This window comes from Lithobates pipiens, unplaced genomic scaffold, assembly GCF_037356315.1.
Source record: "Lithobates pipiens isolate NorthernLeopardFrog02 unplaced genomic scaffold, aLitPip1_a1.2 Scaffold_16, whole genome shotgun sequence".
NCBI classification, from domain to species: Eukaryota; Metazoa; Chordata; class Amphibia; order Anura; family Ranidae; genus Lithobates; species Lithobates pipiens.
The window spans coordinates 628256902-628401080 of record NW_027507748.1 but is presented as its reverse complement, the minus strand read 5'-3'; the positions used below and the strand labels follow the sequence as shown (position 1 = coordinate 628401080).

The 144179-nt window shown below is 43.8% G+C and overlaps 1 protein-coding gene across 1 annotated transcript; it reads right to left on the bottom strand.

Annotated features, from left to right (window-relative positions):
- Window positions 1-65056: 65056 nt before the first annotated feature.
- On the bottom strand, window positions 65057-131238 carry SERTM1 (serine rich and transmembrane domain containing 1). The gene is made up of 2 exons (XM_077484150.1): window positions 131045-131238; window positions 65057-69400 (listed from the first exon to the last, which is right to left on the bottom strand). The coding sequence occupies exon 2, from the start codon at window positions 69289-69291 to the stop codon at window positions 68959-68961; it is 333 nt and encodes a 110-aa protein (XP_077340276.1). The 5' UTR covers window positions 69292-69400; window positions 131045-131238; the 3' UTR covers window positions 65057-68958.
- Window positions 131239-144179: the final 12941 nt, after the last annotated feature.

Genomic DNA, 144179 nt, shown 5'->3' with positions numbered 1-144179 from the left:
CATCTGGAAAGATAAAAGCATGTGACTAAAGCACTGATGCCCTCAAAATACATTAAAAAATGCACAATCTGATTCATTATTTGCGATAAGACAGGTAGTGTGTCACCAGTACATCTTTTTTGTTCCTAAGTATATGTCGACTGGTGAAACAAAAGTACTAAAGAACAAGATAAGGCCATTTACTCCACAAAATAGCTGCTTATATGTCTTTTGGGAACATTTTCTCCTGCCTCTTCCCTTGATAAAAGCTGCAACTGCCTTTATGTTGTCCAGAAATAATTACAAGATAAAAAGGGTTTCTTAAACAATCCCGTGACCTTGTAAAGGTGCCACTGCACAATAATAATGAAAAAGGATGTTTGCTAAAAGTTAAATCACAAAAAATAAAACTGGAATCAGAAAACCCATTACCTTAGGAGGAACTGCTAAAATCAACTCTTTTGAGATATAACCTGTTTTAAACAATTTTATTTTATATTTTTATTATAGTGTTTATGATAAATGTTACATATTATTTAAGGGAAGCTTTTCTTAGTCAATTTAAATATCTAAATAATAAAAAGTAAAATGTATATAAATAGTTATTTATTTTTTATTTTTTTAAATTCAGGTGCATATGAAATAATGCAGTTTAAACAAGCTTACACAATGACTGAACAACTTAATCACCAAAAAGTTGTACCCCATTAACAACCACTGCATTTTTTGCTATTCGGCACTGTACTACTTTAACTGGCAATTGTTCGGTTATACAATACTGTAAACAAATTACATCCATATAATTTTTTTCACACGAATAGAGCTTTATTTTGGTAGTATTTAACCACTTTAATACAGGGCACTTTTACCCCCATCCTACCCAGGCCAATTTTCAGCTTTCAGTGCTGTTGACTGACAATTGCGCAGTCATGCAGCACAGAAATTATAACAGGATCTAAAAACCTTTGGCCTTTTTTTGTTTATTTAGCAAAAAAAAAAACCCCAAAAAACAATGGTGATTAAATACCACCAAAAGAAAACAGAACGTTTCTATCAAATACTTACCAAAAATTTCCTTTCCTGATGGACTCCATGGCAGCCCTATGTGTGGATTAATCCCGCCCCCTCACACCTCATAGGACCCTTCTCCATAAATCTTTGTTTTCCGGGCCAGAGGCCGTGTTCCATAATTTAGCCTACTCCAGCCATTGGGAGGGAACTCCTGCTGCCATAGAGTCCATCAGGAAGAGAAAATTACGGTAAGTATTTGATAGAAATTTTCCATTTTCATGACAGACTTCATGGCAGCCTACGTGTGAGAAATAACTAGCCATACACACCCGGGTGGGCAAAGTGATGGACAAAAGAAAAAAGGTTTAATTGGCACAATCAACAGGCAAGAAACATGAACCAAATTTAACAGAAGATAACGAGGCTGGCTCTATACAGTAGTGTGCCATGAACGTGTTAACTGAAGACCACGAGGCAACTTTGCAAATAACTTCTGGAGCCACATGATGTGAAGCCACCCATGATGTAGACATGCTTCTGGTTCAGTGAGCGGTCACCGCTTCTGGAGGCGCCAAACCCTTGGCTTTGTAGGCCCACTGAATGGACTGAACAATCCATGCTGCGATAGATCAGGAAGAGGCAGGCATTCCCTTATTCTTTCCATGAAAAAGAATGAACAGGTGGTCGGACTGACGGAGCAGAGCTTCTAGATACTGACTCAGAGATTTCCCGACATCTAGGGGATGAACACTGGAATCTCCGGTAGAGCTAAACGTTGGAAGATCAATCTCCTGATTGTCGTGAAACACAGATGAAACTTTGAGGTTTGAACCCAATAACAGGAATCAAAACTACCCAATCAGGAAAAAAGGTTAGAAATTGCTCCTTGCATCCAGAGAGCTGATTTCAGAAACCCTCTTGGCTGATGTTATAGCCACCAGGAAGGCAACTTTTAGAGAAAGCTCCTTAATAGAGGACTGATCTGTATGTTCCAATTCTCTTCCTGAGAAGAAATCCAGGACAAGGGGAAGATCTCACTTAGAAAATCTTGGCTTTTTCTGAGGTCTGAGCCTTATTGCTCCTCTGAAGAACTGCAGAGTAAGAGGGTGTCTAGCCCAGGAAATGCCCGTAAATACAGAAATTGCAGAGACTTGAACCTGCAGCGAGCTGTCTGACAAGGAGAAATAGAAGCCTGATTGTAGGAAGCCCAGGATATCATGTATCTTTGGATTATTCCAAGACCCTGCAGTGAAAGAGGTGTAATCTGCAATTTGTTTTCCAAGTCCTCTGGTAGACCCTGTTGGTGCCTGCTCTTTTGGCATTCAATAATGTGGAGATGGCCCCACTTGGACAGCCTAGGGCCTCTAGCCTTCCCCTGTCAAAAAACAGACCATCAGATGTAGATGGGCCGGGCATGGATGTAGATAAGAGATCTGGTCTGGAGGGCAGAGGAACTGGGTCCAGAGAGGATGAGTTGCATCAGCAGGGGAAACCTTGGCCTGTTTGGCCAGTATGGGACTAGTGCCACATCTCTGCTTTTTCCATCCTGAGCCTTGACAAAAAACAGAGAATGACAGGAACTGGGGGAAAGTCATAGGACCTGTGGAATCGCCAATGGTCTATCAGAGCATCTACCCCGAAAGCCTGGGGCTACAAGACCTTGTGTAGTATCTCTCTAGTCTGAAGTTGCACAGGGAGGCAAACAAGTCTACTTCTAGAAAGACTCAGGGACAGAACCCACTTGAAGACTTCGGGGTAAAGAGTCCACTTGTTGTTGTCTAGAGAAACTCTCGACAAAGTCTGCCTGGATAGTCTGGACTCCAGGGAGATAGACAGCTGTCAGGTTGGCCAGGTTCTTCTGGGCCCAGGTCATTATGAGCTCTACTTCCTTCATCAGGGAGAGACTGCGAGTACCCCCCTGTCTCTTGATGTATGAGACTGCCATTGTGTTTTCCAGTCTTAGGAGGACTGAGGCTCCTGCTGTTAAGTGGTGAAAGGCCTGTAAAGCGCAGAAAGCTGCCTGGAGTTCCAGAACATTGGAGACTATCCTGTGAGAAGGAAAGCTCCATATGCTTTGGGCTACTTCTGTCAAGCAGAGAGTGCCCCAGCCCCTGTTGCTGGCATCTGTTGTAATGGTGATCCAAGACAAAGGTGCAATGGAGTGACAATTGAGAAGGATCCTCTGTTGTAACCACCAAGGAAGGCTCTACCGCATGGATAAGGTTATTCAGAGTTATCCCAAAGCCCTGGATTCCACTGATGGAGAAAGCCCTTCTGGATGCACTGAGCCCAATTTACCATGGGTGTTGTTGCTACCATGGTGCCGGTGATTTTTAGGTATTGTGAGGCTCGGAAATGAGAGGAGGACATTGCAAACCAAACTCTGTCCCGGATCACTGGAATTTTTCCAGGGGCAAGGAGATGGTGCTCTTGAGAGTTTCGTATTGAGCCCCAAGGAATACCAGGGACTGCGTAGGACCTAGGTGGCTCTTTTCCAGGTTCAGCAGCAAACCGAATTTGAATAGATTGGAGATGACCTGGGATCTGTGGATTAGCAACTGCTCCCTGTCCCCAGATAACAACAGCAGGTCATCCAGATAATGATGCAGATGGATACCTCTGGTCCTGATCAGTGCCACTACAGCCAATAAGAGTTTTGAAAAACACAAGGCGATGTCGTAAGCCCGAAGGGGAGACAGGTGAACTGCAGATGGTCTTGATCGACAGCAAAGCGTAGGTATTTCTGGAACTTCAACCCTATCGGGACATGGAAGAGGGCCTCCTTCAGGTCTATAGACATGAGCAAATCGTCTGGCTGGATTGCCTGACAGATCGTAAGTAGTGTCTCCATCTTGAAGTTCTCCTTCTTGATGAAAGAATTCAAGTGGGTTAAATCTCTAACTGGTCTCCAGGAGCCGTTCTTCTTCAAAACCATGAAGAGAGGCGAATAGACCCCTTGAAACCTTTTGTCAGTTGGAACTGGTGTTGTAGCGCCCTGAGCCACAGGAGAGTCTGCATAGGACAGGAGAATTTGCTTTTTTCTCTTCCGAGAGAGGCAAGGAGGTGGGTATGAATCAAAGAATGTGTGGGCTGCTGAATGTCTGAGACTGTTTTGATGACCCAACAATCTTTGATCGAGGCTGCCCAGATGTGTTCAAAATGAAGTAAGCGAGCTCCTACTCGCCCTGTCTGGGCAGGCGCAATATTAAAAAGACTTAGGGGCTTCTCATCCACTGCAAGATGCCCCTTTTGAAAACTTCTGGCCTGAAGGCTGATTTTTCTTCCAGGTCTTCCTGAACTCACGGACAGGCCTATAGCAGCGAGCATCCCTCGCTTGATCCGATCCTTACCTAGGCTGTGTTCTCTTCCGGTTTAGCAGACGACGATCCTGTGGAAGAAATCATGACTGATTCTGAGAGCCCATGATCTTTTAGAATGTGGGTCTCAGGAGCCAACCATCAAATTTAGACTTCGTAAAGCAGGATGGTAAATTGAACTCTGTGAGAGTAGATCTGGCCTGAGTGGAAGGATCAAAGGCCTGCCTACTGCCATCTTTACGATCTCTGCATACCAAGGTCATCTGTCATGGTTATGCAAAAGAGTTCGTCTGCTTACCTGTCTCCATGTGTTCATCTCTAGAGACCAGCCGACCCTCACCTGACTGCTTTTGTAATCCATCCTCTGGCATGGCTCCACCCTAGCTCCTATCAGAGAACTCTATATTAACCTGTGCACTGCAGGCCAACCCTGCTGATCAACCTTTGTGTGTTTGGCTTCCTGTTACCTGCCGTGTGCTCTTCTGTTGTTCCATTACCAACTTTGGTGTGTCCTTGACTATCCCTGTTTGCCTGTGATCCTGACCTTTTGGCATGTCCCTGACTATTCCTGTCTGCTTGTGGCCCCGACCTTGGCTTTATCCCTCACTATCCCTATCCTCCGGTGGCCTACTGTGGATGTGAGCTGGGGGACCCTGGGGGTTGCGACCTGGAGCCAGTTGCAGCCCAGTCCATCCTCACCACTAGAGGCTCTGGTGAACACCTTCTGGCTCTTAGATTCCGCGCCCCAGGGAATCGTATGCTCTAACCCCGGTGGGATCCGTCTTGGTGTTCTGGCGGCCCTGCCTTCCTTATCACCTTGACCCCCGTCCGCAGCAGTCAGACGGAGGGTCCACAACCTTGCGCTGCACTCCTGATCCCTACGGTGTGCATCTGTCATCTGGCCTCAAGGTGACCTGACATCATCTGAGCCAAGTCGGGGCTACACAAAGGACCGACTTTGCTTCCCTTTTGACTCTCCCCAAGAACTGCTGGAAAAGTGCATTTGGAGGAAAGGCGTAGATTATATTGTACTGATCCCATGGAATTGTCAGAGTATCTGACCCCTGAGCAAGTACATCCTTTGTTATTGACACAAATTTGTCCAGTTTCTTGTTGAATCTGGATGTGAACAGATCTACATCCGGGGGTACCCCACTTGTGACATATGAGCTGAAACATGTAGGGGTGTAGAGACCATTCTCCTGGGCATAGTTGCTGGTGGCTTAAAAAATCCGCCTGCCATTTTTTCACCCCTGGGATAAAAACCGAATATAGGCAGGGAACATACCTTTCTGCCCATGCAAGTATCCGATTCACTTCCTTTTAGGCATCCAGACTTCTAGTGCCACCTTGGTAATTGATGTAAGCCACTGCCATGGCATTGTCAGACTGTACCCCAATAGGATGACCTTGTAGTCTGTAAGACCAGTCCATGAGGGCCAAGTAAATTGCCAGAATTTCCAGGATATTAATGGGCAAGAGCTTTTCGGTCGCGGGCCATCTTCCCTGCGTGCATGTTTCTTCCGGAACTTCTTCCCAGCCTGTCAGGCTGGCATCCGTGGTTACGATTTTCCATGGTAGTGGAAGAAAGGCCTTGCCTTTCAAGAGATTTTTGGTTCGTAACCACCAATTGAGGCTTTTGCGTATGCTTGGGGATAGGCACATAGGAAGATCCAAGGCATGAGGCTTCTTGTTCCAAGCCACGAGGATGCTTCTCTGCAAAGGCCTTGAGTGAAACTGGGCAAATGGAACAGCCCCGAAAGAAGAGACCATTTTTCCTAACAGTCTCATACAAAGCCAAATGGAGGGACTCCTTTTGCTTAATACTAGGCGAACCAGAGCTCTTATGGCCTTGGCCTTTGGCTCTGGTAGAAACACTCTGCATTGAGCGGTGTCTATGATCATGCCCAGATATTCCAACCCTTTTTAAAGGTTGCAAGGAAGATTTTCTAGGTTGATAATCCAACCTAGGCTTTCCAGGTGTTTTACTGTCTTGAAAACACTGTGGTTCAGGTGCGCTACTGATTGCTCTATGAGTAGCAAATTGTCCAGATAAGCTACCACGGTTATGCCCTGAGCTCTTAGATTCGCAAAGAGAGGGTCTAGAATCTTTGTAAAAACTCAAGGAGCTGTAGTGAGACCGAAAGGAAGGGCCACAAACTGAAAATGGCGCTGATCTACCACGAAACGTCAACATTTTTGGTGAGTGGGAAATATGGGCACATGAAGATATGCATCCTTGATATCTATTGATGCCATAAATTCTCCCCCTTGAAGGGTGGAGACCACAGAACAGATTGACTGCATTCAGAAGGACCGAATGTGCAGAAATTGATTCAAATCCCTTAGATCTAGGATGGGTCTGACATCCCCATTTGGTTTTGGAACCGTGAAGAGATTCGAATAGAACCCTGAACCCTGAAATTTTGGGTCCACTTCTACTATCACCCCCTGGGATAGTAAGCGATCTAAGGCCAGAAGTAGCGGTTTTCGATTTACTGGATCTTTGGAGACCCTTGACCTTAGGAAACAAGATGGTGGAAGCTCCTGGAACTCTAGCTTGTAGCCCAGAGATACTGAGGAGACTACCCATCTGTCTTGAACCTCTTCCCGCTAGGCTCCTGCAAACTGCAGGGGCCTTCCCCCCACTCGGCTGAGTGGAGGCGCCCCTTCATAAGGATGCTTTGGGGCTCTGCTTGGCAGACTTTCCCCAAGTCTTTTTCTGCCCTTGGGCTTTTCCTCTGGAAGTAAATTGGGAAGGCTGTCACCACTGCTTAGAGCCTGATGCTCCAGGGGATGGAAAAAGAGAACCTTTAAATGATGGACTCTTACTCTTTTTGATTGGTAGAAGTGTAGATTTACCACCAGTAAGTCTTTGGATGAATTTGTATAGGTCATCCCCAAATAAGCTCTCCCCTTCAAATGGGAATCCAGTTAAGCATTTTTTGCATGAAAGCTCCGCTGCCCAATGCTTAAGCCAAAGGGACCTGCGCATGTGTACCAACAGGAGAGACAAACGAGATGCCTGCTGGACAGAATCCAGGATGGCATCAATCATAAAACACAGAACCTGAGGAAGGTCTGCACTTCCTCAATGGGAAGGAAATTAAGCATCTGTTTAACTTGTTCCTTGAGGAATTGACACAAACCAACAGTTGCGACTGTAGGTTGGCTACAGCGCCAGCCATGGAAAAGGAGGCTTTTAATAAAGTTTCCAGCTTCTTATCAGTTGGATCCTTAAACACCTGAGCATCGTCCAGAGGACAGGTCAGGTTTTTGTTCACACAAGAGACAGCCGCATCCACGGATGGGACCTCCCATCTCTTAGTGAAGCTTTCCTCCAGAGGATAAAGCATAGCAAACCTTTTAGGAGGAGATAACAGTTTATCGGGATGTCCCCAGTCCTTATACAACAATTTATTCATTAAAGGATGAATTGGAAAGGAAAAGGCAGTCTTTGGGATTTTTCTAACCCCCAAGGAAGAAACAGAGGATGTGGCGGCCTCAGCAGAGGGCATTCTGAATGTGGTACTCACCAACTCAGTGTAATACTGGACCTGCCTCTTGAGTGCCTGAGAGGAGGAAACTCTCTCCTCTTCCTCTGATTCATCCGACTTCTCTTGATCCCTATCCCTGGATAGGGATCTCTCCTCATTGTCAGAAAAGGGAGAGGATCTACCCCTTTTCCTGCTATCTTTTAAGGAAGCTGAAATAAAATTCATAATCCTTCTCTCCAAACCCTCCAATGTAGCCTTAAGGGAATCTTCTGTGACAAACGCTGGGGCTGCAACATTGGGAGAGGCTGCAAAACCTAACAGGGGCACTGACTCATCCTGTGAGGCTTTAGGACCCCTAAACGTAGGCGGTGATTTCTTTGTGGCCTTGCTACCTCCCTATGAGGTCCTCTTACGAGGGGACATAGTCCCAAGCTACAAACCAGAGGTACTAGAACATATGCAATCACTGTGTTGCTAAAAGTCTTACAATACACATATATGCTTAATACTGCACAACCTGATACCGAGTAGGTGTCTTAGGTTTGCCTGGATCCGACCACTTAGGATTCTTACTGCCCACAGATCTGTGTCCACCTGCTTATAGGGCTCTGACGCTCTGGGCTTTTCAAATTATCCACCTAGTGCCTGCGCACTGGAGCGCCGTGCACGCCACACGTGCACGGCGCCGCAACCATGCCCCCCTTCTGCTCTTGCCCATCAATATCCTGCCTGAGGCTGTAAAAGCGCGCCCCCCTGCGCCCACATGCCCATTCGACTGTCATAGGGGCGGCCGAGGATAAGGGCAAGGAAGAGGACCATCATAGAGCCCTCTGGACCCTCAGACTACGTGGGACCCCCTTATAATCATCACCTGTGGCAGAGCCTGCAGCGGAGGAGGTGAGCGGTCCGGAGACTGGCTTCACTGAGTATGTATCCTGGAGAGGCATGTAAGTATACACCAGGTCGCTCTTTACTCCCCCTAGTGGCGGAAACCAGGTAAGACAAACAGCTACTCTCTGAAGAAATCCATACTATGCAATATATATAGGATTAACTTCTCTTACCTGTCCCCGCCGCAGGAACTCCCGAGAACAGACAGTTTCCAGCCTTCACCCATCATGGCGTGTAGCATTGTGCCAACCTTCAGGGTTTTTTTGGTTCCTACTCAGAGGAACCTCTTACCTGGACCTGTAAAAGACTCTGCCAGAACTTTCGTGACACTGTCTTAATAGTACACCAAGACTGGTTTTCGCAGAGCCCAGTCCTCCAAGGAAAGAATTACAGGCAAAACCTTGTTTCTTTGGATGACAAGGCCCGGGTACCATACAATCTTGGAAGTCAGAATATTGGCCCGAGATATGGATCCGCAGAGACCTGAATAGAGTTTTCTTCACAGCACATGCTTTATATGACCAACCACCTTAGACACTGGTGAATAAACTGAGGGGCTCCCCGTATGGGAGGGGTTATATAGGGGAGGAATTCTCCTTAATTAGGGTTAACCAGTGTCCAATCACTGACGATGCCTATCTAACCCACTATGTAATGAAGGCTCTGTGTTCCATGATGTATGATCAAGAAAACCAGACTGAAGGTGCTAATACACACCATGACCTGGGGTCGCCTCTCTACAATTCTCTTGAGGTTGATATCAATTTTCCTCTCCAGGCCATCCCTAAAGGATACAGTATCCTCCAGTGGGAGTGTGATGTACCTCACCAATCTCATTAGGGCTGCATCAATGAGTGGAGCCGACTCCAGATGTTTCACATCCTCGCTTTTAAGCGGGTTCATCTTTGATACCTTTGTTAGCAGGGAATTCTTCCTTTCAACACCACCCCATGTAATTATTTCCCCAAAAAGGGGAAATTAGGGCATTCTTTTTTGAGGTGTTTAAAGTATTTCCTCTGTTTGGAGGGTGTCTCCACTGGCTCGTCCAATCTCAAAGCTTCTTTGACAGCTTTGACCAGCTGTGGTACTAAGGCCAATTCAAAACCTGCACCAGGGTCATCTACCTCCACCTCACTATCTGAGGCTTCAATTGAGGAATGGCTTGGCTGTGAAGGACCTGGAGCCTTGAGATCATCCCCAATAGGGACTGACTTATTGGTCTCCACCCAATCTTTCTCTTGCGGCTTTAGAAAAACATCGCTCACAGTGCGACTTGCCTTTGGGAACCTGGGCCCCACATCCCCAGCAGGCTTTCATCTCAGACTGGCTGAAATGGCGAAGAGTGTGTGGCCCAGAGGTGCTTTTAGACTCCTCTCTGTGGTGCCTAGATCTGGAGGGAGATTTATAACGTCTGGAGCTTGAAGAGGAGTGACGAGGTTGAGACCTAGGATGGTCTTTATCTTTGTGTGCTGTGTTTTGGTGTTCAGACCTAGAAGGGCTGAGTGGAAAAGAGAGAGTTAAGAGCTCCTGAATGAGTGAACCCAAGCATTACAGGAAGAAAAGAACTTAATCCTACCTGCAGCTCAAGGGTTGGCCACAGGGAGGCGGTGACAGATCCATGGCAAGGCAGCTTGGAACTGAAATGAAACATTAAAATTGTTGTAAACCCTTACAACCAACTTTGACCTACAGGTAAGCCTAGATTAAGGCTTACCTGTAGGTCCAAGAAATATCTCCTCAACCTACACGGTTTAGGAGATATTTGGCGAAAGACAGCGGCGCGCAGGTGCACTGAGCGTGCTGCGGTCAACAACGATATGCCGCGAGTGGAGGCTCCCGTGCGGTTGAGATGAGAGGGATGGTGCAGACCAGCGATTGGAGTCGATAGTAAGAAGGGTTGTGAAGGAATCTCTGCAGGAGAGGGATGCGCTACAGTCATGTGAATCCCCGTCAGATTTGTTGGTCCCTCCAACTGGAGAGAACCCATTGCAGGAGACATGGGAATCCTCTCAACCAAGTCGCCTCTCTGCTCCTATCTCAGACAGTGAATCTGACTTGGAGGATCCTGGGTTAGGATTTGATTATGGACTGGTTCCTTCATTGGTTAAAGCAGTGAGAGAAGCTCTGAAATGGGAAGACCCTATTACTTCCCCACCATAGCAGAGAAAATGCTTTAAACAGCTCAATAAGGAGCGACAATATTTTCCTTTTCTTTCGGAGTTGGGTGACATTATCACCGAGGAATGGAGCAAGATGGATAGAAAGGGTTCCATGCAGTCAAAGATCCTGAAGCTATACCCCTTTAAGGAAGAGGATGTGAAACACCTGGAGTCAGCTCCACTGGTGGATGCAGCGCTCATGCGTTTGATGAGATATGTAACCCTCCCTTTAGAAGATACGGTATCTTTTAAAGATCCTTTAGAAAGGCGGATCGACTCAGACCTGAAAAGGATCTACCTGACTTCTGGAATGGCTTGCAAACCAGTGTTTGCAATGGCAGCGGTATCTAAGGCCATGGAATCCTGGGCTGATAATGTGGAAGAATTTCTGAGGAGTATTTCTATCAAAACAGCCAAAGACTCCCCTATACAAGAAATCAGAATGGCGTCTGCCTTTTTGGGGGAGGCATCTATTGATGTTATTCGCCTGATATCTCGGGATATGTTAGCAGCTGTTTCAGCACACCGTGCATTATGGCTCCGTCCATGGCTGGCGGATCCAGCATCCAAACAGGCCTGAGGCCGTATTCCTTTTGAGGGGACATCTTTGTTTGGTAACAAGCTGGATACTGCCATATCCCGGGCTACAGGTGGGAAATCTGGATTTCTTCTCCAGGACAGACGTCTTCAGAATCAAAAACGTCCATTTCCAAGGAGACAGGGCCCTGACCGTGCCAGGGAGGCGCGTAGCTATAGACCTGGTCAAGAATTCTCAAGGTCATGGAAATCCAGGCAGTCCTCTTTTAAAAATACCTCAAAAGGGGGTTCGTCCAGCAAGCAGGATTCCGCGAAATCCTTTTGAAATTGGGCCCGCTCAGGCTTGTCAGGTGGGGGCTCGTCTTCTCCATTTCAGGCATGTTTGGGCGGCCTCAATTCTGGATTTTTGGACAGTAAAAACAGTTTCCTCAGGTCACAAGTGGGGTTTTGTCAACACCCCAAGGTTAAGATTCATTCCCACATCTCTTCCAGAATCAGAAGAGAAGAAACAAGTCCTATTGACCTACGTGAGCTCTTTACTGGATCAAGGCGCAGCAGTACCCGTTCCAGAAGAAGAACGTGGCAAGGGCATGTATTCCCCTCTATTTATGGTTCGAAAGAAAAACGGCACATGGAGGCCGGTAATAGATTTGACCCATCTCAATTCCTTCATTCGCAAAGAGAAGTTCAAGATGGAATCTCTGCTTACTTCCATGTGCCTGTGGCAAAGGAGTTCCAACAGTACCTCCGCTTTGTGGTAGGCAATCAACATCTACAATTTACATGTCTTCCCTGGGTTAACGACGTCCCCACGGGTCTTCTCCAAAGTTCTTTTGGCAGTTGTGGCCCTTCTCAGAGTCAAAGGTGTTCATCTCCACCACTATCTCAACGACCTACTTCTGCTATCTCAGAACAGAGAGCAGCTCTTGGAGCACAAAGTTCTAGTTATCTCCACCCTGCAGGAGTTCGGGTGGCTTCTGAACCTAGAAAAGAGTCACCAAGATCCAACTCAGTCTCTCGTCTTTCTAGGGGCGCAGTTCAACACGGTGGAAGGTACCATCTCCCTTCCAGAAGAGAAGGTTGGAGTCATACGAGACAGGATTCATGCAGCCCTTGCGTCATCCCATCTTTCGGCTCTCCAATGTCTGAATTGTGATTGGCACAATGTCAGCCACCATTCCCATGGTAGAATAGGCCCAGTGGCACACTCGTCCCTTCCAGAAAGGATTTCTACAACAGTGGGACCTATCCAGCCAGACACAGCGCATATTCCTCACTCCAGCCATGAGGACATCTCTTCTTTGGTGGCTGCAAGGGAAGAACCTGCGCAACCACCATTCGATCATCCCAATCTCATGGGTCACGGTAACATCAGACGCCAGCAACCGAGGATGGGGCGCTCACTGTCTTTCAGATGTTGCTCAGGGCAGGTGGACATTTCCGTCACAAAGAGTTGTCTCCAATGTTCTGGAGTTGAGGGCGGCCTTCCAGGCCCTTCTGTCATTCCACCATCTGATAGCGAATTCTTCGGTAATGCTAAGGTTGGACAACACAACCGCGGTGGCTTATGTAAGGAAGCAAGGGGGAACTCGCAGCTGGTCTCTGTTACAGGAGGTGGAGCCGATAATGAACTGGGCTCAGAGGAATTTGTCCAACCTTTCTGCGGTCTACATCCCAGGGGTGCAGAATGTTCAGGCGGACTTCCTATCGCGTGTCGAGATGGACAACAACGAATGGTCCCTCCACAGGGAAGTATTCGAATGGCTTCTGACATTAGGGTTGTCTCCGGAGGTTGACCTGTTTGCTTCCCCGTGCAATCGGAAGCTACCCAAATATTACTCAAGGTTCAGGGATCCTCAGGCATATGGGATAGATGCCCTCACAGAGCATTGGAAGTTTCAGACAGCTTATGTCTTCCCTTCAGTTCCGGTGATCCTGCAGTTTCTTCTGAAACTCAGGACCGAGAAGGTAGAGATCCTTGCAGTGATTCCATTCTGGCCCAACAGGCCTTGGTTCCCTCTACTGCTGCTCCTCAGTTATCGAGAGTCGGTTCCCCTGCCTCTCAGGCCGGATATACTATCTCAAGGCACAATGTTACATCCATGCCCATCATGTCTACACCTCAGGGTATGGTTTTTGAGAGGGAAAGGCTAGAAGCTCTAGGTTGTCCGGAAGAAGCTATTCCAACCCTTCTCAATTCCAGACGAGGGAGTACTAACAGAGTATATGAGCACATATGGTCTAAGTTTTCAGGCCATATGTCCTCCAGAGAAAATTCTTGTAGTTCTCCAACTGTACAAGATATACTGAGCTTTCTCCAAACAGGCCTTGATTTACCTTTGGCAATCAGTTCATTGAGAGTCCAAGTATCGGCTATCTCAGCTTTTACAGGTATTTCATGGGCGAATCATGCACTGGTACAGCAATTTTTCAAGGGAGCTATTAGGCTCAGACCCCAAAGAAAACCAAGGTTTCCTAAATGGGACCTTCCTTTAGTGCTGGACTTTCTTTCGAACCTTGGAAAGGATCCTAGAGAACCTCTGTCTGTAAGGGATCTCACTCTCAAGACCATCTTCTTGGTAGCTATAACCCAGTGATGGCGAACCTTGGCACCCCAGATGTTTTGGAACTAAATTTCCCATCATGCTCATGCACTCTGCAGTGTAGTCGAGCATCATGGGAAATGTAGTTCCAAAACATCTGGGGTGCCAAGGTTCGCCATCGCTGCTATAACCCCAGCCAAGAGAGTTTCAGAGATTAGGAATCTAGGTTCGGAGGAACCTTTTCTGACCCTTTTTCCAGACAGGGCAGTATTGATTCCCATGCTGGGATCGAATCCTAAAGTAACCTCTGTCTTCCACGACAATCAGGAAATTGTAAAGATCAAATAATTAGATTAGGAGGGGCCAGGCGCTACCTGTAGTGTCTCAGACGGGATGTACACAAATATGTGTAAAAGCATACGTATATAACCCCACATACAACACCATCAACTAAAAAAATTGCCAATAAAAAATTACCAATAAAAAATTGGGGGTAAAACCCCTCACCCAGCTATAAATAATTGAAAGAAAGGAGTGGACAGAGCAACTAAACACGGTGTTATGACTGTGCCCCAAAGATGTATGGTAAATGCAGTATACAATAAGGTAATAAATGCCTAGAGGATGAGTAAATGTGTCACACACATGTAAACCACTGTTATCAACTTATATAGCCACGTCCTCAGTTCACAGATAACGGATATCACTCAACATCAAACATGTAAATGTGTAAGGTGCAAGCTTATATGTAAGTAGTTGTGTATTTAAACGAGACTACTAGGTGATATACGGATGTATGGTGAAGGCCACTGAATATCAATAAGGGCCACGGAATGTGCAAATATACAAAAATGTGCAAAAAATTACAAGGTAAACTCATACATGTGCAATGAGTGCAAAAAGTGTGCAATGTGCAAAAAGTGCAAAAAATGTGCAAAAATGTGTGCTAGAAAAATATATATACTAAAAATACAAAATATTGTGCAAACGGCCAAATCATAAAGGGAAGAACCAGGACCAAGCAAAAAAAGGGGATGATAATAACTTAGATAAAATCCATGGGTAAGTGCATATATACTGCAAATAAAGTCCTTTAGAATACAGTCCACAACAGATGAGAAAATATATATGTATCTTCAGATTCTTCAGTGAATACAACATAAAAGTGACTGGTGTGCAGATAAAATTCAGGTGACTTTCGTGCTCACCCCCTCGGCTCCCCACTCACCAGAACTTTAAGCCCACACAGGGCAATCAAGCCTGTAGATCTCAAATGGCAGGAGCTGATCCACAAAAGGAAGATCCAGGGGGGAGCGATTATCCACTCTCTTCTCCTTTCTTGGTATGTAAGGAGGGCTGGTGTTGGTAGATTGAAGTATCCTCAGAAAGAAAAAAGGGGGGACCTCATAGTGTAGTGATTCCAGGTCTCAAAAAAAGTAGTGTTTTTTTGAAAACATAAGCTTTATTGATAAAAAATCAATCAGAATGACATAACTCCTAGGGGGATATACATAAAAGTACAATCCCAGTTCATATACGTAGTCAAAGTCTTATGATTGGGGTAATCACAAAAACATTATTTAGACACTATAAAAAATATATATAAAAAAATATAAAAAATAAAAATAAAAATAAAAAATAAAGAGCAGAAAGAGGAAAAAACTGAGAAAAAAAGGGGAGTTTTTTTGTTTGTCCACCTTTTCTAAGAAATCAGCTTGTGTGAGCCAAGGTGCTTCTAAATAGAGCAGGTATAGGCAGGGTGAAGCTCCTAAATATAAGTAGCTCTGCCGTGGGGTCACTGTAAGGATAGCTCCCGACCGTGGCTTCCCAGATAGAACTCCTAAGCTTCTGGTGCTATCGGGGGGTATCTCCCTCCAGGGCGAACCCAGCCGATAGTCCCGGTGAGGAGCGAAAAAATCCGACACGCTTACGAGGAGGATAAGACGTCCTATGACGAAACGCGTCTGACGTAATCACGCACACCACTTCCGGAAGTTTACTGAGCACAGGTGGAACGCAGGGTGGAACGCACGCTTATCCTCCTCGTAAGCGTGTCGGATTTTTTCGCTCCTCACCGGGACTATCGGCTGGGTTCGCCCTGGAGGGAGATACCCCCCGATAGCACCAGAAGCTTAGGAGTTCTATCTGGGAAGCCACGGTCGGGAGCTATCCTTACAGTGACCCCACGGCAGAGCTACTTATATTTAGGAGCTTCACCCTGCCTATACCTGCTCTATTTAGAAGCACCTTGGCTCACACAAGCTGATTTCTTAGAAAAGGTGGACAAACAAAAAAACTCCCCTTTTTTTCTCAGTTTTTTCCTCTTTCTGCTCTTTATTTTTTATTTTTATTTTTATTTTTTATATTTTTTTATATATATTTTTTATAGTGTCTAAATAATGTTTTTGTGATTACCCCAATCATAAGACTTTGACTACGTATATGAACTGGGATTGTACTTTTATGTATATCCCCCTAGGAGTTATGTCATTCTGATTGATTTTTTATCAATAAAGCTTATGTTTTCAAAAAAACACTACTTTTTTTGAGACCTGGAATCACTACACTATGAGGTCCCCCCTTTTTTCTTTCTGAGGATACTTCAATCTACCAACACCAGCCCTCCTTACATACCAAGAAAGGAGAAGAGAGTGGATAATCGCTCCCCCCTGGATCTTCCTTTTGTGGATCAGCTCCTGCCATTTGAGATCTACAGGCTTGATTGCCCTGTGTGGGCTTAAAGTTCTGGTGAGTGGGGAGCCGAGGGGGTGAGCACGAAAGTCACCTGAATTTTATCTGCACACCAGTCACTTTTATGTTGTATTCACTGAAGAATCTGAAGATACATATATATTTTCTCATCTGTTGTGGACTGTATTCTAAAGGACTTTATTTGCAGTATATATGCACTTACCCATGGATTTTATCTAAGTTATTATCATCCCCTTTTTTTGCTTGGTCCTGGTTCTTCCCTTTATGATTTGGCCGTTTGCACAATATTTTGTATTTTTAGTATATATATTTTTCTAGCACACATTTTTGCACATTTTTTGCACTTTTTGCACATTGCACACTTTTTTCACTCATTGCACATGTATGAGTTTACCTTGTAATTTTTTGCACATTTTTGTATATTTGCACATTCCGTGGCCCTTATTGATATTCAGTGGCCTTCACCATACATCCGTATATCACCTAGTAGTCTCCGTTTAAATACACAACTACTTACATATAAGCTTGCACCTTACACATTTACATATTTGATGTTGAGTGATATCCGTTATCTGTGAACTGAGGACGTGGCTATATAAGTTGATAACAGTGGTTTACATGTGTGTGACACATTTACTCATCCTCTAGGCATTTATTACCTTATTGTATACTGCATTTACCATACATCTTTGGGGCACAGTCATAACACCGTGTTTAGTTGCTCTGTCCACTCCTTTCTTTCAATTATTTATAGCTGGGTGAGGGTTTTTACCCCCAATTTTTTATTGGTAATTTTTTATTGGCAATTTTTTTAGTTGATGGTGTTGTATGTGGGGTTATATACGTATGCTTTTACACATATTTGTGTACATCCCGTCTGAGACACTACAGGTAGCGCCTGGCCCCTCCTAATTTAATTATTTGATCTTTGCCTTTACTTGCGATCTTTTTTAGGACTGCAAGATACAGGGGTGGCGACACCGTTCTTAGTGTTAATTTATACCGTGCCTAGCAGTACCCCCATAGCGTGGTCTGGTCTCGTGAGACCTGTGTATATTACTTTTATAATTAGGAAATTGTGCTTCCTACTTTCAAAACATCGGATAGTCAGGATGTTCATCCTCTGGACGTAGGGCATGCACTAAAACAATATTTGGAAGTCACGGCTCCTTTTAGGCAAACAAAATTCCTTTTTGTTCTCCCTCATGGCAAGAATAAAGGGTTGCGAGCTTCGGCCAGATCTATCTCTGCCTGGATCGTTCAGATCATCCAGAGGGCATACAGAGCGAACGGCTCATTCAACACGAAGTATCTCAACATCGTGGGCAGCTTCTTGACATGTTGCGCCTGAAGTTATTTGCAGAGCGGCCTCTTGGTCTTCCATTAATACTTTTGTTTCTCATTATTGTGAAGAGCCAGCTGCTCTGTCTTCTGTTAATTTCGGTTTGCAAGTTTTGTCGGTTGACAATGCTAAATAAACTTTTGTTATTTGCTCAACATTTTGCCCACCCGGGTGTGTTTGGCGAGTTATTTCCCACACGTATGCTGCCATGGAGCCTGTCAGGAAAATGGAAAATTTATATCAAATACTTACCGTCATTTTCCTTTCCTTATAGGCTCCATGGCAGCAGGAGTTCCCTCCCAAATGTCTGGAGTAGGCGAGTTACGGAACACGGATAGTGGCCAGGAGCAAAGATTTATGGGAGTTGGGTCCTATTGGGTAATCATGGAGGCGGGGCTACCCACATGTATGCTGCCATAAAGCCTATCAGGAAAGGAAAATTATGGTAAGTATTTGATATAAATTTTCCGTTTTCTGTGCTTTCATCACTGTTTTTTTGAACTGCTAAATAAACAAAAAAAGCCAACATTTTTGAAAAAAAAATAACACATTTTTCTTAGTTTCTGATATAAAATGTTGCAAACAATTAATCTTTCTTCATAAATTTAAGCCAAAATGTATTCTGCTACATTTTTTTGGTAAAAATAACCAAACTCAGTGTACATTATTTAGTCTGTGAGTCTATTAACTATGGCATATATATTTGAAAATGTATCAGTCCTGATGTACTGACTACATATCTCATTTCTTAAGGCCCTAAAATGTATAATATCCCCAAATGACCTTTTTTTGGAAAGTAGACAGTCCATTAGAATTTGTTGTAATTTTTGTCACAATTTTTTTAGACAATGAAGAAATAAAATAAAATACTGTCACCAGTGCAGTACAGCATCATCATATGACTGGTGTGGCGGTGATCAGGGATACTGACTGGTGAAATTATGCAGAAAAAGATAAATAAAATAATTAAATATAAATTTAAAACTTTTTAATTATTTTTAAACATTTTTTCTTTTTTTAAAGATTTTCTTTTTTTTAATCTCTTTTTTTTGTTTACATACTCACATATAGTGACACTGTACTACTCTGGGGTTGTGGTGATTGGAGAATTGTTTTTTCTTTACAATGTGATTTGCTTGTTATGGTGATGACCACTGTAACAGTACTAGTTTGACCTGTCATGAATGGCTTCCTTTCATAACTCACTGTATACTATTGTGATGCTATGATTGGCCCACAGCTATCATATAGTACAGGGCACATTGATCATTGGTGACCAATCACAAATCACACACAGTAGTAAGCAATAATGTTATGAATGAATTCCAGGTGTTATGTGATCGCACAGCAATTACGTGGTATCCAAGCACCACAATCTGGAACCAGTGGGTTGCAGATTCTGCTGCTGCGTGTATATACAGGGCCGGATTGGCCTACCGGGATACTGGGAGATTTCCCAGTAGGCCGCCTGCCCTAGGGCTGCTTTTAGTTGCGGCTGCATTGGTGCTTTCTACTGCGGATCACAGAGCAGGCTGGCTCTGTGTTCAGCGGCCGCGCTGTAACACGGCCCCGCCCCCCCAGACCTGCTCGTGTGATAGTAGATAGAATCAACTTTCCGCCTATCACACAAGCCGGTCTGAGGGGGCCATGTTATAGAGCGGCCGCCGAACACAGAGCCAGCCAGCGCTGTGATAAAGAGGATGAGATGCTGCCCATACAGCCCGCCCTGTGTGCCTGGATAGGAGGATCAGCAGGGGGGCTGTATATAGAGGAAATGAGCCTTCTATATTCCTCCATGCAGTCACTGAATTCTTGCATGAGGGAGAGAAGAAGAATCAAGCATTCAGTGGCTGCATTGAGGAATATAGAAAGCTAATTTCCTCTATATGCAGCCCCCCTGCTGATCCTCCTATCCAACTTCTTTTACTGCCCCCCAGTTCCCCTTGTGCTCCCTGCCCCCCTGTGCTCTCCCCCCCACCACACTCTCCACCCCCCCACATTTCTCTCCACCCCTGTTCTTTCTGCCCCCCCTGCTTTTCAGTTATCCCCATCCTTCTCTACCCACCATCCCAGTGCTCTCCACTCCCCCCAGTGCTCTCCACTCCCCCAGTGCTCTCCACTCCCCCAGTGCTCTTCACCCCCCCAGTGCTCTCCCCCCTGTTCTTCCCCCCCAGTGCTCTCCACTCCCCTCAGTGCTCTCCCCCCTGTTCTCCCCCCCAGTGCTCTCCACCCCCCAGTGCTCTCCCCCTGTTCTCCACCCCCCAGTGCTCTTCCCTCCCCCCAGTGCTCTCCCCCCCTGTTCTCCGCCCCCCCAGTGCTCTCCACCCCCCCAGTGCTCTCCCCCTGATCTCCCCCCCAGTGCTCTACACTCCCCCAGTGCTTACCCCCCTGTTCTCCACCCCCCAGTGATCTCCACCCCCCAGTGCTCTCCCCCCTGTTCTTCCCCCCAGGATCTGTAGTCAGTCGATCTCACCATCTGCTGCGCATGCTTTGCAGACTCATCCCTTTTATCCCAAAGAATGACAAAGCAGTGGTAGTTGGAACAATCATTAATTCACGACTGGACTACGCAAACTCGCTTTACATAGGATTACCACAATATCAACTTGCGTGATTACAACTGATCCAAAACACGGCGGCAAGGCTGATAACAGGAAAAAAAACCCTGGGAATCCATTTCTCCTTCACTGAGGAGCTTACATTGGCTAACAGTAAAAAATCGGATCACGTTCAAGACCCTTTGCCTCACCCACAAATGCGTGCATAGAGAAGCTCTGCAATACCTAATGGAGAAAATAAATCATTACACACCAAACCGCAGTCTTCGATCAGCCAACAAAAACCTCCTCCTCGTGCCCAAAGCCCGGTATAAATCCAAGGGTGATCGGAGATTCGCTGTCCAAGGGCCTCGGCTATGGAATGCTCTACCAATCAACATCCACCTGGAAGAAAATCACCTGGCTTTTAGGAAAAAACTCAAGACCTTCCTCTTTTAGCAGATGATCAAAGCTCGCCACAGCGCCTAGAGGCGATTCAGTTCGCATTGTGCGCTATATAAGTATTTCATTCATTCATTCCAGTGCTCTCCACTCCCCACAGTGCTCTCCTCCCTGTTCTCCCCCCAGTGATCTCCACCCCCCAGTGCTCTCCACCCGGTTCTCCCCCCCAGTGCTCTCCACCCTGTTCTCCCCCCCCCAGTGCTCTCCACCCTGTTCTCCCCCCCCCAGTGCTCTCCCCCCTGTTCTCTCCCCCCAGTGCTCTCCCCCCTGTTCCCCCCCAGTGCTCTCCACCCTCCCCCCAGTGCTCTTCCCCCCTGTTCTCCCCCCCAGTGCTCTCCACACCCCCCAGTGCTCCCCCCTTTTCTCCCCCCTCCCAGTGCTATGCACTTCCCCCAGTGCTCTACCCCCCATTCTTTCCCCCCAGCGCTCTCCACTCCCCCCAGTGCTCCCCCCCAGTGCTCACTCCCCCCAGTGCCCCCCTGTTCTTTTCCCCCTATTCTTCCCCCCCAGTGCTCTTCACTCCCCCCAGTGCTCTCCCCCCTGTTCTTTCCCCCCTCCAGTGCTCTTCACCCCCCCAGTGCTCTCCCCTGCCTGTTCTTTCCCCCCCAGTGTACTCCCCCTGTTCTTTCTCCGCCCATCACTCTCCAGCCCCCACCCCAGTGCTCCCCAGCCCCCCATTCTCCCCACCCCTGTTCTTTCTGGCCCCCTGGTGCTCTCAAGCTCCACCCATCGCTCTCCAGACCCCCAGAGCTCTCTACCCCCCGTGCTCTCCACTCCTGTTCTTTTTGGCTCCCCCCAGCACTCTCCACTCCCCACCCCTGTACTCTCCACTCCCCCCTGCATTTTGCCCCCACCCATGTGCTCTCCAACCCTGCCAGTGCTCTCCACCCCCCATAGTGCTCTCCAGTCCTCCGTGCTTTTCCTCCTGTTCTTTCTGGCCCCCACTGGTGCTCTCAAGCTCCCCCCCCATTGCTCTCCACTCTCTCCTACTCTTTGTACCCTCCCAGTACTCTCCAGCCCCCATGCTCTTCACCCCTGTTTTTCTGCCCCCCAAGTGCTCTTCGCCCCCCCACACTCTTAACCCCCTCAGTGCTCTCAGCCTACCATGTTCTCCACCCCTGTTCTTTTTGGCCCCCCCAGTACTCTCAAGTTCCCCCCCAGCGCTCTCTGCTCCCCATCCCTGTGATCTCCACTACCCCCTGCTCTTTGCCCCCACCCATGTGTTCTCCAACCTCGCCAGTACTCTCTGCTCCCCCTTCTCTCCAGCTCCCACCCAGTGCTCTCCACTTCCCCAGGACTAGAGGACAGGCTGACTGGGGCCGGAAAATGGGGACGGCTGAAGGTGCATGTGGCCAGGGACCACTCCATCTCACAGCAAACAGATCCTCTGGAAGGAGCACCGTCCCCATCCAAAACGAGAACAGACCCTGCCTGCTGCTGGCCGTCATGGATATCCTACTGGCATGCAAGGTACCGTACCGAGCATCAACAACACATCTTCCCACAGACAGGGACTGCAGACTGGGACATGGGGCACAGGAGAGGCTGAATTCATGGGCACAGTGAGACTGCATTCACGGCACAGTAAAGCTGCATTTGATGGGTACAGTGAGGCTAAAATAATGGGCACAGTGAGGCTGCATTTGGTGGGCACCCACCCCCCTTACCTTAGTGTATTCTTTCTGTGGAAGGTGGTCCCCCCCCCACGTTCTGAGTTCCTGGGGTCCCCCTTGATGATTGTCCACTTACCACTTTTAACTGGAATTTGCATATATATATATATATATATATATATATGTAAGTGATTTCATATCTATATATAATACACTCTTCATCAAATGTGCTTTAAAATGTATGGTTTTCCCTTTCATGAACAAGAAAATAATGACGTTATGCTGTTTGGCTGGTATAATAATGCTGTGGGGCTGGTATGAAATTTTTTCCAGGGCTGGTTTTTATTCCCAGTCTGGCCCTGTGTATATATACATGTATGTTGCAGTGCCTGGGGGAGCTGCCCCCAGCAGTACATTTATTTGGCAAGTGGTTAATAGTGAGCAGAGTACCAAAGCACAGGGTGGTCTTTCAACATTAAGGTCATTCACAGGAAAAGATTTCAAGGAAGACAGATATTTCCAGATGAGCTGTCCAAACTCTTCTGCAAAAGCACAAAGAAACAGGCAACCTTAAGGCCCAAATTACACAGTTTGGACATGGAAATGAAAAAGAAATTGAAAGACACATCATGCTGACTTTGTTATTCAGTGGCACCATCAGCTCGGGGCTGACTGGGCTAGGAGAGCCTTCTGTGGGACATGGAGCTGACCTCTACTCGGACACTGTGTACTCCATCCATGCTGGAGGAGCAGTTTGCGATCTGTTCTCATCCTCATTCGCACTCGGTAGGACACAACGATGGGGACTTTTTATTCCTCTTCAGGAGGAAACCTTTAGGCATGTCTGCAGTGGAAGCAATGAAAACAAAGCTCTAATTCCTAATGGCACACCCATGCACCTAGCAAATGCGGGTGTGTTTGCAGCCACCAAAATTCATGGTATCGCAATACTATGCAATTTGACGTGATTTTAAAGATTGTATTTGCCATACTTTTTGCACATTTGCGCTTGTTTGGTGAATGCTAGTTTACAAGACTGACCGATGCTGAGTCATCCTTGCTTCCGAGCATGTGTGTTTGTACTTTGGACTTGTGTACACATGCTAGGAAAATCCGACAACAGACATTTGTCCGTGGAAAATTTTAAAACCTGCTATCCAACATTTGTCCACGGAAAATCCAACAACAATTGTCCGATACATACACACACGGTCGGATTTTCCGTCAACAGCCTGTCATCACACATTTCCTGTCGGATAATCCAATCGTGTGTACGAGGCTTAACTCCTGGGTAGCAGGGCAAACAATTTTACCTCAGGACACAAAATGGAGTATTTTACTCTCCTGTCAGCAAAGCATCATGGGGTTGTAGTCATACCAGTTTATGGGGCCGTTGTGTGGGAACTGCATATTCCAGAATCCATTGCTGCTCTCTCTGCAGTTCAGTACAATCTCTAACATTGGCTGTTGTAACTGTGCTCATAATTGGGTTTCCTCTTCTGGTCAATAGGGGCACAAGAGAGGCCACTGAATGCAGAGTTCTGTGTGTGTCAGCTCATATTACATTAACTCAGTCAGTGAAAACAGGAAAATCCCCCTTGCAACTGCTAGCAGGCAGCTCTATCTAACTCAAGCTGGAAAGCCTGTGTAAATCATTCTGGCCAGCTTGGCAGGATTGCGGGTTATAGAGTGAGACACCCGCTACATACTCCCCCCCACCAAAGAACCTTTGGTCTCCAAAGTAAGTAACAGTCCTTGACCTGGTACATGCTTTTAGAATACATGTGGAGAAAAAACAGATTCATGTACACAAGAAAACAAACAACTCACATTTGTACAAGAACTTGGCAGACGAAGCTCCCATCAATGAGCATACCCTGTTTCCCTGAAAATAAGACCTTGCGTGATTGTTGGTGATGGCTGCAATATAAGCCCCACCCCCCCCCCCCAAATAAGCCCTAGTTAAAGTCCTTGTAGGTCTTCTTTTCAGGGTAGGGCTTATTTTTTGGGAAACAGGGTAGGGCTTATTTGGGGGGTAGGGCTTATATTGCAGCCATCCCCGAAAATCACGCTAGGTCTTATTTTCGGGGAAACGGTAGTCAGGGAGGTTGTCCTGCCTACAAGCCACCTTTATTGGAATGGCCCAGGTAGATGTGCCAGGGGGTGAGTTCAGGTTGCCCTTCACCAAATCTGTGGTGAGAAGGTCAGGCTTTCTTGGCAACCCTTGCTCTCACCCAACACATCACAGGTCAGTCTCTTGAGAGGATGCTTAATTCTTCGCTTTCTCTGTTCCACTGGCTCAAACATGGTAGGCTCACTGGTCTCTTCTTTCAGTTTGATTACTTCTGCCTTCTGCAGATTAGTTTCTCCCACTTCTGCTATGGAGCCTTCTTCATCCACTGTAAAGGATGGAGACACTTCTCGCTTTTCTGCTGACAGAGAAGGTGAGGGATCCCATCTTTGAACAACAGGGACTTAAGCCCCATACACACTATAAGATTCGCTGCTGAATTTTTCCTTCAGATTTACCAAAACCATATAATATGAGGTCAAACCTTAGGAGTTTCAATGTGTATGCAATCAGGCAGGCCCTTGCACTATATGGTTTTGGTAAATCTGAAGGAAAAACTCAGCAGAAAATCTGATAGAGTGTATGGGGCTTAACAGCCGCTTCACAAGATCTGTGTTGGTCCCAACGACCAACGAACTTCCTACGGACCCTGGCGGCCAAGGGAACACAATGGCCAATGTCTCAAACCTCTGAGGGTTCCCGGTCCTCAATGGATCACGCAACAACTTGATTCACAGATATCCATCACAAGGGTAATCCTGCGTTTGAATACCCTGGTTTGACAAATACCTCTCGTAAAAGTATCTGGTCAACAAGGTAACCTGAGCACCTGAATCAAGAATGGCTCTTGTATAAATTCCCTCCACCAAGACAGGCACTACAGGCAAAGGGCCTAACAACTGAGCATAAGGTTTGGTGGAAGCATTTAGAATGGCATTTTTTAGTGGCTCATGTTTCCTTCCTCTTCTGATGTTGGGAATTCTGTTTCCATTGACATCTTGGAGGCCGAGAGTCATTTCTCACTGTGACAGCATTAACCTCACGGAGTGCTCCCAAACACTCAGTAATAGTGCAGCTGGGTTTATCCCATTATAGGTTCCTAATCATATCCAGAGCGGGAGCCCGCAACCACTCTCTGCCTTTTCACTACGTCGGCAACTTCACAATCTTCCACTGCTTGGATATCTTTGTCAATCCAGGTGTCAAAGTCATCCTCTCCTGGGGGTGTGGGACCTTTCCCTGGTAGTAGCCTGGCACATCTACCATAATTAGTCAGCATAGCTGGCTTGTTGAGGAGCTCTTCAACCAGTTTCCCAAACTCAGCTATTAAAGGGGAAAAAGGGTCTTCAGGGGATGTAGCTGGCATAGAGGTGGTAGTCTCTGGATCGGGTTGGATATGTTCTGAGCTCCCTGGATTAGACAATTGTCTGTCTGTTTGGATGAACAAGGCATTGACTTTCACTGTTACTCCTTTCTTCCACTCCATCAAAACAGGTACTATCAGAGCTAGGTTCAGCCTTCACATCCAGAATGTTTGCTCTTTGCCCCAGATCCAAGGCATCTAGGGCTTCTCAGACCTGGTCCTCAGTCTAGTCAATGCCAGGAACATCATTCACCACACACAACTCCACTTGGCCATTTTCTTCTGTACACCCTTGGGTTCATCTTGGTGTCTTTAGGGGTGCTGTGTTGGGAAGTTGATTGCACAGCAGGCCCCCACGTGTAGCGATACCCCCGTAGGAAATGCTTAAGTTAGTTTAGTCCGTTACTCTGCCTCTCAACCCTAATAACAGTCTCAGCCTCCTCTGGCACACCTGGCAATAGTGTAAGTGCAATGACCAATGAGAAACACACACATTATGATAAAACACAGAAATTGTCTTTACTGCAATATTTCTGTGGAAGAATAACAGACAGTAACAATATATTCAAGTAATCAACATAGAGAGCAATAACTGAGATTTAAGAGCAATGTAGCTCTCAAGCTGCTTTCTGGGGATTCTAAACCCTAGCATGTCCCCAAGAGCAGAGCCAGAATTAAATGATAAATAAAACACAATATGGCACTTCAAATTAGATTGGTTACCTTTACTCAGATTGGCTCCATGAGTCCAGGCAGGAGGAGAGCAGAGGGATGACTCCCTTTATGTCAGGCCTTTCTCTCCTGTCTCCTGACACCACAGGCCCAACTTTACACACCTATTCAAGTCAGCAAGTAATGGCTTAACTTTATAGATAAACTGCCCCACACACCCAATACATATGCAGAGCCCTAAATATATGTGTGCGGATCCGTATGGCCCTAACATCTTCAGCCACTTTTGAAGCAAAGATAAGCTATGGTGTCTTCAGCTAGCCACTTTTGTTGGTGCAATTTAACTCCTGGGTAGCAGGGCTAACAATATAACTGGCCCAGAATATCAAGTGAAACAGACAGGATTTTGTTCAACAAGGTGAGAGGATGATGGTTTCTTTATACAATGTCGGAGAAATGGATAGCCTTAAGCTTTATCCCTGTAGTACTACAAGTGTCAACAAGATGACTACTGGCAATGATGTTTGTATACAGTGTTCAAATAACTCTTCCTGTAGTGCAGTGTCTCTGTTCCCCGCAGATGGGCAGAAATACCCTCTTACCAAATCCTGCGATCAGGGCCCAAATGAATGTCCTGGAACAGGCAGGTTTTCATGGCGATCTGACCGGTCCCCTCACACTGGAATGGTTCACTATTGGTGGATATGCGCCTCAATATTCACCTGGGATCCCCCTCTCTCAGGCTGGATGTCCCAACTTGTGGTGGGGGTCTGAATCCCGCAGGGAGATCTTCTGAGAGACAGCACCTCTCCCTAAGGTCTGGTCTCTTTCTTCACTCGAGGCTGACTGAACTTTACCTGAGGACACAAAGTGGAGTCTTTTACTTTCCTGTCAGAAAAGCATCATGGGGTTTGTAGTTCTCCCCGTATACCAGTCTATGGGACTATTGGTTTTACTCTTCTGGCCAATAGGGGCACTAGAGAGGCCACTGAATACAGAGCTCTGTGTGTGTCAGCTCATGATACATTAATTCAGTTGGTGAAAACAGAAAGAAGGAGGAGGGGGTTAAAATCCCCCTACAACTGCTAGCAGGCAGCTCTCCCTAACTCAAGCTAGAAAGCTTATGTAAATCGTTCTGGCCAGCTTGGCAGGATTGCAGGTTATAGAGTGAGACACCCGCTACATGTGTTTGCAACAGTACCAGGCATTCCTGATTAACTCAGATTGGTGACATTCCCCTTTAACAATTTATTACCAGCTGCTTGGAAAACAAATTTATTGATTTTCTGGCAAATATTAAACTGGATTGCATTTTTTTATTTTAGTGGAATTTCATTTTTTTTTTTAACCTGTTCTGAGAAAATGTGTCTGGGGCAAACTTCATGACATTATTAGCCCACCTCTCTGCTTCAGCCAAAGTAAGCATTGTATTCATTTATGGAATACAAAGCTTTCTCTCTCTGATTGGCTGAGCAGCGCTCAGCCTTTCTTGATTTTGTTTCGGGAGCAGAAGAGAAAGGTCTCATCCCTCTGCCGGAACACAGCGCTGTACACTATATGTAGCTGAGGCTACATACCATTTATATAGTGCTCAGGAGACCTGGAGTCACAGCTGTATCCAAATCACATGAAAAGCGCTTTAGAATTGCCTCTTAACTGCATCAACTTGCACCGATCAATTCACACTGCAAAACTGACTCAACTCACACAGCATCAGTGAGAACCTAGCCTAGTGAAGTAAATAGTTAATTTGGACCAGTTTGGTCCAAAAAAACAATTTACAGTTAGATGAAACCTGGAGATCAGCTTTAACCACTTGCCTACTGCGCACTTTTACCCCTTCCTGCTCAGGCCAATTCTCAGCTTTCAGTGCTGTCGTACTTTGAATGACAATTGCGTGGCCATGCAGCACTGTACTCATATGACAGGTTTATAATTTTTTTCACACAAATAGTATTTAATCACCACTGGGTTTTTTTTTTGCTAAACAAATGAGAAAGAGACTACAAATGTTGGAAAAAATATGTTTTTCTTTGTTTGTTATAAGACTTTGCAAACAGGTAATTTTCTCCTTTACTGATATGCTCTGATATGGCTGCACTGATGGACACTGATTGGCAGCACTGATGGGCACTGATGAGGAGGCACTGATGAGGCTGCTCTGATATGCTACACTGATGAGCACTGATAGGCGCCACTGATGGACACTAATAGGCAGCACTGAAGGACAGTGATAGGCAGCAATAATGGGCACTAATAAGCAGCACTGATGAGGAAGCACTGATGGGCACGGATTGGCAGCACTGATTAGCATTAATTGGCAGCACTAATTGGCACTGATGGGCACTGTTCTGGCTGCACTGATCACCAGGATACTGATGATCAGTGCCCTGATCATCAGTGTAGATTAAGGTGACCAGATTTTTAAAATGAAAATCCTACATAAAATCACATAAAATGAAATCCTACATATATATATATTTTTTTTACTAGAAATGGCGGCAATCAGCGACTCTCTACCTGTCGCCACCCACCTCACAGCCTGTCAAGTCTTACTCTTCATGCCCCGGTACTACTGGGTGGGGAGCGGATTGTCCCAAGCAGATCGAAAAGAGAACTTTGCACTCTGCTTGAGCCAAACGTATGCTAAGCTCTAATAGGCCTAACATGAGTTTGTCCCAAGCAGATTGAAAAGAGCACTTTGTACTCTGCTTGAGTCAAACGTATTCTGAGCTCTAATAGGCCTAACATGCGTTTGTCCCAAGCAGATTGAAAAGAGCACTTTGCACTCTGCTTGAGCCAAACGTATGCTGAGCTCTAATAGGCCTAACATGCGTTTGTCCCAAGCAGATTGAAAAGAGCACTTTGCACTCTGCCTGGGACAAATGTATGCTGAGCCTAGCATGCATTTGTCCCAAGCAGACTGAAAAGAGCACTTTGCACTCTGCTTGAGAGAAATGCATGCTGAGCCCTAATAGGCCTAGCATGCGTTTGCCTTACGCATAATCTAATGGACTCGAGGAACAAAAGAAGAAACATGGACACAAAGAGAAGTAACATGAATATGACATGTTTTATTAAAAAGACCAAAATCCAAGCTGATTTATTTATGTCAAAATTGTTTTTTAAATATGATCATCTTGTCCTGACACCTCTCCATCAGGAGATACAAAATATTGGGCAAATTGGTTGTGTATTGTCATGACCAGTGCCATTGACCGCAAGTCCATAAATTGAAGACGATGTGTTTGGTTACTGGGCTACAGTTACACATTGCTCCTGTCGTTATTCCTCAGAAGATTATGAAGCACGCAACATGCCAGGACTGCCTTAATTGCATTCTCCACATCCAGTTGCATTGAAGACAGCAAAACCCTCCATTTGGCTGTCAAGACACCAAACACGCACTCAACCACACGGCGTGCACAGCTGAGCCTATAATTGAAAATTCTTTGTTCATGGCTGAGTCCATATCCACTATATGGCCTCATAATAAGGTTTTCGACCAATCCAAAAACCTCATCTGCAACCATCACCATTGGCAAACTTGGTTCATCAGTGCAGGGTAGAGGCCTACTGGCTGGTATGTTGAGGTGTTCCTAATGCAGACAACGTCCAAATGCAGACTCTCTGAATATGCGGGAGTCACCTTGGCTGCTGTAAGCTCCCACATCCACGGCAAGGAATTTTATATGGGCATCAGTCAATGCCAGGAGTACCATGGAAAAATATGTTGTATAGTTAAAATAAGATGATCAGGAGTGGGGAGGCTTCACCCTGATGTGTTTCCCATCCAGGGCACGATGCAATTAGGAAATTGTGTTTTTTCCCAAAATCCATCTACAACAGACTCCCAGATTTCTTTGGTCGGCTCCTGCCTGACTGAGTCGTGTAGCTCCTCCCAAATTGCCACACGTGTTGACCTTGTTACTGCAGAGACAGTTGTGACACCAAGGAGGAAATAATGGTGAAGGGACACAAAACTTTGTCCTGTGGCAAGGAACCTAACATAAAAATGTGAAATATTTCATTAAAACAGCATACGAATAAAAAGTCCTACCCCTAACCCTAACCTCCTATTCCCTAAACCCTACTCCTTATTATCTAACCCTTACCCCTAAACCTTAACCCCAAACTTCTATTGCCTACCCCCCAACCCTACCTCATAACCCATAAACCCTACCACTATTCTTATTCTCTAAAACCTAACCCTTACCCCCTAACCCTATCCCATATAAATACTTATTTCACTTACCTCAGTGTAACTAGCAGCCGTTCCTCCAGTGACACAGAACGACGCATGACAGTGTCCATCCTGGTCAATCTTGGCCGGAGTCTCTCCAAGAGCTCATCAAACAGCATCACAGACATCCTAGTAAAGTTGTAAACCTTTTTCTGGGTGTATGCGCAGTTCTGCATACATCTGGGTGAAGTACCCTACTGACAGCCACTGGGATATCAGTGGATGGGTCTAGAAGCGACATTGTCTCTTGCTTTTATCCTCCTCCAACTGTCTCCTTCTACAAATCCTCTGCAAGACAATAAGCAGGATTGCTTCATCAATCTTTTGCACAACAGGATCCATAGTGCAAAAATCCGAGCAAAATTGCGAAAAAACCTCTCTCTCCAACCAAAATAGCACTGTCAAATAATATTGAATGTTGTTTATTCATTTTCCTTGGCGTTGAAGATAATTTGGGAGTGGAAAATAGCAGAGGGATTTAAAAAAAAAAAAAAGAGCCTTAGCGATAACTCTTACAAACGATGTTAAACGCTCATTGACGCCAAATCAAAACGCTAATAAAATCGCGTTTTTAACACTGCTTTTTTCAGGCGTTGTTACTAGCTTTACAGCCCATCTTTTATAACGTCCGTGTGTATAAGGCCTTACTGGTTACTGTTCCTCCTCTCATAGGGTCACAGCGTGAGCAAAGGAAAGGTGATAACTGGCAAGTGTGTTTACATCATAATCAGCTGTGATTTGACACAACTAATCATGTGGTAAAGGGCTGCTGTAATTGGCTCTGTACCCCAATCTGTGATCAGCTGTGTCTAAAGAACACAGCGATCACAGATCATGCCGATTGCGCGCCGCAGCGGGCGGAGTTCTGGGAGGACATCAATATATGCTGGATGGCAATGCTGTAGCCATCATTAGGTTCTAGTGCGGTCCACAAGTGGTAAAGTGAACCTGAACACGAAAACTGACAATTTTCTATGTCATAGGGAACATGTAGAAAAACTAAAGTGACACTAAACTCTAATTAAAAAAATGATATTGAAGTATATATCCTTAATTAAAAAAAGTACCTTCTATTGGTTTCAGCTTCCCCAGATCTTCAAATTCCTTTATTTTGCTGCTGTGATTTCGATGTTAGAGAGTGGCTCTGTTCATTCTCCATGGTCCACTGTTTGTACAAATGTAGCCACCCTCTCTTGCTCATGCGCAATATGGACTATGGACTACAGGATTTGTAGTATGCATGGAGTACAGTAACTGTACGTCGTTTCGCAGAAGTGGTTGTACCAGGGGGAAAACTGCAGCTGCAGGCTTCCCCCGGTATAGTTTTTGAAAGCTGGCGTTCAGCTTTCTGGTAATAACAAGCAATGCGTCTCAACAGCCCCTCAGCCGTTTTGACAAGGAGTGGGAGGGGACAACTCCCCCTCTCGCTACCTTCAGCTGCTCCGCTCTGGTCTTCCGTCCCACTGAAAGACCCGAGCGACCAGCTGGCATGTCCGCTGGCTGGCCGGAGTCCCGAACAAAGGCAGAATCGGCTTTGATTGGGTCTCCTATGTAGTAACCTAAAAGCAATGTCACGACATCACTTCTGGTTTACTTGCCTGCCAATGGCACTGATTTAAAAAAGTTCAAGCTATTCCAAAACGCAGGTCAGACCCAGCCAAGATCCCTCCATAAAGAGTACCTGTCACTGCCTATTACTGTCACAAGGGATGTTTACATTCCTTGTGACAGCAATAAAAGTGATCAGATTTTTTTTATTTAAAACCTCACAAATGAGCTTATGGAAGAATGGTCAAATATTTCCATAGACACACTCCTAAGCATTTTGGACAGCCTTCCCAGAAGAGATGAAGCCAGTATAGCTGCAAAGTGTGGGCCAACTCAATTTTGAACCCTATGGACTAAGACTGGGAGGCCATTCACCACCTCGCACCTGCGCTATAGCTGAATGATGGCTACAGCGCGGGCCTTAATTGCCGGGACACCGTCATATGACGTCTTCCCCTTTACATGCACCCCGTACGCCCTCTCGATCGCGCATCAGGGAAAATTTGTGATGCCCATGTCCCTTGGACACAGCCAATCACAGATCATGGTAAACGGCCAATCACAGCACCCATTTACCACGTGATCAATATGTCCAATGAGAGATGATCTCAAATGTAAACATATGAGATCATGTCTCATTGACAACACTCCCTCCTCACACTGAGGCCGAGTGAAACATGCTATGTGTTGGAAATATCTTATAAATTAACAATTTTGTGTAAAAAAAAAAATGCGTTTTTTTTCCCCACATTTTCCAAAAACTTCTGGAAAAAAATTAACCATTCAAAAGACTCATTGTGCTTCATAGATCATACGTTGGGGTGTTTGCTTTCCAAAATGGGGTAATTTTGTGGGTGTTTCCATTATCCTGGTGCTTCAGGGCCTTCAAAATTGTAATAGGTGGTCAACAAGTTAGATGTGTAATTTATGGTCCTAGAACACCTGATGGCGCTCCCTGCATGTTGGACCTCTCTATGTGGCTAGGCTGTGAAAAAGTGCCAAACATGTGGTATTGCAAAACTTAGGAGGAGTAGCAGAATGTATTTTGGGGTGTCATTTGTGGTATACACATGTCATGTGAGAGAAATAACCTATTACAATGACAAGTTTGTGAAAAAAAAAAATCTTCATTTTGCAAAGAATTGTGGGAAAAAAATGACAACTTTAAGAAATTCACCATGCCTCTTATTAAATACATTGGCATGTATACGTTCCAAAAAGGGGTCATTTGGGGGCTATTTGTACTTTCCTGGCTTGTTAGATTCTCAAAGCCACCGTACTGTCACACACATGATCTTTAACCACTTGTCTACTGAGCACTTAAACCCCCCTTCTGCCCAGACCAATTTTCAGCTTTCAGTGCTCTCACACTTTGAAAGACAATTACTCAGTCATACAACACTGCACCCAAATTATTTTTTTGTCCTTTTTTTCATACAAATAGAGCTTTCTTTTGGGGTATTTGAGCACCTCTGATTTTGGTGTCCCAATACTTTTGACAATATAGTGTATGTCTGACTCTACAGACTGTTGCAGCACACTGTAGAAATAGCAAATCTTTTAAAGCCCTTTCATCAGTTTGTATAATTGTCCAAACTGTTTTGAAATGCAATGCTTAGTGTGAGGCATTCCAATAATAGATAATATCATCAAAGATTTGTTTTTAATTATGGCTCCGGTTGGAGCAATTTGGTCATATACATTTATGGGGAGCACAATAGCAAAGATATCAGTTTCCTTTATAATTACAGCTAAATGTCATTTTCTAAGACTCTGCAGATTCAGAAGACATATTACATTAAATCCTTGTTTTTTTCAAATATTCCCTAAAGTGAGTTTCAAAGGTTAATATGGTTACTGATATAAAAACAATGATGTCAGGCAATATCTGTTCTGTTCTGTTATATAAATAAAATTATATAGATCATGGCCTCTTAAAACACACACACGTATTTATATGTAGACTTACATACAGTGTCAAGAAAATGTATGTGAACCCCTTGGAATTTCCTGTTTTTTTTCTGCAGGAATTTGCCATAAAATGTGATCTGATCATCATCAAGTCAAAACAATATACACAATGTGCTTAAAGCGGAGTTCTATCCAAAAGTCAAACTTCCGCTTTAAGCACTCCTCACTCCCTTACATGCAACATTTGCCATGTAATATTTTTGGGGGGAGAGTGGGTATCTGGTTTTGACAGGTACTCCCTGTCCCACTTCCTCCTTCCGTCGCTTGGCCGTCTAGGTGACTCCTCTTCTCCCCCTAGGTTGCCTCTCCTTCTCTGCAATCTGCAAAAAGATTGCCCGGCCATTAGGAGATAGCAGCGTGACTGGCGCATGCACAGTGCATGCCCGGCTGTGAAGCTGTAAGCTGTTACAGCCAGCCATCCACAGTTGCAATGGTGGTGCTTCGGAGGAGAGGGGGAGAGGAGCGAGGCTTCGGGCGGCCGCATCACTGGACTGTGGGACAGGTGAGTGTCTGTAGTCAGCAGCTACACTTTTTGTAGCTGCTGACTTTTAATAAACTGAAAACAGACTGGAACTCCGGTTTATGTTGATAACACCAATAATTCTAATTTCTCTTGTCTAATACCCATTTAACATTCACATTGTTGGAGGAAAAAGTAAGTGCACCCATAAACTAATTACTTCAACAAAAGCTAATTGGAGTTAGTAGTTTGCACAACTGGAGTGTGAAAATCAATGACATTATTTTGGATATGTAGTTTAGAGCTACTTTGATTGATAAAAGACACTCGAACATTTTAAGAATGCTGTTCATAGGAAGTATCAGCTGATGTGGACCATGCCTCGTGAAAAGGAGCTCTCTGAAGACACATGATCAAGAGTAGTTGATCTGCATAACGCTGGAAAGGGATACAAAGCAATCTCACAGTGTTTCAGCATCCATCAGTTGAAAGACAAATTATCTATAAATGGAGACAGTTTAACATTGAGGCTACACTTCCTCGAAGTGGGTGCCCAGTCAAGATGACTCTCAAGTAGGGATGAGCTTTGTGTTCGAGTCGAACATACGTTCGACTCAAACATCGGCTGTTCGCCCGTTCGGCGAATTCCGAACGTTATGGGCCCTTCGCGCCAAATTCGTGTGGCGCTCACGGCCCACAATGCACTGCGTCATCGCAGTGCATTGCTGGCTCATGATTGGCCAAGCATGCACTGTGACCCCGCATGCTTGGCCAATCACAGCGCCAGCAGCGAGGAGAGCCATGATTGGCCACAGGCAGGATGCCTGTGGCCAATCATAGCTCAGGCTGTGTAGTACACGCCCCACACTATATAAAGCCGCCAGCACGGCGGCCTTGTGTAGTGTGTTGGCGTCTGAAGCAGTTAGTGGGTGTTCTGTGTACCTTCAACACAGTATACACCGATCGTTATCGGCCGATTTTTGATCTTGCTGTTGTGTAGTGGTTGTTGTCTGCGTGCCCTGACCGCAGTATACACCGCTATCTTCACCTCACCTATATAGCTACTGATCTGTCTTTTATAATAGAGCTTGCAGTCAGTAGTGTTAGGAGCTTGTGCGTGCTGTCTGCGTGCTCTGTACCCAGTACACACCGCTATATCCACCTACATAGCTCTTCTCTATTTGAGCCCACTTGCCATCTGCAGGATTTATTGGAAGTTGTGTGTGCCTCCAGCACAGCACAGTATACATCTGTATATACATCTTTATCTCTGGTGTTCTATAATAAAGGCATCTGCAGGAGTTAGTGGGTGTTTTGTGCCTCCAGCACAATATACACCTGTATCTACCCTTTATTGCTGTTCTCTAATAGAGCCATCTGCAGGGCTTAGTGGGTGTTGTGTGACTCCATTACAGTATACCCCTTTATCTCTGGTGTTCTATACTAAAGGCATCTGCAGGAGTTAGTGGGTGTTGTGTGCCTCCAGCACAATATACACTACCCAACTGCTGTTTTACCCAACTCCCTTCAGGCCATTACCATGTCTGGAAGGCCAGCAAGGAGAGGCAGACAGGCGCGAGCCGATAAAAGAGGGCAAGCAGGCTCTGTGTCTAGAGACAACAGTGCTGGTCGTGGACGCGGTGCATTGTCATCAGCACGTGGCCATGGGACACGCTTGTCCTTCTTTTCGGCAGCTGGACATGTTGAACCGCAACATGCCAACGACTTGGTAGAGGGGATGCTCAAGAAGGACAGCAATCTGGCTGTCATGTTCCACAAGCTGCAGCATATTGCCAGGTTTGCTACAGCGATGAAGAGGGAGGGGATGATGAGGGCACTGACTCCACGTGGGTGCCTGTTAGGAGAGAGGAGGAGGAGGAGGCACATGTCCAACGAGGCAGGATGCCCTCCGGGGGCCAGCTTAGGGGCAGCACACCGAATGAATCACACCGCAGAGCTCCGCCAAAAGTTCTTTGGTGTGGGCCTTTTTTGAAACGAGTGCATCAGATCGCACCGCTGCTATTTGCAACATATGTCTCAAGCGTATCTCGCGTGGCCAAAACATCAGCCGCTTGGGCACCACATGCTTGACCAGACATATTTTGACCTGCCATGCAGCTCGTTGGCAAGCGTACCTCAAAGACCCACACCAAAGAACAAAGCAGACCTCTCCTTGCTCCTCATCAGCTGGGATCTCCAACCCCACTAGACCTTCAGTCCTCTCTGAAACCTGCTCTGAGAGGAATGAAGGTGTAGAATTAGGTGTGTCACAGCCAAGTGCTTCCGGGCACTCTGCTAGCAGTACACCCACGTCCAATTATAGCAGGCAAATGTCCCTGCCCCAGCTGCTGGACCGGCGAAAGAAGTTCACTCCCAGCCATCCACATGCCCAGCGGTTGAATGCTAGCTTGGCTAAATTGCTAGCACTTCAACTGCTGCCTTTTCAGTTGGTAGACTCGGCCCCCTTCCGTGAGTTTGTACAATGTGTGGTTCCTCAGTGGCAGGTCCCCAAATGCCACTTTTTCTCACGGAAGGCGATTCCGGCTCTCTACCGGCATGTGGAAGGCAATGTCCTTGCCTCGCTGGACAGGGCGGTCAGCGGTAAGGTGCATATTACCGCTGACTCATGGTCCAGCAGGCGTGGACAGGGACGTTACCTGTCTTTCACGGCCCACTGGGTCACTCTTCTGGCAGCTGGGAAGGATGCAGGACAAGGTGCAGTAGTGTTGGAGGTTGTTCCGCCACCACGCCTCCAAAATGCTACTATTGGTTGTGACACACCTCTCTCCTCCACCCCCTCCTCTTCTTCTTCCTCCATGGCCTCTTCCAGTGCTCTGTCCTCAGAACCAGCGGTGCTCCGTAGGCGTTCCAGGGGCTACGCAAGTACGCAGGCAAAACAATGCCATGCCGTGCTTGCGCTGGTTTGTTTGGGGGACAGGAGCCACACTGGGGCGGATGTTTTGTCAGCTCTGCAGGGGCAGGCCGAGAGGTGGTTGACGCCATGCCAGCTTAAGCCAGGAATGGTGGTTTGCGACAATGGCACCATCCTCCTCTCCGCCCTCCGACAGGGACAACTGACCCATGTGCCCTGTGTAGCTCACATCCTTAACCTGGTGGTGCAGCGGTTCTTGGGCAGGTACCCCGGCTTACAGGATGTCCTGAAGCAGGCCAGGAAAGTCTGTGTGCATTTCCGCCGATCATTTAATGCCTGTGCTCGGCTGGCTGAGCTCCAAAAGGAGTTGAACCTGCCCAAGAACCGCCTTATATGTGACATGCCCACCAGGTGGAACTCAACGTTGGCCATGCTGCAGCGGCTGCACACGCAGCAGAGGGCCATCAATGAGTACCTGTGCGACTACGGCACCAGGACAGGGTCAGGGGAGCTCATTTTTTTCTCACCACGCCAGTGGGGCATGATCAGGGATGCATGCACTGTCCTGTCACCGTTTGAGGAGGCCACAAGGATGGTGAGCAGTGACAGTGCATGCATCAGTGACACTGTACCTCTTGTCCACCTCTTGGAGCATACGCTGCGTGGAATAATGGACAGGGCACTTGAGGCAGAACAGAGGCAGGAAGAGGAGGACTTCCTTGCCTCTCAAGGCCCCCTTTATCCAGACAGTGTTCCTGCTGTGCCACCCATCACACAGGAAGAGGATGAGGAGGAGGAAGAGGAGGAGGAGGATGATTGTGTCAGCATGGAGGTGGAGGCTGGCACTCAGCATCAGCAGCAGCAGTCTTGTAGGGATGATTTACAGTCCCAAGAAACACATGGACTTGTACGTGGCTGGGAGGAGGTAGCTGCGGATCATGTTGCCCTTAGTGACCCAGAGGACTCCGGACCGAATGCCTCAGCTAACCTACGCTGCATGGCCTCCCTGATCCTGCAAAGCCTGCGGAAGGATCCTCGTATTCTTCGGATCAAGGAGAGGGACCATTACTGGCTGGCCACTCTCCTTGATCCACGGTACAAGGGTAAGGTTGCCGACCTTATCTTGCCATCGCAGAGGGAGCAGAGGATGAGACATCTCCGGGAGGCCTTGCCGAAAGGTCTGTGCAACGCGTTCCCAGAGACTGGGAGGTTACAAACTCCTGGTCCTGGACAACGTGTTGCTGAGGCATCGGTCAGAAGGAGCGGTGGAGAAGGTGGCCGTCTGATGCTTTCAGACAATTTTTTAGTCCGCAGCCCCAAGGTATGATCGGTTCCAGAAACCATCGCCAGCGTCTGATTTACATGGTGCAGGAATACCTAGGTGCAAGGTCAGACTTGGACACCTTTCCCACCGAAAATCCTCTGGCTTACTGGGTCTTGAGGATGGATCACTGGCCAGAGCTTGCACAGTATGCAACTGAGCTACTGGCCTGTCCTGCATCCAGCGTTCTTTCGGAACGCACCTTCAGTGCTGCTGGTGGCTTTGTTACCGATCACAGGGTGCGGCTGTCCACCGAATCAGTTGATCGACTGACCTTCATCAAGATGAATCAGTCTTGGATCACCCACAGCTACCAAGCACCTGAAGCTGATGTAACCGAATATTTTTTTTTGAAATATCACATCCCTTCAAGACTGCCTATGCTGATGCTGAGTGACTGTCCTGTTATGTTGATTGTCTATCCTCTTCCTCCTCCGCTGATATGTTGGAAGAACATTTCTGGTTCTGGGTGATGCCATCAGCCCAATGTTTAACAGGGGCGTTTAATTACAATTTTTGATGCAATGTTTTGCAGCATGGCTAATTCCTGCAATAAAACTAGAGTATATGGGAGAGGTTGCAGTGTGGTGGCACCAGCACCAGTGCCTAAGGCCCAATTTTTCTGCCCCTGTTTAACAGGGGCGTTTAATTACAATTTTTGATGCAATGCTTTGCAGCAGGGCTAATTCCTGCAATAAAACTAGAGTATATGGGAGAGGTTGCAGTGTCGTGGCACCAGCACCAGTGCCTAAGGCCCAATTTTTCTGCCCCTGTTTAACAGGGACATGTAATTACAATTCTTGATATAATATTTCACAGGAGGGCCCGTTCCTGTGCCCACCCAGAGTAACTGTGTGTCATGGTCGGTCCCGAGTCCCAGCAGCCCGTGGAAGACTTACCCACAATGTTGGTCCGTTGAGCGCTGATAGGTCTTCCCGGGCGCGCGTTAACGCGAACGGACGCACGCGGGTGCGAGCAGGCACGATCGGGCGCACGCGGGTGCGCAGGGTTGCAAACGTGCGCACGCGGGTGCGCGGGGTCACGGTCGGTTGCACGGTTTGACGTGGGCGCGAACGGACGTGCCGTGCGACCGCCCTTGGCGCCCAGAAGGCTTCTTAAGTGATTCATTCTAGTGGCCCGTTGCTGTCCTGTCTACAGCGTTCCTGAGAGTTGCCTCTGATTACCTGATTGTTCCTGTCTCTGATCCACCTCGGCTTGTTCCTGATTATCCTGCCTGCTGCCAGCCCTGACCTTCGGACCTCCTGACTATTCTTCTGCCTGCTCCTTCGGTACCTCTGCTGCCAGCCCGTTGACGACCCGGCTTGTGTTTACCCCGCTTCTGCCTGCTGTTCCAGTCCGTGTTCTGTGACCACCGCTGCCTGCCGCCTGCCTGTCAGCTCTTCCGGTGTGCCCACCTGCTTGCTGCCAGCTGCTGACCTCCAGCCGTTCCAGAGTCACCTGTCTTCTTCCACTACTGTCTGACGCCAGTTCCTGGACCAGGCCCACCTACACGGACTTGGCACTTGTGCCCTCTGCCCTCCAGAACCCCTGTTCTCACTCCCAGGGGGTCTCGAGCCAGAGGCTTACGAGAGGCCGCTCCCTGCACTCCGGGCTCTCACCACCAGGTACGTGACAGTACAGGACAGCCATGTCCGAGCCCACGCAGGGAGCGTCTCCAATGGATGAACTTTGCCACCATCTCGCAGGCCTCACTCAAGCAGTGAAGAGTTTACAGGAGGGCTACAGTCAACTGGAGGAACGGGTCCAGGCCCTGTCCGCCTCCTCTCCTGCTTCTTCCGGATCTTCTGCTCCTCCTGCCGTAGTTATGTTGCCACCCGAACCCAGGGTGCCTACACCCGAGAGATTCTCCGGAGATCGAGGGAAATTCCGGTCTTTTCGGAACTCATGTGAACTGTTCTTTGCTCTACAGCCGAGGACCTTCTCCCTCGAGGCCACCAAGGTGGGCTATGTGATCTCCTTGCTAACCGGTGAACCTCAGTCTTGGGCCCACCGTCTACTTGAAAAGAAGGATCACTCCCTTGAAACCTTGGACATCTTCTTCCAGGCCATGTCGCGGTTATACGAAGACCCACAGCTAACCGCCACCGCTGAAGCTGCCCTGCATTCGCTGCAGCAAGGTCGCCGGCCTGTAGAGGACTACGTGTCGGAGTTCCGACGCTGGAGCTCTGACACGGACTGGAATAACGCAGCATTACGTTATCAGTTCCGGATGGGCCTATCGGAACCGTTGAAGGATGAGCTCGCCCGAGTGGGCATTCCAGAGACTCTAGAAGCCTTAGTGGAGCTGGCAATCCAAATTGACAGCCGCCTGGAGCGGTCTTCAACCACTTCCCGTCCGGTATGGATGCTTCCTCGAGTCCCCAGCTCTCCTCATTTCACCCCTCCTGCTGTCACCACGACCAGTCAAGACCTCCCTGAGCCCATGCAGCTGGGCTTACTCCGGCCTTCCTTAACGCCTGAAGAACGCCAGCGCCGCCGGGAAGGAAATCTCTGCCTCTACTGTGGTGGGTCTGGACACTTCGTGCGCAATTGCCCTGCTAAGCTCCGTAAGTCCCTCTTCGTTTCTCCTGCCCTTACATTAGACTGTCCTAGTGCTGCCTCCCATTTGACTGTGTCCATTTCCTTGCAGCTACCAGGAGGGAACGTCCAGACCAACGCCATTATTGACTCGGGTGCTTGCAGTGGCTTTATGGACTTAACCTTTGCCTCTAAACATAACATCCCACTTCGGCCTAGGGCAAGGGGACTTTCTATACATCTGGCCGATGGTTCCACCCTCAAGTCCGGACCTGTTACCCAGCAGACTCAGCCCCTGTTAACCACTATTGCCGGAACCCATCAAGAATTACTCTGTCTGGACATTATCACTTCTCCTCTCTTCCCTATCATTCTCGGCATGCCCTGGCTGAGGGCACATAACCCCCTTGTTGACTGGACCACCAGGGAGCTGAGATTTCCATCACCTTACTGCCTCCAACACTGTCTGTCGGGAACCGACCAGGCCTCTTCCTCTTCTTTGCTCTGTCTGGAAGTTGACGAAGAAACCCGCCAAGTTGTACCTGCTGCCTACCATGATTATCTAGATGTGTTTAGCAAGAAGGGTGCAGAGACCTTACCCCCTCACAGGCCATACGACTGTCCCATTGAATTACTTCCTGGGGCAGAAATTCCCTTTGGGAGGATCTTTCCGCTATCAGAGACTGAGTTGGTGACCTTGAAGTCCTACCTGGACGATAATCTCAGGAAGGGATTTATTCGTCCCTCCACTTCACCGGCGGGAGCAGGGATCTTTTTCGTAGAAAAAAAAGACCAGACCCTGCGCCCCTGCGTGGACTACCGGGCCCTTAATAAAATAACGATCAAGAACCGTTATCCCCTACCACTCGTGCCGGAGCTGTTTCAGAGACTGGGGTCAGCGGCAGTATTTTCAAAATTAGATCTCAGAGGGGCTTACAATCTGGTCCGCATCCGTGATGGCGACGAGTGGAAGACTGCCTTTCGTACTCGCTTCGGGCTCTTCGAGTACCTTGTCATGCCCTTCGGTTTATGTAACGCTCCCGCCACGTTCCAGCACTTTATCAATGATATTTTTAGGGACTATCTAGACCTGTTCGTCATTACCTACTTGGACGACATCCTGATCTTTTCCTCTTCTCTGGCAGAACACCGGGAGCATGTCAGGAAGGTACTATCCCGACTTCGTCTGCATGGGTTATACGCCAAGCCGGAGAAATGTACATTTGAGCAATCAAGTATTCAATTCCTGGGGCTGATAATTTCTGTAGATGGCATCGAGATGGACCCTCAGAAGGTCTCCGCTATCCGAGATTGGCCCGCTCCCACCGACAGAAAAGGGGTCCAGCGTTTCGTGGGATTCGCAAATTTCTATAGGAAATTTATTAAGGGGTTTTCTACTATTATAGCTCCCATCACCAGACTGACCAGGCAGAGCCTGAAATTTCAATGGTCTCCAGAGGCTCAGGAAGCCTTCTCTACCCTGAAGGACTTATTTGTGTCGGCTTCCATCCTCAAACACCCTGATCCAACCCGGCCCTATATCTTAGAGGTTGACGCCTCTGAGATCGCGGTTGGGGCGATTCTCTCCCAGAGACATGGGCCTAGGGCCCGCTTGCACCCAGTAGCATTCTTCTCCCGCAAGCTAACTGAAGCTGAGGCAAATTATGATGTCGGAGATCGAGAGCTATTGGCCATTAAAGCGGCCCTCGAGGAATGGCGTTACCTACTGGAGGGAGCTACACATCCAATCCTCATCTACACGGATCACAGAAACCTGGAATACTTGAAGTCCGCCAAGAGGTTGAAACCACGCCAGGCCAGATGGGCTCTTTTCTTTTCCAGGTTTCTGTTCCACATAACTTATCGTCCGGGTTCCAAGAACACCAAACCGGACGCCCTGTCCCGAATGTACAATGAGCCAGAGACCTCTCCACATCCGGATACCATCCTGGCCTCAGGGAACTTTCTTCTTCTTCAGGCCGATTTGTTGTCCCTGATTAAGCAAGTCTCCGTTGGTGCCACTCCTCCACCTAATGTCACACTCTTGACCCAAGATGAACTTCTCTGGCATGAAGACAAAATTTTTGTCCCCCAGGAGGCTCGGGTGCCAGTCCTCAGTGCATGTCATGACCACCCGTTGGCCGGCCATTTCGGTGCCCTCAAGACCACCGAGTTGGTCCAGCGCACCTTTTGGTGGCCCCAGCTGAGATCCGACTGCAAGAGGTATGTGGAGGCTTGTGCCATTTGCATCCGTAATAAAAGCAGCAAGTCCAGGGCCTGGGGTCTGATGAAACCATTACCTGTTCCAGAGAGGCCTTGGCGAATGATTTCGATGGATTTCATCGTAGAGCTTCCTCCATCAGAAGGCCACTCCACAATCTTCGTGGTGGTGGATAGGCTAACCAAGATGGCCCACTTCCTGCCGATGAAGGGCACCCCGTCCGCTGCAGAGACCGCTGAGGTTTTTATTAAAGAGATCGTGAGGCTGCACGGTGTTCCCGCAAACATTATCTCGGATCGGGGTGTGCAGTTCACGTCCAAGTTTTGGAGAGCGCTCTGCAGGGCTTTGAAGATTGATCTCTGTCTTTCGTCGGCCTACCATCCACAGACCAATGGGCAAACAGAACGGACGAACCAGACGCTGGAGCAATACTTACGCTGTTTCTCGTCCTTTTCCCAGGACAACTGGACTTCCTTGCTCCCGTTAGCGGAGTTCGCCTATAACAACTCCATCCACTCTGCCACTAGTCAGTCTCCATTCTTCGCCAATTACGGCTTCCACCCCTCATTCTTGTCCCAAGACCTGCCTGAAAGCCCGGTACCAGCAGTCCAGGAGAATATCGACTTCTTTAGTGCCAATAACAAGCTTCTGCAGGAGACCATGGCAAAGACCCAAAGACGTAATAAGGAAATTTTTGACAGGAAGAGAAGGGGGGAGCTTGAACTTAAGGTTGGGGACCAGGTGTGGCTCTCCACATTGAACCTGAAGATGGCCTGCCCTACTAAGAAGTTGGGGCCAAGGTTCGTGGGTCCCTTCCCTATTGTAAAAAAGATTAACGATGTAGCTTTTGAACTGAAATTGCCTGAGTCATTCCGGATTCACCCCGTATTCCATGTGGCGTTACTCAAGCCAGCCACCCCGGACCCCTTCGTCAGTCGGAGGATTGTCCCACCTGAACCTGTGGTCGTCGACGGTGAAGTCGAGTACGAGGTGGAGTCTATCTTGGACTGCAGGCGTAGACGGAATCAAGTCCAATTCCTGGTAAAGTGGAAAGGGTACGGACCTGAAGAGAATTCTTGGGAACCTGAATCCAACCTTCATGCCAGAAGATTGATTCTCGCCTTCAGAAGGGCCCATCCTGGTAAAATGGCCCAATTGGGCATCCGGAGGCTGCCCCTTGGGGGGGGGGCAATGTCATGGTCGGTCCCGAGTCCCAGCAGCCCGTGGAAGACTTACCCACAATGTTGGTCCGTTGAGCGCTGATAGGTCTTCCCGGGCGCGCGTTAACGCGAACGGACGCACGCGGGTGCGAGCAGGCACGATCGGGCGCACGCGGGTGCGCAGGGTTGCAAACGTGCGCATGCGGGTGCGCGGGGTCACGGTCGGTTGCACGGTTTGACGTGGGCGCGAACGGACGTGCCGTGTGACCGCCCTTGGCGCCCAGAAGGCTTCTTAAGTGATTCATTCTAGTGGCCCGTTGCTGTCCTGTCTACAGCGTTCCTGAGAGTTGCCTCTGATTACCTGATTGTTCCTGTCTCTGATCCACCTCGGCTTGTTCCTGATTATCCTGCCTGCTGCCAGCCCTGACCTTCGGACCTCCTGACTATTCTTCTGCCTGCTCCTTCGGTACCTCTGCTGCCAGCCCGTTGACGACCCGGCTTGTGTTTACCCCGCTTCTGCCTGCTGTTCCAGTCCGTGTTCTGTGACCACCGCTGCCTGCCGCCTGCCTGTCAGCTCTTCCGGTGTGCTCACCTGCTTGCTGCCAGCTGCTGACCTCCAGCCGTTCCAGAGTCACCTGTCTTCTTCCACTACTGTCTGACGCCAGTTCCTGGACCAGGCCCACCTACACGGACTTGGCACTTGTGCCCTCTGCCCTCCAGAACCCCTGTTCTCACTCCCAGGGGGTCTCGAGCCAGAGGCTTACGAGAGGCCGCTCCCTGCACTCCGGGCTCTCACCACCAGGTACGTGACACTGTGAGGACTTATAGTGTTGTGGCACCAGCACCACAACCACCAAAGGTCAATTTTTCTACCACTGTTCAACAATGGCATGTAATTACAATTCTTGATATAATCATCCACAGCAGGGCGCTCCAGCGCCCACCAAGAGTCACTTTGAGGGCTTACAATGTTGTGGCAAAACCAACACCTTGTTCCGCCATTTCTGCAGAGCATATAGGGCAGACCCCTACTTTCAAACATCCAACTTACAAACATCTCCTACTTGCAAACGGAAGGAGACAACAGCAAGTGAGATGAAAAAAGACGGACGACAAAACAAATTATACAGGGGTGATAACCCTTCCCTATGTTTTCCAAAAAGCTTAAAAATAGTTTTTTTGACTGGAGCTACACTTTAAAAATGTACCAGTTGAAAATTACAAGCAGATTCAACTTAACACAACAAACCTACACAGTCCCTGTCTTGTTTGCACCACCTGTATACTGCTGTTCTGAGTATATAGGGCCTGGGGGCCACACGCATTTCCTTTTTTTAATATGGGTACGGGGTTCCCCTTAATATGCGTACAAGACCCAAAGGGGCTGGTAATGGGCAGGGAGGGCTACCCATGCCATTTTTCTCAATGATTTTCAACCATATTGCAGGCACCAGATATAACATTAAAACCGCAAGCAGTTTTAAATGATGTTATTTCCGTTTAATGTCATTTTGTGCAGGGACTGTTCAGAACACGGGAAACACGTGGCACTTCACAGGCATACTACAGACACCCCCCAGGCACCATATTTAAAGGAATATTTCACTTTTTTTTTCACTTTATTCGTCATTAAAATCAGTGTTCCCGCCAAAACGGCCATTTTTAAAAACATTTTAGGTCCCCAAACCCTTTTTAGGACAGTATCTTGCATATTAGCCGTTAAAATTGGCACTTTTAATTTCGAACGTTCGAGTCCCATAGACTTCAATGGGGTTCTAAAGTTTGTACGAATTTGGGGTCCGTTCTAAAGTTCTGGTGCGAACCGAACCGGGGGGTGTTCGGCTCATCCCTACTCTCAAGGCACAATGAGATAAAGAAGAACCCATGAGTAACAGCTAAAGGCTTTAAGACATCATTGGAACTGGCAAACATTCCTGTTTATGAATCTACCCTACTAGAGTCTTTAAACAGGTGGGTGTCTATGGCAGAACAACACGGAGGAAGCTGCTGCTCTCCAAAGAAACTCTGCAGTGCTCCTGACGTTTGGAGCCTTGGCAAACCAAACGCTAATGGGAAAATGTTTTGTGGACTGATGCAACAAAAGTTGAGTTGTTTAGGAAGAATACTCAGCATTGTGTATGGCGCAAAAAGGGCACAGCTTACCAACAACCTCAGAACATCATCCCAAAGGTGAAGTATGGTGAAGGAAACTTCATAATTTGGGCTTGCTTCACTGCCTCAGGGCCTGGACCACTTGCCATCATTGAGGGAAAAATGAATTCCCAAGTTTACCAAAACATCCTACAGGATAATGTCAGGATGGCTATCCACCAGCTGAAGCTTAATAGAAGTTAGGTGATGCAGCAGGAAAATAACCCTGAGCATCGAAGTAAATCCACCACAGACTGGCTTCAGAAATTTTCTTTTGCCTTTTGGAGTGATATGGTCAGAGCCCAGACCTTAACCCCACAGATATGTTGTGAAATGACACACACCAGACATCCTACAATGTCTGAGCTGAAGAAAATTTGTAAAGAGGAATGGTCAAAAAGTCCTCCAGAAAGCTGTGCAGGTCTGATCCAGAGCTACCAAAAGCACTTGCTGGAAGTCATTGCTGGCCAATGGAGGTTTGACCAGCTTTTAATGCTAAGGGTTCACCTACTTTTTTCCGCCAGCCCTGTAAATGTTTAATGGGTGTGTTTAATAAAGACATTAAGAAGTTGAATTGTTTGTGTGTTATCAGCTTATAGGGGTTGTTAAGGCAGTGCACACAAGCACTGCTAGCCCCACTGCTAGTATAACCTGTAGTATATACTGTATGCCGTTTTTTAAAATTCATCTTGTAAATACCTTATTCTTTCCCCCCGATCAGCAGTCACATGGCCAAGCATCTCTCTCTCCCCACGCTGTATGTACTGGGGAGGGAGGGGCTGAGATCTCCCTCTGACGTTTGCTGGACAGTAACATCAGAAGAAGAGTGCAACGGGCAGTCACGTGACTGCTGATTGGGGAGAAAGAATGAGATATTTAGAAGATGAATTTTAAATAACGGCAGACAGTATATACTACAGATTATACTAGCAGGGGGGCTGGCAGTGCTTGTGAGCAGTAATGTTTGCACTGCTCAGAATGGTTCTAGAAGGGGAGGGGAGGGGCGGCTCAAACACAGGCTAGCTGACAGGCAGGGAGGGGAGGGGGGAGGAGGACACAGGAGACACAGCAAAGCATAGAGCAGGCTGTGGATGTTGGAGGCGCGTAAATTGACCACGTGTTAGGGCTCAGCAGCCATACTTAACCATGGTCAGTTTACAGAGGAGAGGGCAGAAACTGGCTGGATCAGCCAGATTTTTAGGTTATATGCTTTAAAGGAACAGAATCTTTTTTCTTTTCTTTTTTTTAGGGTAACAAACACTTTAAGCACATTGTGTCTGCCTATTGTTGTGACTAATATTAGTAATAATTGCAATACAAAATGCTGTTAACTAGCACTTACTTTTAAAGTTTCAACAAATGTTGAAAATCTGATTTGACTCTTGTTCTGGATTTGGACTTCATTTTAACATTGCACATACACAGCAAATGCTTTTCTCTTTTCTCTGTAGGCTGATTCCCAACATTTTGTCCACAATAATGAGCCCTTCTGACAGTTGCAAGTGAGCTCACCTACAAACAGTCCCTCCACACTGCCTTATTATTGCAAATGATGCTGACATATGTTGCATTGCTTGCAAAAATCTTATTCTGAGGGAGAGATACTGAAGGAAGATGATAATTAGAGTTTCTTGTTTGTTTAAAAAATGAATGCAAATGAAACATACTTTTTGTAATATTCATTAACAGAAACCCAGGCAGCAACCTACTTTGAAGTCATCGGCAATTGTTTTTAATTTTACCGATAAATATGTTTTATAATGCTGCAAAATTGTCAAAATGTCAAACAAATATTGAGAGGTCTGTTTTTAAAAAGGGATTCTGATTTTGAACTAATAATATTAAAAGCTTTTGGTACAGTCCAGTATTTCCTTTTACATGGATTATGGAAATCTGTTTTCAAATACTTAATGTAGTTTTAATTTCCTGGCTTATCTTCATATTGGCATACTATGGGTCATTTTATCTTCCTCTGACCTCATACAACCACCCATAGCTAGTCTATAAATAAGACAGACAATTTCCCTCGTGTTCCATCACAAGAATCCTCAGGACAGATGAACATGGAAATGTATTGCCAATCAACAAGCAAAATCATTTCATGTCAGCATACTAAGGTCGGGTGACCAGATGTCCCCGGTTTCGGGGGACAGTCCCCGGATTGAGGACACTGTCCCCAGACCAATTCTATCCCCAGCTTTGTCCCCGGATTTGACTTCAACAGGAGCTGGGGCAATTTTCAAAGTGTCAGAAACCCTGAATTAGACTGAGACAGAAGTACAATTAAATCACACTTGTTTATTAATAAAAAATAAAAAGGTAAATAGAAAAAGTGTAGTCAAGCATAGCCAGAGTCCAGTAACCAGATCGGGTAGTCAACCAGGCCAGAAGTCAGGGCTCCAAGTAGAGCACGGCAAGCAGGATAAGGAGCCAGAAGGTATGTCAGCAAGCCAGTCTTTAAACAAACCGCAGGAGATGGTTTCAGTGATGTGACCAAGGCGAAGGCACCGGTGAAGTGAGCTGGAAGGCTTTAAGTAGGCAGGTCAGACGAGCATCATCAGGAACAGCTGGCACCTGTGGAGAGAGAAGAGAGCTGGCAATTAGCGGACAGCTGAGCGGCCAGCCCAGAGAAGGAAGGGCTAAGCCAGCCCTGACACAAAGACAGTCAGTGCAGAATAAAAAAAAAATCTGAATTACACCCCCCCGCTCCTACTAGCTTGGGGGGGGTGTATTTTTTCCATTATCTGTGTCCCTTTCTGATGATGATGTGCTGGTCAGAGCGGATGGACTATTTCTTCAGTTTCCGGCACATGCCCATTCAGCTCCGCTCACATGTTCTTCTGCCTTGGCTCAAATCCTGGCCAGCCGTTTGCTTGCTTATCTCCTTGCCTTCCCCGGCAGAGTCATTTTCCTCCGCTCCCCACCCAGTAGTAGCTGGGAGAGTGAGACCTGAGAGGCTGTGAGGCAGGTGGTGGCTGCGGCACTGGGCAGAGAGAGGCAGCTGAGCTCAGCTGACGATGTCCAGCAGCAAGAATAGAGGGGAAGCAGATCCAACTGTGGGGCTGCCAGTGCTTCAACAGAGGTGTGCTTTGGGGGTATCTGTGAATAGACTACATTGCACTGTGTCTGTCTCTCTGGCATAATGGATGGTATCAGAACTCATAGGCAGCAGCACTTATTGGTCATAAGTTAACAAAATCAGCACCCAGCAGCCATGGTATGTGACACACTGTGACAGAGCCAGCCAGAGCCATGATAGAGTGCCCGCTGCCTGTGAGTTATCATAATGCTGATGATCTTAACCAGTTTCTGATCGACGGATAGCAGATTTACTGCTACAAGCAGGTCGCGCTGCGCAGGATCACTTATATATGTGATCCTGCATTTCTGGGTGCCAGAGCCAATCAGCTGATCCGGCTGATTCGCCTAGTGGTCTTCCTATGTAAACAAGGCAGTTCGCCATTCTGTCAGTGTGGAAGACATTGATCCTGTGTTCCTGCAAAGCAGGTACAAAGATCTATGTCTTCCCTTAGTAAAAGCACCTCCCCTACAATGAGAAAACACTTGTTAGGTACACATTTAATTCATTGATTGCCCTAGATGTTATCCCCTTCCCAGCCAGTGTCATTAGTACAGTGACAGTACATATGTTTAGCACTGATCACTGTATTAGTGGCACTGGTTCCCACAAAGTGTCAAAAGTGTCACTAATGCCGTGTACACATGAGTAGAATGTCAGACAGAAAAAGTGAGACAGAATCTTTTCATCGGCTATTCCGATTGTGTGTATGCCTCATCTGACTTTTTTTTCGAAAATTCTGAGGTACCTAGAAATAGAACATGTTCTAAATATATCCGACTGAACCAATTCTTATCTGGAAAACCGCTCGTCTGTATGCTGTTCCAACAGACCAAAAACGATGCATCCTCTGAAGCAAGTATGAGACAGAAGCTATTGGCTACTGGCTATTGACCTTCCTTTTTCTAGTCCAGTCGTACGTGCTGTACATCACCACGTTCTAGATCGTCAGACTTTGGTATTATCGTGTGTAGGCAAGATAGGTTCAGTGGAACTCCGTTGGAACTCTGTCGGAACTCTGTCGCAAAAACCTTCGGAGTTTATTCCGATGGGAAAACCGGTGCATTAGTGTCCGATTTGTCAACCGCAATATCGCAGTCCCGCTATGAGTCGCTGATTGCTGCCATTACTAGTAAAAAAAGTATGTCCCTGGATTTCATTTAAAAAATCTGGTCACCTTATACTAAGGGAGAAAGCAAGCAATGGTTATAGAGGGAGAGAAGAAATAAACCACTCTACACCAAGATTTTTTCAAAAGGTACACTAAATAAGTAGCAAGGGGCAAGGCTTCAACAGAGTTTCTGAGAAAAAAGCAATCTTCAAAAATGTCTGCAGGAAGGTCACTAGGCCAAAGGTGGAGATAATTGATAATGGTTGGTCTTTAACACAATGTTTGGTGAGGTGCAACCACTGGCACATAAAACTAAGCCCTGGAGAGATCTATCAAACACATCCAATCTTTCTCCCCAATTATCCAAATTAAATTAATTAATTAAATTTTTTTGCGAGCAATGGCTGGGGTTGGCGCTTCAATCATCATGGCACCATGGTTGATATGGTGTCAGGGTGATTGAAACGCATTATTTCTATTGTTACATTGTAATATATAATGCAATGGTTCAACTCAACATAATGCAGAATCAGTGGAAGCCATGGGCGTGTCACTTGCCACATCTCCTGTCACCAGATACAGCGTGTCACTTGCCACTGTCGCCTGTCACCAGATGCAGCTTGTTACTTGCTACTGTCGTCTGCCTAGAACCAGATATGGATTGCCACTTGCCACTGTCGCCTGCCACCAGATGCGGTTTTCCACTTGCCCCTGTCGCCTGCCACCAGATGCGGATTGTCACTTGTCACTGTTGCCTGCCACTAGATGTGGATTTTCATTCGCCACCATCACCTGCCACCTGATGTGGATTGTCACTTGCCCCCATTTGCGTATTGTCATCTGCCACATCACCTTACACCAGATGCGGATTGTCACTTGCCACATCGCCTGCCACCAGATGTGAATTGTCACTTGCCACCAGACGTGGATTGTCACCTGCCACATCACCTGCTACCAGATGCGGATTATCGCCTGCCACCAGATGTGGATGATCGCTTACCACGTCACCTGCCACTATTTGCGGATTGTCACTTGCCATGCCAGCCAGTGCCACCAAATGTGCATTGCTGCTGCATTGGTGGCAGATGGGCAGCACTGGTCCATTTAGCACAGAGGCAGGTGCAGTTGTTAGTTCTAAGTGAGGGTAGGAGTGCAGTGATGCAGGGCAGGCAGTGAGAGATGATGTCATCTCGCTGCTCCCCGCCGCACCTCTGACATTGAAGTGGCCCGGCTGTGATTGTGGAAGTGCGCTAATGCAGGGCAGGCAGAGGGAGGTGTCATCTCTGCTCGTCCACCTGTTTGCTTCTCTCATTCCCCTGCCTGGCTCTCTCATGCAGCCTGCCCGCTCGCTGCATCCACGACCCAGATGCAAAGAGGCCACGGCCCATTGGTTAGGCAGGGACCCCTGTGGTAAGAGACTCAGGCTATGGACACCAGATTCGGGGCTATAGCCCCAAAAGCCACCCCCTAGCAACGCCACTGCTAGGTGGGCAAAACATCAGAACAATTTTTGTTTGAGTTTGTGGCTTGCACTGACTTCTTGTTAGCTGTTCACATGAAGAAAGACTCCAGATTCCATTCCTGAATGCCCTGCCTCTTTCACATTCTCCATCCTAGTCCACAAAGCTCTAGTCATAAATGTGGGGGCTACTGCAGGTCTACAAGCCAACTCCACGTTGTCCTTCCATGGACTGAGTTATGTACCATTTCAGTGCTTGAAGGCATCTACCACAGTTAAGGATTTTCAGCCTTTAAGGGATAACATTTTAGGAATCTGTTTTGGAGTTTTGATTTCTTCTGCAGTATTTCCAACAGCCTCAATGATTTCCACCATCAGTTTAAAAGAAAAAATCAATTTCTTTAAATTAGTACTAAAGGCATTTTTTTTTTTTTTTTTGGATAGATTAAGAGTGGGTTCTAGCTGCTGTGAGTTTTTTTTTTTTTCACCATCTGTGTCCCTTAGTAGGGATTTCCCTTCACTTCCCATCACATAGCCAAAACAGGAAATAAGGGGAAATCCCTCCAAAATTAAGAATCCCTGGGTATCACCAGGGACACCAAAACTAGTTCCCCTCTATTACTGTTCAGGTGTCAACACAAAATTTGGGATTTTCTTTTGCATTCACTTTCACTGACAGGTGTTCTAATCCCTCTCCAATATATCCAATGCTAAAAAAAAGTTTTGCCTTTATTAAGCCGCGTACACACGGGCGGACTGTCTGGCCAACTTAGTCCGTCAGACAATCCGACGGACAGTCCGTCATACTTTCGAATGAACGGACTTGACCACACACGGATGCACAAACAGTCCGTCGAAAGCTTGCGCGATGACGTGTACAGCACGTACGACGGGACTAGAAATAGGAAGTCCAATACACAGCAATGCAACCTTTCGCCGTGTAAATCCTTTCTGAGCATGCGCCATACTTAGTCCGTCGAACTAGCCTACTGACGAGCGGATTGTCCGCTGAAACCAAAGTATGACGGACAGTATTACGGAAATTCCGAAATACTTAGTCCGCCAGACTGCACGCTGAAAAAGTCCGCTGAAGCCCACACACGAGCGGACTGTCCGCTGAAATGTGTTTCGACGGACTAAGTTGGCCAGACAGTCCGCCCGTGTGTACGCGGCTTTAGATTTTATGTCTGGAAGATACTTATCAATTTTTCATTTACAGAGGAATCATATTCCCAATCAATGATTTTATTCTTCCCAAACTTGATTTTGTTTTCATGAACTCCATACTCCCTTCTTCTATGCACATGGGGTGAGGAACTTTTTTCCGTACACTTAGTATTGGCTGTCCAGCATCGAGATCCTCCCAGGACCCAGAAGAGAGTTCACAGGTCGATAACATTAAAGCAAAGGGACCTTCAGGGACTGGCTAGCACGTGCTTATCTGCAGCACTGGATTGATGGTCTTCCATGTTCAGAAACTGTATTTGCAAGGGTCCCAGCCAGCGGACTTAGGTTAGAATAAAATACTCTACAAGGCATACCTGTAGGTACAATAAATATCTCCTACACGTGCAGTTTAGTAGATTTTTACCTAAGCAGCACCGATGATGTCACCTGCCATTGAGAGAGCCGTGGTGCTGCTACGACTCCTGGGGCATGCGCAGGAGTGATGACATAGCAGCTTGGCCAATTAGATGCCCACAGCTCATGAACCCAAAGGAAGAGCGGGTGAAGATGGAAGCACCTTTAGCAGTGACAGTACGCCGCTGGAGGGCTTTATTTTCAGGTAAGTCTTTCATAATGTGCTAGTATGCGATGCATACTAGCACATTATGACATTAACTGGCAGGGAGAATATTTTTTTTGTTTACTACCGCTTTAAAAATTTTTTTAGCAACCAAGAGTTTCTTTAAAGTAGAACCGTGCTAGGACATGGATATTAAATATCTATATTTTCTTAGCGAGCAATAACATTGTTTTAAAACAACTGGCTGCTGTAGCTGCAGGCACTGCGGAGTGGTTTATCCAATATATTTACAGCAGAGAGCCCTTACACTTACATTTCAGCAGTTTAGCTCATACTACTTCCCCTCCCAGCAGTCATTGTGGCAGTCTTTTAGCCTTCTAAACTCAAGTGTAATCACAGAGCAGGTGCACAGAAACGGGGAACAGCAGAGTGCACAGACCAGACTTAAAGTAGTTCACTGCTTCTCTTGTGAACTTTGGGGCTGAATTGCTCCAGCTTGTCTGCAGTTACAGAGGTCTGTAAAGGCTTGTTTTAAGCATTTTTACTGCTTGTTAAGAAAACACACATTTTGGAATGTTCATAGCTTGAGTTTTGGCAGGACTTAAGGCACCCTAAAGGGGAATTCTGGAACCTTTGCTTGCTAATGTACATCTAAGCAGGCGGAGGCCATGGTCATGAGAAATCTGCATTAAGGCATCACTCTAACCTAGAAGTGAGCACATGTCGTGGCACAATGTCTCTTCATTTTACAGCGGCCTTACACTTGACTAACCGAACACAGTCTTCTTTACGCAGTGCAGCACTTGTGAGGGGATACCGCAGAGCCTTTATCCCGCTCTCTAGCCTAGCTCTGATATCCTCTCACTCCCAGTGACTTGCTTGTAGCCTTACATTACCATTAGAAGTTTGCTGAGGTTCTATACTTTTGAGAATCCTCCCTTCTAAATTCTTCCCGTGACTTGCAGACAAAAAACAAAGGCGCTCTGTGCCATGGTTCCAACCCTGGATTTGGGGTACTGGTTGCTAGGGAGGGGGTTACACTCAAGACTCTGCTCGCTGCCAGAGCACTCTGTCACCCCTGCCAAGCCACTCCAGACTCTTTCCATCTGGAAGCTCTAGCACCAAAATACTACCCTGGTTATTTATGGCAAGGGCAAGGTGATCCTTCTCCCTCTGCAGCATTCACCACTTGTTACCCTTGTTAGTGTCCATCCCCTGAAACGAGCTCTATCTTTTATATGCCTTGTATGCATCCTATTTCAGAAACCTCAGACCAGGCATTTTGTAGCTCAAATAACATTTACTGAACTTGGGCAGCATAGGCGTGCGCAGGGGGGTGTCAGGTGTGCCTGGGCACACCCTAATCACTCGTGCCGTCTTCCAAGAGCTGCCCCAAAATGTTGTATGTAACCCCCACTGCCTGTGAATCAGTTTCACAGGCATCAGATCGTGAAGCTTGCCTGAGCCGCTGAGTGTGTGATCTGTCAGATAATGTCACTGCTTAAAGAGAGAAAGATGAGCTGTCAAAATTAAGCGGTAATGTCAAGGGTGGGTGGGACCGAACAGCTATCAAACACCAGCCAATGGGATGGAGTCTGGGCGGGCCTCTACATTTATGTGTCTCCACCCCCTTTCTTAAGCAGCCCAATAATTGGCTGGTGTGGATAGCTGCTCATCCCCGGCATCAAGGCTGAGTTGTGATCTCTCTCCCTGCAAGTAGTTACATTAGATGCTGACGGTTTCTTACATCGAGCGTCTCTGGCAAGCCTCACTGTCTGTTACGTGTGAAATTCCCCCTCTACCCTGCAAGTGCCAATCAATGCTGCCTATCCTATCAGTGCAAATCAATGCTGCCTGTCAGTACCAACCAGTGCTGCCTATCAGTGCCCATCAGTGCTGCCTATCATTGCCAATCTGTGCCCATCAGTGCTGCCAATCAGAGCCCATCAGTGCTGCCTATCAGTGCCAATCAGTGCCCATAAGTGCTGCCAATCAGAGCCCATCAGTGCTCCCTATCAGTGCCCATTAGTGCCGCCTATCAGCGCCCATCAGTGCTGCCTATCAGTGCCGCCTATCAGTGCCAATCAGTGCTCCCAGTCAGTACTGCCTATCAGTGCCACCTATCAGTGCTACCAATTAGTGCCCATCAATGCTATCAATTAGTGCAGTCCATTAGTGTCCATCAGTGCCCATTAGTGCTGCCAATCAGTGCCACCTATCAGTGTCAATCAGGGCCCAATGGTGCGGCCTATAAACGCTGCCAATCAGTGTCCATCAGTGCTGCCAATTAGTGCCAACCAGTGCTGCATAACAGTGCCACCAATGAGTGCCTATAAGTGCCCATCAGTGCTGCTCATCAGTTCTGCCTATCAGTAGAGATCAGTGCTGCCTATCAGTGGCAATCAGTGCTGCCAATCATTGCCCATCAGTGCTGCCAATCATTGCCAACTATCAGTGTCAATCAGGGGCAACTATTAGTGCCCATCATTACTGCCAATCAGTGCTGCCAAGCAGTGTCCATTAGTGCCACCTATCAGTGCCAAACAGTGCCCATCAGTGCTGCTAATCAGTGTACATCAGTACACTGAGTGCAGGGATGGGGAAATTAACTCAACAGCCAGGCACATTATCCATTGGGGGGGGAGGCCACAACTGAAATCTGTTGATGTTTATTAACCACTTCAGCCCCAGAAGATTTAGCTGTTAAATGACCAGGCCATTTTTTGCGATTTGGCACTGCGTAGTTTTAACTGACAATTGCACGGTTGTGTGATGTTGTACCCAAACAAAATTGACATCCTTTTTTTTTACCACAAATAGAGCTTTCTTTTGGTGGTATTTGATCTCTCTGCGTTTTTTTTATTGTTACACTTAATTTTATATGTTTTAGTTACTATTATAATGTGAATTATTACACTTGAAGTTAATTTTCCCCCACCCCTGCTAAGTCCATGTCTTTATGGACCTTGCTTTGTGTACTGGTGTGCAGTCATGTTGGAACAGGAAGGGGCCATCCTCAAACTTTTCCCATAAAGTTGGGAAAATGACATTTTCCAAATGTCTTGGTATGCTGACGCCTTAAGATTTGCCTTCACCGGAACTAAGGGGCTAAGCTCAACCCCTGAAAAACAACCCCTTCAGCTAATGATTTGGACCAGTGCACAGAGTAAAGTCCATAAAGACATGGATGAGCGAGTTTGGGGTGAAGGAACTTGACTGGCCTGCACAGAGTCCTGACCTCAACCCAATATAACACCTTTGGGATAAATTTGAGCGGAGACTGTGAGCCAGGCCTTCTCGTCCAACATCAGTGCCTGACCTGACAAATGCACTTCTGGAAGAATGGTCAAACATTCCCATAGACACACTCCTAAACCTTGTGGACAACCTTCCCAGAAGAGTTCAAGCTGTTATAGCTGCAAAGGGTGGGCCAAATCAATACTGAACTCTACATAATTATGCCTTGTACACACGGTCGGAAATTCAGATGGAAAAGGTCCGATCGTGTGTGGGCTCTATCAGATTTTTTCTGATGGAACAAATTTGAGAGCAGGATCTTAAATATTCCGACAACATGATCCGTTCGCATCAATTCCGATTGTTTGTAGAGAATTCCGATTGAACAAAGCTCAGATCAAATTACGAGACCAAAGCTATTGACTACTAGCCTCAAGGTAGTCCCGTCATAACGAACGAACGTCATCACGTTCCGAACTATCGGATTTTCCGTCAACTTTGTCCGACCGTGTGTATGCAACACCAGTTTAAGGCAAAATCCGTCTGAAAAAAATCCAACTGGGATGCAGTATGGTGGCCTGAATTTATGGGAGGATCCCGGGGGGGGGGGGGGGGGGGGTTATGTAACCAGCGCGCTCGCCTGTGGTCTCACTAGGCCGACTATTCGAGACTAAGCGTTTGTGAGTTCCCATATTGGTGAGTTTCATATTCGTTAGTCCCGTCTTTGTGAGTTTCATGTTCTTGAGTTCTGCCTTCGTAAGTTCTGTGTCCGTGAGTTATGTGTTTGTAAGTGGCCATCTTACAAGATTTTGAAGCATTCGTTATCCAGTCTGTTGTCGTACATCGTATCTGGTTCGGCTGTTGCAGGTAGGACTTCAGCTTATGTTTTCTTTTTATGCTTTGCAAATTACCTTGTCACTAAACTGTGATATTCAAACTCACAAATTATTCACAACTTTTTCATTTAGCCGTAATGTATACTTTTCATTTCGCACCATCATGTTTGCATAACCAAACACCGTTGTTACCATGCGTCACAAGACGAATCGCTGTCGCTCGCTTGATGCCACATTAGGAATTCATTTTGTAATATTTCAATCTGTTCAATAATTTCAATCGTTTCAAATTAGCTCTAACCATTTTTAATCATTTCTAACCCTTCAAAGCATTTTGAATAATTTCTAATCATTTCAAAGCATTTCGAATCATTTCATGAATTTCTGTCACTTACCGCACTCCGATTAGAATCCAGTCGCATCTCCGATGCACCGATTTGCTCCGGTGTGCCCCAGTTGATCTCGGTCTCATTTCAGTACATGCTCCAGAGACGGATTCACTTGTCAGTCGTGGGTTCGGTTACTGATTCCTATCTCTGTCATGGCATATCATTTCTTGTCATGTATTAGGCTCCGATACGAATCCAGTCGCATCCAAAGATGCACCGATTCGCTCTGGTGTGCCCAGTTGTTCTCGGCCTCATTTCAGTACATGCTCCAGAGACGGATTCATTTGTCGGTCGTGGGTTCGGTCACTGATTCTTGTCTTTGTCATGGCATATCATTTCTTGTCACGTATCATGCTCTGACACGAATCTAGTCACTTCTACGTGTGTATGTGTGTGTGATTAATAATTCGTCTCGGCGTGCCCCCGGTATTAAGCCACATTTCAGTACATTCTCCAGAGTCCGATTCGGGGTCAGTCGCAACAGCGGCCTGGTCGATTCGTGCCTCTGTCATGGCATACAAATCATTTCACTGTCATGTACCGCGCTCCGATTCAAATCCAGTTGCATCCGTGATGCACCGATTCATCCCGGTGTGCCCCAGCTATCTGGCCTCATTTCACCAATTGCCTCATTTCAGTACATGCTCCAGAGTCCGGTTCACTGTCAGTCGCAACTGCGGCATGCCCGAGTCGTGCCTCTGTCATGGCAGATATTTTCATTTCATTTACGATCAAGGCACACATTTCATTCATTTAATTTCATTCAACTCCGCCTGTTAAAGTCACCATTCTAGTCACTTTGTAAACATAGGTATACAAAGTCCTTTATGAGTTTTCACCACTCATCTTTCTTCAGGTCAGTCGGATTCAGTAGGTCCACCCTGCACCAGGTTGGACGGTGTTCCCCCAGGTAAAAAAAAAAAGAAAGGAAATATATACACCGCTTAGGTACGTATGCCGTTAGGGAGCACAAGCGAAACTTGAAATTCATGTCATCCTTAATAGGTTCCGGTCAATCAAGACTCACCCCGAGGACAAGTAAACGCACTTAGGGCATTAGAACACCAGGACCATGTCCCAGGCTGGGAGTGAAGATCTCACAGCCCCTCTGTCCCCCTCTCCAGTTCTAGAGAGTGACAGTGTACAGTTGCTCAGGGGATGGATCATCCCAAAGTTGACTGCAGAGCTGAGGCGTAGAGGGGTGCCCTTTCCCGCTACAGCTAGGAATGCCAAGCTCTTCAAGCTTCTCTCTCCTCCACCAGCTGCAGCAGGACCCAGCACCCAGCAGGCGTCCCTTGATTCCATTTCATCGGCCATATCTCAGCTGCACACCTTAGTGTCATCTTTTACCACTTCACTTTCAGAGGTTCAGACCAGAGTGGCACTCCTGGAGACCCGCCTGACTGTAACAACCCCATCTACAGGTACCACAGGGTGGAGTCCTGTTGTGTACCCATCCCACTTGGTTTCGGCCAACATCAGGAAGGACATCCTGGACAGCAGGGACGTCAACCTTGCCTCCCTGCTTATTTCCATGTACGATTTGGCAGAGAATAAAGCCTACACTTGGCGGGACGTATCAGTAGTCCTTATGGCCAAGGACCCCAGGCTCAATCATAAGTTATCAGTACCGGAGTTTACACTGGCCTTCAGCATGATGAGGGATGTTATATGTTCAGTCTCTCCTGGCAGAAGGGAAGAGCTGGATCTATACCTCCATACTGTGGTAGAATTGGGCTACAAGTATGGAGGGTTTGCTTTTTACGACTACCACCGCTCCTTCTCCGCCAAAGCAGCAGCCAGGTTATTACAGTTTCAGACGACCACAAATTGGAGTCTGATGGACACGGAACTCTTCTGTCGCCACTTTGCTGGCTTACACTCACCGTTGTGCGCAATTTGCCAATCTGCTACCCATACTGCCACTTGGTGCGCCAGTGGGACAACCAGTCGCCCCTTCGATAGTCCCTCTATCTCCGGTGCAGTTCAGGGCCAGCAAGCCCCTGCAAATATGCCCCAGATGGACAAACTCAGGCGCCCAGTCCGGACCATGGGAGGAGCAGCCATCTGCAATCATTTCAATTATGGTTCCTGCAACTTCAGCCAGTGTCACCTGCTCCACATCTGCACCTTATGCCAGAGGGCACATCCTAGAATCCTGTGCAAAGTCAAACAGCTGAAAAAGGCATGACTGAGCCGAGTCAATGTCCCATGGCTCGACTTCTACCTTTCTGCACACCCCACCCCGTCCCTGACCACCTACCTTATCCAAGGTTTCACCGGAGGGTTCCACACTGGCCTCATTTCTCTGCCCCACACTACCCACAAGTGCAGGAATCTTTGCCACCGATGAGCAGGCCATAGACCAGCTCCTACAGACCGAATTAGACTGGGACTTTATGATAGGGCCTTTCACTCAACTCCCATTCAATACTTGGAGAGCCAGCCCTATTGGACTTGTCAAGTTCTCCAATAAACTACATCTGGTGTACGATTTGTCTGCGCCTCATTCTTCCCCCATCCCCAGTCTTAATTCCCTCATCCCCTCTGAAGAATTCTCCCTCAAATACGCCTCCATCGATATGGCAATCCAAGCAATACTTACAGCAGGCGCAGGTACCTGGCTCTCCAAAGCCAATATCTCAGACGCCTTTAAACTCCTACCCATCCACCTGTCCCTTTGGTGCTGGCATGGCATCAAATGGAAGGAGGCATATTATTTTGCCACCAAGTTGACCTTCGGGTCGAAGAGTAGCTCCTGGCTATTTGATACATTTGCGCAGTCTCTCACCTGGATTCAGTTGCACAAAGCCCAGTGTCAGGAGGTCATCCATTATCTGGACGACTTTTTACTAATAGAACCGCCCGGCTCATCCCCAGGGGACCTCGACAGACTAAGGGTTGTGTTTAAAAACCTTAACGTTCCCATCGTTGAACACAAAGTCGACGGTCCAGTACATACGATCACATTCCCTGGAATCAATCTTAACACCTGCACCATGCAGGCCAGCCTCCCCCCAGACAAACTGACCCGCATTAGGGCGGTCCTCCGAGACTTCACCCACACCAAAGGGTGCACCAAGAAGCAGCTGCAATCCCTCCTAGGGATGCTTAACTTTGCCATGCGCATCATCCCACAGGCTCTTCCTTCATGTCCCGCCTACTGGTGTTCCTTTCCCATACGCAAGATCCTGACCAGATCCTCAGTCTTGACACTGAAGCAGTAGCGGACCTCTTCATGCGGGAGGAGTTACTTTCCACCTGGAACGGCATATCCTTATTCATTCCCACCGTATCTTCCCTGTCTCCCCAGGTAGTGACAGATGCTGCGGCATCCACAGGCTTTGCAACAATTTTTGGCCATCTCTGGTTTGCAGGACCCTGGCCGCCACAGATACTAGCAATACCCGGCTTCACCAGAACATCTTCCCTCTTTGAGCTTTATCCCATAGTGGCATCCGTACAGCTTTGGGGTTATTGCTGGACCAGACAAACTGTGGCCTTCACCACCGACAACCAAGCCACAGCAGAGATCATTAATAATGGCAGGTCAAAATCCCTCGCAGTCATGTCCTTCCTGCGTAGGCTGGTACAACTATCTTTACGATTTCAGTTTAACATTCATTGCTCATTTGTTCTGGGCAAGTGCAACCTCACAGCAGATGCGCTTTCCTATTTTAATTACACCTCCTTTTTTGAACAGGTGCCCGGAGTCGACCCAGTATCAGCCGTTATCCCTGCCTGGTCTCAACTGACCCTGGATTAGCTCAACACCTGCAAACAGCGACTCAACTCATCAACACCTTACTCTCCCACAACACCCTCAAGGCCTACCAAACAGCCTGGAGGACCTTCAACAAATTCCTGTCACACCACTCCAGGGAGACCTCAAGCATCAAACTGATTCTGGCCTTCATTTAGTACTGTAATACCCAGCTGGCCCTATCACACAACACTATTCACCTATACCTAGCAGGTATCCAACATTTCTTTTCCCTACGGGACCCCGTAAAACCCTCCTTGTTCTCATACCACGCTATACGAGCCATTCTACGTGGTGTTCAGAAACTTCAACCGGTGGTCAGCGCCAACCGATTACCCATAACAGGAGTCATATTTAGGGGTATGTCGATCATCCTGATGGCCTCTCCATTTGGTCTCCTCCCCAGTATTGTCCTACAAGCAGCCATATACTTGGCCTACTACGGGTTCTTGCGACCTGGAGAATTCACATGCAGCAATTCTTCAGGCCAAGTCCTACGTAAACACCACTTGATCCGCTACATAGATCACTTCGTCCTGCACCTAGCTGTCTCTAAAACCCAGCAAGTAGGCTCAGGGATAGACATGCATCTTTACAGAACCAGTAATAGCTGGTGTTCAGTTGCTACACTCAACCAACTATTATCACTACTGCCCGAACAGCCGGTCTCCAGTCCCCTTCTTCCTTTTCCTGTCAAACCCTTGAGCACCTGTCAGTTTAAGAAACACATGAGAATATTTCTCCGCAACGTTCACCTGAACCCTAGCCAATACTCTGGACACTCCTTTCGTATTGGGGCAGCCTCAGCAGCATCCCGTCATGGGGTCCCAGACCATGTCATTAAAAGACTAGGCAGGTGGAAGTCTGCCTGCTTCGCTCACTACATCCCCAACCCGCAAGTAGAAATGGCTCAGGCATTTACTAAACTCTCTCAATGATTAAACTCAAATCAATAAAGAACTATCTCCTACCTGAATGTTTTTGCCCCCTTTTTTTGGTATACCATATGTTAGACCAAAGGCACACTTTCAGGTCCATTTCATGTGGTAAGTTTTATGTTAACTCTGAATGTTATCCGTATCTGTATCGGCCATAGGGCTGCAACCATAAATAAGAAGGCCAGTATGGTGGCCTGAATTTATGGGAGGAGCCCGGGGGTGTATTTAACCTGCCCACTCACCTGTGGTCTTGTCGGATTCCTGTGCGCGATACCCATCCTCCCATTCCCTTTTTAGGGCATTTCTCAAAGTATTCATACTCCTCAGAGATTACTCATTTTATATCATTTCATATTTATTTCATTTAATTCCTCATTTCTTATCTAATGTATGCCCCTTATTTTGGTATACTGTACGTTAGACCAAAGGCACACTTTCAGGTCCATTTCATGTGGTAAGTTTTATGTTAAGAAGAGATTCGAAAGCGCGTGGCCTGATGCATAAGTACTTTGAAATTGTTTATTAAAACAAACTGGTGTGTACAGAAAATAAAAATACTACGTATTCATAAGAGTGAGTGAGTTACAATGTAAGTACCCCCTAGTCAACTGAGTTAAATATAAAATTTAAAAAATTGTGCCCATATACAGGAGGAAAATTGAACAATCGGCTATCGTAATAAGCCGGTTGTTCAATTTTTATCCCGTATATGGGCACCATTTTTAAAATTTTATATTTAACTCAATTAACTAAGGGGTACTTACATTGTAACTCACCCACTCTTACGAATACGTAGTATTTTTTATTTTCTGTACACACCAGTTTGTTTTAATAAACGTTTTAAAATTACTCATGCATCAGGCCACGTGCCTTCTCTTTCTTCTTCTTGGATAGGTTGTCTATATCTTACAGTCTGACACTGGGCAGAAATTTTAGTTTTTCAGGGAGTGAATACAACTAAATAACAGCATACATTCTCATCCCTGAGAGGTAGTTTTATATTATCATAACAACTTACAGCCCACTCACACTGATGCGCTTTTGATGTGTTCCCATTGAGTCTCAATGGGAGGTGCCTTTTCAGTTTGCTATTGAATAACTGCACCATAGATGCAGCATGCAGGACTTTTCAAGTGTCAGTGTGAACAGTGTGAACAGTTACATCATTTTCATTGCTCTGGAAAAGCAACCAAAGCGTACCAATGTGAAAGGGGCCTTAAGAATAAAGTTTCAGATGTTTATAAATGCCCATTACTGATTGGTTAATTTAAATTTGTAAAAGACTAAGAAGTATAAAACAATGACAAACTTTATATATTTACATTTATTTTTACAGTATGTAGCACAGACAATTAAAACATTTAACATGATATTTATACATTGGTGGAGATTGTCAAAGGCACAGGATTAAGATCCATTGATTGCAAGGCGTAAAGTACTGAGGAACACTATGAGGAAAGTGATTCATTTATCACACCAGTAGCATTAAGGGATGGCGCTGTCGAATATTACTATGGTTAGTGTGCTTTTCTGAACACTGGTGGAACTATGTAACTGGCAGCTGGATTTAAAGGTTAGAATTTGAAAAAGAAATGATCATCATAATTCATTGTCAGGGGATCTATTAACCAGAACACCTTATTTTACTGAAACGCTCATGTATTCATTCATGATATCCATTCTGTCTGTAATTTTCATCATTTTGATTCACATTATCAAGAACTTCTTAAAGTGTACCTGAACTTAAGGAGTGAAGATTTACTATATGACAGGGAACATCTAGACATATTTAATTGTGCTTAAGTTTTACACGGAGGCTGGGTTCACATTATTGCACTGCAATAACACGCACAATACCACATCATGCATAAACAGACATTATGCATGTTGCTGCACTGTGGTGTCACATTGGTAACGGCAGCCCAATACCTTACCAAATGCATTGCAGCACATCAGAATGCTTGGTATAACACTGCTATGCATTTTTGTGAAGTCTGTTAGAAAGAATAGGGCATGCACCTTTTTTGGTGTATTAGGCAGCCTATTCAAATGAATGCAGCATAACACATGTTAAAGCAGTGCAACAGTGCAAATCCAGCCTGAAGGATCTACCTTTTTCCTTGAATTACTCCTGAAAAATAGCCATGCGCTCCCTGACATATGTGCTTAGTACCTAGGTACTCTTATCCTATACCCTCATAGATCATCTAAGGCAAAGGTCTCCAAACTTTCTAAACAGAGGGCTGGTTTACTGTCCTTCACACACTTGAGTGGGGCCGGACTGTGGCCATCGGGAGTATAAAATGTCCCATCATCAGTAGGAGTATACAATCCCCCATCATTGGTGTCAGTGGGAGGAATTGTGCCCCATCATTGGTTTCATTGGGCCCCATTGTTGGTGTCAATGGGAGGAACTGTGCCCCATCGTTGATGTCATTGGTAGGAAATGTGCCCCATCGTTGATGTCATTAGGAGGAATTGTGCTCTTCATTGGTGTCAGAAAATAAAATAGTACCCCAAGGGCAGGATAAAAGCAAGCTTAGGGGCCGCATCCGGCTCCTGGGCCACAGTTTGGAGACCACTAATCTAAGGCACTGCTGAGGGCCCACAGTGCAAAGATCTTGCTGCTTCTGCTTCATTAATTTTCTGGATATGTGCATTCTGCACTTCAAAACCCGCTTCTCTGATATTTCCCCATCAGGCATCAGATCATCATTCATCGGGGGGGGGGGGGGCTTCCCTGCTCCTTACTAAGATGGTTGGGGGTGGTGGCTTCCCTGCTCCTTACTAAGATGGTTGCCAGAGACACAGTATGGAGTAAGCCATGTAAGTTAGTACTGTGGAAAGGATCAGCTGTTGGAAGCCTGCAGACAATATTGATTTAAATAGTTATTTTCCCTATGTTTGCATTTTTGAGCACAACCTCCATTATACAGGTCCTCTTGTCCAAACAAAAACATTTCTATAGTTCACATATGCTGAGCTATGTTAATCTTTACGTTTTACATTTTAACAATTATGTCTTCATTTGTGACTGGAAAGGCAGTCAATACACAAATACACACTTGGATTGTTGGTAGCCAGTGTGAGCCCAGATGTGTCTGTGACGGCCCTCACCATTGACAGCTGTATTATGAACATTAACTGAACCAGTCTTTTTTTTTATAAAGATTTAGGTCTTCAGTGCAGCAGAAAGAGCAAACCTACCCGCAAGGGAATTCATCAGACTTTATATAATTTCACCTTGGAATGGTAAAATAAAATGATTTGTATCTGGCCTTATTATATAAAGCAAAGAGCACATTTGCACAATGTTCTTTGCCTTTTTTATCATAAAGGTCATGATGTTTGTTAAGCATTTCACATATTTATGGGTGATTCCCGATAAGCCGTTTTGTTGCTCTATATGGTAAAGTGCCATGCTTCTGGAATGAATGTTTTGAGCCATTGCTTTGTTACAGAATTGTGCTGTTTTTGGCCCACTCACATGATGGCTCCCCTTGGTCAACAACCTTGCAAGATAAATATTATAGGAAAAAAAGTGCTATTGATGACAGGGCTTGTTTGAGCTTTGGAGCATCCTATGACTTCTCTGTTGTTTGAGCATTTGGAACAACTTCACTGACTTCATGCATACTCTAATTATTTACTGATTTACCCACAAGGGCAAGAGTTGGGCAAAAAAGAGCAGATTAAAAAAACGTAATTAAAAACTGTAATTATTGTGCTTGTGTGCTGCCAACTCTTGCCAATTGGTGCCTTAAAGAGAATACAGTTCTGACTAGAGGCATTATTTTATTCACATCCCTAACTGAAATGTCCAGTCAACCAAAAACTGATACTTTGGTTATGGGTGTGTTGTGTGTGTAGACTGATTTATAAACTAGCTTCAAATAGTGATCAGGTACTCTACACAAGGCCTTACTAGAAGTTTTGAGCATTGCCCCCCCATTCAAGTAAGAAGTCAACAACCCAGTAGATTAAAGCAATACCTACAACCCAGACAGCAAGGAAACTTGCCACAAATTTGTGTCAGTGTTGAATGTCTTTCAACATACTGCACATTTACACTGGCCAGTTGTATACTCACAGAGCACTTGAAGCACAAGTTCTAGTTGACATTTTACCAATTTGTAGCAAATTTGCGTGGCAAGTCTCTAGCAAGAGCAAATTTGCAGTGAGAGCTCTGCAAGTCTACAGCATGAAAAAATCAGCCACAATGACCCCCTGTGGTGGGATGACTATAGAACAACTTAACAGAACCAGAACTTGCAGCAGACTTGCAGAATGTTTGCAAAAAAAAGTTGATCTGGAGTCATGGAATGCGGACTTGCCTCAATTGTGCAACAAACTTGTGAAGCTTAGCAAATCTAGCAACAGCTTAGCAAATTGTTTTCAAACTTGCAGCTAAATTGCTTGCTATCTGGGCTAATGAACAGGCTCAAAAGGCTAAGCCCAGCAGCATCCATTTTGGCCAGACTGACCCTTTAAGGGTTAAGATCGTTTGGTTTGGTGGTGCACTAATGTGTTACTTATGTTTAACAGAGTTTGGTACAGCCCATAGGAAATAAGCCAAATGTTATCTCTCAAATTGAAATAAATAAATGTCATGCTCAGGTACATATACTAATCTTAAACCATTGCAACATATTGTTTTAATAGATACCCCACAGGTAAAATGTAATACTTCAGTACACATATATATTATCCCACCTTTTACCTAAAATTATGTTAAACTTGTGCTAGTTTGGCCCTTGGATATTGTGCATGCCAAAAAGAAAAAATATAATTAGAAATATTTATCTCAAAATAATCTCTTTAAAAGTAACAAATTTACAGATGACTAGTAAATGCAAGTATAATTGCCAAGTATGATAGAGGTACAGTGTGTGGCAGTTTATGCGCAGGAGAAAAAGCACAGGTTGGTGTTTAGATCAAGAGTTCTATATTATGAAGGACTTTGATCTCCCAGAGGGTCCTGATTAGAGAGAGTACATTTGCTTGATAAGTTCATTCAACATGAGAAACATTCACGTTGACTGAAAATGGGCACAGAGCAGACGAAACGAATAAATGACAAAAGCAAAATTGAGATAAAAAGCAGCATCATATCAAACAGAATAAGGGATGTATGTTCAGATTCAAAGGTGTTATCCACATGCAAGAATTTCAGATTTCCTCTCTTTAAGAATTCAGTTTAATCTCTTTTTATGAAGAAAGGTTAGAAAAAGAAGACCTCTGGGAAGAAATACTACAAACTTCTAAGTTAGTGAAGGAGCTCCCTGCGTCACTTGTGTATTCAGGATAAGATGACGTTGAGGATATGATATTTTTTAGTCTCTGAAGAGCTATAATTAGCAGCAAAAGAAGAAAGGCCAACAGGCTAAGAAAGATAGACACGTAGACGTAAACGTTTGATAAACGGTTGGGTGTTGATGATGAGGAATCCACTGAGGTTGAGAGAGAGGTAGGGAACAATTCCAAGAATGTTCCATTCCCGATGTCTTCTGGTAGAACTGCTGAAGGACCAAATCCAGACATAGTGGCATGGGCAATGTGTTGACTTTTCAAAAAGATTCAAGTCAGGACATCTTTGAAAGACACCAGTGAAGTTATAATTCAGTCATCCACTTTAGTATGGAAGATCAACCTGAAATATATAAGGCATTTTAATTGTATACTATATGCAGTGCTAAAGAAAACCTTTTGACATTTCACTATGTTGCTTTGATAAATGCTAAACAATAGGTACATTTTACCAAGAAGCTGTTGAATTGTTAATGAAAGTGACACTGCAGGGCAAAGTGACAGTGTCTCTGCAAAGTGCCTCTCCGATCTCCTTACAGTATGTTTACGTTGCTGTTGCTTCCTTACTTATCCTTCCTCAGTCATTACTGACACTTAAATCAATAATATCAGTAACCAGGGGGTATCGTGATATCACTCCCTCCATCATGTGACAGTGCTCAGCTCTAGCGATTGGCAGCTAAGCCCAAGCACTGTGACAGGGTAGGAAGTCATATGCTCCCCAATACCAAAGAGGACCAACAGAGAAAGAACCAGCAAGGTGATGCTGGTAGGTGAGTATAAGGGGGTCATTAAGGGCATTTGTGGAGACCCTGTCACTTTGCTCTACATGAAGATGGTGACAGATTCTCTTTACCCGCTTGAGCTTTCGTCCTGTATACCTCATATTGCCCACAGAAATTTTTACATTTCTAATATAGTCTTAATATTTTGGCAATAACTTATAGGATAGCAGGGTAATACATATATCTTTTTTGGTGGGCAATACTAGTGTTATGTCCTGTACACACGGTCGGACATTCTGATTTTTTTCAGACGGATTTTGGCCCAAACTTGTCTTGCATACACATGGTCGCACAAAGTTGTCAGAAAATCTGATTGTTCAGAACGAGGTGACGTACAACGCGTACGACGGGACTATAAAGAGGCCAGTAGCACATTTTCCGTCAGAAGGTCTGACCGTGTGGACAGGACATTACTGTAAATAAAAAGTGTAAATTTTATTCTATAGTTTGTCCCCTTTAAAATTACATAAAAAGTATGTTTCTGGTCCAAAGCATGGTGTTATTCACAAATTAAATAATGTCTTTTTTTTTTTTTTTTACAAAATGTTGTGTATTTTTGGAAATGTGTTGCTAAAAAAATATATCAACACTGCAAACAATGCAAAAAACATTAACAAAACAAACACAAATGACAAATATCAATAGTAAATAAATTAATAAAAATCAGCAGAAAAATAATAGCTCAAGGAAAATGGGGAATATGAAGGAGTTAATCGAGTGTATACTAGGCACACCAAAGATATTTGGTTGAAAGTTTTTTGGGCTTACCAGGTGCTGGTCCAAAATTAGTTGATGCATAGTTGGTTTCTTAATGTGAACCTGTCAAGTCCCAGAAAGACTCTAAACTAACAATATAGCAGGAAGCATGTAGGGCTTTGAAGCATCTATAATGGACTTCAAATCAATTTGTGTGGACTTTTACTTGGACAGTATTCAAAGCCCAGTGTATTAAAGAAAGTGCATATTACTAATCGTTAACAGCTCTTGCCAAATAGGTTACATTTAAAAAATGGTATCAACATTTTTTTTTAGGTGAGTATTTGAGGTTACAGTTTTTTTATGTTCTTTTTAGTTTGAGCTTTGTTTTATTTGAGTTTTATTTTGTTAGGGTCTTGTATTTATTTAAGTTTTTTAGGGGGTCAGTAGCAGCATCAGTAGCATGAATCTGTTGGTATGAACATAAGTGTTGCCCGTTGTTTTTAGCATAACACTGTAGATCATCGAGGTGCTGTTTACTGCACCAAAATACCACAATGTACAAGGAACCCAAGCTACATAGTTTACAGCCGACCAAAGCACCACTTATCCCAAATACAACTCTTCCAATAGCTACAAATAAAGGTAGGGAATAAACCCCACACTATCAGCAACACTATTCAACAATAAGAAAGGCGAGCAGCCTCTGTGTCCACAGGCCAAAGCCGTGTTCGTGGATGTGGTCCATCATGTATATCCTTACTGACTCCAATCGGACCACTTTAGTTGGTTCCAAAAATGTTTCAGCAAGATGAATTCTGAAAACTAGTGCTGTAAATCACAGCCTTGGAAAATTCTTGCATATATGACTGAACTTTGTTTACAAGGGAGGCAATCTTATGTGATGTCACACTGCTGCTTGGTAACATCAATGCATTTCAAAATGGTTGCATGCTTTCTCTTGGAATACTATAAGATTTGTTCTCGCTCCTTATTTTGCTTGTATTCATTTAAGTTTATTTAGAGCCAATTTTTTATTTTTTTTTATCATATTGGATAGAATAGGAAATGGTTAAAATCACTGCCGGGTTCTTCTTTGCCATTTGGGGTTGTTTTACTTTATTGTCTGTGCCAAGTGGGCCAAGGATCCCCAATGGAATATTTCTAAGCAGTAGTGATATTTTACATTCTTTGTCAAACAAAAAATTTATTGGATCACGATTAACGATAAGATGGCCTGCACTTTACATAACCACCAAACGAAATTTGATAATACTAAAATTTATAACTAAAATTGACTGCCCTTATACTAACACCCCCCCCCCCCCCTTTTATCTTTTCTTTATTTTTATTTTTATTTTAGTTATATTTTATTATAACTGGACTTTGAAAAATCATCTAAATTCATGATCATTTGAAGAAACCTTGACTTATAACTTCAAGCCTGTTTTGGATGATGTTTCTCTCACAATATTGCCCAAACAAGATATTAGCTCAATTATATAATTTCTATATTTGCATTGGTCTCTTAAATAATGGCTATGTCCCTACAATTAATAGGGATATTACTCATCTATGGTCATATTAATGAGTCATTTATCTTTGTTTGTTGTATATCCTCGATATGTTATTGTGAATATGTTTTATTATTAATAATATGTTAATTATTTCCATGTCTGTTATCATTTTTATATCTTTGTCCTATGACATGAAAACCAATAAACAGATTAAATATGGAAGATTTCCCCGTTATTCCAGTTGTAAGGACAACTTGAAATTCTGTATTTTTCCCTTACTTTCAGTCTCTGTGTCAATGGTCACCAGGATAAACTGTAATATAGATAATATAGTGAACTTTCCCAGCAGGGACACAGGCATCAATAAACATCTCACAAGAGTTCTTTCTCTTCCCAACTCTATCCAGAACTAAAAAGAAAACCTTTGGCTTTAGATATTCTTTAAATCCTTCATCATAACATTCTATCAGCTCCTCCATATATTGAACTCTATTTACCAGTGCCTTACTAATACCAAAAAATAATAACCATAATCATCATCACCATCATCATATCAAAGGTTATTATCAGTATAAACATACATAATAGCTAAAAAATGTTTAATGCTGTGCTATAAAACCACAACAGCAAAAAACAAAACAAAAAAAACCTCCCTAAAGCCGGGTACACATAGACCAAATGCCAGGAGACATTGGCTGATTAAATAAAAAAACTGACCGGCTAGCTCCCAATTAGCGCTGTCAACCAATCACAGAGAGCGCTGATCGGAGTGTTCTGGCGGGGGGGCCATTCCGCTGTCAGAACATAACAGCTCAGCGGTCTGGAGATCGCTGTATTATTGTTGGATGGTTAGTATAGCATTTCCGACCTTAGATGACAGTTTTTTTTCATGGTGTATATACTGTATGCATATATAATTAGGTTATCTCTTTTATGTGTGTAGCAATTGTGAAGGCTTGTCCAGAAAAGATAAGGAGTGTTAAATTAAAGATTTATTTATTAGAGAAGTATGTAGGAGGGTAGTCCAGTCCACTGGATCTTGTAGATCAGTTTATTAGTTGACCCATCTGCTTTTGTAGATAAAGATAAAACTGAAACAAATGGAACTGTCAGAAATTGTATCAACCTAATTGATGAAAAATGATAAACATTTACAAAGAGATTGCAAACATTACACATTTTGAGCATTTTTCTTTAATACAATCTTATTTTAAAAAAATCATTAAGCTATCATATTTTAGTTTTGTTTTTGGTCTAAGCTACATGAAGCATTTTTTCACCCAAGGAACAAAAAAAATAAAAGTCAGCAATACTATAAAAGGACACTTACCTATCCAAGGATCCCACGCCGTTTTCACCCATGTCGGTTCTTCACTGGTCTTTGGGTCCCCGGATACAGGATGTTTACTGTGGAAAGCTGGCTTTGACTCTTTGCACAGGTGCCCATTGAGCATGTGTGAGTCGCACTGCACTTTGTGAATGGTCCTGTAGTCTTCTGGGATCTGTGATATGTCCCAGAGGGTTGCAGGCAGGGGGTTAGAGGAACGTTTGTGGATCCAGAACAGCGATCCAAATGGAAGTGGGAGTGGGTACCTGTCAAAACTAGATACCCGCTCCTCCCCAACTAAAAAAATCTTTCCAAAAATGGTAGGGGGGATAGGTGGCGGAAAAGCAAAACTTCCTCTTTTGGGTATGTCAAAATATATACATTTACTATATCTCTTTCTGCACTTAAAGTCCATTTAACAGTCTGTAAAAGAGACTCCCCGGCCACACGCAGAGCCTTAAAGTATAACTAAAGCAAAAACTTTTTTTTTTGTTTTGGATAGAGTGAAGACTGATTTGAACACCTGTCAGTTTTTCTTGCTGTCTATGCCCTTGTTAAGGAGAGTCACCATCTCCATTTTTCCTGTTTACCATTATCATTGAAAGTGAAAGTATAAGAAAATCCCAAATATTAGGTTGTCCCCAGAAAAGTAATAGAGGGGACATCTTCCAATGGGGGGCACTCTTTTTGGTGACCTGGGGGTCCCCAAGGAATTCTCTTAATTTTCAAGGATTTCCTCTTACTTCCTGTTTGGCTATAGGACAGGAAGTGAAGGGAAATCTCTCCAATAGGACACAGATGGCGAAAAAGTTTTGCCTATAGTTCTACTTTAAATCCAGCAGTCTGAGTGTCTGATGACAATACATGTTCCTCATCTTCTGCTTCAGCAGTATATTGTCTTAACTGCTGCACAAAACTCATATAATGATATCTAAATGATGTTCTGTGCTGCAGTATGGGAACCTAGATTGGTATGATGATGCACCATCAGGGTGTGCAGGTGGCAGCCTGGGCGCACAGGAAACATGAATGATGCTGGCTACCATTGAGGCTAAAAGAGGAGGGACATCTAGTGTCAGAGGAGGATTTCTGCAGGGGCAGAGGGATAAAAGAAGGACTCCTTTATTTAAAACTGTTCAGCCACTGAACCTTTTTGCTGTGCATCTAACCATAAATCTTTAACTGAAGTCAAAGGCTGCTATATCCCACCTTCTGTAAACCTATTTGAAATGTATACATTTGTTATTGGTTTTGCAAGCCCTGAAATTCTCAGATGCAATTCCACAGCTATTTGTCTTTCACTCTGCAGGTCTCTGTGAGTTCACGGACTGCAGAATTTCCTCATTATGGCAGTCCTATCACATTGCTCACTTCATGTTCTGGCAGCCTAAAGGCCAAACTCATCTTTTGTAGCAGTTGTCACTAGAACAAATTAAGTATTCATTGTGATGAGTCTGCATTCTACGGATGTGCTTTGAATTACAACTTCTATCTTTAGAGCTTCTAATGAAATTTTAGCAGGCTCCACATTCACTGATACACATTGTTTTTAGAATATCAATCAATAGATAAAAAATCTGCGTTATTATTTACACTATTTCAAAATTCTAAATGCAGCCAAACAGTAAATGCAAGTGAAACTTTAATTTGCAGGAAATGTTCAGCAATGTTTGAATTAATAACTTCCTCATAACACAATTTACAGCAACAGTGTTTTTATTTTTTTATTTTAATTGCAGTTTGTTAAATAAAACACAATCCTTGAGCTCTTCCGAGTGACTTTTAGGGCCGGTTCACACTGCGACGCGAGGCGAGGCGAGGCGACACGGCTCGCCTCGCCTCGCTCCCGCAAGTCGCCCCCATTCTGTACAATGGAACCGTTCTGAGAGGAGCGACTCGAGTCGCTCCGACTCAGAAAAAAGGTTCCTGTACTACTTTGGGGCGACTTCGGGGGCGACTTGCATTGACTTCTATACAGAAGTCCTCTGCAAGTCGCCGCTGAGGTCCGTGCAGGTCGCGGCGAGGCAAGTCGGAGACGCCTCGCCGCGCATCGCTGTGTGCACCGGCCCTAAGCTGAGACGATGGCATCAGTCTGCTGCAGACAAGAGGAAGCATTTCCTCAGTCTCCTTTTTCCCAGTGGTCAGACTATAAGGGCCGATTCACATCTGTTTGGGGTGTATTTGGTGCATTATGTTTTAGTTATGTTTTACAGGAGTTTAGGCCCCTTACCATTGAACTCTATATAACCTGCCTTTTGATGAAAGCGTATCAGAGATGCGGCATGCAGACGTTTTTTGCACCCACCTACAATGCACATAAAACACTCAGGCTGATCTGTGGTAGACATTTGTGGACTGCAAAGATGCTGGGAATGGATTTCCAAGTAAAACAAGAGAATTAATGTTTATTGTAAATACAAAAGTATTTACAAGAGTACTTTTGTATTTATACAAGAGTACATCATTTGCTGTACATTTTAAAGACAAGCAGAAGTCAGTATTTGGAGAAAAAAGTTTTATGATTTTTTTTTTTACATTTGAAGAACTACGGTCCCTTGCAAAAGTATTCGCCCTCCTTGGCTTTTTACTTATTTTGTTACATTACAGCCTTTAATTCAATGTTTTTTTAATCATAATTATATGTGATGGACCAGAACACAATAGCCTAAGTTGGTGAATGTCCACCTGTGGGCAATCTAAATGTCACATAATCTGTCATTACATATACACACCTTTTTGAAAGGCCCCAGAGCCTGCAACACCTAAGCAAGAGGCACCACTAACCAAACACTGTCATGAAGACCAAGGAACTCTCCAAACACGTAAGGGACAATGTTATTGAGAAGTACAAGTCAGGGTTAGGTTATAAAAAATATCCAAATCTTTGATAATCCCTAGAAGCACCATCAAATCTATCATAACCAAATGGAAAGAACATGGCACAACAGCAAACCTGCCAAGAGGCAGACGCACACCAAAACTCTCAGACCAGACAAGGAAGGTATTAATCAGAGAGGCAGCACAGACACCTAAGGTAACCCTGGAGGAGCTGCAGAGTTCCATAGCAGAGACTGGAGTATCTGTACATAGGACGACTATAAACTGTACGCTCCATAGAATTGGGCTTTCTGGCAGAGTGGCCAGAAGAAAGCCATTACTTTCAGTAAAAAACAAAATGGCACGTTTTGAGTTTGCGAAAAGGCATGTCGAAGACTCCCAAAATGTATGGAGGAAGGTGCTCTGGTCTGGTGACACTAAAATTTTACTTTTTGGCCATCAAAGAAAACGCTATGTCTGGCACAAACCCAAATATCACATCACCCGAAGAACACCATCCCCACAGTGAAACATGGGGGTGGCTGCATCATGCTGTGGGGATGTTTTGCAGCAGTCGGGACTGGGAAACTGGTCAGAGTTGAGGGAAAGATGGATAGTGCTAAATACAGGGATATTCTTGAGCAAAACCTGTACCACTCTGGGTGTGATTTGAGGCTAGGACCGAGGTTCACCTTCCAGCAGGACAATGACCCCAAACACACTGCTAAAGCAACACTTGAGTGGTTTAAGGGGAAACATGTAAATGTTTTGGAATGGCCATACAAAGCCCAGACCTCAATCCAATAGAAAATCTGTGGTCAGACTTAAAAATTGCTGTTCACAAGCACAAACCATACAACTTTAAGGAGCTGGAGCAGTTTTGCAAGGAGGAATGGGCAAAAATCCCAGTGGTAAGGTGTGGCAAGCTCATAGATACTTATCCAAAGCGACTTGGAGCTGTGATAGCGGCAAAAGGTGGCTCTACAAAGTATTGAATTTAGGGGGGTCAATAATTCTGCACATTGACTTTTTCTGTTATTTTGTCCTATTTGTTGTTTGCTTCACAATAAAAAAAAATCTTCAAAGTTGTGGGCATGTTCTGTAAATTAAATGATGCAAATCCTCAAACAATCCATGTTAATTCCAGTTTGTGAAGCAACAAAACACGTAAAATGCCAAGGGGGTGAATACTTTTGCAAGGCACTGTAATTTTGTTCTTTTATTTGCTCCATTTATTTTGCCAGCAGGTCCTAGCAACTTCACTCGAGGTGACAGGTACAGCAGAAAAAGCCTTCAGGACTTTTAAGTTATGTCCTTGGTCATTAAAGTGGTTCTAAATTTGAAATTGAATAAATTGTATTGTTATAGGGTTGCACTGTGGATACACAAATAGATGTGTGGCAACATCCTGACTACTTGGAAATATTTGTACATATATTGAAAATGGACTTTATGGGCACACCCATACACATCAAGTTTCTTCAAATATAGTGTAGGTAGTCCATTCATCTCACATGGTCTCATTTACATATTCTTGCACAGCAGTGTGGGTTGTCAAGCACACACAAGATTCACATGGTTGTGATATGGTCGCCTGGTCTTCACCTGGCTGCTGTCCCCGGTTTGGATGGGATTCCTCGGTCCCCGGTTTGGGTGGGAGATCATCATCCCTGTTCCCTTGGATATAGGTTGGATGTTGCTATTGGACCATTTTGTAAGTTATAGACCCCCCTTTTTTTTGAGAGATGGTTCTCTTTTTAAAGGGTATCCTATATTTATAGATATGTTATTGATTTAATTTTAGAGCATTTTACTCATGATAAGTGGCGTGAGCCATGAAACGTGCTTCAAGTACATTTTGAACTGATGCCCAGACAAATTTGGCTCACTAAGAGCAATTGCTTATGTTTATTATTAATGGATGAATGATCTATGAAATTGTACTGCTAATCATGTTGTATTTTGCTTTGTATAATAATTGTATGTGTATACAAGTGAACTGTTATTTACAGTATATCATGTCTTTTACCAAAGATTACTGATACTTTTTAACTTGATTTGGAATTAATAAACAAATTAATTGACCAATATAAACTGGATATTTATCCAGTGACATGCCTCATATAAAGTCCCATTCTTTCCTCTTCCTTTTTTGTTAAAAAAACTTTCTTCCCAACATTGTTAATGTTACTGTTGCTTATGTTGTTTATTATAACGCTGTTGTACATGATGATCGTGATTGTCCTTTCTCTGTGTGTTGGTTTTGCAGAATGGTTCACAACTCCAGCAGAGGCTATATCCCCCAGCTATGTAGCCACCCAGTGCCGCTGTCTCTAATCACTTCCCATGGTTGGAGCTGCGGCAGTTGGAGGATCAATTGCTGCATTGGCCCAGGGCCTACGCATCAGTGCTGGTACGGGCGCATGCGCAGCAGCCTGTGGCCAGTCCGGACTACGTAATTTCTGGGCATCCGGTATGACGTATGTCCAGTCGGACATTTATACAAATAGATGTATAGCACTTACCCCCTGAATGAGTGGCTGGTTTTAATGGGCTTACCATTACCATCTCTCGGCCGCTCCTCCTGTCTATGGGTGCCCGTGGTAGATGGCCCAGAAAATTTAGAGACTGACGACAGATCCGCTTAAAGTCGGGTGAATCCACAATCCCAGGCCATAGGCGCCCTGGGGGCTGGCCAGGAGGACCAGGACCATGGAGTCAGAACACATACTTCTGGACCGGAACCCCCGAATCACGTAACATCCACATCTTAAGTACCCTCTCCCAGAAAGCACAGCAAGAGTGTCACTCCCACTGGGCTGGCTCTCAGAGAAAGTAACCTTATAGCACCCAATCAGACTGTGTTTCCATGCCTGCCAGAAGAGACAGTGCCCCCTATGGCCAGGCCGAACACCCTATAGTCCAGTTAGACTGATGCCGAGGTCAAAATTTGGAATAATTATACCCAAACCAAACTGCAGTTCAGGTGTAATGTTAAATTTCACAAAACAAAGCGCGTGCTCTTCAGGAGCCGGCGCTACACACTCCCCCTGCCAATTTAGACAATGTCCTCATCCTTTGGGAAGGACAGGAAAAAAACCCAGAGACAAAAATCTAGCTCTATCAAAAATAGAGTACCTGAACTTTGGGGTAGGAATGGCGGAAAAAGGGAAGAAACAATAAAACTTTAAACATTATTGGAACATTGTTTAGTAACCCAGGTTTATCATACACATACAATGCAGCCCAAAATCTACCTAAACCACCCACTCGCCGGCAGCTTGATAGATGTTCTCCCTGCAAAGAAAAAACATGAAACACAATAAACCACTATTCCCAGGAGGCAAGTCCCCATCAGAAACTGATGAGTCCCTCTCTTCCAACTCAACTGTTACTTGACGCTGCAAACTTAGAATGCTGGAGCATACCTTTGCAGACTTACTGTCAGGTCACCTTGAGGCGAGGTGACAGGTGCACACCGTAGGGATGCGGAGTGCACCGCGAGGTTGTGGACCCTGCTGCTGACTGCTGCAGACGGGGACAGATCCCACTGGGGATAGAGCGTGAGATTCCCTGGGGCGCGGAGTCTAAGAGCCAGCTGGTGTTCACCAGAGCTTCGAGTGGTGAAGATGGTCTTGGCTGCAACTGGCTCCAGGTCGCGACCCCCAGGGTCCCCCAGCTCACACCCACAGTAGGCAACAGGAGGATAGGGATGGTGAGGGACAAAGCCAAGGTCGGGGCCACAAGCAGAACAGAATAGTCGGGTACACGCCAATAGGTCAGGGTCACAGGCAAGCAGGGATGGTCAGAACACGCCAAGGTCGGTAACGGAAATCAGTAGCAGAGCACACGACAGGAAACAGGACGCTAATACACAAAGGAATACACAATGGTTGATCAGCACTGAGCCCTGCAGTGCACAGGTTTATATAGGCTCCCTGATAGGGCCTGGGGTGGAGCCATGCTTAGAGGAGAGGTTATAAAAACCACCAGGTGGAAGTAGCTGGCTTCTTAGTCTGAAGACATGAGGGAAGGTAAGCAAACACAGGAAGATCACTGCATAACCATGACAGTACCCTCCCTCTTACGAGGCCTCCCCCTTCCCTGCCTGGGTCCAGGCTTAAAGGGAAACTCCAGATGGAACCTCCTTAACAGACAGGGAGCAAAGACCTCAGATGCAGTGATCCAAGACCTCTCCTCAGGACCCAACCCTTTCCAAAGTACGAGGTATTGAAGAATGCCTTTACGGAGCCGGGAATCCAAAACTTGACTAACCTCGTATTTTAGATTATCCTCAGAAACCAAAGTAGAGGTAGGGAGAGGACGAGAGGACTTGAGGACTAAAGGCTTTTTAGGAATGGGTAAGGGCATGAGAAGATCAGGAGTCTGAGCAGGGACCCCCTCACCCTTAAAGTTGAGTTGGGCATCCATCACAGGACCACCAAACTGGGCAGAGGTCAGTGGATCCCTGAGGTCAGGTTGGTTAGAGGGTGACATGTCGCAAGATTTAAGCTGGATAGCAGAAACACAAACAGAACCCTGAGAAAAAGATTGAAAACCCCTCTTGGCCGAATGAGGTATTCTATCCAAAGGATGGATTGAGCCTCTTAAATGGGTTTGAACGGACATAGTAGTAGTAGGGTGAGACTGGGTCACAGAAGGTCCTGAACAAGAAGCAGGAAGCTCATAGGGCATGGGCTGGACTGGCATAAGTGGTGTGGAGGCCGACTGATTAGTATTGTCAGATGTAGCGACCATCTCAATCGCATCACAAGGCATAGCGACTCTGGAACTTGCAGACAAGTTAGCCTGGCTGTGCGTCCAAGGGAGATTAGGGACAGGCAGAGGTAAATGGTTATGCGAACTGGAGCGAATGATCGACTCAGGTTCATAGGTGGGCTCCTCATCCAGAGTATCACATGACCCAGAGAGTGCACCAGTCCGACTATTGCAGGACGCGTCCCAGAGATCGCCATATACAGCAGGAAAAGCAGAAGATACAGGGGTGGTGGTAACGGGAAGTCTCTCCTTTGGGGTACCCTTGAGTAGACAGGAAGAGGAACAGGAGGAACCCCAAGCCAGGATCCGTCCAGCAGACCAGTCAACGTGTGGAGAATGGAGCCGAAACCAAGGAAGACCTAATATGATAGGAGATGAAGCCTTAGGTAAGACAAGGAAGGATATCCACTCCTGGTGGAGTGTCCCTACTGACATCTTAACAGGAATAGTCTGGAAGCGGATAGGACCCCCTGGGAGAACCGTGCCATCAATCGCCAAGACCACCAATGGTGTTGTAAGGGGCAAAAGGGTAAGTCTCATGGAGGATGCAGTTTCCCAATCCATGAAATTGGCAGCGGCTCCGGAATCAAGATGTGCTGAGACCGAACGAGAGGAAGCACCGACATGAAGCAACACAGAAAGGAGAAGACGAGACGGTGAAGGTGATATTTCAGGGTCTAATACTCCACCTTCCAGATGTATTAGCCCTGAGCGTTTTTCCGGACGAAGAGAACAAGTGTCACGGAAATGACCTTTAGCCCCACAATAGAGGCATAGGCCCAGAGTTCTGCGCCTAGCGCGTTCTTCGGGAGATAACTTAGTCCAGCCCAACTGCATAGGTTCCTCGGTAGGCAGGGGGTGCTCCTCGAATCGAGGAGAAGGGACTGGGGACACAGGATGCCTAAAGAACGGGGAGTGCTGGCGTCTTTTTTCCAGGGCCCTCTCCTGAAAGCGAATATCGATCTGGTTACACAAGGTGATGACACTGTCCAGATCAGCAGGAAGGGATCTTCCTGCTAATTCATCCTTCACTCTATCAGAGAGGCCATGTAAAAAGGTTGCAACTAGGGCCTCATTATTCCAGCTCAATTCAGCTGAGAGGATACGGAACTGAAGAGCATACTGTCCCACAGAAGCGGCCTCTTGACGGAGACTTAAAAGAGCGCTAGCCGCTGAGGAGACACGACCTGGTTCCTCGAAGATATTCCGAAAAAGTTTCAAGAAATCAGACAGGCTAGAAACCACTGGATCATTCAGTTCCCACAGAGGGGCGGCCCAAGCCAACGCCTCGCCGGACAGGAGGGATATGATATATGCGACTTTTGCCCGATCGGACAGGAAGTTTTGGGGCTGAAGTTCAAAATGAATTGTGCATTGGCTGAGGAAGCCCCTGCAGGCCTTGGAGTCCCCAGAGAAACGGGACGGAGCTGGCAGTACTAATGAATGCGTGGATGCGACTGGTGCGATAGGTGCAGTCGCAGATAGTGGTTGAGGTTGTTGAACTGGGGGTCCTAATGAGGCCTGAACCTGTTCAAAACGGGATGCCAAATCCTGAAGGAATTGCATCACCTGCGTCTGATGCGATTCTTGGGTCTCAAGTCGCCGAACTAAGCTCTGCAATGGATCATCTGCAGGAAGCGGCACGTCAGCTGGGTCCATGGCTGATCAAACTGTCAGGTCACCTTGAGGCGAGGTGACAGGTGCACACCGTAGGGATGCGGAGTGCACCGCGAGGTTGTGGACCCTGCTGCTGACTGCTGCAGACGGGGACAGATCCCACTGGGGATAGAGCGTGAGATTCCCTGGGGCGCGGAGTCTAAGAGCCAGCTGGTGTTCACCAGAGCTTCGAGTGGTGAAGATGGTCTTGGCTGCAACTGGCTCCAGGTCGCGACCCCCAGGGTCCCCCAGCTCACACCCACAGTAGGCAACAGGAGGATAGGGATGGTGAGGGACAAAGCCAAGGTCGGGGCCACAAGCAGAACAGAATAGTCGGGTACACGCCAATAGGTCAGGGTCACAGGCAAGCAGGGATGGTCAGAACACGCCAAGGTCGGTAACGGAAATCAGTAGCAGAGCACACGACAGGAAACAGGACGCTAATACACAAAGGAATACACAATGGTTGATCAGCACTGAGCCCTGCAGTGCACAGGTTTATATAGGCTCTCTGATAGGGCCTGGGGTGGAGCCATGCTTAGAGGAGAGGTTATAAAAACCACCAGGTGGAAGTAGCTGGCTTCTTAGTCTGAAGACATGAGGGAAGGTAAGCAAACACAGGAAGATCACTGCATAACCATGACACTTACACCACCTAGTGGTGAAAGCCATACGTGCTAGTCCATCACAAAACTTTTTATTTTCCTGCTTGCTGTGTTCAGCTTGACCGGTAGTCTTTCCAGAACCTACTGTCTAGCTATTTTCCCACAGTCTCTGATCTCATGCAAAAGTAAAGTAGGGGGAGCAAAAGTTCCTTTTTTTTGCAACAAAAACACTGTTCCGGTAAATGTCCTCACCAGGAAAATCTGGGACCCGGCAAAGCTACAGACTTTCCCTATGTATCTATTGTCGTAATGAAATAAACAACATTGTCCCTCCCTGGCCTGCAGATCACCACCTTGTCTGCGTACACATGCCTCCCATAACTCCACTGCTGGAGGCAACCTGTGAATCTCTCATACATGTCCAGGGAGAAAAAAAAATTCCGTAACGGTTTTGGGACTTTTAGGTAATTCCAAACGTCCTCCACATACCATTCCTCACTGTGTTTTTCAATAGTGTCCATAATCAAAGTTCCTGGAAGCCTCACACCCGCAGGGATACCAGCAGTGGGCATCCTAAGACCCATGGCAGGTGATGCTCTTGGAACGCCAAACATTTTCAGCAGCTTTGCTCTTAATCTCATGCACAGCCTTCCTCCTCTCTCTTCCGCAGCACTCTCATGTGGTGCCTCATGCAGGGCAAAGAGAAAGGCAAGACTCCTCCCACTGGTTCCTTCTGCTGCGCAACTCGCGGGCTTTTTCCTGGCTCCTCCCATGCTTACGCGCCAACAGTGGATGTCCATCATTTCACAAAATGGCGTAGTAAAAAAAAACAACCCTCTGTTCTGTATCCACCACGTGCACAGGAGTAACGGTAAATCCCGGACGAGCCCCCACATGTAGCACTTACCCCGAAGGAGCTGCTGGTTTTAATGGGCTTACCTTCTCTTGCTCGCTCCTCGTGTCTAGGGGTTCCCGTGGTAGATGGCCCAGAAACTTTAGAGACTGACGACAGATTCACTTAAAGGGATTTTTATTTGCTAAAACGTAGTTAACAACAGTCTCTAGTGTAGGATCAGAGGGTTAGGTGAAAAGTCCAGGTACTCTTATGCCGCGTACACACAATCAGATTGTCCAGCGTACTTAGTCAGCCGAAATGCATTTCAGCGGACAATTCGATCGTGTGTGGGCTTTAGCTGACTTTTCCAGCGTGAAGTCCGGCGGACTAAGAAAGTATTTTTGCACTCCAATCTTCCCGTCGGACTTGGGTTTCAGCGGACAATACGTTCGTCAGTATGCTAGTACGGCAGACTAAGAATGACACATGCTCAGAAGCAAGTACAAAAAAGGAAGCTATTGGCTACTGGCTATTGAACTTCCTTTTTCTAGTCCCATCGTACGTGCTGTACGTCATCGCGCTAGCAAACGCCGGACTTTCTGTGTGTCCATGTGTGGCCAAGTCCGTTCGGTAGAAAGTCCGCTGGACTATCCGTCAAATTGTTTGCCGGACTAAGTACGCCAGACAATTCGCTCGTGTGTACGCGGCATTAGTGTCAAAGTCAATAATAAAGAACTTTCTTACTTTGACTAAATCCAGAGAATAGCCATTCACAGCTGGATGTTCACTCTAGTTGGATAGTCCCTCTCTCACAAGGCCTAGCAGCCAACAGGGTGCTTAAATCAGGAACAAGTCTCTGCCACAGACTTGGTTGTAGAACATGTAGGAATAAGTCTCTGCCACAGACTTTGTTGTAGAACACGGACAAGGAAACTAGAACTTGTAGAACACTCTTGTGGTACCAGTATCTTGCAGCCGGTCCGGCGATACTGCATGAGATAGGATTCACTCAGGTCCTTCAACTTTACCAGGCTCTTGCTAAAAAGCCAACCTTTGCATGGCCTTCTTCTGAAGAGTCCTCTCCTGTAAAATCTGGGATCCGGCAAAGTAATGGGATCTATCAATTTTTAAACTGGTATTGTCAATGTGATAATAATTTGTAAAAAAAATTGTCTCGTTAATACTGAACCTAAACTAGTTTATCCACTCTATTATACTAACTTCATTCCCTAACAATTTTTTTCTGCAGATTTTTTATTTATTTTTTGTTTTGTATGCAAAATCTTAAATTACATTTTGTGTTAGCTCAGGTTTGTAGCATCACATTTTTAAAAATACTTTGTATCAGAATTCTAATGCCTTTATAAAATGGACAAATTACTGAACAAAAATTGTAGTTAATCCTAATTTTAAAGTTCTGTAACACAAAAATTAAAAAGCACTTTGGCATCCTTGCCTTGGGCACCAGAGAACCTTATCCCAGGTCTGACCTATGTTCATCTTAAATAGGAAGTCTTGTGCCAGAAAAAAACTTTTTTTTATTTCCTTCACACTAGATTAGGTATTAAAATCAAACATTGGCTCATCTCTTTTTCCACCATTGACTCTACAAAGTGAACGTCAAGTTTGCTAATTAAACAGCCTCTATGGTAAAGCAAAGCCTTTTCACTTTTCAGCTTCATTGCAGAAAGCCATGCACATAAAACACTACTATTATGAATAAATGAAAATTTGAGAGTGACAGTATGTGTATAAGCTGGTCTACCCAATCCAAAAAACAAGAGAAAAAGAGAGCCTATTGCTAACTGCACAGCAATATCGCTCAGGATTGTGAGGAAAGACCAGACAGTATTTAAAAAAGTTTATTTTATTATATTGAAAAATAATTACATAGTAGAAATTAAAATTAGTAATAATACAAAACCAAAACCACAACAAAATCCAACAGCAGATCGGTATGTTTTCCTCACCTCACCAAAATGTGACGTATAACTGAAAGGCCAACATCATGCGGGATAGAACTGTATAGGGCCTCCACATCAATGATGACCATGTATGTGTCGCCATACATGTGGAGGCCATCCAAAATATTATTATTATTGCCTCTGCACATTAATTGCTTACCTACACTTTGCACTATATGTGCTACTGCAATGTATTTCATGGTTACATTAAATATATATGCACCTCCCTTTGTTACTGTTTTTCATACATCATTTCTGTAATATATATACCATTGCAATGCATTAATCATTGTTTTGTTTTTTTACTGTTTCAGCATTGATTTACAGTGTGTGTTGATGTATCACTATGACCTCCATGGCTGGGCTGATCGTCTTCCAACCATTAGGTGGCACACTTCCTTTTTTCCTTTTTTTTTTTATGCCCCACAGTGCCCCTATTTGCAATCTATTTTTTTATCTAGCTGGGAGGCTCTTGTCCAGTCGATCCTACTTACTGCCCGGGGTGTGGGAGATGCCCGATCCCTGTTTAGCGGTGGCTTTAGCCCTCCAGGCCTTTATGAGTCCGGCCGATCCAGGCGCTCTCCGTCCTGTTTGCGTTCCATCTGGAGCGCAGGGAGGTGGGTCACACACACGTCGGTGGCGTCATGATGCGGGGGCGCGGCTGTGCACCATCTCGCCTGGGGACTCTGTTGTAGACCGCTGCAGCCTAATGGGCGCAATGCTCTGCTTCATCAGCCACAGCTGAGGTTTGGCCCGAGTTCAGCCCACACTCAGCTGTCTGTAGTGGCTTTACTTGCCATTTATAAACCAGTGTCAGTGGCAGCATCCACACTGTTGATGCTCGCCACTGTGAATGGCTTACCTGTGCAGACTCTCTCTCATGTGAGTTGTAATCCTAATGATTTAATACTAATAGACATTGTCAAATGTTTGGTTGTTACTTTACGCTTTTATTACTGCTGTCCTCTCTGTTTTTATCAGACAGGAGGCCAGGGGAAGATGAAGTCACGTGTTGTGATGCAATGCATTGGGAAGTACCCGGACTACGAGAAAAACGGAAGTGACGTAAAGAGGCGCCTGTAATGCTGTGTAAATTACAGATCTGCTGTTTTTAACTCTTATTGTTGTAAGTACCCATTTGGCTGTTTAATAAACTAGTGAGTTTTGATATACTACACTATGGGAGATTCCTTTTTATCCCCTATGTATACTCTCTGTGAATGAATGGCCGTATGGACCGATTGGAAGCTATCATTCGTAATACACCATTTTGAGAGATATCATCCTTTGTTTCTGGATCCAGGGGAGGCCCCAAACTACAGTGATCTCTGTGGCTTTTTTTACCCACATTGAGATAAGAATATACAGAGCACTTTGTGGAGCACAGGAAGATCGCACATCGGCAACCACCTATTGAAGACTTTATTTTGATACTTTGTTGCACATAAGCACTTTTTGCACTTTTGCACCATTATTATTTTTCAATTGACTAATATATCACTATTATCATCTGATTATATGAGAATAGCCCATCATTTACCGTGTATATATAGGATTTGCTATTGCACTCCTTTTACGTATATTTATATATATTTTTTTGATACTTTTTGCACTCTTGCACCTTTATTTCAGAGCTAATGGACTATTATATGGCTATTATCATCTGATTATATGGAATTGATTATTTCATTACTCATATACTGAGAATAGCCCATCATTTACCTTATATATAGGATTTGCTATTGCACTGCGTTTACGTATATTTATATATATTTTTTGATACTTTGTTGCACATAAACACTATTTGCACTCTTGCACCTTTATTTCAGAGCTAATGGACTATTATATCGCTATTATCATCTGATTATATGGAATTCATTATTTCATTACTCATATACTGAGAATAGCAATTATTAACCTTATATATAGGATTTGTTATTGCACTGCGTTTACGCATATTTACCCATACAGGATTATAAGTATATCATTGTTTATTGAAGCTGCACATAGTTATTTGTTTGCAAAGCAATATTTACAAAGCAATATTTACACATTCATTTTAAGATATACACAGCTGTTAATAAGTTGCGCTGATCACTCTTTATATCATACCCACTTTAAGTGCACTGTATACACTTTTCAGGTCTAGTAGCAATTTATTACTTACTATGAACATACTCACTCATCGTTCACTTTGATAGCGTGAGGGATCCCCCCTTATTAGTATACAACTGATCACACTTTGGGAAATACTGCATAGCATACATAGTATGTCTTTCACGTCATGAAAATCTGATATGCAACAAGGAAACATAGAAAAGTGATGGCAGAAAATGGACCAAGTGGTCCATCGACTCTGCCCCCCCTTTTTTTTTGTAATACATGATTTTTTGTTACATTCTTTGTCTGAGTATAGATCTATGTTTGTCCCAGGCATGTTTTAAGCCATTTACTGATGACTGTCTCACTACCTCTGCTGGAAGTTTATTCCAAGCATCAACTACCCTTTCAGCAAAATAACACTTCCTCCTACTGGTGATCCCTCTGGTGATGTATCCTAGAATTCTATTGGCTTTTCCCACTGCCTGGTCACAATGTTTGCTCATTCTGCAATCATCTGAAATAAGTACCCCCAAATCTTTTCCCTATGTAGTGTTAGCCAACACTGTACCCCCAATGTTCTATTCTCTCAAGGGATTCTTTTTCCCTATTTTACATTTAGGGAAATTGGTTGCACTACAATATTTTGTGATCTTGTGAGAACACACTCTGTATTTCTGGAAACGAATACATCTTGTGCTTTTATTTTCATTTACTAAAATGTATTGTATTTTTCTGTGTACTACTTTTTTCTAAAATCATTAGGCTGAAAATCAAGGGGCGTCTTATACACAGAAGTCAGCCGAGGAGAGAGCCGTGTGGATGCATAGCTGCCCATAACTTGTCAAACAGGCTTCCTCCAATCACGAGCCTTATGTTACTGATGTCAGCTGATACCCTAATTGGAGGTGGATAGTGCGCAGATGTGATCCTATTGGACGTGGAGAGTGCGCAGATGCAACAGGGACTGGAGCGTTCTGAGCCCATAAACATGTCAGAAAATAAAATAAATACCAGTAAGCGATTGTCTTACTCAGCAAAATTTAAACTGAATGTAATCAGCTATACAAAAGAGCATGGAAATAGAGCTGCGGAGAGACAGTTTGGACCTCCTCCCACTGAGTGTATGATCAGACAGTGGAGAAAACAGGAAGAACAACTCCTTAGGATGCCAAAAAAGAAGAAGGCCTTAAGAGGAAAACCAGCAAAATGGCCAAACTTGGAGAAGAGAATTAAGACTTGGATTATGGAGCAGCACCAGGGTGGCTTGTGTGCCAACCAAGCTTATTCAATGTCTGGCGAGAAGGTTTGCAAGCCAAATGAACAATGTTGACTTTGCAGAAAAGGGTTGGTCATGAGAGCAAGAACAAAGTTAGCTCAGAAAATGCCGTCAGTTTATGAGATTGAAATGCAACAGTTTCACTCCTATGTCATACAACTTTGGAACAAATATGATTTTGAACTGAATTGTCTTGCAAACATGGATGAGGTGCCTCTCAATTTTGATGTGCCTTCCAACAGAACTGTTGATGTAAAAGGAATCAAAACAGTGGCAATCAAAACAAGTGGCCATGAAAAGACAAAGTATATTGCTGTGCTTTCATGCTGTGCAGATAGTAGTAAACTGCCTCCTATGCTTATTTTTAAGAGGAAAACATATCCTAAAGAGACCATACCACCTGTCATTTCTGTACAGATGAAAGAGAAGGAATGGATGGATGAATGAAGACATTATGGCCATTTGGTTGTCAAAGGTTTGGTCCAGAAGACCTGGAGGGCTCTTAAAGAAGCCAGCTCTGCTTGTCTTTGATCGGTTCCCAGCACATTTAACAGAAAAGACAAAAAACGTTGCATCAGATTTGCGACCACACCTATTCCTTGTGGACTTACAGGTCAGCTACAGCCACTAAATGTTTCAGTCAACAAGCCATTTAAAGCCCTGAGAATAGAAAGGAGTAGATGGATGCAAAAAGCAGGTGATAACTTGACACCGACAGAGTGAAAAACCAACTATTACTGAGGTTTGCAATTGGGTTCTCAAACTCATGGTATGACATCAAACAAAAGATGATCTTGAAGTACTTCAAGAAATGTGGAATCAACAATGCCATGGACGGAACTGAGGATGATCTCACATATATAGACAGTGACTCAGAAGACAGCAGTAATGCAATAGAAGTTGAAGAAATTGATATGTCTGGAACTAATAGTGATGACGAAGAGTGCAGTGATGCAACAGAGCCTGAATAAAGTGATATGCTGCATAATATCATAGTATTGGTATGTAAATGTTACCTATGGTAATTACTAAATAAAAATGTGTTTTGCTTTATGTTTAAAATATTGATTTCTTAATTTTGGTTTGGAAAAGTGGGGGTCGTCTTATACATGAGGGTGTCTTATAAAGGGAAAAATATAGTATTATTCTATAATCTCAATTTTTGCTATCTATGCACAATTATTCTAGTGCATTCTTTTTTATGTCGTGTACACACGGTCAGAGTTTCCAGCAGTATAAGTCAGACGGAATCTTTTCATTGGATTTTCCGATCATGTGTGGGCCTCATCTGACTTTTCTTTTCAAAAATTCTGATGGACCTAGAAATAGAACATGTTTTGAATCTTTCCGATGGAATCAATTCCAATCGGGAAAACCGGTCGTTCCGATGGACCAAAACGACCCATGGGCAGTTATTAGCTACTGGCTATTGAACTTCTTTTTCTAGTCCCATCGTACGTGTTGTACATCACCGTGATCTAGACGATCGGACTTTGGTGTGATGGTGTGTAGGCAAGACCGTTTCAGCGGAACTCTGTCAGAAATACCGTCAGAGTTTATTCTGTTGGAAAAAATGGTCATGTGTGTATATATTAGTCTATAAAAAATATATCTACAGCATTTCCATCAAACATAACCTTGCTTCTGTGGTAAATAATCAGAGATAACAATTTGCAATCCGCTCTGTTCTATAACAAATTAATATTTTATGCATACACTTTTGGGGTTATGAAATGCCAAGCCATTTTGAATTACAACTGTAGTTATCTATAAATTTCAAATAAATGATGTCGTGCCATTTGCTGGCGTTTTGTAAATTTAATTCTGTACTAATTTTATCATTTATGATATATTGTTATAGGAAAATTATTCTGGTGGGAAATAGGAGATATTGATCTTTCTATACGCACACTCAATATTGCTTCTGACCAATCTGACAGGTCAGGGCAAAGATCACATCTGTCAATTCCTGTCCATGAAACAAGCAATAGCTTACTATTTTATCCTAAAGCATATGTGAAAACAGCATATTGTAAAACAACCCACTCAGTATAAAATAGAAAGGCGAGGCAAAACATTTGTACATATACAGTATATCACAAAAGTGAGTACACCCCTCACATTTTTGTAAATATTTTATTATATCTTTTCATGTGACAACAATGAAGAAATGACACTTTGCTACAATGTAAAGTAGTGAGTGTACAGCTTGTATAACAATGTAAATTTGCTGTCCCCTCCAAAATAACTCAACACACAGCCATTAATTTCTAAACCGCTGGCAACCAAAGTGAGTACACCCCTAAGTGAAAATGTACAAATTGGGCCCAAAGTGTCAATATTTTGAGTGGCCACCATTATTTTCCAGCATTGCCTTAACCGTCTTGGACATGGAGTTCACCAGAGCTTTACAGATTGCCACTGGAGTCCTCTTCCACGCTTCCATGATGACATCACGGAGTTGGTGGATGTTAGAGACCTTGCGCTCCTCCACCTTCCATTTGAGGATGCCCCACAGAAGCTCAATAGGGTTTAGGTCTGGAGACATGCTTGGCCAGTCCATCACCTTTACCCTCAGCTTCTTTAGCAAGACAGTGGTCTTCTTGGAAGTGTGTATGGGGATGTAATCATGTTGGAATACTGCCCTGCGTCCAAGTCTCCGAAGGGAGGGGAGCATGCTCTGCTTCTATATGTCACAGTACATGTTGGCATTCATGGTTCCCTCAATGAACTGTAGCTCCCCAGACCTGGCAGCACTCATACAGCCCCAGACCATGACACTCCCACCACCATGCTTGACTGTAGGCAAAACACATTTGTCTTTGTACTCCTCACCTGGTTCCCAAAACACACGCTTGACACCATCTGAACCAAATAAGTTTACCTTGGTCACATCAGACCACATGACATGATTCCAGTAATCCATGTACTTAGTCTGCTTGTCTTCAGCAAACGGTTTGTGGGCTTTCTTGTGCATCATCTTTAAACAAGGCTTCCTTCTGGGACGACAGCCATGCAGACCAATTTGATGCAGTGTGCGGCATATGGTCTGAGCACTGACAGGCTGACCCTCCAACCCTTCAACCTCTGCAGCAATGCTGGCAACACTCACATGTCAATTTCCCAAAGACAACCTTTGGATAGGAGGCTGAGAATGTGCACTCAACCTCTTTAGTTGACCATGTTCTGAATGTAACCTGTCCTGTTAAACTGCTGCATGGCTTTATCCCCCATGCTGCAGCTCAGTTTCAGGGTCTTGGCAATCTTCTTATAGCCTAGGCCATCTTCATTTAGAGCAACAATTCTTTTTTTCTTTTTTCAGATCCTCAGAGAATTCTTTGCCATGAGGTGTCATGTTGAACTTCCAGTGACCAGTATGAGAGAATGAGAGTGCTAACACCTAATTTGACACACCTGTTCCCCATTCACACCTGAGACCTTGTAACACTAACGAGTCACACGTGACACCAGGGAGAAAAATTGGCTAATTGACTCAATTTGGACATTTTCACTTAGGGGTGTACTCACTTTTGTTGCCAGCAGTTTAGACATGAATAGCTGTGTGTTGAGTTATTTTGAGGGGGCAGCAAATTTACACTGTTATACAAGCTGTACTCTCACTACTTTACATTGTATCAAAGTGTCATTTCTTCAGTGTTGTCACATGAAAAGATATCAAATATTTACAAAAATGCAAAAAAGGTTTCAGTGGTAGAGTTGGAGACTGCACGGTAGCATGTCAGCAGGAGGCAGAGAAACAGCAGTACACTAATCGTTCTAGTGATTAGTTGTGCAAGGGGTGTGTCAGCACAAGTCTGACAATTGGATCACAGACGGGCTGTGTTCCCAAGTAGAATACAATAGATGGATGTGTTTTCTTCTCCAGAAATAGGAAAGTAGGGGGACTGGAAGGATCGATAGGTGTTTCACACAAGGGAAGCGATGCAAAGAAAACTGGATAGTTTTTCATACAAGTACACGGTACAACAGACACATATCAGGAGTATGAAATGTTGGGATACACTTTAATGCCCCGTACACACGAGCGGACTTTTCAACATCCAAAGTCCGTCAGACCGAGTCCGTCAGACTATCCGATCGTGTGTGGGCTGCAACGGACTTTAGCTTCGCAAAAGTCTGACGGACTTTAGAAATGAAGCATGCTTCAAATTTTCCAGACGGAACTCCGCCGGACCCGGTCCCCTTCGAAAACTCCGCTCGTGTGTATGCTACTCCGACGGACTAAAACCGACGCTAGGGCAGCTATTGGCTACTGGCTATGAACTTCCTTATTCGAGTCGGGTCGTACGTCATCACGTTCGAATCCGTCGGAGTTTAGTGTGATCGTGTGTGGCCAAGTCCGTTCGGCCGAAAAGTCTGTCAGAACTCCGGCGGAACTCCGGCGGAACTCCTTTGGAAGTCTGTCGGACATAAGTCCTCTCGTGTGTACGGGGCATTAGGATAAAGTTTCTGCCTTTATTTAACAGACCTATATGTACTGCTTTCTGTAATATTTCTAAATACAAATAAATTGTCAAAGTCGAGTTAAAGTCTCATGCCTTTCTATGTCTTTTCAGTCCGGTACCCCTGCATGTTATCATTTATGACTGATTTTGGCTAGGTAATAGCTTAGAATACCGTTTCTTCAATTGATAATGTTTCTTCCTGCACTCTCACATCAGTGAAAGAAAGCTCTATGTCTTTATATCAGAGGATGTGTGTATGTAATACTGAATGCTTGTGTACGGTATTGCATGACAGCGCAATCGCCAGTTAAAATAGCACAGTGCCAAATAGCAAAAAATGGCCTGGTCGTAAAGGAGCGTGAACTCTTCCAGAGCTGAAGTGGATATCTATTTTTGTGACTTCAACTGACCTAACTCGTCCACAAGTTAACCTGCTAGAGCTGCTATGGTAACAAGTAAATGGTATGAAGGAACACCAGACTTTAAAGTGTTACTTTACCCAGGACCCTGCATTCACTATATCTGGTCTCCCACAGAACATGGGCATGCAATTATTTTAGTAAATATAAACTGCTAAATACCTTTTCTCATCAGCAGTATCAGCAGGCTTCTATCAGTGTCTGGTTAAAGCTTGTAGGAGGAGTTTTCTTTTTGCTCTCACTGTCCTATAAGACTACAGAACCTCTGACCCTCTGTCTGGACAGTGCTGATTGGCCCTGTGCTGATCACATGCACCCTCCCAAGAAAAAACTCTCTAGCAATACACACCAAACTGAGCATATGCAGCGTGTCCCCTTCCCTCTATAATATAGAGAAATGAGTTGTAGACACTGGAAGAAGGTGAAGATCAGAGAAGACAGGATCAAACAGTCTTTTTACACAATGCAGAGGATTAACCCCTTAGGTTCCACAGTGAATATAGCAAGCATACTTTACTGCATATACAGACACTTTAATTGGCCTTAGACTTGGAAGTTAGTTCAAATATATCTAAAGTCAAATATTTCATGTGTTGCTCCAGGCAAGATCAGGTTCTGCACTCCACAATCACATCTCAGGTGTTGGCTCAGCTTGTTTCAACCAAAGCAATCAATTGTACCAGTGGCGGCTGGTGCTCCATCAGTTGGAGAGGCGGCAGACAGACCTGAACACGGACCCTGCATCGCTCCAGCCCTCCACCGTGCACCCCCCTCACCTACCATATGACTGTGGTGGTCATGGCTCAGCAGACAGATTGCTGGTGTGATCAGTGAAGGGAGCCCCCCTCCATTAGTGCACAGCGCAGGGTGACAGCATACAGCACTTCCACTACAAAGACAGATGTGTGATCCTCACACCTACTGCAGAGGACTGCAGAGAGGACAGGATCCCAGCAGAGAATGAGCCTGGGGAGGACAGATCCACAGAACAGTGTGGGAATGCCTGCTGCTGAAAGGTCCCGGGCAGAGCAGGGAGAGAGAAAGCAGCTCTTGCCCATGTTTAAATCCATCCAGAAGTGGCTTCCCTCCTCTATGTCCCATCTTCTCCAACCGGCCAATGGGGTCTTTGGACTCCCAGCCAATGGGGTTTTCAGACTCCTTGCAAATGGGGTCTCAGAACACCCTGGCAAATGGGGTCTCAGGAGCTGATTCCTGATTGAGCTGGGTGGAGAAACAGGAAGACATTAGCAAATATTATTTTACTAATGTCACACAACTAGGTGGGTTCAGGGCACAGTGCTCAAGAGCCCACAATTTTTTGAAGCAAATTAGAGCCTCAGGTTCTAATCATGGGCATCTTAAAAAAAAAAAAAAAACCCTATTGAAATCCATGCGTCCGGTGCCTCGCATGTAGATTAGGGGGCCGGACACATGGATTGGAGGGGGCGGTGCCTGTGTGCCCCCTATGGATGGGCCGTCACTGAATTGTACCGTTAACAGGAAGGTCGCACACTGAGATAAAATAGCCAGAAGGAACAAATTCAATTCTCACATGTTTCATGCTAGGCACAACACTTTCTAAAGCAGGAACGTGCTATGCCTAGAGTGAAACATGTCAAAGAGAGCTTGTTCCTGCTGGCTATTTTAATAAAGTAAGAATATTATTTTGTATATACGGCATTCCTGTTGCTTGTACAATTTAGTAAAAATACATTAAAATCTTTATCTGGAAATCACATAACAGTCTTAATTCTATTAATCACTAGTGCAGTTTTGGTACATATATTTACAAAGGGCCCCATATCAAACCAGTCAAATTACTTGCTATGGGCATTGTCGATATTCCATATTGTGTTTATACTGTTTAAATATGGATTTTCTTCGTTTTTAATGTCATTTTTCAGGTTGTCAGTAAAAAATGCTGCGGGAGGTTGGCAACACTGCATAGTACTTGGGCATTTTATTTGACTGCTTAGCATGCAGTGACTACTCTATCGATATAAGATCATATTAGGGTGAAATGAGCCGTTGTATATGCAGAGAAACAAATGACGCAAGTCTTTGTTCTTTCTTTGGAACACTAAATTAAAAATAAATTAAACATGGAAACGAAGGTGTGAATGTCTTCCAAATGTGCTTCAGATTCCCGCACACTCAGATGCACCCATGTACAGAGTATAGGGGAGTGATGATGTATGATGGTGTTTATTGTTTTGACAAGTCATGTCTCTTTGGTAATAATCGTAAATGATTAATTAAAAGACTTGCACCAAGACAAGCTAGTGTTAGACTGAAGCCGGGAACAGCAAAGCTAGCAAAAGTCTGACAATATTTCAGTGGGCTGAAGACTCTGCTGACTATGTAGATATTTCAGGAGTTACAGAAGGAAGGTTAGTAATAGAAGTAGAAATAGAGCTTTCTTATTGTTGGTGGTGGTGTTGGTGGTATTTAATCGCCACTGGGGGTTTTTATTATATAAACGGTAAAAAGACCGAAATTATTGAAAAAAAAAACAAACAATATTTTTTACTTTCTATTATAAAAAATAACCAATAAAAAAATCTAGAAAAGCTAATTTCTTCATGAATTTAGGCCAAAATGTAAAGTAAAATCCAAATAAGTGTATACTAATTGGTTTTCCTTGAAAGTTAGAACATCTACATATACTGGAATTTTTTTTATTATTATTTCTTTTTTAAAATAGTAATGACAGTGATCAGCAACTTATAGTCGGACTGTGATAGTGCGGTGGGAAATCTGACACTAACTGACACTTTGTGGGAACTGACACTGACATCACCAGTGACACTAATACAGTAATCAGTGCTAATATTATACACTATTTATACACTGTCACTGTACTAATGGCAATGGCTAGAAAGCAGTTAACATTTAGGGGCGATCAAAGAGTTACTAAGCAATGTGCTAGTTTTTACTACCTGCTTCACAGAGAGAAAAGAGATGGCCATTGCTGCTGTCTTTAGAGAGTCCTCTAAAGTGGAAGGAGCCATGGGAAACTCCCCGTGGCATCAGAGGGGGCTGGGTCACCTGGGTGGCCCCACCCTCAGTTATATAAGGACTGTCAAAGGAGAAGAAGCGTTACACGGCGGAACAGTCGCAGATTTTTTTTTCTTTTTCGGTCCAATCACGGCGTGATAGTAGAAGATGAATGGACATTGTGGGACATTTAAAAAAAAAAAATAAATTACTTGTCCCTAGCTGTCTTGTCTTTTTTAACATTTTGACAGTTTTTTTTTAAATGGTAGAGGTGCATTTGTACCCCGTTACCATTTCACACAGGGGGAGGCCAAGATCTGGGGGTCCCCTTGTTAAAGGAGGCTTCCAGATTCCGATAAGCCCCCCACCTGCAGACCCCCACAACCACCAAGCAAGGGTTGTGGGGAAGAGGCCCTTGTCCCCATCAACATAGGGACAAGGTGCTTTGGGGGGCTACCCCAAAGCACCCTCCCCATGTTGAGGGCATGTGGAATGGTATAGTTCACTTTTCCTGTGGAGTGCCAGGTTACGTGCTCAGATAAGGGTCTGGTATGGATTTTGGGGGCACCTCTACGCCATTTTTTTTTTTTTGGCGCAGGGTTCCCCTTAAAATCCATACCAGACCTGAAGGTTCTGGTATGTATTTGGGGGGACGGGGGACTCTTGTGCCATTTAAAAAAAAATTTTGGCTTGGAGTTCCCCTTATTTTCCATATCAGACCCAAATGGCCTAGTATGGATTTTAGGGGGGCCCCCATGCAATTTTTTTCAGACCCAAAGGGCCTGGTAATGGACTGGGGGGTCCCTTGCTCTTTTTTTCGATGAGCTTTATCTATATTGCCAAGACCCGACAATTCATTACAGCCGCAATCAGTTTTAAATGACAATTTTTCCTTTAGAAATTTAATTTTGCTGCTGTACTGTTCTAAACACGGGAAAATGCGCTACTTTACAGGCAAGCTATAGACAACCCCCAGGTACAATATTTAAAGGAAAGGAATATTTTAAAGGAATATTTAATTTTTATTGTTTCACTTTAAGCATTAAAAAAATCATTGCTTCTGAAAAAACTGACATTTTTAAAAATACATTCTGCATTGATATATGTCTCCTGGGGCAGGACCCGGGTCCCCAAACACTTTTTATGACAATGACTTGCATATTAGCCTTTAAAATTAGCACTTCCGATTTTTCATGTTGGTGTCCCATAGACTTTAACTGTGTTCCGGCAGCTTTTGAATTTGCTACGAACACTGCATATTGTTCGTTGTTCGGCGAACAGGCGAACACCCGATGTTACGTTCGATTTGAACATCGGGCTCATCCCTAATTGCTATCATATCTCCTCTTAAGCGTCTCTTCTCCAGGGAGAATATACATTTAATATTTGTAGTCGATCCTTGTAGCTAAGGTCCTCCAGTCTCCTTATTAACTTTGTTGCCCTTCTCTGGACTCTCTCCAGTTCCCGAACCTCCATCCTGAAGATTGGTAACCGGAACTGAATGGAATACTCCAGATGTGATTGAACCAGAGTTTTATAAAGTGGCGGGATTATATTTTTATCTCTGGAGCAAATTTCCTTTTTTTTATGCATACTAATATTCTGCTAGCTTTGCTTGCTGCAGCTTGGCATTGCATTCCATAGCTGAGTCTGTCATCTACTAGGACCCCCAGATCTTTTTCTGTCCTCGAATCCCTCAGAGGTTCTCCCCCTAGTGAGTAACTAGTATTTATATTTTTAGCCCCAAGTGCATTACCTTTGTGATGTCTAAAAATCTTATTAGTATGAAACATATTTCAATTATGTATTAATGATCTTTCTGTGCACTGAAATTAAGTCTCAAGCAATCTAAAGAGCCTCCACAGCTATTATCTGTGAATTACAAGGCACCTTTCCCCAAATTATAGAGATGAGCAGAAGACAAGGCTGGACCGGGACAGAAATTTGGCCCTGGACTTCATCCAGACCGGCCTACTTACATTTTGAGTGTCCCATCAGCACCCACTTACATCAGAGTGTCCCATCACCAGTCCCCTTACAACAGAGTGTCCATTCAGCACCCCCTTACATCAGAGTGTCCCATGAACAGCCCCCTTACATCAGAGTGTCTCATCAGCACCCCCTTACATCAGAGTGTCTCATCAGCAGCCCCTTACATCAGAGTGTCCCATCAGCAGCCCCTTACATCAGAGTGTCCCATCAGCAGCCCCCTTACATCAGAGTGTCCCAGCACCAGCCCCCTTACATCAGGGTGGCCCACTGAGCCATCGGCCCACCGGGAAACTCCCGCTAGTCCCGATGGCCAGTACATGCCTGGCAGAAGGTAGGGAGTTTGTCTTTCAAATGGGGAAAGTGGTCCAATATGACAATGCTATTCCTCCATAGATACAGTACAGTAAGTGAGTGTTGACACCCTAGGACAGGAAGTGTGTTGCTGGCACGATCAGTGAGTGAAAATAAAAGAAAAACCCTGAAAAAATGCAGCCACCGCTTCCAAGGACTGCAACATACTACATTTTTTAATTTAGGTACACGTTAAACATAGCTGTTCCCCCTTGCTCTTGCTTTATACATATACCTCTCTGAATTGGACTTTGAGTGGATTTACAAAAGTTCTCTGTACTTCAAATATAATCAAGTCTAAACATCCAGACTGTAGCAGAAATCAGATAGTCACTACTCAAATGCTTAGAAATCAGGGACAGAGCAGAATTTTAACAAGTTCTCACATAGCATTAGCTACGCATAATAAATGACTGCTATAACGTGAGTGCTGATGATATAACAAAGAATTTTAAAACTGCTGAAGAAAAATGATTCAGCTTCCATTTTTGAGCACTCCTGAAATATCTATGCTGAAACGTATATAAGGGACTTAATACTGGAATAAAAGCATTATTACTATTTCTGCAGTCATTAAAGAGAATCTTCTCTGTATCTGCAGCATTTTATATAACATAATGCCGTTCATAGCATCTTTATTTGAAAAACCGTCTACAGTAAAATACTTACAGAAGCTCAAAGCAATATAACTCCTCTTCAAAACTCGCTAGCCAAGTAGGGAAGGATTAGACCCTTTATTAAGTTATCATTGATAACAACTCAAGATACACTATCAATGACCTCCCGATTAGTATATCATCACAGCGCTCAAACACACCCTCCCTCCAGCTGCCACTTAAAAAGTTAAATATATCTATCAGAAGGTGAAAAGAGAGCAAATCTATCTCTTGAAATGTAAAAAAACAAAAAAACAAAACAAAAAAAACACTTAGTGGCGCTATACAAAATCCACACTGTTAGATAACAGTGTGCTATAATAACCAAAGATAACCAACGTGAAAATTATAAATAATGTGCATAAATATAATCAACAATACAATAAATCGTGATGAAGTAGCAACGAAATATAATCGAAAAAATATATAATCAAAAATATATAAATCACACAAAAGTGATGCTGTGGATATGTGACAAAAGGTGAATAAAAATGAACACAATGACAAATAGTGCTCTAATAAAGGTGTGCAGTTCCAAAGTGAATTCAATTAATCTTCAATCAAATACAATTAATGAGGAGCAATAACCGTGATGATGGCAATAGTTCAAAAAATGATTGATTCAAGTAAACATTCTGCAGTCAAGTGTCCATCAAATGCAAAACCTCCACCGCACCCTTGGTGTTCGTGCCCCCCTTGTTCAAAAAACTCACCAGCAGTATTGCCCAGCACTCTCGTGTCGGGCAAAAAATGCTTATAGTGTATACAGATGATGATTATTTCTCCAAGCCACTTCTTATGAAAACTTCGCAGGCAGAGGATAATCACTTATTATCTCAGAATTACCTCAAGGAGACAAAAGAAACTTCCCATAGTGCAATAATGTAAAGCTATTTTAATAAAACGTCAAATTTAAAATCACACTCACATGGATTCAATTAAAAACAGGCACTTCAAATAGACAATCCACTGGTCAATTCAAAGGTTCTTCCCTCATAGGCATTGGTGAGTATACTGGAAGCAAGCTAGGTAGTATCACATAGCACCGTCTCTACACAAGGTATCTGTGTGGTACCTGACAGCAGATAGCTCAATTTGAAAACAGCGCCAAATGGTGATATCCAGTCCTTCAACCTGTATGTTCTCCTTCCTCCGCCTTCTATCAAGTCAATTACTGTGTGTGCTGGTCGCCATATAGCCACGCCCTTGTCATTTTACTCCTCACCTGGTTGCCGCCACACACGCTTGACACCATCTGAACTAAATAAGTTTATCTTTGTCTCATCAGACCATAGGACGTAGTTCCAGTAATCCACGTCCTTAGTCTGCTTGTCTTCAGCAAACTGTTTGCAGGCTTTCTTGTGCATCATCGTTAGAAGATGTTAGACCTTTGGATATGATGCTGAGCACATGCACTCAACTTATTTGGTCGACCATGGTGAGGCCTGTTCTGAGTGGAACCTGTCCTGTTAAGCTGTTGTACGGTCTTGGCCACTGTGCTGCAACTCAGTTTCAGGGTCTTGGCAATCTCCTTATAGACTAGGCTATCTTTATGTAGAGCAACAATACTTTTTTTTCAGATCCTCAGAGAGTTCTTTGCCATGAGGTGCCATGTTGAACTTCCAGTGACCAGTATGAGAGAGCATACCTCCTAACATTTTTAAATGGGAATGAGGGACACCTACTAACAAATGTACGTAGGCATAGGACACGCCCCATGCCACACCCCCTTAAAGAAGAATTAACCAAAAAAAGGTTAATTAAATCCACAAGGACTTTTTTTACCAGTACTATTCTTTTATATAGGTTTTTAAAATGTAGAAATGCAGCAATTTAGAAATTGGATGAAAGGTTTAGCACTGGGAAACACTTTTTGAAAGATAAAAGGTGCATTTTGTATACAACTATATAGATCAAACCAAAATGAAGGACAAATGATAGTGAAAGAGGGACAAAGGGACATTGCTCCAAATCAGGGACAGTCCCTCAAAATCAGAGACAGTTGGGAGCTATGAGAGAGTGAGAGCGATAACACCAAATTTAACACACCTGCTCCCCAGTCACACCTGAGACCTTGTAACACTAATGAGTCACATGACACCGGGGAGGGAAAATTACTAATTCGGCCTAATTGGGCCCTAATGGGTCCCTCCCCGGTTTTACATGATAATTAGGACATTTTCTCTTAGGGGTATAAAAAATTGTGAGGGGTGTACTCACTTTTGTGAGATACTGTATATATATATCCTCTAGGGCAGTGGTCATCAACCCTGTCCTCAGGGCCCACTAACAGGCCAGGTTTGCAAGATAACTGAAATACATCACCGATGATATCATTTGCTGCTCAGTGATTGCAGTATTCTAGTCTGCACCTCCCCAAGGTAATACATAAAACCTGGCCTGTTAGTGGGCCCTGAGGATAGGGTTGATGACCACTGCTCTAGGGTCTAGCCAGAAAGGCTTTGTAAATGTATGTTTTGGATTATTTCAATTGTAGCTATTATTTTGGACAAGTCAGTACCAGCACTATTATATAACCATACGAATCATTAAGATTGTTCAAACTAAGGTTTATAAACTAATTTTCAAAGGCACATTTAAAAAGCTACCAGCACATTCAGGAACATTCAGGCCTGCTTTCAGTGGCATTCACTGCACATCTGTCAACAGTAAACAAATTACTGTCGCCAAAAGTTCAACCCGGCAAATGTCAATGAATGTTTTAAGTACAGTAACTACCAGCACTCTCCACAGTGCTGAACCTGTGTTTTACTTGGATTGTTGACTGACTACAGCTCTGAATAGGAGATGTGCTAAGACTAACTGAAAAGTCACTGGATAGTTTGCTAAATGCAAAATATTGAATTGTGTGCTGAATGCATGTACTTTTGCTTTTCACACACCGGTGCAATGGTTGCATATATACCCCAACCTGATGACACCATCCCTAGACAGCTGGATGTGCCAAAGAGTCCACTGCCCATCAGCATTGGCTACTGGTGCTTTGGGAGGAACACTTTTTTAGGACCCCTTTCAAGCCACCCCGAATGCTAACCAAAATTGTGGGCTGGAATTCCCATGCAAAAGGGGTAAAAGCTCACAAACTGGACTGTTGGGCTGGAAGTTATATCAGAGGTACTGTATTTCTGTATTTGTGTATCTATTTGTGTATATAGTATTGTGCAAACGTTTTAGGCAGGTGTGAAAAAATGCTGTAAATTGAGAGTAAGAGTAAGTAAGAATGCTTTCAGAAATAGTGTTAATCGTGTTAATAGTTTATTTTTATGAATTAACAAAATGGAAAGTTAATAAACAGAAGAGAAATCCAAATCAAATTAATATTTGGTGTGACCACAGTTTGCCTTGCCCATTGATCAAACATCCTGAACGATCATTGCCACCACCTATAGCTGGCAGCACTGACCATTGTATTTTGTTGGCAGGAAGGTTCCCTGCTATCAGAATACAATAACACAGTGGGTATGATCCTTCCATCCACATTGAATGTGTGGTTGGGGGAATCAGTTCATTTTCTTTGTTTGACCCTCTGGTTGAAAGAAAAAAAACAATGAATTATGTATGGCCAGTCTTAGTAGCCTTCTTACTTACTTGGTGATTTTACTGACTAGTGGCCTTAGTCTTGTCTTGCCAAGTTGTTGCTTGACTTCCTGTCAGGGCACTCCTTGTTGTTATATATATTATTTCTATGGTAATATGGGTTCTTACTGGCTGTTCTGGCTTCTTCTTACAAACCAAAAACATAATTAGGTTAACTAGTGAATAGAATTATAGGGGTCTGAGAATGTTGATAGTTGATTGATATATATATATTAGGGCTGTTACTGATCAAAAATGTTGTGTTCGATTAATCAATATTTTTTAAATTGATTAATCGGCTAATTTCGATTAATTATAACGCACATACAGATCCAACTACTTTTAGCTGATCTCCTTGCATTGCAACTCTGCATAAGTCATTGGTAAATGTGGTATACACTATATATAATCACCTGACACTTCTTAGTTTTCACAATCCATGACTTAACTTCACAGTTCACACAAATGTTTTAAATTCAAACTGTAGCACTGACGTAAGTCATTTTTTTTTCCACAGTAGCGTGACAATCCCTCCACCTCCGGTCTAACGAATCACTCTCACCTCATGGCATGGACCCCTGTGCAAACAGGCGGGGGGCGTCATGCGTAGCTCCTCCGTACGCGTTACGTTCAACCAGAACTTCGACGTCACCGGACTTCTCCCCATTCCCTTTGTTAGCAGACGGAGGCACTTGGGGAAGGGGGGTGGAGTCCAGTGACGTCGATGTCCGTGACATCACCGGATCTCCGACGGAACTCCCTGAAGACCCGGAAGCCGGCGGAGAGGTGAGTACCAATCAAAAGAATTTTGATCGATCAAAAAATGTATCGATTAATCGAGGAATTAATCTTTAATTTCCACAGCCATAATATATATATATATATATATATATATATATATATATATGATGTTCTCCTTTTTCTTTGTTTCAATTCCTTGGAAAACGAAACTACAAGATATGTGACTGATAAGAACCCAGAAAGCTGACTTCCTTAGCAAAACCAGTCTGAACTTACCAAATATTGTTGAAATGTCTTTTTTTGAGAGTCACATGATATAACCACCCATTTAACAGTTCCCTTACTACTAAGAAGATATTAATGCTGATTGGACTAAACTATACAATCGCACCTATAACACGCGTAGTGCTTATGCATATTCATAAAGTATAAATTGTATAACCCATAGATGTAAGTTCAGAAACACTTTCACTTTTGCTCGCATACAGTAGCCAAAAACTGGATTGTATTTCTCCACTGCAGTGAATAAAAAGCACCTTATCTTATTTCAAGATCTGGACTCAGTATCTCATCATCTGTCATGTTTTGAGACCCCTAAATCAGATTCAACAATATCTTCCACCTAAACTTACTATAGTAGCACTGGAGGGACATCAAATTGCTGACGTCAGTGAATAATGTGAAAGGGTCCAGTTATGAAATGAAAAACATATTTTTAGTCCCTTTTTTAACAGAGCATTGTTTTTTCCCACCTACTGTTTAAAAAATAAAAAGATGGCATTCATATCTGCTAAAAAGTTAAAAATCTAATTTTGTAACAAGAAGGACCATACCTGAAGTAGACATCATATACACCAATTTCCAATCATCCCATGTAATTTAGAAACTCTGCAATCAGTTTCAAGTCTGAGAAATTCAGAATTATGGACAACAGGGGCGTTGCTAGGTCTAAAAAAGATCTGGGGCTAGAGCCCACAGCAGCTTAGTAAACAAAGTCATACGCTTGTATATACAGTAATATACGTGTGTGTATATATCCCCAGAGAGTCCCCCACTTACATCAGGGTCTCCAGGGAGCCCCCCTTACATCAGGATCCCCAGAGAGCCTCCGCCTTACGTCAGAGTCCCCAGAGAGCCTCTCCCTTGGATCAGGGTCCCCAGAGAGCCTCCCACTTACACCAGGATTCCCAGAGGGCCTCCCTTACATTAGGGTCCCCAGAGAGCCCCCCCCTTAAATCAGGGTCCCCAGAAAGCCCCCCTTAAATCAGGGTCCCCAGAGAGCCTCCCCCTTAAAATCAGGGTCCCCAGAGAGCCTCCCCCTTGCATCAGGGTCCCCAGAGAGCGTCCCACTTACATCAGTGTCCCCAGAGAGCCTCCCCTCCCCTTGGGGACCTCTGAAGAGACTCTGGGCTATGGGCCCCAGATTGGGGGCTATAGCCCCAAAAGCCACCCCCTAGCAACACCACTGATTGACAAGCATACACTTCGGGCTCTAAGTCCACTAGAAAAGGTAAAGAAAGATTTGCTATATCAAGTCATATACAGTATGGATCAGGACCCTCCAGGGACATTCTTAGGAAGTTGTAACCAGTGTAAAGGAAATAATAATACTTGCTGCACAGAACCCAAAAGTAATTACGCAAATATTCCAACTCACAAGCAAGACTGTCAAAATGGGATACTCTGTTTACTGTCTGCTAGAAGTAAAAAAATTGTTTAAACTGATAAATGAGCCATGTATTTTTGTTTTAGTACAAACATGTACAGTACACTTCCAAAGTATTTAAATCACAAAACAATTGTGCATAAAAAGGGACCTTTAATTTGAAAACTCAGGCATTTTTTAAAAATACATTATTGCAGAATTTTCCTAGTTTCCAGTCCATACTAATTTGTATAACCATCCAATAATATTTATTTTATGTAGAAATATGTAAATATCTGTGGATCTGCCAATATTTTTGAACAGCTGCACCATAAATCTATATTCTATAATCTATTTTTTTCTCCCAAAATACTATAGAAGTAAGCTTTACTTTTGATTGAAATACATTACATGAAAGAGGCGACACTGGGATTATCAGTAGTATGTAACTTGTATCTTTCTATTTCATTGTTTCTGATATTAAAGAGTGCCATGTAGGTTGCTGGAGAATTTCCCAGACATTCAGAGCAACCTTGATAGGAACTGCTGTAATGAACTGCTGACTGCAAGACCTTGATGTTGGTCAACAGCTGCCCATAAAGCTTTTGATTTTCATGGCCTGTAATCACTGTGATTGGAATGTTTGGCTCCTCACTGTACTGTGTCAGACTTTAAATTCTTGAGAACATTGAATTGGAAACTAAGACTAGATCCCAGGGGAGCCTGCTTCAGCTGATACAAGTAAGTGTGTCTTGCCTGAAGGGGTTTTCTGCTTTTTTCTGTTAATTACCAGATATTGATGGTGCTTTGTCATTGTCATTTGTTCCTGCAGCCTAGATCTAATGATATTTGACAATTCTTCACATACCTCTTGGCTGGGCCTCCTCTTATGAATTAAAGGAAGGCCATTTTTAGAAAGTGGAAAATAAAAAACAGTCGCACCTAGGATAAACAGTGAACTAAGAAAAACTATACAGCAGCTGTTTCAAACTAGTGATAAAGGTTAAAATGGTGTCTTAGGAAAATCCTACAAACAAAACAGCGCTAGCAAGGTGCCTAATATTATATGAATGTAGCACCCTCTACCAATAGGTATGTGCTAGTAATGTTTTTTTACTAGGAACTGTCAGCACAGGCACATTTAGGAAGGCTTATGCTGCAAGCTAGGCCTGTTTTGATCTGGGGGTTGGGAGTGGTCAGAGTAGCAGTGGGTGTGACCACCTGTGCTCTAGTTCTGAGGCGCCTCCCCTGCTTCCAGGGAGAATTTTCTGGAAGAGGGGCTGGGTCTAGAACTGGAGTGGCGGGCAGCTCTTGTGGGAGCCCTGACCAATCCCCAATTTGTATCGGCAGGGTGTGGGCCTCCTATATAAGCTGAGGTAACATGCCACTGGGGGGAAGATGTCAGCTGAGTGAAGTGAGGAATGGAATACTGGACAGCAGCAGGAGGGCATCCCCAGCAGGAGGAGGCCCAGGGAGAATCGGCCATTGGCACTGTCTTTGTCACCACATGGTCGGTAATAAAGAACTCCTGGAGCAGAGGGGGCAGGTGAAGCTGTTGGAACATATGGTCCGGTCAAGTTCCTCATCAAGGACTCAGGGCAGTGAAAGGTCGATGAGTGTTACCACAGTGGAGGGCTGGATGTGCCAGGAAGTCTGTGAGGGAACTTTGCTTCTACATGGTCATTTGCAAAGTCTTCATGATTTACACGGTGAATGATGGGGAGTCCTGGATCAGAGGAGAGACTGTGGGGATCTGTGTCAAATTGATGTAGCCCGAGGGCACAGGATTTGCAAGTTGGGCTGGCTGGGAACAGTAGATCATTGTCCATGAGAAAGCCTTTAAACTACTGGGCCTCCACCCCTCCTACGTAAGCAAGACTCGGCTTAAGAGGTATTGTAATCTTGTGTCTACATGACCTACTGTAACGGCAAGCATTTATAGTGAAAGGGTTCTCCCACTATGGTTTGATATTTTTGCTCTTGTTGCCACCGTTTTATTTCATGCTGGATAAGCTTTGTCTCCATTTATCGTTTCTGTATTTGTAACATGCTGTGATCCATTTTGCTCTGACTGTATGGTATCATAGGATGTACCTCTGTGGCCGCGTACACACGGGCGGACTATCCGTCCAACTAAGTCCGTCAGACAATCCGACAGACAGTCCGTCCTACTTTTGAATGAACGGACTTGACCACACACGACGAACAGACAGTCCGCTGAAAGCTTGCGCGATGACGTGTACGGCACGTACGACGGGACTAGAAATTCGACGTCCAATACACTGCAATGCAACCTTCGGCTGTGTAAATCCTTTCTGAGCATGCGCCATACTTAGTCCGTCGAACTAGCCTACTCACGAGCGAACTGTCCGCTGAAACCAAGTTTGGACGGACAATATTACGGAAATTCCGAAAGACTTAGTCCGCCAGACTGTCCGCTGAAAAAGTCAGCTGAAGCCCACACACGAGCGGATTGTCCGCTGAAACACGTTTCAGCGGACTAAGTTGGACGGACAATCCTCTCGTGTGTACGCGGCCTGTGTTTGGTATAATTTTTCCTATTTTGTAAGTCTTTCTGTCTTGCTAAAGTATGCAATAAAAATGTAACTTTAAAAGATGAGAGAACTATTAATCCACTTTTTTTCAGCAACTTTGGGGCATATTATGTTCCACTGACTAGCAAGAAAGGGACCAATTTTACTGATCGCTGCACTCTGTACACAATGCTACATCTTACATAGTCCTGACCCCTGCTCTGCCTTCACTATGTTTTACATAATACTTAGTACATCCATACCAGACCTGAAGGGCCTGGTATGGAATTTGGAGGGTCCCCCTTGCAATTTTTTTTTCATTTTGGTTTGGGGTTCCCCTTAATATTCATACCAGACTCAAAGGGCCTGGCAATGGACTGGGGGGATCTGTTTTTTTTCAATTACTTTTATCTGCATTGCTGGGACTGACAATTCATTTATAGCTGCAAGTACTTTTCAATTACTTTTTTTCCTTTAGAAATGTCATTTTGTGCAGGGACTGTTCTAAACAGGGGAAAAATGCGCCAATTTACAGGCATACTATAGACACCCCCCAGGTATGAAATTTAAAAGAATATTTCACTTTTATTGTTTGACTTTAAGCATTATTAAAATCACTGCTCCCAAAAAAAAATGGCTGTTTTTAAAACTTTTTTTTTGCAATGATACATGTCTCCTGGGGCAGGACCCAGGTCCCCAAACACTTTTTATGATAATAACGTGCATATAAGCCTTTAAAATTAGCACTTTTGAGTATTCATGTTCATGTCTCATAAACTTTTTTTTTTTTTTTTTTTTTTTCTTTGCCACCTCAGTGAGTTTATTCGGGAGACTCAATTCACTTTTAAGTTCATCTATATCTCCTCCCACATTACACATCATTGTGGCTTATTTTTTCAATTGTGTTCTGTTAAATATAATTGATTTACAGGTAAACAGCCAAGATATCGAATCTCTCTGCCTACGGCTCTTCTTAGTCTAGCCACCATGGTCATTTTTCTTGTTCTACACCTAGGTGTTTTAATCTACCCGCTTCTCCCCTACCCCACCCCCCCTCCTCTCAAACCCACCCCCACCCCTCATCGCATATAGGCAAAAACACACTAAACAACATGCAGGAGAAAAAGAAGAGAAAAAAGACAAGGAACAAAAGGAATATAGACTCTACGAGACACACAATTTTTCTCGACTACCTATAAGGGGATCCCTAATTTCATCAATCCATAACTCCATATCCTTTCAAACTTCTTCCTATTGCCCTGTTTAGTGTAAAAAACCCTTTCATTACTAATTACCTTCCTTATATTCGCCAGCCAAGTTTCAAGTAATGGACTAGAATGTGACTGCCAGTTTTGAGCAATTAGCCTCCTTGCCTGAAAAAGGCATCTAGTAACTGGTGTAGATAAGTTTTTAGGGATTTTATATCCCTCCGGTATAGCCAACAAACAGGTCCTCGCTGTTGCATCCAACGTCAAGCTAAAGATCTCATTCACATGCTCTATTACCCGTGTCCAGTATCTAAAAAGCTTCGGGCACCTCCAAAACATATGGATGAAGTCTCCAACCCGACCACATCTAGGACACTGATCATTGTCTCTCCACCCCATTTTAAACATTTTCCTAGGTGTATGATATACCCGGTGAAAAAAGAAGAGTTGGGAGGCTTTCTGTGCCGGAGAAATAGAAACCTTGGTTCCCTGATCCATTATCCACTCCCAGTCGGGTACGGACATTGGTCCCACGTCCCTCTCCCATTTCCTTTTACTTTTGATCATACCACTTCGATCTAACAATTTGTCCCCCAGCCTAGTGTATATGAATGAAATCAAGCCTTTAAGCGTATCTTGAGACATAATTTGAGATATCACCGGGATCTGGATCAACTGTATCTCCTGCGATCTAAATTGGGCCTGAATTGCGTGTCTGACCTGGAGATATTTGTAAAATGAGCGGTTTGATAAGGAGAATTCAGATCTTAAGTCAGCAAATGACCTAATAGCTGAACCCTGAACAATTTGCGCTAGCTTATGTATCCCTTGGGTTTCCCATTCCTTACATCTTTCAACTTTAAATAGCTCATCTAAGTTTCTATTATCCCATAGGGGAGCCAACACGGATATCTTCTGATATCCCAGTAGGGCCTTAACTGTTTTCCAGAGTTTAGTAACTTGAGTAGCTGTTGGACAATGCATATTAAGTGAGTTTGCCTCTAACGCCTCCACAAGCGTACTGTGTGGACATCCTAGCATTAACAGCTTGTGGCAGGGATTAGCTTCATTTATTGCTATTGCTCCAGCTAAGTGCTGCAGCTGGGCCGCTAAGTAATAAAGTCTAGGATATGGGATCGCCAACCCCCCTTCTTCCAACGGCAGCTGCAAAGTCCGTAAGCTAATCCTCGATGGACCCTTTTTCCATATAAGAAGTCTAAATAAGGATTCTATTTTCTTAAACCATCCTTCCCCAATCCATAATGGTGAGTTATGAAGGAGGTACAGAATTTGAGGGAGCCATACCATCTTAACCAAATTGCAGCGGCCCGCCATCGAGAGGGGGAGGCGACTCCAAATATCGGCCTTTTGTTTTAATTTTACTAGGAGAGGAGATAAATTATCTTCCAGGTATGAATTTACATCCCTAGTAATCCACACCCCTAAATATTTAAACTTCTCAACCTGTTTCAAATTCAGAATATCCTGGGGAGCGCAAATAAACCCCCGTTCCAGCGGCAACAGAGCGGATTTATCCCAATTAATGGTCAACCCTGATATAAGACCAAACTCTCCAATCATCTTCATTGCCGCTTTCAATGAGGCCTGAGCATCCCCCAGGAAAAGCAAAATGTCATCGGCAAATAATGCAATTTTTTCCTCTACCTGTCCTCTCCTAAATCCCTGTATATCAGGACTAGCCCTAATAGCGATGGCCAATGGCTCCACCGCCAAAACAAACAACAAGGGGGAGAGGGGGCACCCCTGCCTCGTGCCTCGTTCCAATAAAAAAGTCTTAGAGAGCTCATTATTAATTTTAATTTTCGCTCTTGGGTCTGTATAAAGCAATTTTATCCATTTAAGAAAGTTTGGTCCGAACCCAAATCTGATAAGCACTTTAAATAGATATTCCCATTCGAGGCTGTCAAATGCTTTGGCTGCATCCAGAGTCAGAACTGCTCTGGAGCTTCCATTATCTACCGGCATCTGGGCATTCAGAAACAGTCTACGGATATTGATACTAGTAGATCTATTCAGGATAAAACCCGATTGGTCAGGGTGTATGAGCTTATGGACAATTCTTTTTAGGCGTGTTGCAAGCACCTTTGCTAATATTTTAATATCTGATCCCAAAAGCGAGATCGGGCGATATGAGGCCGGGTCCATAGGGTCCTTATCCTCTTTAGGGATAACCACTATTGTGGCTTCCAACATCGAGGAAGGCAAGGCTCCGCACTGCAAGGCCTGCTTCAGTGTCTCCAATAATTGTGGCAGCAGGACCTCCCCATATCTCTTGTAGACCTCGGTTGGTAATCCATCGGGTCCTGGTGCTTTTAAGTTAGGCATCTCTGCCACCACTCTTTGGAGTTCCTTGATAGTAATTGGGGCCTCCAATACTTGTAAGTCTTCTGCTGTTACTGTTGGCATATTCAGATTCCCCAAAAAGGCCGCCATAGCTCCCTCTTCACTCCCCCCTTGGGATTTATATAGTGAGCTATAATAATGATAAAATGTGTTATTAATAATGGATGGTTCAGAAGTAGTCTCTCCCTCTAGGGTTCTAATTGATATTATCGCTGAGGGGGCCGTATTTATTTTAACCAGAAATGACAGCATTCGCCCCACTTTCTCTCCCTCCCCAAAATTTGCTTGTTTCTGCAGTATACATCTATTCTCCGTCTTATGCCTAATGATTGTCCTATATTCTTGCTGTTTATCAAGCCAAGCCTTCTGTGTAATAGGATTCGGATTTATAATATACTGTCTTTCTGTCTCTAATACCGCCTTGGTGGCTTCCTCTTCCTGTTTTTTCATCTCGGCCCTGCTCCTAGCGATTTGTTGAATAAAAAGACCTCTTAAAAAGGCCTTTAAAGAGTCCCAAATGACCCCCATTGATGCTGTACCCATATTAACATTAATGAACTCTTTTAACATGGTTGTCACCCGATCCGTATCCTTTATTAGTTCCAACCATACGGGGTCCATTTTCCATTGGCCAGAATATTGTTTCTTACCTACACAAAGTATCAATATTAGGGGGGAATGGTCCGAGACTCCTCTCGGGCCATATTCTACCTCGTCCACTCGTAACATCGCACTGCTATTCACCAGAGCCATGTCAAGTCTTGATAATGTGGAGAAAGTTGCTGAGTAACAAGAGTATTGTCGCTCCCCCGGGTGCCGAGTGCGCCATGCATCGCGTAGGCCAGCTTCGTGTAGGAAGCGAGCTAACCTCGTTGCTTCTTTCATCGTTGATATATTTACAGTTGGGAACCTATCCAAGAATTTATCCAAAACTTCGTTAAAGTCCCCTACTGCTATCACAGGGATATCAGGTTTATCTATTACAAAGGCTAGTAACTCATATAAGATTTCCAGTTTAAATGGAGGAGGGACATATATGTTGGCTATCACGTAGGGACTATTTTCAATTTGACAATATAAGAAAATATATCTACCCTCTACATCTATACGACTATTATAACAAGAAAAGCGAACCGCCCTGTCAACAAGAATGCTAACCCCTCTTGCATAGGTTGAGTATACGGAATGGAACTGGGTCTGGAATTTCCGACCTTGTAGACACCGAATCGTATCACCCATTAAGTGAGTCTCCTGAAGGCATAATAATCCAGGTCCTTTACCCTCTAAAGCTGACAAGACCACTTTTCTTTTGGTCGGATCTCCCAGGCCCCGCACATTCCACGATACTATCCTAATTCTTTTCACCTGCATCACTACTTAGCAACCTATAAATTGGGCAGTTTTTTTCTTTTTTTTCTTTTTTTCCCTTTAAAAGAAAGTGTATAAATATAGTAAATATGATAATACCAAAAGAGAGAAAAAAAACCTTCCCCTTTTTTTCCCTTTTACATACGTGTGCTCTATATAGTGCATAATATTTTCTCCCATTCCTTTCTAAGTAATGTATCTCCAAGTTTGTGTATCCTTGTATTACTTTTGTTGTCATTCCCTTAACCCACCCTCCCTTCCCAACTCTCCCACCCAAATTTATGTGTCCTTGTGTTGTTTTTGTTTTTATTCCCTTTCCCCCCCTTCCCCTGTCATCTCTCCCACCTCCCCTTTTACCCAACTCCCTCTCCCACCCCCCTCGCCCCATAGGGCTACCCCCTAGGGGTACATTTGTGGCCTTCTTACAACACTCCCACCATTCGCCCATATCAATCCTACTGGGTGCTCTCACCCTTCACCCCCTCATGGGAACCCTTTGTCCCCCACTACAAATACCCACTTGTACTCCGCACACCCTTGCTGCTCCACCCCTACCCCCCACCTATATTGTGCATAATACCAATGTAAAAATTTTCAACAAACTTACCCCTTATTCCTATCCGCCCCCCCCAAAAATATATACCCCCAAATCCCCTAAAAACCACCTAACTGCCCTGTAACGTGTATTTATAGGTCTTTTTTAATTTCATCTAACCATTGGGTTACTTCCTCTGGCGTATTAAAAAAGAACGTCTTTCCTAGTGCAGTCACCCTTAAGCGGGCTGGGTAGAGGAGTGCATACTCTAACTTATATTTAACCAATTCTCTTTTGACTGGTATAAATTCTGCTCTTCTTTTCTGAACATCAGGAGAAAAATCAGGATACAGAGAAACCCTAGCTCCCTTAAACCTAATGTCTCCCCTCATTCTGGCCTCTCGCAGTAGGGACACTTTATCCTGATAATTAAGAATCTTGAGCAATATAGGCCTAGGGCGCTCCCCCATATGGCGGATTTTTCCTGGGGTACGATGTGCCCGTTCTATTGCAAATATCGGGGTAAATGTTGCCGCCCCGAAGAGTTCTCGGAACCACCCCTCAAGAAAGCCTATCAGATTCGTCCCCTCACAGTGTTCAGGGAGACCCAGCACTCTAATATTGTTTCTTCGATTCCTATTCTCCATCTCGTCGAGTTTATCCGCCTGTGTAATAGCTGCTTTTTTAAGTGAATCAATTTCCAGTCTCATAGGCCTCAACTCATCCTCCATCGCACCCATACGTTCCTCGAGCTCGGTAGTTCTTAGTATAGTCCTATTCAAGTCCTGCCTCATGGTCAATAATTCCTCCTTTATATATCTTAGCTGTTCATCAAAATTGGATATGGAGTTTTTACACTCCTTAATTGCGTTAAAAATGTCTCTTAATGTGGGTTCCTCATCCACATTACTCGGCATCAGTGCATGGGAACTACTTAGCGTTGTTTCCAAATTTATTGTTGCTATTGGTAATTTCCCCCCCCCCCTCCCTTATTGCCCCCTAATTTAGCAGCTGGTAAGATGGGGTTGGCCAGAGACTGGCCCTGGCTCCTTCTGTCAGTAGAGGAGTTTTTGGCGTCTTTATTAAGTAAATTTCCCTGCTGAGTGCTTGAGTTGCTGGGTGAGGGTGGGCCAGAGTGGGCATAACGCTCCAATTTTGCCGCTGCTGACGCTGCCACCATTTGATTAGTTTTGTCCTTGGCGGCACGGGTGATCTGTTGACCCTCTGCGGGTATTTGCTCCTCAGGGGATCCTTTTCTTGACATATTTAAGATTAAATGTTCACAAACGATCCCACCTTGCAAGTAGTCACCTTCCACTTATCAACTGATCAAGCAGGTAAAAAACAAACAAAACTCAAAAAAAAAGAAGGGGAAGGGGACAGAAATGCTGTAACGTCTCTCCTTGTGTAAATGACCCTTATTTACAAAAACAAACAAAAAAAAAAAAAAGCAATCCTGATTGGCTACTGACCTCCAGCCTTAGCAATGGCCCCGCAGCAACAAATTCAGTGCTATAGCAAGATATTAGTGTATATCAGCATATATTGAACAAATCAGTAATTCACTTCAAAAATAGTTAGGAACAAAAGGGACCAGAAGGGAAAAGGGAGCACTTATCTTAATTGCTGGTCCGTAGGCATATAGCGTTCCACTCATAAACTTTAACGGTGTCCATGTGCTCTGACAAATTTTTTGCCTGTTTGGTATGTTCTGGTGCGAACCGAACCGGGGGGTGTACGGCCCATTCCCACTTCTGACCCCAGCACTGCATTCTGTATAATGTATATTATACTTCTGATCACTGCACTACATACACTATGTTGCGATTCAGAGTCATTGGCCACTGCTAAAGCCAATCACAGTCCTGCTAGCCCCACCCACCATCTGGGAGGAAGAAGACTCGCTTGGTTGCCACTACCAATCTCAGAAAAAATATGTAGCAGAATACGAATCGGCCTAAATTGATGAAGAAATTCGATTTTTTTACATCATTTTTATTGGATATGTTTTATAGCAGAAAGTAAAAAATATTGGTTTTTTTCAAAAAAATTTTTTTTGTTTTTGTTTATAGCGCAAAAAATAAAAACCGCAGAGGTGATCAAATACCACCAAAAGAAAGCTCTATTTGTTGCAAAAAAAGAACATCAATTTTGTTTGGGTAAAACCGTAAATGGTCACACAACTGCGCAATTTTCAGTTAAATTAACGCAGTGCCGTATCGCAAAAAATGGCCTGGTCATTAACGGGGTAAATCCTTCTGGGGCTGAAGTGGTTAATATGATAAATCTTCCTGTATATACAGTATTTCCAAATTAAAATGCACAGCAGATTTACACTATGCTTCTTGTAGAACCCACCATAATTAAAGTACATTAAAATAGTTTGATTAACACAAGGTGTGGCGCTATTTGTCCTCTAGTGTCAAATCAAACCAATATTAAGTTAATCATATACACTATAGATAAATGCATATGAAAATAACACATTTATTTTCATATGCATTTATGTGTATACGATTGATGTAATATTGGTTTGATTTTACACTAAAGGACAAACAGTGCCACACCTTGGAAAACCTTTGACTGGGCATTTCTCCCCTTCCCTCCTGTTGATGGCTCTGTGCTGCCTCTCACTGCTGCTTAATCAGCCAACAACATAGACCTAGAGTATGTTCCCCATTGTAACACACCAATTATGTCAAATCTTTGCTGTACTACTTAAATAAATAAATTCCACCGCACTACTAAAAACGACCAAATACAATAACTAGTGACAAAAATATTTGTGCTGCTACTTAATATATAAAGCATATAAAAGAGGGTGAAATAATCATCAGTGACACACTAATATTAATCCACAGTAGTGCAAAAAAGCTTTCAAAATGTAAACATAAAAAAGTAAAAAAAAAAATGAATCCTTAAAGTAAAAGTCCATACAAGTGTCACACATATGTGTTTAATCTTGCTAAAGATGATGCCCCTTAAATCCACCACCAAAGTGACAAAAATGTGTCCCGTAAGAGTAACCCTTGCCAAACCCAATTGCCCCTCATTCTCATGAGTGACAATAGTGCTTTAACAGTTGTTCAACTCCACTTTGAAAATTACAAATTGACTCTCTAAATTCCTTATTTCATTAGTTCTCTTCTTACCAAACATATGCAGACGAAAGAGAGAAAAAATTGCCTCCAACAGTGTATTACTTCCAACCACAGGGTTTTTTTTATATTAAAAAAAAATCCACCCACATTTAAAACTAAAATGACAAGCATTAAGCATAAAAGGCAGTCTGGTAATGATCCTGCAGCAATCTCACCAATTCGACGCTGGTTGCGATAGCTGCTAGAGTCCTCCTGATGTTACAATGTCATACCTGGTTGCTGCGTAACCAAGACTGACGCGATTTGCCACAACCGACTTTGTCACAGGGGTTGGTTACACGACATGCCAGTCCAGTTTTTCTATGCTCCTCCTCCACATGCTTAACCCTCCTTAACTTCTCTGACATGGCTGCAATATAGTACTCACTCGAGCATTTATCTGTCTAGGCCATTAACCCCTAATTATCTGACGACGTCGGGTTTACTCATTGTCCTATTAGCCGCCTAAACTATTAACACCTTATGATGTGCCAATTCTAATGAGTGTGTCCAACATAACTCCAGTACAAATGACACAAATTAATGACAATCTGGATGCCTGCACCATTAACCATAAATACGCCAATTAGATAAAGCATAGAACATCCAAATTTACTTAATTTACAGGACACAACTCAAAAAGGGGTATACCCAAATACACTATATTGTCAAATGTATTGGGACGCCTGCCTTTACACACACATGAACTTTAATGGCATCCCAGTCTTAGTCTGTAGGGTTCAGTATTGAGTTGGCCCACCCTTTGCAGCTATAACAGCTTCCACTCTTCTGGGAAGGCTGTCCACAAGGTTTAGGAAGGTGTCTATGGGAATGTTTGACCATTCTTCCAGAAGCACATTTGTGAAGTCAGGCACTGATGTAGACAAAAAGGCCTGGCTCGCAGTCTCTGCTCTAATTCATCCCAAAGGCGTTCTATTGGGTTGAGGTCAGGACTCTGTGCAGGTCAGTCAAGTTCCTCCACCCCAAACTCGCTCATCCATGTCTTTTTGGACTTTGCTTTGTGCACTAGTGTGCCGTCATGTTGGAACAGGAAGGGGCCATCCCCAAACTGTTCCCACAAAGTTGGGAGCATGAAATTGTCAAAAATGTCTTGGTATACTGATGCCTTAAGAGTTTCCTTCACTGGAACTAAGGGGCCAAGTCCAGCTCCTAAAAAAACAACCCTACATGGATGAATTAGAGTGGAGACTGCAAGTCAGGTCTTCTTGTCCACATCAGTGCCTGACCTCACAAATGCACTTCTGAAAGAATGGTCATACATTCCCATAAACCTTGTGAACAGCCTTCCCAGAAGATTGGAAGCTGTTATAGTTGCAAAGGGTGGGCCAACTCAATATTAAACCCTACGGACTAAGACTGGAATGCCATTAAAGTTCATGTGTGTAAAGGCAGGCCTCCCAATATTTTTGACAATATAGTGTATATTAATTAAACTAAATGCAACAAAAAAGATTGAATTCTGTATTTTATTTTTTCAATAGTTTTTTTTACATATAGACAGAAACATTTTAGTTGCTTGCGTATCACAAAGTATAATTTAACACACATTAATTATATTTTCAGTGGATATAAATAACTTATTATCTAACAGACAAACAAAAACAAACAAAAAAAAGGAGGGGGTGGCTCCTCTCTCTCTCTCTCTCTCGTATATCCATTCTACCATATCTACCATATATTTTTTCCCCCTTCAAGTTTCACTTATACACAGATATGATTTACCAGGGAAAACGAAAAGGAGAGGGTAGAGAAAAAAAAAAGGGGGGCGGAACTTTTCTACAAGGAGAGTTGAGTTCTCTCAATCTTCCTTCCTCCTAAGACCCCCACCTGCCCCCCCTCCCCAAGCGCACAGCCATATTCCCTGGTACATACCCAAATAGACCATGGTTTCCTAAATTTCTCCTCCTTATCTTGCATAATTGCAATACCTTTTTCCATAGCATATATATCAGCTTTTTTTTTAACCAGAGCAAGATCGAGGGGGTGACTCCTGCCTCAAAGGGACAGGATACAGGCCTTTGCTGCATTCAAAAGATGACCGACCAGCGAGTTCCGATATTTACGTTTTGAGGTTAGAAAGGTGAATAAGATATCTTGCTGGGTCAAACCCCAAGTCATAGTCTGTTAACTGTCCTATGATATCTCACACTTTATACCAGAAATCCACTAAATTCCAACTTGACCAGAAGATATGAAGTATATTACCCTCTGACTCTCCACCCTGCCAGCAAGTATTCGTCCATTCCGGATACATTTTTGTAATAGTGATAGAACTTTATACCACCTTGTAAGAATTTTATAGCATAACTCTTGGAATTTAGTAGCTGTTAAGGAATAATGGGCAAAATATAAAATATAGCTCCATTGCTCTTTAGAGAATGTAGTGTCTAAATCTCTTTCTCATTTCCAAAGGAATTTTGGAACAAAGTCTTCAGAGGAATCTATTAATATTTTATATACCTCAGATAACTCATGGACAAAGGGGTTTTCTATCAAACATACATTTTCCAGAGGTGTGTTTAAGTAGTCCGATCTCTCCCCCCTAATAAGGGAGGTAAGAAAATGAGTAAGCTGTTGCCTCTGCCACGGATCCAGTGGCGGACTAAACAGCAACTGTATTTATGCCCTGTTCTTCAACCTTGATGCTTCAAGAAAGTCACCTAATCAAAATTGACCACGTCGCATAGTTTGTATAAAACGACTATCTGTATAGCCAGGGGGAAATAGCGGGTTTCCCAAAACTGGATAGAACCGAGTGATTTCCCCATCCAATTTTGAAAAAAGGTGACTCTGTTGGATTACATTTGCCCTTATCATGGGGTGATAACTGAAGGCTCTCAATGTTCTTAACCGTAGCCATGGCAGGCATCGGAGTGGAATCTCCATACATGATTGTTCAATCCCTACCCAGATTTTATGTCCCTCGTCTCTACACCTGGCAAGTACCCTAGCAAGGTGTGCTTCTTTGTAGTATCTTATCAGATCTGGAAAAGCCATACTTCCCTGGGTTTTTGACATAGTCAATAAATGAATGGATAGACGGGGATGCTTTTTTGCCCAAATAAATCTAAGAAAAGAACTAGGTAATAATTTAAAAGAACGACTCTGGAATAGCTATTGGCAAAGTCTGAAAGAGGTACACTAAGCTTGGTAGAATATTAATTTTAAGGATAGCATTTCTACCCATCCATGTTTTCCACCTTTGTTCCATCTTTCCAAATCAGAAGAAAGTTCCCGTAATATTGGTGGGAAATTTGCTTGAAAGACTTTATCTCTTAAGGAGGTCAATTTGACTCAGCCTCACTGATCCTGGCATCTTCTCAATAAAAGCCAAGTACATCCAGGTAGCACAGCAGCATATGCTGCCAGTTGTCAGGAATTGCAGGCAACTGCTATTAATTTAGAAGGGTTGGCAATGATGATCCAAGTGGTGAGGATGGAATGGTGATGGTAGGCATTAGAGGGTCTCTAGTACAAGCTGGAGGGGTTGAGGAATTTGTTTACCATATTGATTTACTTTAAGGCTGCTTTTTTGAATACCTTTCTGGTAGAGAATAGCTCTAGGATCACTTTGCAATTGCTTTGCACTTTTATAATGACTCATATTTTCAGCTGCTTTTTTTCAATGAGCTTGGTATCTAATGATAAAATACTACGTCACATCCAATTTATAAAAGCAAACCTTTTAATGATGGTAGACTTGATGACAGTCTGTGTTCCAAATGCTTCCTGTGCCACTATTGTGCTGTATTTTTCCCTGCATCATTTTTGTTGCCCAGAACATGTTCCTTAATCCAGTATTCCAGACAAATCATTTTATAATTTCCTTGTACAGTTTCCTGGCATGTGGCACAGTCTTACTAGTCTTTTCCATTTAAAAAGCTTGAGTCTAGATTCTGTAGTTAGTGAGCAAAGGAGTATACAAACAAACCAATAGAAAACAAAATGACTCATTAACACATACAAAAAAAAATTCAGTTTTATGAATAAAAATAATTGCATCTTGCTATATAGCTTTGCCACCATTACATAACATATAAAGGAAGAATAATCCAAGTCACAGCTGTCTTTATACCAAGCTCAGTTACCAACTGTACCCCCAACTCTGAAATGTGCTATTCCCCGCAGTAACTCATTGGAGGGCATTTGTATAAGACAAATGCAGGCTGATAAGTGGGTGGTAGCTTTGGCTCCAAAAAAAAGCACAACTTGCTAATTATTTACCCAGCAAAGTAAGATGTCTTATCAAAAGCCTTCGATTCAGAAAAATAGACACTAAAGAGAGAATTTGCCCAGCAGCACATAATTTGCTTCCAACCTTAGCTAGTTTAATAAATGTCCCCTAATATATATTTTATGCACACAGTTCCTGTGGGAAAATGAGCATGGATCTGTCAAGATTTGACAACTGCTGCTACGTGAAAGTTCCATTTTTCACCAATTCATGCTCTTCCTTTATTAGTCAAATATCACAAGGGCAAGCTACATTTTTCTTTACATAAATTATACGAATTAGATTACACTGGGATTGTCCATAAGGTACAAGTATTGTATATTTAAGTATTTGTATTACAATGTCTGAAACGTAAGGGCTTGTGTCAGGCTGATACACACATGCTAGTGCCCACAAATCTATTTATCTATCTATCATATGTCTATTTATCTGGATTTTGCCTCTCATATGTGTCAAACACAAGGCCTGGGGGGGGGGGGGGGAATGTGGCCCTCCAGGCCATTTCATGTGGCCCTCTCCTGCAGCTGAGGAAGCCTCCTCATTGTTGTCATTCACCTCCTCTCAGCAGTTGGCAGCAGAGAGAAGGACAGAACTCCTTGACCAGATCCTGCAATTCTCCATGCAACCATGGAGAGGCTCATATCTGCCCCCCCTCCTTATCTTAGCAGTTGGTAGCAGAGAGGAAGACAGAACTCCTCCTACAGAACCTGCACCTCTCTGTGCAGCCAGAGCACCCCCTCCTCTCCACCTTTCCTGGTCTCAGCATTCAGCACACTCCCGCCCTCCTCTGGTCCTCCTCCAGACTCCGCACTTTCTGCTCCCCAGCTCTGCCCATAGCTTCTTCCCTGCATCAGAAGAAGGTAAGGTGGTTCACTGTGATGTAAAGGAGGATGAGGGACTCTTGACTTCTGATGGGGGGGGGCTCTTGACATCTGTCGTAAGGGGAGTGGGGTGCTCTGGACATCTAGTTTTACAGCTACAACCGGCCATTTGAGGGCAACCATAATGCTGATGCTGCCCACAATGAAATTGAGTTTGACTCCCCTGCACTAGGGCATAGACATTTACATTTTATTTTCCCTATCTCTTTTGTGTGTATTTTCATGTGTTTGTTCCTTATCTATTTTCCTTTTTAGGATGTCCTTGACATGGGGTGGATCATTGCCATCCTAAGTGTAATTTCCACCAAGTAATTGCAAATGCATTGGTTAGATTGTAAAGTGGCAGGTCATAGTGCAGGCAGTGTCTTGGGCGGTGGACCTTGGCAGCTGATTTGCTATTCCCTATGCTTCATATTTTTCCAGCATAACTGCTACCATGGTTCTTTGCAGAAAACACATCAACAACTTCATAGGACATAGTAGCCTTAAAGTAGGAAGAGGGGAGACAAGGGTGGCTCTGGGATGAGGTGAACAATTGGGAGAGAGTTAAAAAAGTAATTTATGATCCCTAAATGTTTGTTTGTCTTGAGCAAAGGAATTAAAAATCCATAGCTTTCTAATATCTGTGGGGGGGACACACCATTGGTGAACACTGTGCAGCTGTACAAGGGCCTTTTGAGATTCATTAGCCCATTAATGCTGAGACCACCTGGACACTGCTCAGTTTTAGGATATGTAAAAAACGGGTCATATTTTTTAATGCTCTAACCATGATTTTGGTCTGTAATATTGTATGCAATTACTGGACTCTGTTTTTAATTATTATATTATTATTATTATTATTATGCATACTTAGAAGCTGGGAAACAGCATGTGATGTCATGTTATCAGAATAGCATCTGTCAGACTTTTATCCTTTTACTATAAGAATTAAAAGACCATGGGACAGTATCAACCTGCCCAACAGCAGAACAATTTTAAAAAGCTAAGCTAGACACAAATTTATTACAGACAAAGGGCTTTACTATAATAATTACGATACTGCAGAGGATACAGCAATGTAAAACTGGCCAGCAAGGACAATTATAATCAAGGACACTAGGCCTAACTGGTGTATGTCTAAATTTTATTTTATCTCTTGAGATAGGGGTGCTGTGAATGTTAGTGACATCATTTGAGGTTGTTTAGGTGCACACTGTTCTTGCACTTAGTTTTTTTCTATCAACATAGAATAATAAACACTATATCCCTAAGCAAAAAAAAACACAAAATACCACCACCCAAAAAAAAATGCATTTTCTAAAGAAAAGCATTGCAGCAAAAAATTAAATAAAAAAATGAACAAGATAACAGGTAAAAGTAAACACTGATCTCAAATGAACTATACAACAAAATAAAAGAAAGCCTCCAAAAAAAGAATTGAAATAAATAAATAAATAAAAGCAAAGGTGTTGATTGTCCAAGAGCTAGCAATCGGATTTTAAGTAGTTTTCTAACTGACCGCACTTACTCCCTATGCATATTGCCAGCTTTCCCTATTCTTTCCCTATAACAGCTTCCAATTCACTGACACCACAGCCCTTTTAATCATGAAGACCTTCCAGTGCATTATGGTTTAAAAAGTTCTTCCAGACGAATCTTCACAGATCTTGAAACCACAGAATTCTACTTGAACTCATGGTAGCAACAACCCTGAGCCTGGTCCCTATTCACTGCCTGCCTAACAACTTCCAATAAAACATGCAGAACACTTCTCCTTTTTCCTTTGACGCCATTAGATTAGAAGTGAAGGGATGTTTCCAGCCTGATTCTAGCTGCATATTGTTAACTATGAGTGATTTAAGGGTATCACAAATGCTATTCTTCATCTGCATCAATCTACTTATCAATCTGTCTACCAGAATGAGTTCAGGATGTCATCTGCATCAATCCATTTGATTGTCTGTCTAGCTGAGCGAGTTCAGGGTGTCATCCACATCTATCTATTTATCTGTCTACTAAAGCAAGTTCAGAGTGTCATCTGCATCTAATTACTTATTTATCTCCTGATCTTTCTAAATGTATTAAACACACATTTGTATTTCAGCAGTACGGTGGGTCCAAAAACTATTTGCCATTTGGTGACTTTGTATACCACCCCACCTTCTAAACTGAGGAGCATATCAGATATGGATTAAACAATCTTACCATATCCGGACACTTATAATAATAAGAATAATCTGATTTGCTGATCAGTTATAAATGCACAAGCGAATCCTCCATCTAGTACCATAGGGAGGAACATGCTAACCTCACCCCAACTTATATTGTAAATAGATGTGTCTTTTTTGTTCACAACCCCTTATTTATGCCAAAGATAAACTCTTGTTTTTCTGTAAAAATGTCACCCCTATATTGAGGCCCCTGACAAATTCTGACATGCATGCAGACACCTACAATGTCATTTAGGCAAGAGTGCAGTCCAAAAACAAGCAGTGATCAGAGCAGAAAAACAGAAGAATACAGATCAGGGTCATAGCCAATCTAGCAGTAATAATTTCAAGACAGAATTCCAAGGTTTGAAAGTAAACCACCAGGAACCTTAACACTGTCTTAGCACACTACAACAGCCTTTTTCAACCAGGTGCCCAGGCGTGACTTGGCAAAATGCCTAAAAAATGTCCAAAAATTGTATACAAGCCAGCAGAATGATCAAGCCATAGGTTTTCATTGAGCACCATTACAACCTTCCAGCTGCTGGTGTCATAACAGCCAATGAGGTTGTCATGGTTATGCAGTAATGTTTGTCTGTCAGCTTACATCTCCATGTGTTCAGAGTAAGATGTCAGCCACTCTCACCTGGCTGCTTAAGTAATCTCTCCTCAAAGCATGGCTCCACCCCAGCCCCTATCAGGGAACTCTATATTAACCTGTGCACTGCAAGCCAGTGCTGCTGATCAACATTGTGTGTTTAGCGTTCATGTGTGACTTGCTCTGTGTTCTACGTCGGATTCCAGTTACTGATCTTGGCTTGTTCTTGACTATCCTTACCTGCTTGTTACTCCGATCTTTGGCTATCTCCTGACTATCCTTACCTGCTTGTTGCCCCGACCTTTGGCTATCTCCTCACTATCCTTTGTTGTCGCAGTCTGCTGCTTCCTCTCTGCCTCCCTGTAGACCACCGTGAGTGTGAGCTGGGTGGCCCTAGGGGTCGCAACCTAGAGCCAGACTACAGCTATATCCATCCCCACCACTAGGGACTTCTGGTGAACACCTGCTGGCTCTTATACTCCGTGCCCTGGGAAATCTTATGCTTTAGCTCCCAGTGTCACCTGTGTAGGTACTGCAGAGTACCTGCTCTCCTGTATATGCTAGAGCTCCATCCTCAGCAGTCAGCCGTAGGGTCCACTACCTTGCGGTGCACTCCAGACTCCAACGGGGTGGACTCAGGTGACCTGACAGAGGTCATGGTTTGATATAAAGGGCATTGGGCTCCTGCACAGCATCCTTGTGTTCCCCTCCCCTGTGCCCCTCTGTCAGCACTTGGGTCATATAAGCTAAATGAAGAAGAGAAACTGAGGGAGAAGAGGAACATTGGAATACTAGTCAGTACCAGTGTGCAAAGGTGTGTTTGCTTTGAAAGGATAAATCACCTCTAATGTTGAGTGTCCTATGTATACGGATATTGCTGCATTCTGTAAAACTATTAGTTTATTGCTTTGCATTTTTGGATGGGGTGGCTCAAGATTGTGCAGAATTTTAAAGGGTGACTTGACTGAAGAAAATTTGAGAAACAATGCACTACAATATGCTGTGTACTGACTTCACAAGTACACTTGATTGTACTTATGCTGCATTCTGCATTTCAGTCTGCAGATGGCACAGACGCATGCCAGGGAACAGTACAACAATGAAATCTGCCAGGGCCATGGCTGACCGCAAGAAGAAAATAGACATGGCTTAGACAATAGTTTATCATATTTATATCATAGGGTTATATAACAGTAAAAAATGAATTTTGGTTACACTTAATTTTACATGCTTGGATAAAACAGGAAAAAATTATCTTATGATTTAATTAGTGTTCTTGCAATATTTTCATCTTTTCACAGAAATAAAATCTCTAGTGATTACAGGTGCCTATTGAAGTTCCAGGTATCTGATTAATAATTCAAAGGTCGAAAGAGGTAAGCTAGCCCCTGAGACCTATGGTGAGCTTATCCAAAGTTGACATATTTCTGACCTTCTATACCCTGACAAAATAATACAGACTCCAAAGCAGATGTCTCTGCTCCACGTCTTGTTCTCTATGGCTCTGTGGGAAGCCCAACGAATGCTATAAAACACATCTATTCCAACTCAAACTGCTGAGGATGCTAATTAGACTTAACACAGCCTGACAATTAGATCAAATCTTATCTCCAAAACAAAGCACATGTATTCTGTGCCAGAGAACATTTTCTGGGAATCTAATCGAGCTGAGTATGCTAAAATAACAATTGCTGCAAAATATATGTATGGACGCATATAAGCACTGACACTTCCGCTGCCTAGCCCAGTACACTCTATTTATACGTATAGATGTTTAATATCCCACCAGGCTTTCTTCTCTAATTATAGTAATTCTCTTCTAAAGAGATTGCCATTGATACAAAAGATATGCCTTGAGTGATTTCACCAAAGGTAGACAAAACAGGGAACATGGGGTGGCTATTATACTGAACAGTTAGAACATTCAAAAACCTCTTCTCTTCTCCTTCTTAGCAGAAAGAACATGTCTATTCAGCAAGGTGTAATGAGTTTGGAACCATTGAGATTAGCGGGAAGAAACTCAGTTCCCCACACACTGAAACATGATCTGATACATTGAGGCTCTCCAGTTCTTTCTTGTCATTTAAGGGTCATTCCTAAAGGTTGAGTTGACCATCAGCTGGTGATTCGGTTTTTGGATGTCAGCTTGCTGAATCACACACCTGACATACTTCCAATCTCCAGACACAGTCATGGTCAGAGAATCATTCATGGACGGACTTATGCAAAAATTTGAATATTTTGTCCTAAAATAAAGCTTAATTCCAGACACATATTTAAAAAAAAAACTCAGAATGAGGCAATTATGTATTCTTTTTAGAATAAAGTTTTGTTTTTTTAACGCAGCTTGTGTTAGTCCTTGGTGTCAGGCTCTTGTAATCCTCTGTACAGCAGAACGTAGACTGGTAGAGGAACCAGCATCTCTCTCTAGGAGATCAGGTGTGCTGCATTCACATGTGCTGACAGGAAGAAAATACAGAGAGAACAGAGGGCTGACCTGATGCTGCTCCTCCACTTTGTTCACAAGCTGGGACAGAGGTGACATAGCCAAAATCCCAAACGTGGTAAGGTTGTGTGAATCCCAGGACTGGGTGGACAGAAATACAAATCCTTTGACAAGCAAACCGGATTGAAATACATACAGTATATGCAAATATATATATTTAGCTTTTTTTGCTGGAGTTCAGCTTTAATAACTGTACAAGCTTACCTATAAACAATGTATACTTGCCCCTTTATTAACTTTACTTACCTTACCTGAGCCTGAGGCTTGCTGAGAGTCAGGGGTCAAAGGTTGCTTGAAATTTGACAGCTGCTGCCCACTAAACTTTACAAACAAATGGCCACTGCCCCCACTTATAATTGGACTTCGCAGCAAGGAGCACATGGGAGGGTGACGCATTTCAAACAAAGCCAAAGAAAATTCCCAGCCCAACGTACCGACCAGTCGTCAACCAACCATATTATCCTGTCTAACAGTATGCGTTAAAAACAGGAATTTAGTTTGCACAGATTTGCAAATATATGCATAAGCTGCAGAGCCACTTCACCACACCCTGTATTACCTGCAGTCCTAAATAAATTTTAAGAGCCTCCACAGTGGAAGTACATGCATTATAATGGATAGCTAGAGGGCAAGAGAGCCTGGAGGGAGCCCAGCCCTCCTTAAAGACACAGCAGCACACTGAAAACCCAGCATATAGCACAATGGCTGAGAAGGTATTCAATGCGTCCCCTCGCTAGTATTCCAACAATACAAACAAATTTGTTTGTACTGTGCAACCCCTGTTTTTAACGCATACTGTTAGACAGGATAATTTGGTTGGTTGCAGACTAGTCAATAAGTGGAGCTGGAAATTTTCTTTGGTTTTGCCTAGTCAGCTTGCTTGCTTTCGGACTCACAATTTACAAGCATGGATAATAGCCTCCGACAACAGAACCAATTCAGAGTAGTGTTAGCAATTACCGACTCTGTTATTTGTGATTATGCACACTTAGAATCTGGAAGACAGTATGTGATGTTATCAGAACATTACCTATCACAATCTCATCCCTAAAACTTCAGTCCCCCTTAGCTTCGAGGTCCGCCCCATCTTTTTCAGACTGGCACATATGCAAATATGTTGAATGACTGGTCTTTGGGTCCTGGCAGAGCCCTGTGGCACATCTGTGTACATGCCAGAGCTCAAGGCTTTGAGCAGGGAAGCACAAAACTCTGACTGGCCCTTGGGACCTGGAGGAGCCCTGCAACACATCTGCACACATGGGAGGGTAGATTTTCATGCATGCACAGAAAAGCAGAATGTTGGAATTTCCAAGCAGGCGCCATCTTCACACTTGCATTGGAAACCCACACATGCAAAGATGTGCTGTAAGACTTTCCTGGGACCCATGCCTGCACACACACAGAATCTAGAGACAAATGTAATTCCTCATTTAGGTAAGAAAGATGGAAATGCTGCATTGCAGCAAAAATGCACTATAAAGTTAAATAAACAATATCCAAATGTGAGATAGAAAAGGGGGAGAAAGCAGGGAAAGATACGTTTTTAGCTTTAAGCAGGAAAAGTCAGACATAGGCAAGATAAAGTAAGATAAATAAGAGAGCAAATATAAATCTATTGTAAGGCACACCTATAAAAGTTTAATAAAAGACTGCCTGCAGAAACCCTATCATGACCAGATGTCTTCCAAGAGTAGCTCAGTCCTCAAACCAAACGTTTCGGTTGGATGATATTGCAGGGATTGAGACCCAAGACGCACAAGAGGAATGAGACTTGATGCCAAGGGTTCGCAGAGCTGGAATTTTAACACTACAGTCTTAGAATAATATAAAAATCCAAATAACTCACCCTAGACATCTATTTGACCTTTTATCCAAAAAGTTCATTTTAGGACATAGATTTCTCAGGTGGAATGGCTAAACTAAAAAAACCTACGCTATACGCTGTGAAAATGGCACTATATTTTTTTCTTATAATGCATCTGGTCAGTTAGGTTTTCTGGACTATTAACAAGTCATCTTCTACAGAATGGAAAGAAGTTGTTTAAAGTGTACATAAAATGTGGCAAACTTGAAGTGCTGCCTGCATTCTGATTGTCACCAAGGAATACGCTCTCCTTTTAAAAGCTTGTAATTGATTCACAGAGTCTAACATTAAACCCATTAGGAGGATGAAGAAGATCAGACAGTAAAATCACATCAACAAGCTTCCTGGAGGCATCCATTTCAACTGACAAGTGTTTGTAAATAATTCACAAATCTATCTGGAAAGTAGAACCATGGCCAATAATACCCTTCCTCCCTCATGTTTCCCTGTTAATAACCCTGAAAATATGACTAAAATCAAACCAAACTGTAAAAGATTTCATCTCCCTTCAAGAACGCTTCTACAAATCCATCTACTCAAAAAGGCATTCCATGCTGTCAATACGAGTTCTGCATTTTACAGGTGCAGAGGGTATATTTATCCTTCAGAGGAAGTCTTGGAGGCAATATACTGCAGATGAAGGCATTCCACCCCATACAAAACATGAAAAATAACTGTGATGAAATAATATTAATCATAATAATAATCATGATGAAAAAAAAGCAAAACAAAAAAAACGAATAACACAAGAAATAAAGAAAATAATAATGGTTATACTGGTAATAATATTAATTCTAATTGGGCCTGGACAAATCCCAAGAGCAAGGTTAAAACTTCAAAGGGACAGCTGCCACCTAACTTTTTAGTGCCTTTTTTTATTGTTGTTAGTAGCATACGGGTGCAAAAAAAAATGCACAATGGCCCCAATGCGCAGAATGGTCCGTGAATTCTAGATTCATTTTGACACTCATAATAATGTGAAAATAATAAAAAATTTACTTCTAAAGATATTATATATCAGATGATATTATTATGTCTTTTTATTTGCATATTTGATACAACTTAAAAGATATAATATAATATATAAATATTCAATTCTAATACAATTTGTGCAATGTCTAAAAAAAAAAAGAAAAAAAGAAAAAGATAGTTAAATTGCACATTGTAGATATGATCAAAGATATTAAGTAAAAAAAATAATAAGTAATAACTCAATCATTGTTATACTAATACTCAAAAAAGGCTATAATGTAGAAATGAGTTAATAGCCGAGAAAAAGCAGAGAGGATGAGCAGTTGTTTACAAAGAATGACTGTACCTGTCCTTTTCTTGTTTTCCTGCAGTTCCTCAATATGATGGTTGGGTTGGAGCATGAGACAAAAGGCAGCATTGATCTGCGCTAGCTCTCTCCCTGCAACTAACAGCCCAGTATGAGCAGATCCAGAGTGGAAGGGGAGAGGGTGGGTTATACCTAGCAGAACACGTGGAGCAGAAGGAGGAGGCAGATGCTGATGCAGGGGTTCAGTGAGGGACTGCTGCAGTATTTCTATCCGCTATCTGTGTGTGAAGAAGAGACGCTGCTTTATAATGAACTTGCATGAGTGCATCTGCTGCTGTCATTGTTGGATGGACTGGCAGTGCTCCTGCTGTGCATCTGTACAGTGACAGAGAAAAGCACAGATTGCAAGAAGTTCTCCCTGTAAGTAGGCTCAGAATGTGAGTGGCAAAGGAAGTGTAACCACTGGGGATCAGTCTGTGTTGTTTTTTTTGTTTTTTGTTTTTACAGGGAAAATAAATTTATACATACGGGTATACTAAAATCTCATATAGAAATACATATTCCAAACAACATATCATATATACAAAAAAATAGAAAGAGTGGAAAACAAAAGGAAAGTTCTCATTCATTGGTATCTTGTGCAAAATATAAGTGCAGCGCAATTACATATTAAATACAACATAAATTAAACAATAAACAAAACACATCAGCTCAAACAGCCAACGTAGTAAATACAGTGTCTGAGTCCCATGTGTTACAACTCCATCGCTATGTAAACATAAAGTGACAGTTCATATTGTAACGTCCAATGTGTTCGGCGCTCCGAATAAAGTGCCTGCCCACCTCCAATATCTGACCCCATTACAGAGTCATTGTAGCCTTAGCTAACTCCACTCTAGATCAGTGGCAGCTGGTGCTATATATTTTTTTAAGGGGGAGAGGGGTGCGGCAAACAATCTAACCGGTTGGTTGGATCAGTCTCACCCTCCCTGTCAGTCGGATCACCCGCACTTACCCCATCTAGGTCATGGGCAGCACTTCCTCCCTGCTCCTCCTCCTTGGCTTCACGGCGGCTTCCCCTGCATTTCCTCCTCCTCCTCGGCAGTGAAAAGGATCGCTTACCATCTCGGCCAATCAGGTCTCAGGACCAGGCTCCCTAATTGGCCGAGAGGCGAATCAGGTAGACAATAGCGAATATTAATTTGCTATTGTCACACAACTGAGTGGAAACTGAGGGAGTCAAGAAACATTGGAATACTAGTCAGTACCAGTATGCAGAGGTTTGCTTTGGAAGAATAAATCACCTCTAACGTTGGGTGTCCTATGTGTGTGAATGTTGCTGCATTATGTAAAACTGCTAGTTTCCTTTTTAACATTTTAGAATGGGGTGCCTCAAGATTTTGGAGAATTGTAAAGGGTACCTTGACTGAAAAAAGGTTGAGAAACACTGGGTTAGACCCTCTGTAAAGTTCTAAATTACAGTCTGTGTCTTCATTGGGGAGTTTCAACCCTCTGGTTTTACTGGAGATCACCATTGCCAAGAATGAATGTGAGGGGAATTCCAAAATGTTTGATTTGCCCCAGAACAAGCTGGTAAGGAGAAATCTTCCAATTGAGATAATTGTTCCAGGGACAACTGTCTAGGAAGGGAATTCCTCTCACTTTGGGAGCTTTCCTCTAACTTGCTGTGTCTCTGGGACAGATTAAGAAGGAAAACTCCCTATTAGAATACATACAACAAAAATTAACTGACAGGGGTGGGTTTTGACTCTCTTTTATTCTACCTAAATGAAAGCCGGCCATACATGGCTCAAAATTCGGCCAGTTCAGCATGGACTGGGCGAGTTTTGATACATGTATGGGAACTGAGATTGTACAGAAAATAATCTGTTGATCGACACTGAAGACTATAGTCTTCAATGCTGATCAGTGTATTCTGATCTGTTGGGGAAGGGTGTTGTACTGTGTTAGTAATTTACATCACCACTCCCTCTAAACCACCAGTCAACACCATGTATTTTTTAAATGGCTTTGACACAGAAAGGATTTGTGCAACAGTGTAATTTTAGCACTGCTCCAGTGTTTGCTGGATAGCATTAGTAGATCACTGATTATTTTCACCCAGGCACTTTTACCGAGTGTCCCAGCTGTCTTGTGCAGTAAGTGTTGCCATGATGCCAAGCATGGCGAACACACTTTGATCTGCACTCAGTCTTTGCTTGTGAGATTTGGTTTTTATATCCATTCTCACACCCCCACCATTCACTGCATTTTTTCTCACAATTTTTTGGAATTATGTTGAGTAGATAATTCAGTGAAATTTAGATAGGCTTGTTTCATTAAGCACTAGGTTTTCTTAATTACCAGCACTATGCATTGCACGTTTCTTTTGCAAAAAAAGTTAACCTGTGCTCTGCCCATTTAATTTAGCCTAATGGCTGCACTGGTTAGTGTGCATTGCTATGACACAACACAAGGTAGTTGTTTAACTTACTGATGTCTGTGAAAAAAAGGTCAGTGGCCACAAGTAAAATAAAGGTAATTCTTGCATCTCATCTACCTAATATACAAATAGCAATGGTGGAATGGAGGCTAGGTTCAGAAGCGGTGGCAAGTAAATCATCAGCAGTAACCCAAAAGTTCTTTTCACAATGTATGTATTATGCAAAGATTGTCATCTGCTTAGTTATCGTCTTAGAAGTTGTTGCAAACAACCAGCAGACATGATAGCCACAAATGGCCACCTAAATATATATGGATTGCTTGCTTGCTTCCTTTACAGTCTTAGAACACAGGTGATACTGCTGGACTATAATGTTCATCCGATTAGGTTGAGAATTAGCACAAGCAGGGAGCACTAGATGCACAACAAATTCTGCATTTGATGCATCAGTTGATGGTGAGGGGGGAACACAACTGATGATGGAATGGTAGTTGTCATAATGAGGGAGCCATATCAGGGGTGTCAGGAGAAGGATAATTCAACAAATGAGAAGGGCAAAAGTAAATTTCCACACTTTGCCCTTTTAATACCATTACCAATGGCATTGGCCACGATCATTTTGCCTTCCTTGGTCTGGACTATCCGGTACACACCACTGTTGTTAGACAATCAAAACCACCACATACACAACAACACACCTCTACTACATCTGTCTAAGGAAAGCTATGTAAATTCCTCTTAACTTTGTTTCTGTTGGTGTGTAAGTGAAATAATTAGCTAATATTTGTGTTACTTCTCTTTCTCAATAGCATATAAAAAGGACCTACACCTTTTCAGAGAAGTTCACAGAGTAGGTCATACCAGGCTAGAGAAGCAAGTCAAGTCAAGTCAAGTCAAGAGAAGCAAGGAAGGCAAGTGTTTCTCTAGCCTACTGGAAAGGTGTTAGTGCTTTAGAGCTCTGACTTGCAGCTTTATCTAGAAATGCCCACTTTGCAAATGCCTCTGGAATGGTGTCCGTCCTCTATGGTAGCTGGATTGGAAGGACATGGTCTATCTACACTACTCTATGCATAATTAAGAAATCCATGAATATTTGAACCTGGTGACGGGAATAGTGGCCAGAACAATTATATATGCCTTTTTTCAAACCTCCAGTTCCTGCCAGCATCTCTTTACAAAAAAGAAAAATCACCACACCACCCCCCAGCTGATGAAGAATATAATGCCCATTTTGTTTAGATGATAACCTAAAATAGAGTATTGTTTACCTCATTGCTCAGCCCTATGACAGCCAACATCTTTTCCTCCACACTCCAGTGCAGGAATGTGGGTGTGAATTCTTACATCATCAGGTACTATATAGGACCAGCTAGGGTTGCCACCTCATCTCTTCAGACCCTGTTCACACTGGAGGTGCTTTTCAGGTGTTTTAGCGCTAAACATAGCGCCTGTAAAGCACCTGAAAAACGTCTCTCAATGCTCCCCAGTGTGAAAGCCCAAGTGCTTTCACACTGGGCTGCTGCGTTGGCAGAAAGTTAAAAAAAATCCTGCAAGCAGCATCTTTTGGGCGCTTTAGGAGCGGTGTATACACCTTCCCTAATGCGCCCCTGCCCATTGAATTCAGTGGGCAGCGCCGCCGAAGTGCCAGCAAAGCATCTTGGCAGCTGCGCTTTGCGGGCGCTTTTAAACACTTTATTCGGCCGCTAGCGGGGATTAAAAGGGCCCTGCTAGCGGCCGAAAAAGGCCCCTAAAAGGACTCTAAAACGCTGCTAAAACGCTAACGTGGCAGCGCCGCAAGTGTGAAAGGGCTCTTAAACCCAAACACATATGAATCACACAGGTTCTGAGGCTAATGTAAGGCAGTTAAGGCACTAAGTGAGCTCAATTACCACCCTTATCAGCCACAGTACCTGTGTAATTAATACGTGTTGGGGTTTAAAGGGATGAGGTGGCAACCATAGGACCAGCAGACATTCATACTGTCAATGAGAATGTCTGCAAAAAGATCAGCCAGAGACTGGCGAGGAAAGAAGCTTCAAGGTACTGGTTGTCACAATCAAAGCCATTGGAGATAAAGATTACTGGACCATAAAAAGTAAGTAATATTCTGTTTTAGATTATCCTCTAAAAAGATAAGCATTCTATTCTTTATCAGCTGGGAGATAGGGCAGTTTTGTTACATTCTTACCAGTAGTAAAAAAACAAAAAACACAAAGACTAATTCTTGTGCTGATTTATAAAACAGATATTCATTGGTGACCAAAGTTTTGTCAAGTTCCTCTAATTGGAGGCAGAGCAAAGTTTGATGATTTCATGCACCTTTAGTTTTTAGTATGGAGTTTGTAACTGCAAGCACCATGTTTGCATTTACAAAATACAAAAAAAATGGCATAAAAATAAAAAAAGGATATTTTCAAACCTTTAAAAGCTCCCACGGGCAATTGAGATGTATGGGGAAAGTGAGTACAAGGTAATAAACTTTTTTATATAATATTATCAAGAAAGTTTAATGTCGATGTGACAAAGATAGGTCTATTTGATGGAAGACTAAAAGTAGGAAATGAAAATGAAATAATAATAGCTTTGCTAGTAATGTGACAGCAGCAGCAGATAAGAAGAGTATAGGCTGTAGGGCTTTATACTGGAAAGGTAATGTTGCAGAGTACTCTTTCTTATACAGTGTCTGGTCTCGGAGAGCAATTTGGGATGCCTCCAAAATCTATTTCCCCCTGGGATATAGCAGCAGCACCTTTTCTAGAAAATGGCCTGTATCTCTTTCTGCAGTGCTTGACTTACTCTTATTACTGTATTATCTCGGTGATAAAAGAGGTGAAGTGAATATATGAAAGAGGCCCTGTCATGCAGTTTTCAAATTCTAACAGCTCATAGCAAATATTACAACTTTTTTTTTTATTACGACATATACCCATATCAAGTGATTAGCCTCATGTGATACAAGGAGATAAACAAAAATCCCGTTACATAAAATGGACTTGTCTATCCGCAGGCTTCTCTTCTGTGCAGCCAAAGTCCAGAATTTATGCAGTTTGTTTGAGATTTCAGAAAGCAGGGGGTCAGGGAACTGAAGTTCCACATTGCAGAGCTCAGTTAGGAGAGCTGATTGGAGGGAAGGGACCTCCTTTACACAGCGTACATGCACAGAGCTGAGGCTGTCAATCACAGGCTGTGTGCTTGAGATCCTTCCTTTGTCACCTTTTTACATCTTGATGTCAGGAAACCCTGTCAGAAGCGACATATGCAGATAGCAAAGGAATAAGGTAGCAGAAAGAAACGCTTAGCATTTAGTGCTGTGGATTCAGACAAGTAGACACAATAGAGGGATATGCTTTGTTAAAGTGGTTGTAAACCCTTACAAACCACTTTGACCTACAGGTAAGCCTAGATTAAGGCTTTCCTGTAGGTCCAAGAAATATCTCCCAAACCTATAAGGTTTAGGAGATATTTGCCCTAAGACGGGCACCGCTGTCTACGGCGCATGCGTAGACAGTGGGGCATCCTCGATAACGAAGATGCCGCGCAATGCCGCGCGTCTCGGCCCCCGTGCGCATGCGCAGGAGTGACGTCATCGCGGCTTCGCCAAATGACAGCGACCGAGCTGCGAGACCCACCGAGAAGATGGATGCGGCGGACTACAGGGGACAGCGGTGACATCGCTGGCTCCTGTGTCAGGTAAGTGACACATAATGGGCTAGTACATTATGCTTTGCCTTTGCAGGGAATGAAAGAGGAAGTAAACTCATCAGGGTTTACTTCCTCTTTAATATACTATACTATAGAGGGATATGCTTTGCTGGACTAATACACCTCACTAATCTATCGGTGACTGTCGCCCCTCTCTGCCAATCCCTTCATTGGTTTCCTCTACCCCACCATGTAAAATTCTAAATGCTAACCATAACATACAAGGCCATTCACAACATTGCCTCATCTACATTACCAACCTCATCTGCAGATATCACCCAAATCGTCCCCTACCCTCCTCCCAGGACCTCCTGCTCTCTATCTCCCTTGTTACCTCCTCCCATGCTCGCCTTCAAGAGCCTCTCCAAATCCTCTGGAACTCCCTGCCCCAGTCTGTCCGATCAGCCCCTACTCTGTCCACCTTTAGGAGATCCCTGAAAACTCATCTATTCAGGGAAGCCTATCCCACACCCACCTAACTGTCCCCAAGCCACCCCCATCAAATCATTCTCTGCAGCTATTACCTTTTGTACCACCACCCCCTCCCTTTAGAATGTAAGCTCTACGAGCAAGGCCCTCCTGTACCTTTTGTATTGAACTGTACTGTAATTGTGTTGTCGTCGTCCCCATACATTGTAAAGTACTGCGTAAACTGTTGGCGCTATATAAATCATGTATAATAATAATGTAGAATAAAGTTAATATTTAATGTCTGAGGTTTACAACCAGTTTAAAGTATAACTAAAAGCAAACATTTAAAAAAAAATGTTGGATAGAGTGGGGAGGGATTAGAACACCTGTTGGGTTTTATTGCTGTCTGTGCCCCCGTTAGGGAGATTCAACCTCTATATTTGTCTTGTTTATCATCGACAATGAAAGTTAAATATAATCACAAAATTTTTGTTGACTTTAAAACAGTAGTAGAGGGGAAATCTTCCAATGGGGACAATTATTCTGGTGATCTTGGTGACACCCCAGGATTTCCTCACTTTAGGGGAATTTTCTCTCACTTCCTCTTTGTCTATGGGATAGACTTTGAAGGGACATTTCCCCTATGGGATACAGATAGCAAAAAAAGAAAACTGAAGGGGTTATAACCCTCCCTTACTCTATCCAAAATTTTTAAAAAAGTGCTTTTATTTAAACTTTAAATTCCCATTGGCACATCTGCAACAGTTTACAATTCAAATTAAAGTGACACTAAATGATATCCTTATTTTCCTAAAATAATCCATACACATCCACTATTTGATGGCACTCTTATCTATTTTTCAGAAAATGGTTTCTTGCTGTGTTTTTCTGTCTCCTTATAAAACCCTGTGTGAGCTCCCAAATCTCTCCAGTTGGAATTAACCCATAGTCCCTAGTCCATCTTTCGAGCAAGGGAAATTACATTCCTCTACATATGGTTGCACCATGGAGAATAAACATAGCCATTCTTTACGAATTTGGGGATTAGAAGAGGCTAAAAGCAATAGAAAGATTTTTTTTCTGAGTTGAGAACACATAGAACAGATAGAATGCTTTTTTTTCATTGTAGGATTCTTTTTCTTGTCTTTGGTGATCCTAGTTGTGGGCGTGGCTTACAGCGTCCTAGCAGGGAAACTCTGAACTGCTCTAACTAATTGCCTAAACCTAGGCAGGGAGCCGTGGTCATGGAAAATCAACATTAAAGGCCGCGTACACACGAGCGGACTTTTCGACATCCAAAGTCCGACGGACTGAGTCCGTCAGACTATCCGATCGTGTGTGGGCTGCAACGGACTTTAGCTTCGCTAAAGTCTGACGGACTTTAGAAATGAAGCATGCTTCAAATTTTCCCGACGGAACTCCGCCGGACCCGGTCCCCTTCGAAAAATCCGCTCGTGTGTATGCTATTCCGACGGACTAAAACCGACGCTAGGGCAGCTATTGGCTACTGGCTATGAACTTCCTTATTCGAATCCAGTCGTACGTCATCACGTTCGACTCCGTCGGAGTTTGGTGTGATGGTGTGTGTCCAAGTCCGTTCGGTCGAAAAGTCCGCCAGAACTCCGTCGGAACTCCGTCGGAACTCCGGCGGAACTCCTTTGGAGGTCTGTCGGACATAAGTCCTCTCGTGTGTACGGGGCATAAGAGGAAGTAAACTCTCCCACTCTGATGCTTCTCTTCATTTAGTCCATTATAATAAGTAATTATCAGACTATAGCCACTGTAATCCAGCCCAAATCGCATATTACTTACTGTTTAAAGAAACTTTAAAAAACTTGTTTTCAGGGGTTAGGCAGCACTATCTTAAGTATTGTTTTCTGAGTCCACAGTGGAGTGCATTTCCGCCCTTACATTGAGCACTTCCTGTACTGTTAACCAAGCCTCCTTCTCAATCCAACGTTTCTATGGAAACCCTGCTTCCCTGTGCATAGCTGACTTGTTTTATTTCATAGTATTTACTTGTGCCTATGTCTAATATTTCCCTTTGTCAGTCTTATCAGCTTCAGCTGATAAGACTGCAGTAATGGCCAAGTTTACACTGCATGTCATGTCACATGGTCACATGGGGTGTAGGAGGAAGCTCTGAATGATTCTAAAGTCTCCTGGGAGTTCAGTGTTGTGCCATAGGAAGTCCTGATAACAGATAGATAAGCACATAGATAAGCACATAGAGAGTTTGCCGTAAATCAGGGGAGATCTGGGCATGCTCAGTGACTTCATTCTAAAGAACAAAAAGGATTACAACAATACTAAGCAAGTAAGGAGATATCTACACGCAGTGTTCATTGGGGTTTTTTATGCTGATTTATATGGGACAAAGTTGTGGGGGAGAGTTTACAACCACTTTAAGGCATGGCTTCCAACTTAAGAAGCGAATGGCAATTGCACAGTTGACTCTAAGTAATCCGTAGCAGACTTCATTACCCTAATAACATTTGAGCACTTCAGACACACTCTCTGTCAGAGAACACCATTTCCCAGGTGTGCAGCATTTAGGGACTGGTACCGATGAGCCTGGACAAGTGTCCGCAAATCCAGCATTAGCATCACCTTTCTCCCAGTCTTCCTCTAACTCAGTCCCCTTGTTGTTTTGCAAGCCCAATTCTTTTAATGAGCTATGCATGCACCCCCTTTAAGGCAAAGACCAGGTAAAGCAAGTAAGAAAATTATATCCTTTACTGAGACAGATGGTAACAGTACAGTTCTCAAAAGATAGTCACAACACAGTTCCTATACAAAACTCTCTCAAGTGCCCCATAAAGAGTGCATACCTTAGGCAGAAGGCAAGCCCATAGAGCAATCCTCCTTAAGGCAATCTATTTAGGCAAATAATCCACATTAGGTAGTACACGTTTTTAGAATCCATGATTGGTAATACCCACAAAGACAGTAAGTCCATTACCGGCAGCTATGAGTCCATGAGTCCATGAGGGTCTCTAGGCTCAAGACCCCATCAGAAACCCTGACTCAGCTCCTATCACACCTCCAAAGAGGGTGATCACTCCAGCAGAGTAACAGGTTACATTTAGGCAGTGTTCCCTGCCAGCTCCTCTCTGGCACTTAACCCAGGAGCTTGGAGCCAGCCCCTTTTATGTGGGTTGACACAGACAGGAAAAACAAGAACTCAAACAGGAAGACATGTTAACCCTCTTGTAGGCACTTGCCTACTTGCAAGTATAGACCACCAGTGGAACTTCTAGGGTGACAACACATCCTTGCTGTGAAATTAAAGAGGTCCAGCATTGTCATCCTAGGATGTTGTAGTAAAATCAGTTTTTTTAATAGATTTGGCCCCTTTTTATTTTGGCAGAACAATGGCACCTGGATTGCCCAGCTTCCTTAAGGTGCACATCCATCTCGCGTGATTTGGGTTATTACAGCCGAGATCTCGCGAGATCTCGGCTGTAATAACCCAAATCACGCGAGATGTCGGCTGTAGCACCCGACATCTCGCGAGATGTCGGGTGCATTAGCCGCAATGTCTCCTGGGATTACTTCAACGAGATCCCAGGAGACAGTGCGGGCTTCAGCAGGAAATGACGCTGATCCCCGCAAGAGACCGCCCATCGCCGCAGGGGTTTTAAATAAATTACTACAGATTACAAAAGGTAGGTGAATCCAAACAAAAAAACAGGTGGCATTATGAAATATATGAACTAGAGGCAACAGAATGGGCAAATGTTTGATTATGAGTGCAGAACCCCTTTAAGCAGGTGCACAAACTCAAGAGCCAGCCTTAGTAGGAGCTGTAGTGACATAATTGTTGCGATCATTTTAACCATTTGCCCTTATATAACTCTGAAGTAGCAGAAGACACTGACAAGTTTATTTAAACCTCTGCAGGCCACATCCCTAGCCAACTGCCACAGTCTGAATCTTTTCCTCTTAGAGGCCAAACATATGCTCTGTCTTATAGCCTTGAGCCCTGTTTGGAAACTTCCTCTAAGTTTCACAATATCTTACCTCCAGCACCAGTAATGGGGGCCCTTTTCCCTGACCTTTAGGGCTCTATTTTAAAGTCTCCATCTAGTGTTCTGCCCAATTTACCCCCTGGAAGCTGTTGTTTTCCCTCCACCTTAGGCTTAAAGTGCTTTCAGAAGCACATCATGCTAAGACAGCCAGGCACCCAGGGATTACTAAAGCTTTTTCTTTGGATTCTCATGGGCTTTGGTGGCCCTCTCTCCATAAGGACTCCTGTTCCTATGTAAAAGCTTGCAAAACCTGTGCTCTCTATAAGTCCTCAAAAGTCAAGCCCTCTGGATTACCCCTACCTTAGCCTTTCCCTAAATGCCCTTGGATGCACATCCAGGCTAACTTATCCTCAAGTTCATCTGCCTCTTCACCAGCCCGCTCATGCCAATTGAGCCTCCTGTTTTTTTAGATTCTGGACTTTCAGTACCCTGGCCTCAATTTACTTCAACTATATCTGCTCAAACTTGTCTATGAAGTTCCATACATTCTTTATCCTAACTATTCTGAAACTCCCCTGCCTTGTAACTGGACTGTCATTGAACTGCTCTGCCTGTCTGCCAACCACAAGTACCTGTTTGCTGTGCTGAGTTTGTGCCTGCTCTGGCATGGTAGCCAGACCCTATATCATTGTGTATAAGTTCTGGGGGCAACCGAGTACTGGTAGGCCTGCTTGTCCTATGGGAAAGGGGGCTGCTGTAGGTGAAGAGCACAGAAGCCAGCTATAGAGTCTAGCCACCCGTGTTAGGGGTAAGTGTGACAAGGCAACAGTGAAGCATGGTGGGGGTTCCTTGCAAGTTTGGGGCTGCATTCCTGCAAATAAAGTTGGAGATTTGGTCAGGATCAGTGGCATCTCCAATGATGAGAAATACAGGCAGATACTTATGCATCATGGCATACCATCAGGGGGGCATGTGATCGGCCCCAAATTTATGCTGAAGCAGGACAACTCCCCAATCATACAGCCAATGTCAATAAGAACTATTTTCAGTATAAAAAGGAACAAGGAGTGCAGAAAGTAATGAGGAGGAATCTCAACATCATTGAGTCTATCTGGGATTACATGAAGAGACAGAAGGATTTCGGGCAGGCTACATCCATAGAGGATCTGTGGTTAGTTCTTCAAGATGTTTGGAACAACCTACCTGCAGAGTTCCTTCAAAAACTGTGTACAAGTGTAGCAAGAATTGATGCTGTAGTGAAGGCCAAGGGTGGTCACACCAAGTATTGATCTGATTTGGATTGCTCTTCTGTTCATTTACATTCCATTGTGTTAATTGATAAAAAATAAACTATTAACACTTCTATTCTGAAAGCATTCCTAATTTACAGATTTTTTTCACACCTACCTTAAACTTTTGCACAATACTGTGTATTTTTTATATTTCTACCAGTCCGTCTATTTCTTTATCTTGATCATGTTGAGAAAATGCAAATATACATTTTGCATTTACACCTTTGTATTCAGTGATTCCCGCTTGCTCTGATTGTTTATATATGATATCCATGAAACAATCATAGAAAGCTTATCTTTATAACAATCCGTTCTTAGTAAAAAAAAAAAAACTTATTTGAATACTGAAAATATGTAAATAATTTTATATAAGGGATTTGGATCAATGATGCTGGTTTTGTAATATAATATGAAATGTACATTGTATTTATGTTTAAGCTTTTGTGTCTGTTATAGGTACAAAATTCTATAAATTATATATTTCAAGAAATGTTAAGAAAATTCCATGAATTTTACATTTCAAGAAATGCATAGAAAAAATCAAACCCTGATCAATCATCATTAATGTACTTTTTACACATTTTTTTTGTTATCTCTAGTGTTTAGGTTAAAGAGAGAACTAGATGAATATGCCCTCATTTTTCCCAAGCTGATCTGCTGTGCACATACTTGTAAAAATGTTCAATTAAAACAAGCTTTGTCTCTGGGCTTGCTGTGTTTTTCCATTTGAATCAGCTGTGCTATTATTCTTGCATAAAGATGGAACAGGACATGAACACAGCAGGCAATAAGAGACGCACCAATTTGCAGGCCTCTCTATATATTTCCCTTTAAATAATCTTAATACAGATTTTTAATATTAGATAAACTAATGAGATAATACACTATGCATATTTGCTTACTAATAACACCCCTCAAAATACTTTGTCATTACATCAAAAAAGCGTCTGTAAAAGAAAAGCAATTTTTTTTTTGTCCTGCTGACTGTGCTCTTTGTCTGTGATCTCTCTCTTGCATAACTATACCATGCGTACAATCATCACCATATAACACACCAGGTTTATCGGATGCCTGCATCCCCCATTTGGCATTGTGGTGACACTCATTGGCCCTAAGTCAATAGTGTGCCCTAGGTTTGTTTATGACCCTTTAAAGCTGATCGCCATCATTGCTCTCACTTTAACCTCCCTGGTAGTATGATTATTTCGGATTTTAGGTGCTGAAAGCGGTACCATTATTTTGAATGGAAATTTGGCGTTTTATATTGTAAGCCTGCAATTCTTAGGAATAACTCACTGAAATCTGTTTAAACCAAAGTCTAGTAGACATCCCGGGTAGGATAAAGTTTGAAACAC

Bases quoted from the DNA above. Each gene is read 5' to 3' on its own strand.
- SERTM1 (XM_077484150.1), bottom strand. From the start codon at position 69,291: ATGTCTGGATTTGGTCCTTCAGCAGTTCTACCAGAAGACATCGGGAAT.